This window comes from Cottoperca gobio, chromosome 8, assembly GCF_900634415.1.
Source record: "Cottoperca gobio chromosome 8, fCotGob3.1, whole genome shotgun sequence".
Taxonomy (NCBI): domain Eukaryota; kingdom Metazoa; phylum Chordata; class Actinopteri; order Perciformes; family Bovichtidae; genus Cottoperca; species Cottoperca gobio.
This window is the reverse complement of record NC_041362.1, coordinates 12,879,190-13,015,317: the sequence shown is the minus strand read 5'-3', so window position 1 is coordinate 13,015,317 and position 136,128 is coordinate 12,879,190. Positions and strand designations below refer to the sequence as shown.

The 136,128-nt window shown below is 39.1% G+C and overlaps 3 protein-coding genes, 2 pseudogenes and 15 gene segments (V, D, J or C); all 20 read left to right on the top strand.

Moving 5' to 3' along the window:
• Positions 1–5,952: 5,952 nt before the first annotated feature.
• Positions 5,953–6,557, top strand: LOC115012117 (Ig heavy chain V region 6.96-like). The segment is given in 2 exon segments: positions 5,953–6,085; positions 6,172–6,557. Coding segments are annotated over 2 exon segments (363 nt in total).
• A 1,375-nt stretch (positions 6,558–7,932) lies between these two features.
• Positions 7,933–8,907, top strand: LOC115012129 (Ig heavy chain V region 5A-like). The segment is given in 2 exon segments: positions 7,933–8,049; positions 8,143–8,907. Coding segments are annotated over 2 exon segments (345 nt in total).
• Positions 8,908–10,756: 1,849 nt separating this feature from the next.
• Positions 10,757–11,373, top strand: LOC115011799 (immunoglobulin heavy variable 3-48-like). The segment is given in 2 exon segments: positions 10,757–10,871; positions 10,958–11,373. Coding segments are annotated over 2 exon segments (465 nt in total).
• A 2,065-nt stretch (positions 11,374–13,438) lies between these two features.
• Positions 13,439–13,890, top strand: LOC115011798 (immunoglobulin heavy variable 3-74-like). The segment is given in 2 exon segments: positions 13,439–13,498; positions 13,586–13,890. Coding segments are annotated over 2 exon segments (348 nt in total).
• Positions 13,891–20,061: 6,171 nt separating this feature from the next.
• Positions 20,062–20,980, top strand: LOC115012121 (Ig heavy chain V region 6.96-like). The segment is given in 2 exon segments: positions 20,062–20,126; positions 20,216–20,980. Coding segments are annotated over 2 exon segments (363 nt in total).
• Positions 20,981–22,780: 1,800 nt separating this feature from the next.
• Positions 22,781–23,336, top strand: LOC115012123 (immunoglobulin heavy variable 3-21-like). The segment is given in 2 exon segments: positions 22,781–22,862; positions 22,949–23,336. Coding segments are annotated over 2 exon segments (363 nt in total).
• Positions 23,337–26,828: 3,492 nt separating this feature from the next.
• LOC115011797 (uncharacterized) lies at positions 26,829–28,618 on the top strand. Its single transcript, XM_029437031.1, has 3 exons — positions 26,829–26,843; positions 27,081–27,548; positions 27,621–28,618. The coding sequence occupies exons 1-3, from the start codon at positions 26,829–26,831 to the stop codon at positions 28,080–28,082; spliced, it is 945 nt and encodes a 314-aa protein (XP_029292891.1). The 3' UTR covers positions 28,083–28,618.
• Positions 28,619–34,655: 6,037 nt separating this feature from the next.
• Positions 34,656–35,118, top strand: LOC115011796 (Ig heavy chain V region 914-like). The segment is given in 2 exon segments: positions 34,656–34,721; positions 34,808–35,118. Coding segments are annotated over 2 exon segments (360 nt in total).
• A 1,447-nt stretch (positions 35,119–36,565) lies between these two features.
• LOC115012131 (Ig heavy chain V region 5A-like) lies at positions 36,566–37,540 on the top strand. The segment is given in 2 exon segments: positions 36,566–36,682; positions 36,776–37,540. Coding segments are annotated over 2 exon segments (345 nt in total).
• Positions 37,541–52,717: 15,177 nt separating this feature from the next.
• Positions 52,718–53,636, top strand: LOC115012122 (Ig heavy chain V region 6.96-like). The segment is given in 2 exon segments: positions 52,718–52,782; positions 52,872–53,636. Coding segments are annotated over 2 exon segments (363 nt in total).
• Positions 53,637–59,486: 5,850 nt separating this feature from the next.
• On the top strand, positions 59,487–60,773 carry LOC115011794 (uncharacterized). The gene is made up of 3 exons (XM_029437030.1): positions 59,487–59,501; positions 59,739–60,206; positions 60,279–60,773. Exons 1-3 carry the CDS (start codon positions 59,487–59,489, stop codon positions 60,738–60,740), a joined length of 945 nt encoding a protein of 314 aa, XP_029292890.1. The 3' UTR covers positions 60,741–60,773.
• An 8,339-nt stretch (positions 60,774–69,112) lies between these two features.
• LOC115011793 (Ig heavy chain V region 914-like) lies at positions 69,113–70,597 on the top strand (annotated as a pseudogene).
• A 5,618-nt stretch (positions 70,598–76,215) lies between these two features.
• Positions 76,216–76,708, top strand: LOC115011792 (immunoglobulin heavy variable 3-23-like; annotated as a pseudogene).
• Positions 76,709–78,195: 1,487 nt separating this feature from the next.
• LOC115012127 (Ig heavy chain V region 5A-like) lies at positions 78,196–79,240 on the top strand. The segment is given in 2 exon segments: positions 78,196–78,312; positions 78,408–79,240. Coding segments are annotated over 2 exon segments (345 nt in total).
• A 1,710-nt stretch (positions 79,241–80,950) lies between these two features.
• On the top strand, positions 80,951–81,462 carry LOC115011791 (Ig heavy chain V region 914-like). The segment is given in 2 exon segments: positions 80,951–81,065; positions 81,152–81,462. Coding segments are annotated over 2 exon segments (360 nt in total).
• Positions 81,463–84,236: 2,774 nt separating this feature from the next.
• Positions 84,237–85,212, top strand: LOC115012133 (Ig heavy chain V region XIG14-like). The segment is given in 2 exon segments: positions 84,237–84,286; positions 84,380–85,212. Coding segments are annotated over 2 exon segments (345 nt in total).
• A 96-nt stretch (positions 85,213–85,308) lies between these two features.
• On the top strand, positions 85,309–85,833 carry LOC115011790 (Ig heavy chain V region PJ14-like). The segment is given in 2 exon segments: positions 85,309–85,348; positions 85,445–85,833. Coding segments are annotated over 2 exon segments (429 nt in total).
• Positions 85,834–87,563: 1,730 nt separating this feature from the next.
• LOC115012113 (immunoglobulin heavy variable 3-21-like) lies at positions 87,564–130,867 on the top strand. The segment is given in 4 exon segments: positions 87,564–87,620; positions 87,707–88,010; positions 118,815–118,826; positions 130,834–130,867. Coding segments are annotated over 4 exon segments (369 nt in total).
• LOC115012101 (Ig mu chain C region membrane-bound form-like) lies at positions 96,907–134,734 on the top strand. The segment is given in 7 exon segments: positions 96,907–96,965; positions 118,813–118,827; positions 130,644–130,693; positions 132,153–132,449; positions 133,266–133,607; positions 133,720–134,040; positions 134,207–134,734. Coding segments are annotated over 7 exon segments (1,461 nt in total).
• LOC115012106 (Ig mu chain C region membrane-bound form) lies at positions 103,600–108,271 on the top strand. The gene is made up of 7 exons (XM_075074131.1): positions 103,600–103,678; positions 104,980–105,273; positions 105,498–105,779; positions 105,927–106,214; positions 106,325–106,669; positions 107,093–107,247; positions 108,053–108,271. The coding sequence occupies exons 1-7, from the start codon at positions 103,618–103,620 to the stop codon at positions 108,065–108,067; spliced, it is 1,440 nt and encodes a 479-aa protein (XP_074930232.1). The 5' UTR covers positions 103,600–103,617; the 3' UTR covers positions 108,068–108,271.
• Positions 134,735–136,128: the final 1,394 nt, after the last annotated feature.

The window sequence follows — 136,128 nt, the reverse complement described above, 5'->3', positions numbered from 1 at the left end:
TGCTCTTGTACTTTGTGTGGAGCATCAGAGGTCACATCTCCAGCCTCAGGATGATCAACACACTCACTCTTCTGCTGGTTGCTCTCTCTCTGCCCTGTGAGTTCTCCTGCTTCTTGTTGTTTTATCTTTCATCAGACAACATCCACTGATGGTCAGTCGGTCACAGCAGAGAACTTCCCAAATGACTGTCTCACTTTCATCTGTGGTTCCTCTCTCCTTTCATCTCATCAGGTTGTACAGGTCAGAGTATGGAGTCCATTCCTTCCAGTTCAGTAGTGAAGAAGCCTGGAGAGACTCTCAGTCTCTCCTGCCGGGGATCTGGCTTCACATTTAGCTGCTGTGTTATGAACTGGATCAGACAACCTGCAGGCAAAGCACTGGAATGGATAGGGAGCGGCTACACTTCTGCGAGTAGAAATACTTATGCCGGCAGTGTGCAAGGACGTGTAGAAATAAGTAGAGATGATAGCAACAGCTTGGTGCACCTGAGACTGTCCAACTTAAAGCCAGAGGACTCTGCTGTGTATTACTGTGCGAAACACACACTGGTTAAAGGAAGCACAGAGGCTTTACAAAAACCTCAAACTATTTATATTCACAAGAACCTTCAGGTGGCAGCAGAAGACGAGAAGTCAGATGACAGTAAAGAAAGTATGACAGTGTCTCTAAACACACACTATGAAAGCAACAGCTGTTAGTGACGTCCTGTTCTGTAGGGTTACATTTAACATGTGCTTTTCCACAACAATAATGGATGATAATGTTCCCATTATTGATTTTTAACAGCAGGTAATGAGAATATATGTGGACATTTATGAATGTTATATCCAATATATGGTTAACAATGGCTGCTTAGAGGATGAATGTTGACACCTGACTTGGGTATAAATAAACGTTACGGCTGAATAACTTAAATGACTTCATCATTTTAAAAATCATGATTATAATCGTAGTATTAAAGAATGGTATAAATCATATTGTATCAGGACTTGCTGTGTTTCTCTTTGAGGAGGAGTCTATGCAAAACTCTGACCTCTTCCATCTCTACATATGTGTTGCAGAGTGACGGACAGACACTAAATCTGTGACGTACACACTGTAGACTGGACAGAGACAACTGGCTTCTACAATGTTCACACCTGATTATTTGGTGGTTTTTCTCATCCTGTCGATTAACTCTGCAGGTAAGAACAATAAATTTTTCGACAAACCTCCTGGTACAATGACAATTTGGCTGAATTACAGTAACTGATGAGCTGTTTAAATGTCTGCAGGTACTGTTCAGCACCAGATTGATTACAAAAACCTTCTGATCACATATAAAGCCCTCAACAACCTCGCCCCCACCGATCTCTCAAACCTCCTCCAGGAATACACCCCCTCCCGCTCCCTGCGCTCATCCTCAGCCGGACTCCTGACTGTCCCCATTTCCCGCCTCAGCACCATGGGAGCCAGGGATTTTAGCTGCACCGCGCCCAGGCTCTGGAATTCTCTGCCTCCACACATCAAACAGTCTGACTCCATTACGACTTTCAAATCCCACCTCAAAACCCACCTGTTTAAACCGGCCTACTCACTGTAAAACACAATCAACTTGTTATCACAGATCCTCCTTTCACTCCGTCACTCCACACTCTTGTCTTGCCTGTTTTATCTATGCTTATATTTATTTATGTCGATTTGACTCATTTATTTTCCGTCTTTGTTTTAGCTGTTTTAACTTTTAAATGCACTGTAAGATGACCTTGTGTGTCCTGAAAGGCGCCTCTAAATAAAATGTATTATTATTATTATTATTATTAATATTATTATTTAAAAGTTACCCATTACAAGTTGAAATTATATGTTCACACATTTTCCTGTTTCAGAATTAAACCTTAATAAAAACATTTCCTGTTTTTCTGTGTTCACCATCGGCACTTGAGTGTATCCCAGCATGAATTGGGTGAAAGCCAAGGAAACAGGCAACACGCACAGGGCTTCAGTAACAAATACATCTCTATATGTTTGATTGTCACAAGTGAGGAACTTTTATTGAATGTTGAAAGTAGCTACCGTTCCTGTTTAGAACCTCTAGAGGGCAGACAAGAGCTTTAACACGTATAGGACTGCTGCTGTTAACTATCTGCTGGGCAGATGAAGAGTTTCACTGATCTGTATTCAACATGTTTCTTAATTTGATACCAATTAAATGAATGTTGAATTCCTTTTTATATTTGAACAGCTGTTGATGGTCAGAATCTGAACCAGTGATTAAAAGGTCTGGAGAATCTCACAGATTGACCTGTACAACATCTGGATTCACATTCAGCAGCGACGAGTAATTACACAAGAAGATTACACCGAACACTTTGTGAGACAACAGAAATATTTCTAAACAGAGATAAGAAAGTGGAAATCATGTTACTAAATAGGCATCTTGCTTATTCAAGAACAAAGCTTCATTAAAACGCCTCCTCAGATGAATAATAAACAGCATTTGTGTATTTAAACAGTTCTGCTATTTGTCCAACCAGAGATTCACAAGTCTTTTTACTTCTTTAGTTTGCAGCAATTCATTTTTTTTGCATATCGTCAAACAGGTTTCAGTTCCTAAGTAGTTAACTTCCTCTCAAGCCTCCAAGTTTCTCTGTGGCTACAAACTGTCACAATTTGAATACTGAAACCTTCAAAAGTATTTATTTTCATATTTATTTATATTATCTTGCTTTCACTTCACTCGTGTTTGTAGTAAAAAAATAAAGAAACTAACAAAAACATATAAATTCTTAAACAATGAATCTTAGAATTATAATCAAATCAAATTTATTTGTATAGCCCAATATCACAAATTATACATTTGTCTCAGTGTGCTTTACAGACTGTACAGGTTATGACACCCTCTGTCCTTAGACCCTCGCATCGCACAAGGAAAAACTTCCTAAAAGAAACCCCATAATTAAAAATGGGGAAAAATGGGGAAAAATGGAAGAAACCTCAGGGAGAGCAACTGAGGAGGGATCCCTCTCCCAGGACGGACAGACGTGCAATAGATGTCGTATGTACAGGATAAACAACATAGTACAAATACAACATTTGACAGAAATTATGTTTTGTTGAAAAAAAAAGAGAAAGTTTGCATGAATCCAGGAAAATGTCAAAAAGGCTTCCGGGGTCCAGCAGGACCAGGGCAGCAGGCGCAGCCACGATTCCTGATCCTGACGTAAACTTTATCAGTGGCAACCTGCCACATGAGAGACAGACACTCCGGGGATGATGCCCCGGATGATGAGTTAGTAACATACATTTACATAAATGTATACAGATAGAGAGGGAGAAGAAGAGAGGGAGGGGAGGAGAGAGGGAGGGGAGGAGAGAGGAAGAGAAGGAAGAGAGCAGGGAGGTGTCCCCCGGCAGTCTAACCCTATAGCAGCATAACTAGGGGCTGATCCAGGGCAAACCTGAGCCAGCCCTAACTATAAGCTTTATCAAAAAGGAAAATCTTTAGCCCACTCTTAAATGTGGAGAGTGTGTCTGCCTCCCGAACACAAACTGGAACCTGGTTCCACTGGAGAGGAGCTTGATAGCTGAAGGCTCTGGCTCCCATTGTACTCTTAGAGACTCTAGGAACCACAAGTAACCCTGCAGTCTGGGAGCGTAATGCTCTAGTTGGTTTATAAGGTACTATGAGATCTTTAAGATATGCTGGAGCCTGACCATTAATTGCTTTGTAAGTCAGGAGAAGGATTTTGAATTCTATTCTGTATTTTACCGGGAGCCAGTGCAGAGCCGCTAATACAGGAGTGATATGATCCCGTTTCCTTGTTCTTGTCAATACACGTGCCGCTGCATTTTGGATCAACTGAAGAGTCTTAAGCAACTTTTTGGGACAACCTGATAACAATGAGTTGCAGTAATCCAGCCTTGAAGTAACAAATGCATGGACTAGTTTTTCTCCATCATTTTGAGACAGGATGTGTCTTATTTTTGCAATGTTACGTAGATGAAAGAAGGCAGTCCTTGAGATTTGTTTTATGTGGGAGTTCAGACGTATCTTTTGACGATTTGTTTTATTTCTGAATTAAACTGTTTTAAATGTTAACACTCACAAAAAATAAATAAACAGAAATTAATCCATTATGCAACTTATTTAAATCATGTTTTCAAAGAAATAATCAGCTCCATCCTTTCGCTGAAATAGAATAATAAAAATAAAATAATTTACTCAGCAGTTCTTTGTAGTCATGCAGGTACAGATGTCATAAATCTCTATTTGCTGCTTGTTAAAATGATGTTTTATTGTGTGTTCTGCTGTGTTCATGGCCTTGAATGTGACTTTATAAGCAGAATGGGAAGTAGGAGGAGCTTACTGTAAACATAATTCCCACAGGGATCCAGTTTACTTCATATTTAAGATTCAAGCATTTGAAACATCAGCACAGTGTGAACATGGCTTACAGAAAGCTAACACCGTTGGTGGTTGCTCTGTTTGTTTCGTCGGGTGCTGAAGGTCAGACCATAACAGAGTCTGAACCTGCAGTTAGAAAACCTGGAGAATCCCACAGACTCACCTGCACAACATCTGGATTCTCATTAAGCAGCTACCCTATGAACTGGATCAGACAGGCTCCTGGAAAAACACTGGAGTGGATATCTTTAATACACACATCTAGTTCTCCTATCTATTACTCCCAGTCAGTCCAGGGTAGATTCACCATCTCCAGAGACGACTGAGAACATTAAATATAGTCTTTAGTACATTTATTGCAATGCTGATATAAAGTGTTTTCATTATCCACCATTAAAATGTCCACAAATATAACATACATCTCAAGGACATTAAGATCAAATGCTCGACTAACACTCATCAAATGGATCTAAATAAATACATAAATAAAACAATTTACAGCAAAAATAGAAATACATGATTTGAATTTACTGTCATTAATAAACTATTCAAATATACATTTCAGGTATGTTGTTTTGTTTTGAAATGAATATTTAATATGAAATCAGGACTTTGACAAAGACCCAGTGCAACACTAATCAAAGAGGACATTGAAAAAGATCCAGATGTTAATTACACAACAGATGTTTTTGCAATAATAAATCCTAATAAAATGAATAAGTTGATTCCAGACTCCGAACTGAAGCACAACAGCTGATCTTAAGACACTTAGGTGTTTGTATTCTGTAATTATATTAGTAATATGAACATGTTCCAAAATGGACCTTAAATATGACGGCAGTGAGAGCAGAATGACAATGGCACTAATGCCACTCATGCCACTAATGCCACTCATGCCACTAATGCCACTCATGCCACTAATGCCACTAATGCCACTCATGCCACTCATGCCACTAATGCCACTACTAAAACTAAAAAGACAACAGCAGATGATTTTGTGGTTTTTGACTTCCAGCTTGTGTTTGAGTCTCAGTTTTATTAAGACTGTGTAATGTTGTAATGTGTTTGTCTTTCTCTGTGTTATACGGATTGTGAAGAATAAAACATGAATTTTACAATATTGTTAGAAATAATAATAATATTATCTTACAGTATTTTGTGTTTGTGTTGTGTTTTGTAGTTAGATCAAAATGACGTAAAGTTCACCAGATGTCATTTCTCGGGCCTCTGTGTGCTCCCACTACATAGTTTACATATCTTAACATATTAATGTGGAAGACACATAACAATGTCACCATGTGACCTCGGTAATATCAGTAATAATAATATGAGGAGAAAAAAGAAACAAAATCAAAGTTATAAGAGATGCAATGAGAAGATTCTTTAAAGAAAGAAACATGCAAGAAAATATGGTCAGTAAAGAGAAAGCCATAATATATAAATAAGATTTAAGGAGAGACTGAGAAGACGACATTGTTCAATCTCTCCTCTGAATTCCACAAGTGATGGAGAAATAAAGCAAAGTTAGCAGGTGTGATCTGGGTCACTCCTTCTTGTGAGGAGGAGTCAATGCAAAACTCAGAGATCTTCCACCTCTACTTATGTGACTGCAGAGAGGAGGACAGAGAACAGTGGACACACAGTTCAACATGATGGACTACAGGACAGGACTGCTGCTTCTAACTTTCTGCTGGGCAGGTGAAGACTTTCACTGATGATGATTTGACATATTTTCATTTGTGCTACCAATGTAACGTGTGACACGCATATTTTTATTTTAACAGGTGTTGATGGTCAGACTCTGACAGAATCTGAACCAGCAGTTAAAAGGCCTGGAGAATCTCACAGATTAACATGTACAACATCTGGATTCACATTTAGTGACTACTATATGGCCTGGATCAGACAGGCTCCTGGAAAAGGACTGGAGTGGATCTCTGCTATCAGTAGTGGTGGTGGCACCACTTACTACTCTCAGTCAGTTCAGGGCCGGTTTACCATCTCCAGAGACAACAGCAGACAGCAGCTGTATCTGCAGATGAGCAGTCTGAAGACTGAAGATTCTGCTGTTTATTATTGTGCTCGAGACTCACAGTGACTGGAGCTGGTTGAGCAGCTGCACAAAATCCTGCAGTAAACATCTTTTGGGCTGGGAGAGCCCAAGCATGAATTTTCTTTGTTGTTTTATTTATATTATATTTAAAATATATATTTTATATCTTATAACTTTTTAGATGTTTACATTACAAACATATCTTAGATAATAAATTACCCTTTGTTCCTGCACTATACAAAGTCCTGAAAACTGTTCCTGAGAAATATTATTACTAAAGTTTAAAAACAAAAAACACAATAAAGATCACTTGTTCATAAAAGCGTCAAAGACAGCAGAACAATATGGCTGCTGAAATGAAACCTCCACAAATACTATACATTTCCACACAATTAAGAGACAATATTGTCCGTGGATGAAGTGCAATTTAAGAGGGTCATAATATGAGAGTGAAGAACAATGTTTCAGTTTGTTTTCTAGAATCACTAGAGGGCAGTCAGTGTCGAGTGTCTCTCTCCTCTGTTGCTACAAGTAGACACTCATCTGTGTTCTCATTGATCTTTACTGACCGACACTTGAACCCTTGAAAGAGATTCATATTGTTCTATAATTCAATCAATGGGTAAATAACACATGTTCACTCTCTCATCATGTACTGAAGTTTCATTCAAATCATTTCTGGGAGGAGCCAGCAGTGATCTACAAAGTGGAGTGATGACAGCATTTACCTTTATTGTTTACAAACAGCGTGAATGACCTTAAATCATACTGTTTATGGAGATAAATACTTTATATATAACGTTTTTGTTCATTTTTAAGATAGAAAAATAATATAATAATCAAAGAATGACTATTGTGTTTTAACTGCAGAGAAATGTTTAGAAAAGATGTGGAGAGAATAAAGTTTTCTGTATGTGAATACAAAGAAAATGTATCTACATCTCTCCATGGGCGGAAATAAAACTGTGTCTTTATTAGTTACAATATTTAATGTTTTTGTCACATGTCTATTGTCTTTGGCTATGATAAAAATAGTGTTACAGAAAAAATAATACAAATATTCTATATTTGATTAAGGCTGCTTTTTTTATGAAGATAAACTGTGTTGACTAAAACTAAAAGTAGTTTATGAAAGCATAAACTATAAGTTTTATAAATATGTCTTCAAACACTGAAACCATTAAAAGTATCTTATTATTACTTACATTTTCATCCCACATGATACTGGCTGCAGTAATTAATACAGTAACACGCAAATAAATGAATGAATAAATGCAGTAATTCATTAATATGTCACTTCAATACTTTAAGGCATTAATAGTTAAAATATTGAAAACAAAGTTTGAAGTTCTTTAATTTCTGTAAATGTAGAGACATTTTCTAAACATTACAATTAGGTGTGTAATAGAATTAAAATGTCAAATGAGCACAATCTTCCATTTGCTCCCGTTAGACCCACATTGATGCTTCATGTTTGATTCTATGCAAAGTCAGTGACCTTCCTTGTTCCTCAGCTATAAAAACATCACACCAGGCTGTCAGTGGAGTTCACAGCACATCACTTTCAACATGTTCTCTGTAGCTCTGCTGCTGCTGTTGGCAGCTGGATGTGAGTCTCTCTGCATTCGTCAAAAGCTTTTCTTTTACTGTATAACTTGATCGTTTGTGACAAAACATTTTATTTCCTTTATTTTTTAAACAGGTGTGAAGTGTGAACAGTTGACACAGCCGGCCTCTGTGACTGTGCAGCCAGGTCAACGTCTGACCATCAGCTGTCAGGTCTCTTATGCTCTGAGCAGCTACTACACAGCTTGGATCAGACAGCCTGCAGGGAAAGGACTGGAGTGGATTGGAATGAAACACACTGGAGCTTCATACTACAAAGATTCACTGAAGAACAAGTTCAGTATCGACTTGGACACTTCCAGCAAGACAGTGACTCTAAACGGACAGAATGTGCAGCCTGAAGACTCTGCTGTGTATTACTGTGCCAGAGACACACAGTGACACACACCATCAGTAGAGCTGAACAAAAACCCCTCAGTGCCTGAACACTTGTAACATGAAGCCACCAGAGGAGGAGCCCTCAGACCACTAATGACTCCAACACCAGCTCACTGTAACTTCAGAGTTTTTAATGGAAGGACTGTTTCCCTGTTTACTGTAACAATCACTGATATATAATTATATGTATGTATAACCTTTCACCCTTTGAAGGGATGGAATACACTCAGCAAACATCCTGGTTTTTAAAAGCCAGTGATATATGTAGAGTAGAAACGAACCCTCAAAAAGTTATTTTTAGGTAAGAAGAAATACATCTGAATGGTAAAGGCATTAGTAACTGAATCAGTGGTGTTCATGAGTCAAACTACAGAACAGTTTGTTTTCATTTACAATCTAAAGTGTGTTTGTCAGAGATTCAAGTTACACCTTCTCTTTGTGTGAATAAAGAACCACAGCTGAACTTTTCATCTTGATTTTAAATGATTTAAATAAACCTGTCAGCTGATTTAATAATCAATCAGTATGTAAATTGGCTTCCTTGTTGTTAATGTTGCTCATGTGAACATTAATACACACCGCACTCTGACGAGTTGATGGAAAATAATGTTTGCAGAGTTCATTGATTGTATAGAGACAATATTTGTATACTGATTACAGAGGAAGAGTTGAGTATTTTAATGTTTCTATCATTTAATTTCAATTCCACGACAGCCAACATCAATATAGAATTATATCTATATTATACATTATATATTTTATATATTTTTTTCTTTTGTTTTTTATAGTAATGTGATCTTAATGACATCTGGGATGTCTCAACACCTGTAAAAGCACATTAATGAATCCACATTAGATTTCTATGTATTTCACAGTAATACACAGTATCATGGATTAATTCCGTCCTCCAGGCCAGTGAGGAGGACTGGATCCCTTCCACTAATATTTTCTTTAACTTATTTAAACTGTTGCAAATCTAGTCTAACTCAGTCTTTTTAACGTAATCCTTAGTCAGGAAAAAATAAGATCTCTGTCAGAGAAAAGAACATCACTGGAGAAGTTTAAAGTCAGATACAACAGAGTTTAATCTCATGTACAAGTACACAAATCAACTCTGAGAACATCCCTGGAGATGCACTGACCCCTGGACTGTTTCAGCCCCCCTCTTTTACCTAATTTCACATACAAAACCAAAGTTGAGGCTAAAAGGTTGCATATTGTGTGCCGAGTCCAGAACTCTTGCTGGTAAATCAACCTGATATAGTCTGGCCTACGCCCTTTGACTCATCACCTGGAATGTGCCTGTCCTGTCCTTTAAACGTGTGTCTCTGGGTCTTTTCTCTAGTTGAAGTTAGTCCTGTCTTTTTAGCAGGCGCCTGGCCTTCTTATCTCATCCTCAATATACTAAGGGTCTCATAAATCTACTTTCTTTATGAGCTTGAATTGGGAGACTCACTCTTCATTCTCATCCTCCCTAATGCTATTATTCAGACCTTCTCCCAGATGTTTACAGAGGCTGTATTCTCACACTTATATTGATTAGAATTGAATATTACACATTTATATATATTTAAAATACAAACCACATACTTAGTAAATCCTACTACAATTATGTACTAATAAAACCTATTACAGAACACACTCTTATTACACCCCATAATAAAACACATACGAATAAAATCTGCCACAACAACAGATAGTTCCTACTAATATCAAAGCATGATTTTATCTTATATTACCCGTCATATTCAAAAGTACAAACCATAAATGACACAAAATGAGACTTGACATGACTTGAAAAGAGAAACAAGCTGAACAACATTTGATCAGACAGCAGGCTTGGCTGGATGAAATGTGCACAATCCAAATGATATCAAAACATTGGTTGATGGTATAACGTGGTGAAACGATGATAAAGCAAGTTTCAGAAATGCTAGTAGATATTGGTGATCAGAATAAAACTGTAGATTATTTATATTATAGTGAATGTTGTCATGGTCTGCACATTATGATCAAAGAGACTAATGAGAAACACTTGATCCCAAGATGAATTATGATTTAACACTTTGAATACATGTTGTATGTTAATGTGTCAAACGTCTGAACTAAGATGATCATTTGAGTATTATTAGAATAAATGTGGTTGTGGTGTTAATACTTAGAGATAATCTACACACATTTAAAAACACCAGACAAACATCAAAACAGCTGACTTTGAAGGTTGATCTTTAGACATTACTTCCCCATTTGTATGAACTATTTCCAGACCTGTTGTATCCTTCCAATGAGGAGGAGTCGATGCAAATCTCAGAGATCTTCCACCTCTACTTATGTGACTGCAGAGAGGAGGACAGAGAACAGTGGACACACAGTTCAACATGATGGACTACAGGACAGGACTGCTGCTTCTAACTTTCTGCTGGGCAGGTGAAGACTTTCACTGATGATGATTTGACATATTTTAATTTGTGCTACCAATGTAACGTGTGACACGTATATTTTTATTTTGACAGGTGTTGATGGTCAGACTCTGACAGAATCTGAACCAGCAGTTAAAAGGCCTGGAGACGCTCACAGATTAACATGTACAACATCTGGATTCACATTAAGCAGCTACCATATGAACTGGATCAGACAGGCTCCTGGAAAAGGACTGGAGTGGATTGCTTTTATACACACAGGCAGTTCTTCTATCTATTACTCCCAGTCAGTCCAGGGTAGATTCACCATCTCCAGAGACGACTCCAGCAGTAAAGTCTATCTGCAGATGAACAGTCTGAAGACCGAGGACACAGCAGTGTATTACTGTGCCAGAAGCACACAAGTGAGAGACAGTGACAGGAGACTCATACAAAAACTACTTCCTGTATTTAACACCACCACTGAGAACATTAACTTGTCTCAGTTTCTCATTTCTTTGATATACTGATTGTTCCTAAAATGTTTTTAACTGAATTTAACATCAACTCTTTTTTTATTTTTTTTATTTATGAAATACTTGGAAATAGCAATAATCCTGCTCTCGTCATTACTGTGCTGGTATAGAACAAGGAAGAATTACATTTTCATTATAAATTGTTGTAGTGTTTAATACAATGATGAAAACCAGCTCTGAGAAACATCATTATCAACAAACAACAATCATCATTTATCACATTAGTTAAAAAAGACGTCTTACTTTAACAATCACTTCCTCACAAAACAGCTAAGGACAGAAAAAACATCTGCTGAAATCTTTGCCCAGGCATTGATAAAATAAATACTACATTGTTACGGCCACGGCCTTATTTATCTGCAGGGATTACTTTGTGGATGCATGCACCTTGTTTTCCCTATTTAAGTATGCAGATTTGGATGTGTGACCACCGCCCCTTGATTGGCTGCGGCGACACCTCCTCCTCCCACCTTGATGACGACTGAGTGGTGATTGGTGTGCACCTGTTCCAGCTCTCCAATCCGGGGTCACGGGAAAGACCGGTGGACTACAAGTGCCAAGCCAGCTCGACAGTCCGGGCTGCTGGTGTTGTCAGCCAGATGCCTCGTACTTGTGTGGATACTAGTTTCCGTGTATCGTATATTGTTGTCTGAAATTCTGTGTACTGTATCCTAGTTGTCGAAACTAGGTTTATCTTTGAAGTTAACTGATTAGAAGTTTGCAGCATTTTCTGTTAGACGTTAGGGTGCCCCGGCGCTGTTTTGTTGTGGTCTTTTGTTATTAAGTTTTCACCCCGAGCTTTGTTTTAGAAATGTTTAGGTTGGGGGTTATTTTTGGGGGTTATTTTTGTTATTTATAAGAGCCCTCCTTTTGTTCTATTTGTGGTGTCGTTAAAAGCAATTGGTTGCCAAATATCCATATTCTATTAATAAATATACTTTATTTACCATCAACATCTGGTTATATGATACTCCCTTTTCCCTTGCCGAGCCGGGTCTTAACATGCATGTACACATTTAGGCTACATTAATGTTCCCATTATAAAAACACTATAAAGCAGTTAGTGTCATGTTTCTCCCTCCTCAACACATCACACAACATTTTATGAGCTGGATCAGCTGTGACTTCAGCTTCATGTGTTCATTTATGTAGTTCACCATCTAAACAGCTGGCAGACTGCAGGAGCTTCTGTTTATTGTTGTGTCTGTGAGACATTGAAATGAAAGCTGAATGAATAAATGATACTGCAAATAAGACAAACTTCCTATTAGGTCTCGGCCTGTTCGTTAGATGTTTTGTGTTGTGTTTGTACTTCGATGTCAAGAGTTCCAGCATTAGTCCCGTCTTCCTGTTTCCCAAGCGTTTGATTCCCCGGCTTCCGCGACCTTGTTTCCGTGACTCGATTCTGCCCTTGCCTGATCCTTGTCTGCTGTGCTGTTACGCTGAGTATCTGCCCGTGTACCAAACCTGTTTCTGTGACCCGACTCTGCTCCTGGATTACCCCTTGATACTTTGTATGTTCAAATGTCTATGTGTGTACCATAGCAACTGCAAAGTTTTCAGTAAAGATCATTTCCATTCAACACTTATCTGCCTCTGTGTCGTGCAATTGAGTCCCACCTCCCTTCTGTCTTGATCGTACCGTTACACTTCCACTTCTCAGAGGAAAAACTGTCTTTCTTTCTGACAAATTCTTGTCTTCGCAGTAATCCACCTCACTGAGGTGACTGAACACTTTTTAAATAAACGTGTATGAGACTCACAGAGCAGCTTGTTCTGTACACACACCATACATTCTTAATCTCGCTCCTAAATGTAAACAAGTGAAAAACTGTTCAAACACTCAAAAAAGGGAGAAACAACATGTCTCTCTCTCTCGCTCTCTCTCGCTCTCTCTCTCTCTGTCTCTTTCCAGCACTCTTCCTTTTCCGATAAATATTCTTTATGTATCAACACTGTATCTCTGAAATTTCAAAAATGCAAATTCACACACTGATGGACAATCCCCACCCATTCTGCATGCTGAATATATATCCTTCATAACAGCCTTTGTAGTTGTTCAGACAAGTTCCCACCATGACAGCTGTACAAAGTGTCGTCTTCTTGGCTCTCATTTCAGGTGAGTGAAGTCGGTGTCCAGCGGAGGAGAAAAGGAGCTTTGGAAGTCTGCTGGCTCCCCGTCATCTAAACTCTGTGTCTCTTTCAGCTGCTCAGAGCCAGTCCCTCACCTCCTCAGAGCCAGTGGTCAGCAGAGCTGGAGAACCAGTCTCTCTGTCCTGTAAGGTGGAAGGACTTTCTCTGGCTTGGCTGCACTGGATTCGTCAGAAACCAGGGAAAGGGCTGGAATGGATCGGACGCATTGATAGTGGAACAGGCACAATATTTGCCCAAAGTCTCCAAGGCCAGTTTACCATCACCAAAGACTCTTCCAAACATCTTGTGTACTTAGAGGTGAGGAGTCTGAAACAAGAAGACTCTGCAGTTTATTATTGTGCACGAGAGCCACAGTGACACACAAGACTACAAAGCTGTACAAAAACGGATCAACACTGATCTCTGTACAAGAAGCACTGAAGCATGTCAGCGCTGTGAAAACACACTTCCCATTGAATGACGGCCAACTAACAATGAAAGATATTTCATGTTTAAAAACATGTTTGTATTGAGACAGGTTATCATGACTCACAGCAATGCAATAACAGCAAAGACAGCAAATAAGCCTTCTGAGGAATGCAGGCTTATTACAACATCAATTCAACTACGGTGAACAATTTGCTTTAAAAAGCTCTGTATCGTCCAGAATATAGTTGTTCTGCATTACTATGAACTAACTTCATTAGTGAAGAAATATCTTCACATACAATCAAATCATAGCAGCATTACAAGCTTGTTAAATGAACTATCTAGATGGTGACACAAATGTGTATCACTGTGTACGTGTAAGCTCCACAGTGGTTCAAAGCACTAACAGACCTGCACAAATACTGCGACACCATGAGACTCAAAGTTAACATGAGATACTAGATTCTAAACAATAAATAAATAAATAAATAACAGAACAAAAGTGCTCCTGGGTCTGGATGTGACACATACAAAAAAGACAAAATGATAAATGAAACAATTGAAGTGAACTCTGACAGAGCCTGCATGAGCCCCTCCCTCCCCGTGATGTCCTGATGCAAATGTTCACTGTGTGTAGTGTACTTCTGTCCAGCTGTCTGCTCTTGTACTTTGTGTGGAGCATCAGAGGTCACATCTCCAGCCTCAGGATGATCAACACACTCACTCTTCTGCTGGTTGCTCTCTCTCTGCCCTGTGAGTTCTCCTGCTTCTTGTTGTTTTATCTTTCATCAGACAACATCCACTGATGGTCAGTCGGTCACAGCAGAGAACTTCCCAGATGACTGTCTCACTTTCATCTGTGGTTCCTCTCTCCTTTCATCTCATCAGGTTATACAGGTCAGAGTATGGAGTCCATTCCTTCCAGTTCAGTAGTGAAGAAGCCTGGAGAGACTCTCAGTCTCTCCTGCCGGGGATCTGGCTTCACATTTAGCTGCTGTGTTATGAACTGGATCAGACAACCTCCAGGCAAAGCACTGGATAGGGAGCGGCTACACTTCTGCGAGTAGAAATACTTATGCCGGCAGTGTGCAAGGACGTGTAGAAATAAGTAGAGATGATAGCAACAGCTTGGTGCACCTGAGACTGTCCAACTTAAAGCCAGAGGACTCTGCTGTGTATTACTGTGCGAAACACACACACACTGGTTAAAGGAAGCACAGAGGCTTTACAAAAACCTCAAACTATTTATATTCACAAGAACCTTCAGGTGGCAGCAGAAGACGAGAAGTCAGATGACAGTAAAGAAAGTATGACAGTGTCTCTAAACACACACTATGAAAGCAACAGCTGTTAGTGACGTCCTGTTCTGTAGGGTTACATTTAACATGTGCTTTTCCACAACAATAATGGATGATAATGTTCCCATTATTGATTTTTAACAGCAGGTAATGAGAATATATGTGGACATTTATGAATGTTATATACAATATATGGTTAACAATGGCTGCTTAGAGGATGAATGTTGACACCTGACTTGGGTATAAATAAACGTTACGGCTGAATAACTTAAATGACTTCATCATTTTAAAAATCATGATTATAATCGTAGTATTAAAGAATGGTATAAATCATATTGTATCAGGACTTGCTGTGTTTCTCTTTGAGGAGGAGTCTATGCAAAACTCTGACCTCTTCCATCTCTACATATGTACAATACGTACAATGACAATTTGGCTGAATTACAGTAACTGATGAGCTGTTTAAATGTCTGCAGGTACTGTTCAGCACCAGATTGATTACAAAAACCTTCTGATCACATATAAAGCCCTCAACAACCTCGCCCCCACCGATCTCTCAAACCTCCTCCAGGAATACACCCCCTCCCGCTCCCTGCGCTCATCCTCAGCCGGACTCCTGACTGTCCCCATTTCCCGCCTCAGCACCATGGGAGCCAGGGATTTTAGCTGCACCGCGCCCAGGCTCTGGAATTCTCTGCCTCCACACATCAAACAGTCTGACTCCATTACGACTTTCAAATCCCCCCTCAAAACCCACCTGTTTAAACCGGCCTACTCACTGTAAAACACAATCAACTTGTTATCACAGATCCTCCTTTCACTCCGTCACTCCACACTCTTGTCTTTCCTGTTTTATCTATGCTTATATTTATTTATGTCGATTTGACTCATTTATTTTCCGTCTTTGTTTTAGCTGTTTTAACTTTTAAATGCACTGTAAGATGACCTTGTGTGTCCTGAAAGGCGCCTCTAAATAAAATGTATTATTATTATTGTTAATATTATTATTTAAAAGTTACCCATTACAAGTTGAAATTATATGTTCACACATTTTCCTGTTTCAGAATTAAACCTTAATAAAAACATTTCCTGTTTTTCTGTGTTCACCATCGGCACTTGAGTGTATCCCAGCATGCATTTGGTGAAAGCCAAGGAAACAGGCAACACACACAGGGCTTCAGTAACAAATACATCTCTATATGTTTGATTGTCACAAGTGAGGAACTTTTATTGAATGTTGAAAGTAGCTACCAATCCTGTTTTAAACCTCCAGAGGGCAGACAAGGGCTTTAACACGTATAGTACTGCTGCTGTTAACTATCTGCTGGGCAGATGAAGAGTTTCACTGATCTGTATTCAACATGTTTATTAATTTGATACCAATTAAATGAATGTTGAATTCCTTTTTATATTTGAACAGCTGTTGATGGTCAGAATCTGAACCAGTGATTAAAAGGTCTGGAGAATCTCACAGATTGACCTGTACAACATCTGGATTCACATTCAGCAGCGACGAGTAATTACACCGAACACTTTGTGAGACAACAGAAATATTTCTAAACAGAGATAAGAAAGTGGAAATCATGTTACTAAATAGGCATCTTGCTTATTCAAGAACAAAGCTTCATTAAAACGCCTTCTCAGATGAATAATAAACAGCATTTGTGTATTTAAACGGTTCTGCTATTTGTCCAACCAGAGATTCACAAGTCTTTTTACTTCTTTAGTTTGCAGCAATTCATTTGTTTTGCATATCGTCAAACAGGTTTCAGTTCCTAAGTAGTTAACTTCCTCTCAAGCCTCCAAGTTTCTCTGTGGCTACAAACTGTCACAATTTGAATACTGAAACCTTCAAAAGTCTTTATTTTCATATTTATTTATATTATCTTGCTTTCACTTCATTCGTGTTTGTAGTAACAAAATAAAGAAACTAACAAAAACATATAAATCAATAAACAATGAATCTTAGAATTATAATCAAATCAAATTTATTTGTATAGCCCAATATCACAAATTATACATTTGTCTCAGTGTGCTTTACAGACTGTACAGGTTACGACACCCTCTGTCCTTAGACCCTCGCATCCCACAAGGAAAAACTTCCTAAATGAAACCCCATAATTAAAGGGGGAAAAATGGAAGAAACCTCAGGGAGAGCAACTGAGGAGGGGTCCCTCTCCTAGGACGGACAGACGTGCAATAGATGTCGTGTGTACAGGATAAACAACATAGTACAAATACAACATTTGACAGAAATGATGTTGTGTTGAAAAAAAAAGAGAAAGTTTGGATGAATCCAGGAAAATGTCAAAAAGGCTTCCAGGTGTCCAGCAGGACCAGGGCAGCAGGCGCAGCCACGATTCCTGATCCTGACGTAAACTTTATCAGTGGCAACCTGCCACATGAGAGACAGACACTCCGGGGATGATACCCCGGATGATGAGTTAGTATAAGCTTTATCAAAAAGGAAAGTCTTTAGCCCACTATGAGATCTTTAAGATATGCTGGAGCCTGACCATTAATTGCTTTGTAAGTCAGGGGAAGGATTTTGAATTCTATTCTGTATTTTACCGGGAGCCAGTGCAGAGCAGCTAATACAGGAGTAATATGATCCCGTTTCCTTGTTCTTGTCAATACACGTGCCGCTGCATTTTGGATCAACTGAAGAGTCTTAAGCGACTTTTTGGGACAACCTGATAACAATGAGTTGCAGTAATCCAGCCTTGAAGTAACAAATGCATGGACTAGTTTTTCTGCATCATTTTGAGACAGGATGTGTCTTATTTTTGCAATGTTACATAGATGAAAGAAGGCAGTCCTTGAGATTTGTTTTATGTGGGAGTTCAGACGTATCTTTTGACGATTTGTTTTATTTCTGAATTAAACTGTTTTAAATGTTAACACTCACTAAAAGAAAACAAACCGAAGTTAATCCATTATGCAACTTATTTAAATCATGTTTTCAAAGAAATAATCAGCTCCATCCTTTCGCTGAAATAGAATAATAAAAATAAAATAATTTACTCAGCAGTTCTTTGTAGTCATGCAGGTACAGATGTCTTAAATCTCTATTTGCTGCTTGTTTAAATGATGTTTTATTGTGTGTTCTGCTGTGTTCATGGCCTTGCATGTGACTTTATAAGCAGAATGGGAAGTAGGAGGAGCTTACTGTAAACATAATTCCCACAGGGATCCAGTTTACTTCATATTTAAGATTCAAGCATTTGAAACATCAGCACAGTGTGAACATGGCTTACAGAAAGCGAACACTGTTGGTGGTTGCTCTGTTTGTTTCATCGGGTGCTGAAGGTCAGACCATAACAGAGTCTGAACCTGCAGTTAGAAAAAACCTGGAGAATCCTACAGACTCACGTGCACAACATCTGGATTCTCATTAAGCAGCTACCCTATGAACTGGATCAGACAGGCTCCTGGAAAAACACTGGAGTGTATTGCTTTAATACACACATCTAGTTCTCCTATCTATTACTCCCAGTCAGTCCAGGGTAGATTCACCATCTCCAGAGACGACTGAGAACATTAAATATAGTCTTTAGTACATTTATTGCAATGCTGATATAAAGTGTTTTCATTAAGATCAAATGCTCCACTAACACTCATCAAATGGATCAAAATAAATACATAAATAAAACAATTTACAGCAAAAATAGAAATACATGATTTGAATTTACTGTCATTAATAAACTATTCAAATATACATTTCAGGTATGTTGTTTTATTTTGAAATTAATATTTAATATGAAATCAGGACTTTGACAAAGACCCAGTGCAACACTAATCAAAAAGGACATTGAAAAAGATCCAGATGTTAATTACACAACAGATGTTTTTGCAATAATAAATCCTAATAAAATTAATAAGTTGATTCCAGACTCCGAACTGAAGCACAACAGCTGATCTTAAGACACTTAGGTGTTTGTATTCTGTAAGTATATTAGTAATACTAACAGGTTCCAAAATGGACCTTAAATATGACGGCAGTGAGAGCAGAATGACAATGCCACTAATGCCACTAATGCCACTAATGCCACTAATGCCACTAAAGTCACTAATGCCACTAATGCCACTAATGCCACTAATGCCACTCATGCCACTCATGCCACTAATGCCACTAATGCCACTACTAAAACTAAAAAGACAACAGCAGATGATTTTGTGGTTTTTGACTTCCAGCTTGTGTTTGAGTCTCAGTTTTATTGAAACTGTTTAATGTTGTAATGTGTTTGTCTTTCTCTGTGTTATACGGATTGTGAAGAATAAAACATGAATTTTACAATATTGTTAGAAATAATAATAATAATATTATCTTACAGTATTTTGTGTCAGTAAGTTGGCTAATTACACATTTGTGTGATCAAAATGACGTAAAGTTCACCAGATGTCATTTCTCGGGCCTCTGTGTGCTCCCACTACATAGTTTACATATCTTAACATATTAATGTGGAAGACACACAGATTTACATAACAATGTGACCATGTGACCTCGGTAATATCAGTAATAAAAACATGGGGAGAAAAAAGAAAAAAAATCAAAGTTATAAGAGATGCAATGAGAAGAGTCTTTAAAAAAGAAACACGCAAGAAAATATGGTCAGTAAAGAGAAAGCCGTAATATATAAATAAGAGACTGAGAAGACGACATTGTTCAATCTGTCCTCTGAATTCCACAAGTGATGGAGAAATAAAGCAAAGTTAGCAGGTGTGATCTGGGTCACTCCTTCTTGTGAGGAGGAGTCAATGCAAAACTCAGAGATCTTCCACCTCTACTTATGTGACTGCAGAGAGGAGGACAGAGAACAGTGGAGACACAGTTCAACATGATGGACTACAGGACAGGACTGCTGCTTCTAACTTTCTGCTGGGCAGGTGAAGATATCTCTAAAAATTGGGTTGAATCTTGATTCATAAAGTTGCCAATTTACAACACGTCACTATTTTCTTGTTTGTATTGACAGGTGTTGATGGTCAGACTCTGACAGAATCTCAACCAGCAGTTAAAAGGCCTGGAGAATCTCACAGATTGACCTGTACAACATCTGGATTCACATTTAGTAGCTACTGGATGCACTGGATCAGACAGGCTCCTGGAAAAGGACTGGAGTGGATCTCTACTATTAATGAGGGTGGTGGCAGCACTTACTACTCTCAGTCAGTTCAGGGCCGGTTTACCATCTCCAGAGACAACAGCAGACAGCAGCTGTATCTGCAGATGAGCAGTCTGAAGACTGAAGACTCTGCTGTGTATTACTGTGCCAGAGACACACAGTGACACACACCATCAGTAGAGCTGAACAAAAACCCCTCAGTGCCTGAACACTTGTAACATGAAGCCACCAGAGGAGGAGCCCTCAGACCACTAATGACTCCAACACCAGCTCACTGTAACTTCAGAGTTTTTAATGGAAGGACTGTTTCCCTGTTTACTGTAACAATCACTGATATATAATTATATGTATGTATAACCTTTCACCCTTTGAAGGGATGGAATACACTCAGCAAACATCCTGGTTTTTAAAAGCCAGTGATATATGTAGAGTAGAAACGAACCCTCAAAAAGTCATTTTTAGGTAAGAAGAAATACATCTGAATCGTAAAGGCATTAGTAACTGAATCAGTGGTGTTCATGAGTCAAACTACAAAAAAGTTTGTTTATCTAAAGTGTGTTTGTCAGAGATTCAAGTTACACCTTCTCTTTGTGTGAATAAAGAACCACAACTGAACTTTTCATCTTGATTTTAAATGATTTAAATAAACCTGTCAGCTGATTTACCATCAATCAGTATGTAAATTGGCTTCCTTGTTGTTAATGTTGCTCATGTGAACATTAATACACACCGCACTCTGACGAGTTCATGGAAAATAATGTTTGTAGAGTTCATTGATTGTATAGAGGCAATATTTGTATACTGATTACAGAGGAAGAGTTGAGTATTTTAATGTTTCTATGTACATTTCATTTCAATTCTACATTATATATTATGTATTTAATATAATATATTTTTTATTTCATTTTAATGTTTTCTGTTTTGTTTTTATTATTATTTTCCATCATTCCAGAAATTAGTTGCCAACACTTTAATATTGTACAGTTTCCTCTGCTGTCGTAGAGATACTCTAGTTAAGGACATGTGTGTCACATGCTCCCTTTCTAAACCTGTGAGGCAGGTTTATGCAAACTCTTCCTCTCTTATAAACACACCATCAGCATCTTGTTGCAGAACACCAGGACAGTTTGATATATTTCTGAAACTCTCAGATCAGAAAGCACTGAACAGTGTTTCTCACACAATGGGAAAGACAATTATCTGGAGTTTATTATTTGTAGTTACTTTTCATGGTGAGAAAACCTAATTCTGATTTTCTTCTACTTTAAATGTTCGACCTGGTATTTACAAGTTTGTTGGATGATGAGCAACATTTCTTTACTTACAGGAGTTTGGAGTGAGATCAAACTGGACCAGTCTCCCTCTGAGGTGAAAAGACCTGGAGAGACAGTGAAGATGTCATGTATCATATCTGGTTTCAGCATGACAAGCTATATATTAGCTGGATACGTCAGAGGCCAGGGAAAGCTCTGGAGTGGGTTGGATGGATGAACACAGGTACAAACTCTGCTAACTATGGCAGCTCCTTTCAAAGCCGTTTCATCATGACCGAAGATGTGCCCAGCAGCACTCAGTACCTCGAGGTCAACAGCCTGACAGCAGAAGATGCTGCTGATTATTATTGTGCTCGACACTCACAGTGACTGAAGACAGTGGAGCAGCTGCACAAAAACCTCCACAACAAACAGCAATGTGATCTTAATGACATCTGCGTTTTCTCAACACCTGCAAAAGCACTTTAATGAATCCACATTAGATTTCTGTGTATTTCACAGTAAGAGACAGATAGTTCCTACTAATATCAAAGCATGATTTTATCTTATATTACCCGTCATATTCAAAAGTACAAACCATAAATGATATGAAATCAGTTTGAAAAGAGAAACAAGCTGAACAACATTTGATCAGACAGCAGGCTTGGCTGGATGAAATGTGCACAATCCAAATGATATCAAAACATTGGTTGATGGTATAACGTGGTGAAACGATGATAAAGTAAGTTTCAGAAATGCTAGTAGATATTGGTGATCAGAATAAAACTGTAGATTATTTATATTATAGTGAATGTTGTCATGGTCTGCACATTATGATCAAAGAGACTAATGAGAAACACTTGATCCCAAGATGAATTATGATTTAACACTTTGAATACATGTTGTATGTTAATGTGTCAAACGTCTGAACTAAGATGATCATTTGAGTATTATTAGAATAAATGTGGTTGTGGTGTTAATACTTATAGATATTCTACACACATTTAAAAACACCAGACAAACAGCTGACTTTGAAGGTTGATCTTTAGACATTACTTCCCCATTTGTATGAACTATTTCCAGACCTGTTGTATCCTTCCAATGAGGAGGAGTTAATGCAAATCTCAGAGATCTTCCACCTCTACTTATGTGACTGCAGAGAGGAGGACAGAGAACAGTGGACACATAGTTCAACATGATGGACTACAGGACAGGACTGCTACTTCTAACTTTCTGCTGGGCAGGTGAAGACTTTCACTGATGATGATTTGACATATTTTCATTTGTGCTACCAATGTAATGTGTGACACGTATATTTTTATTTTGACAGGTGTTGATGGTCAGACTCTGACAGAATCTGAACCAGCAGTTAAAAGGCCTGGAGAATCTCACAGATTAACATGTACAACATCTGGATTCACATTAAGCAGCTACCCTATGAACTGGGTCAGACAGGCTCCTGGAAAAGGACTGGAGTGGATTGCTTTTATACACACAGGCAGTACTTCTATCTATTACTCCCAGTCAGTCCAGGGTAGATTCACCATCTCTAGAGACGACTCCAGCAGTAAAGTCTATCTGCAGATGAACAGTCTGAAGACCGAGGACACAGCAGTGTATTACTGTGCCAGACACACACAATGAGAGACAGTGACAGGAGACTCATACAAAAACTACTTCCTGTATTTAACACCACCACTGAGAACATTAACTTGTCTCAGTTTCTCATTTCTTTGATATACTGATTGTTCCTAAAATGTTTTTAACTGAATTTAACATCAACTCTTTTTTAATTTTTTTTATTAATGAAATACTTGGAAATAGCAATAATCCTGCTCTCGTCATTACTGTGCTGGTATAGAACAAGGAAGAATTACATTTTCATTATAAATTGTTGTAGTTTTTAATACAATGATGAAAACCGGCTCTGAGAAACATTATTATCAACAAACAACAATCATCATTTATCATATTAATTAAAAAATACGTCTTACTTTAACAATCACTTCCTCACAAAACAGCTAAGGACAGAAAAAACATCTGCTGAAATCTTTGCCCAGGCATGGATAAAATAAATACTTCATGTACACATTTCGGCTACATTAATGTTCCCATTATAAAAACACTATAAAGCAGTTAGTGTCATGTTTCTCCCTCCTCAACACAACACACAACATTTTATGAGCTGGATCAGCAGTGACTTCAGCTTCATGTGTTCATTTATGTAGTTCACCATCTCAACTAGATTTCAAGATAAACAGCTGGCAGACTGCAGGAGCTTCTGTTTATTATTGTGCCTGTGAGACATTGAAATGAAAGCTGAATGAATAAATGATACTGCAATAAGACAAACTTCCTATTAGGTCTCGGCCTGTTCGTTAGATGTTTTGTGTTGTGTTTGTACTTCCTGTTTTATTTTGTTAATTACCTGTTCTCTGTTGTTTCTACTTCCTACCCCCAGGTGTTCCCAATCTGTTCGTTAGTGTCCTCATCTGTGTCTCGTTCCCTCTCACTTCTTGGTGTGTATATAGAGTCTGTTTTGTTTGTCTCTTGCTGCCAGTTCGTCTTCGTACTTCGATGTCAAGAGTTCCAGCATTAGTCCCGTCTTCCTATTTCCCAAGCGTTTGATTCCCCGGCGTCCTCGACCTTGTTTCCGTGACTCGATTCTGCCCTTGCCTGATCCTTGTCTGCTGTGCTGTTACGCTGAGTATCTGCCCTTGTACCAAACCTGTTTCCGTGACCCGACTCTGCTCCTGGATTACCCCTTGATACTTTGTATGTTCAAATGTCTATGCGTGTACCATAGCAACTGCAAAGTTTTCAGTAAAGACCATTTCCATTCATCACTTATCTGTCTCTGTGTCATGCAATTGAGTCCCACCTCCCTTCTGTCTTGATCGTACCGTTACAGTACAAACTGGCCAAAGATATGGACTCAGCCGACTCAGAAGGTTAAGACGGTGCTCAGTGCTCAAGGCATTCGTCTCCACAATCTGGATGAGCAGCTGTCATCCTTGTGCGTCGGAGTGAGGTCTCTGACAGACAATCAGACGGCATTCCAGAGCGACATAGGTGGACCAGCTGGCCAAGCAGCTCCAAAAGCTGGGGACATGCGTCCAGTCACTATGTTCTGCGATGGCCAGGCCGCTACCGGTCATGGTGCGGCGGTCACCCCTCCCGTCACCACGGCTACTCCCCTGCCAATGATTCCTCTCTCCAGACCCGAATGCTTCTCCGGAGATTTGGAGAATTGCAGAACGTTCTTAACCCAATGTTATTTACATTTTGAATTACAAGCTGCTTCTTTTCCAACTGAGCGTTCCAAGGTGGCGTATGTGATTTATTACCTGTCAGGATGGGATACGGCAGAATGGGCCAGGGAGGTACCAATTTGTCAATCCTTAGGATCCTTCACAGAGACTCTAAGGAAGATCTTCGACCACACGTCTCCGGGTCGAGAGGCAGCCCATGCACTCACCAGTATTCGACAGGGGAACCGGCGGACTTCGGACTATGCTGTGGAATTCCGGACATTGGCGGCCGACAGTGGATGGAATGAGCAGGCGTTGTTCGACGCATTCAGGAGTGGACACTCGGATCATATCAATGATGAGCTAGCACCATTGGAATTGCCCACAGGTCTGGACTCTGTTATTGCCCAGTGCATCCGAATCGACAACCGATTCCGGGAGAGAGAACGAGAACTATCGACGGTCGCAGCTCACAGATACGAGGGACGGGGTGGTTCCGGTCACACTTTCGCCCAAGGCCCGGGGTATTCTTGGATTCAGAGACCACCTTATTCGGCGACAGTAACCTCACCAGACGAGGAGATGCAGTTTGGCCGCACCAGAGTGTCTCATGTGGAGAGACAGCACCGGATGAGAGAGGGTCGCTGCATCTATTGTGCTGAGTTTGGACATTTTGTTAATAGATGTCCAGTAAAAGGCCAAGGCTCACCAGTAAAGAGGGCACTGGTGAGCCGAGCAGTTTCTGGAGGACCCTCTCAAGCGCTGACATCTGCCACGCTCATCTCGTCGTCAGAGACCATGATTCATCCTGTGCTGATCGATTCCGGAGCAGACGAGAGTTTTATGGATGGGGTAATGGCTAAGAGGTTGGGTTTGGATTTGCACTCATTACCCGAGGTGTTGGAAGCCAAGGCTCTGGACGACAGAGTACTGTGTTGAGTTTCCCATATCACTCAACCTGTGCAACAGATTATGGCTAATGGACATTCGGAACAGATTGAGTTCCATGTGTTTGAAGATCACACACACCCGATAATTCTGGGGTATCCGTGGCTAGTCCAGCACAACCCTCACATGGACTGGGCCGGAGGAGAGGTATTGGGATGGCACCAGAGGTGTTCAACCACGTGTTTTCCAGGCTGCAAGGAACGAGGTCTGGGAATGACTACTTTGGACAAAAGACCCAGTGGAAGTCTGGAGAGGGACTTTCCAGATTTGCCCAAGGTTCCAGCGTGCTATTGGGGCTTAAAGAGGTCTTCAGTAAGACCCGGGCCACGGCTCTGCCACCTCACCGAGAGTATGACTGCCCGGTTGACCTACTTCCGGGCGCTGCAACTCCAAAGGGTCATTTGTATTCCCTGTCTGCGCCAGAGAGAGACTATGAGGGAGGACATCGAGGGAGCCTTGAAAGCTGGGATTATTCGTCCTTTGTCTTCACCCGCTGGTGCGGGATTCTTTTTCGTGGAGAAGGACAAGTCCCTAGGACCCTGTATTGACTATCGAGGTTCGAACAAAATCACTGTGAAGAATCGGTATCCCCTTCCACTTATTTCTTCGGCATTTGAGCTGTTACAAGGGGCCAAGATATTCACCACACTGGACCTATGCAACGCGTATCATTTGGTGAGGATAAGGGAGGGGGATGAGTGGAAGACCGCATTCAATACTCCCAGTGGACACTACGAATACCTTGTAATGCCTTTTGGACTGACCAACGCGCCAGCGGTGTTCCAGGCCCTGGTTAATGACGTTCTCTGGGATATGCTTAATCGATTTGTGTTCATGTATCTGGATGACAGCCTCATTTTTTCACCAGATGAGGAGACCCACATACAGCACGTCGGTCAAGTGTTACGACGCCTTCTCCACAACCTGCTGTTTGTCAAGGCGGAGAAATGTGAGTTCCACGTCAAGACTCTTTAGTTTCTGGGATTTATCATCGCTGAGGATAGCATTCGAATGGATGAGGCGAAGGTCAGTGCGGTCACTCAGTGGCCTACCCCCACCAGTCGGAAGCTGGTGCAAAGGTTCCTGGGGTTATCAAACTTTTATCGAAGATTCATTAGGAATTACAGCACTGTCGTAGCGCCTCTACACGCCTTGACCTCACTTTCTGTCAAGTTCTGTTGGAATGAGGGGGCTGAGAAGGCATTTCAATGACTGAAGACAAGCTTAATTTCCGCTCCCATCCTGACCTTGCCAGATCCCCAGAGACAGTTTGTGGTGGAGGTGGACGCGTCAGATGTGGGGGTGGGAACAGTTCTGTCCCAACGATCTGTTTCGGACAATAAATTGCACCCATGTGCATTTTTGTCCAAGAAGCTGTCACCAGCAGAAAGAAATTACGATGTCGGCAACAGGGAGTTACTTGCCATTAAGGTGGCGCTCGAGGAGTGGCGACACTGGCTGGAAGCAGCAGAGCAGCCGTTCCTGGTTCTCACGGACCACAAGAACTTGCAGTACATTCAGTCGGTGAAGAGACTGAATTCCCGGCAAGCCCGATGGGCTTTGTTTTTCACCCGCTTCAAGTTCACACTAACCTATCGGCCGGGGTCTAAGAACATTAAGGCGGATGCACTATCCTGCCTTTTTGATCCCAATCCGACCCCCAGACTCCCTTCATTCGTGATGCCGCCTTCTCGTGTTGTGGGAGCGGTAACCTGGGCAATCGAGGAGAAGGTAAGAAAGGCCAATATAGACATTCAGATTCCTGAGGGGGGTCCTGATAATCGTCTATTTGTGCCAGAGCAGTTGTGCCCACAGGTGATTCATTGGGCCCATACATCCTTCGTTTCCTGTCATCCCGGGGTTAGGAAGACCTTGTTCGTCATTCGGCAGTGGTTCTGGTGGCCGTCCATGGAGAGGGCGGTCAGGGAGTATGTGGCTGCCTGTCCGGTGTGTGCACGCAACAAGTCTTCATGTCAACCGCCATCGGGTCTTCTACGACCCCTTCAAGTGCCACATCGTCCTTGGACAGAGATTTCTATGGATTTCGTCACTGGACTACCCATTTCAGAGGGACAATCCACTATCCTAACCGTGGTTGACAGGTTCAGTAAAATGGCACATTTCATTGCATTGCCCAAACTTCCGTCGGCGAAAGAGACGGCGGAGGTACTTCTCTCTCAGGTGTTCCGGATCCATGGGTTCCCGAGGGATGTGGTTTCCGATCGGGGTCCTCAATTTGTCTCGTTTTTGGAAAGATTTTTGTGAACTTTTGGGAGCCAAGGTTAGCCTTACATCTGGGTACCATCCCCAGTCGAACGGACAGTCTGAGAGGATGAACCAGGAGTTAGAGACTTGTCTACGGTGTCTCATCTCCCAGAACCCCACAACCTGGAGCAAGCACCTAATCTGGGTTGAGTATGCCCATAATACCTTACCTGTCTCTTCTTCTGGTTTGTCCCCTTTCCAGTGTGCGTATATGGGTATCAGCCACCTCTGTTTCCGGACCAGGAGTTGGAGACCAGTGTTCCGTCAGCCCAAGCTATGGTTCGTCGTCGGATATGGAGTCGGGCAAGACAAGCTCTCCTCCGCACCTCCGCCATCTATAAAAGGGCAGCTGATAAGAGGAGAATCCCTGCACCCAGTTATGCTCCAGGACAGAGGGTGTGGTTGTTCACCAAGGACCTTCCTCTACGGGTGGAGTCTCGCAAATTGGCTCCACGGTTTGTGGGCCCGTTCCCGTTTTCCAGGGTCAGCAACCCTGTAGCCGTGAGACTGCAATTACCACGGTCCATGAGAGTACACCCACCTTTCATGTGTCTATAATAAAACCTGTGAAGGAGAGTAATTTGGTTCCCACAACCAAACCCCCCCCCCCCCCCCCCCCCGGTTCTTCGAGGGGGGGAACGTCTACACCAGGGGTCGGCAACCCGCGGCTCCGGAGCCGCATGCGGCTCTTTCATCTGTCTGATGCGGCTCCCTGTGGCTTTTGAAAATAAATAAAGATGATTATTTAATTAAAATGTATTTTATTTTAGTTTGTTCGTTTTTAAAATGTAATTCTAAATTTGAAGATTATGGTGATCTTGTAACATCTAAATAAAACGTGTTAAAAAATGTTATGTCGCTGTTACGCTGTTACTATGCGTCACAACCGCCTATGTGCGACACCCGCCAGCGCGCGATTTCTTGAACTTTTCGAATCCCAGGTAGGACAACTATGGAGAATTCTAAGAAGAGAAAAGTGTCTGAAGAAAACAGAACGTTCAATGGACAGATTCATTTGCTTTCACTGCTGACGAGACTGGTTTACCAGTATGCTTAATATGTAATGAGAAGCATGAGAGCTGACTGCACGCGCCAGTAAAAGGATGACGGCACACAGAGAGAGGACGGCATTTTTGGTTTGCTGACGGTGGATAATTTAAGTTCAGCGTTTTTTTTTCATAAATACAAGAAGGACTCAAATAGACAGAGTATTTTACTTGAAAGTAACCTTCAACCCAACGTCAACGTCTTTTTTTCGGAGCTCAAAATGTTTTGTTGCATGCAGAAATGTAATTTTGTTTTCTCTGCAGTCGTTCATTGATTTCATAAATGCAACACATTATAGTTTGTTTATACATAGCATAAAGGCAAAAAAAACGTTATATGCAGTGTTATTTCATTTTAAATGTCAAAAGGGTTTTGTGGCTCCCAGTGTTTTCTTTACTGTGGGAAACGGGTCCAAATGGCTCTTTGAGTGGTAAAGGTTGCCGACCCCTGGTCTACACGGACAAGTTCGTTAGATGTTTTGTGTTGTGTTTGTACTTCCTGTTTTATTTTGTTAATTACCTGTTCTCTGTTGTTTCTACTTCTTACCCCCAGGTGTTCCCAATCTGTTCGTTAGTGTCCTCACCTGTGTCTCGTTCCCTCTCACTTCTTGGTGTGTATATAGAGTCTGTTTTGTTTGTCTCGTTGCCAGTTCGTCTTCGTACTTCGATGTCAAGAGTTCCAGCATTAGTCCAGTCTTCCTGTTTCCCAAGTGTTTGATTCCCCGGCTTCTTCGACCTTGTTTCTGTGACTCGATTCTGCCCTTGCCTGATCCTTGTCTGCTGTGCTGTTACGCTGAGTATCTGCCCGTGTACCAAACCTGTTTCCGTGACCCGACTCTGCTCCTGGATTACCCCTTGATACTTTGTATGTTCAAATGTCTATGTGTGTACCATAGCAACTGCAAAGTTCAGTAAAGACCATTTCCATTCAACACTTATCTGCCTCTGTCGTGCAATTGAGTCCCACCTCCCTTCTGTCTTGATCGTACCATTACACTTCCACTTCTCAGAGGAAAAACTGTCTTCCTTTCTGACAAATTATTGTCTTCGCAGTAATCCACCTCACTGAGGTGACTGAACAGTTTTTAAATAAACTTTTTTAAAGAACTTCCCAGATGACTGTCTCACTTTCTTCTGTGGTTCCTCTCTCCTTTCATCTCATCGGGTTGTACAGGTCAGAGTATGGAGTCCATTCCTTCCAGTTCAGTAGTGAAGAAGCCTGGAGAGACTCTCAGTCTCTCCTGCCGGGGATCTGGCTTCACATTTAGCTGCTGTGTTATGAACTGGATCAGACAACCTGCAGGAAAAGCACTGGAATGGATAGGGAGTGGCTACACTTCTGCGAGTAGAAATAGTTATGCCGGCAGTGTGCAAGGATGTGTAGAGATGATCGCAACAGCTTGGTGCATCTGAGACTGTCCAACTTAAAGCCAGAGGACTCTGCTGTGTATTACTGTGCGGGTAGGGTTACATTTAACATGTGCTTTTCCACAACAATGGATGATAATGTTCCCATTATTGATTTTTTAACAGCAGGTAATGAGAATATATGTGGACATTTATGGATGCTTGGATGATGAATGTTGACACCTGACTTGGGTATAAATAAACGTTACGGTTGAATAACTTGAATGACTTCATCATTTTAAAATGATTATAATCGTATTAAAGAATGGTATAAATCATATTGTATCAGGACTTGCTGTGTTTCTCTTTGAGGAGGAGGAGTCTATGCAAAACTCTGACCTCTTCCATCGCTACATATGTGTTGCAGAGTGACGGACAGACTGTACACTGGACAGACAACGGGCTTCTACAATGTTCACACCTGATTATTTGGTGGTTTTTCTCATCCTGTCGATTAACTCTGCAGGTAAGAACAATAAATGTTTTTTCGACAAACCTCCTGGTACAATGACAATTTGGCTGAATTACAGTAACTGATGAGCTGTTTAAATGTCTGTAGGTACTGTTCAGCACCAGATTGATTACAAAAACCTTCTGCTCACATGCAAAGCCCTCAACAACCTCGCCCACACCTATCTCTCAAACCTCCTCCAGGAATACTCCCCCTCCCGCTCCCTGCGCTCATCCTCAGCCGGACTCCTGACTGTCCCCACCTCAGCACCAGGGGAGCCAGGGCTTTTAGCTGCACCGCGCCCAGGCTCTGGAATTCTCTGCCTCCACACATCAAACAGTCTGACTCCATTACGACTTTCAAATCCAACCTCAAAACCCACCTGTTTAAACCGGCCTACTCACTGTAAAACACAATGAACTTGTTATCACAGATCCTCCTTTCACTCCGTCACTCCACACTCTTGTCTTGCCTGTTTTATCTATGTCGGTGTGACTAATTTATTTTCCGTCTTTGTTTTAGCTGTTTTAACTTTTAAATGCACTGTAAGGCGACTTTGGGTATCCTGAAAGGCGCCTCTAAATAAAAGGTATTAATATTATTATTATTTAAAAGTTACCCATTACAAGTTGAAATTATATGTTCACACATTTTCCTGTTTCAGAATTAAATCTTAACAAAAACGTTTCCTGTTTTTCTGTGTTCACCATCAACACTTGAGTGTATCCCATCATGCATTGGGTGAAAGCCAAGGAAACAGGCAACACGCACAGGGCTTCAGTAACAAATACATCTCTATATATTTGTCACAAGTGAGGAACTTTTATTGAATGTTGAAAGTAGCTACCGTTCCTGTTTTAAACCTCCAGAGGGCAGACAAGGGCTTTCACACGTATAGTACTGCTGCTGTTAACAATCTTCTGGGCAGATACAGAGTTTCACTGATCTGTATTCAACATGTTTATTAATTGTATACCAATTAAATGAATGTTGAATTCCTTTTTATATTTGAACAGCTGTTGATGGTCAGAATCTGAACCAGTGATTAAAAGGTCTGGAGAATCTCACAGATTGACCTGTACAACATCTGGATTCACATTCAGCAGCGACGAGTAATTACACAAGAAGATTACACCGAACACTTTATGAGACAAGAGAAATAATTCTAAACAGCGATAAGAAAGTAGAAATCATGTTACTAAATAGGCATCTTGCTTATTCAAGAACAAAGCTTCATTAAAACGCCTCCTCAGATGAATAATAAACAGCATTTGTGTATTTAAACGGTTCTGCTAATTTGTCCAACCAGAGATTCACAAGTCTTTTTACTTCTTTAGTTTGCAGCAATTAGTTTCTTTTGCATATCGTCAGACAGGTTTCAGTTCCTAAGTAGTTAACTTCCTCTCAAGCCTCCAAGTTTCTCTGTGGCTACAAACTGTCACAATTTGAATACTGAAACCTTGAAAAGTCTTTATTTTCATATTTATTTATTTTATCTTGCTTTCACTTCACTCGTGTTTGTAGTAACAAAATAAAGAAACTAACAAAAACATACAACAAAAACTTAGAATTATAATCAGACAAATCTTTTGACAATTTGTTTTATTTCTGAATTAAACTGTTTTAAATGTTAACAATCACTAAAAGAAAACAAACAGAAGTTAATCCATTATGCAACTTATTTAAATCATGTTTTCAAAGAAATAATCAGCTCCATCCTTTCGCTGAAATAGAATAATAAAAATAAAATAATTTACTCAGCAGTTCTTTGTAGTCATGCAGGTACAGATGTCTTAAATCTCTATTTGCTGCTTGTTTAAATTATGTTTTATTGTGTATTCTGCTGTGTTCATGGCCTTGAATGTGACTTTATAAGCAGAATGGGAAGTAGGAGGAGCTTACTGTAAACATAATTCCCACAGGGATCCAGTTTACTTCATATTTAAGATTCAAGCATTTGAAACATCAGCACAGTGTGAACATGGCTTACAGAAAGCGAACACTGTTGGTGGTTGCTCTGTTTGTTTCTTCGGTGCTGAAGGTCAGACCAAAACAGAGTCTGAACCTGCAGTTAGAAAACCTGGAGAATCCCAAAGACTCACCTGCACAACATCTGGATTCTCATTAAGCAGCTACCCTATGAACTGGATCAGACAGACTCCTGGAAAAACACTGGAGTGTATTGCTTTAATACACACATCTAGTTCTCCTATCTATTACTCCCAGTCAGTCCAGGGTAGATTCACCATCTCCAGAGACGACTGAGAACATTAAATATAGTCTTTAGTACATTTATTGCAATGCTGATATAAAGTGTTTTCATTATCCACCATTAACATGTCCACAAATATAACATACATCTCAAGGACATTAAGATCAAATGCTCCACTAACACTCATCAAATGGATCTAAATAAATACATAAATAAAACAATTGAAATCAAAAATAGAAATACATCATTTTAATTGGTTGAATTTACATTCATTAATAAACTATTCAAATATACATTTCAGGTATGTTGTTTTGTTTTGAAATGAATATTTAATATGAAATCAGGACTTTGACAAAGACCCAGTGCAACACTAATCAAAGAGGACATTGAAAAAGATCCAGATGTTAATTACACAACAGATGTTTTTGCAATAATAAATCCTAATAAAATGAATTAGTTGATTCCAGACTCCGAACTGAAGCACAACAGCTGATCTTAAGACACTTATGTGTTTGTATACTGTAAGTATATTAGTAATACTAACATGTTCAAAAATGGACCTTAAATATGACGGCAGTGAGAGCAGAATGACAATGGCACTAATGCCACTCATGCCACTAATGCCACTAATGCCAGTCATGCCACTCATGCCACTAATGCCACTCATGCCACTCATGCCACTAATGCCACTCATGCCACTAATGCCACTAATGCCACTCATGCCACTCATGCCACTCATGCCACTAATGCCACTCATGCCACATATGCCACTACAAAAACTAAAAAGACAACAGCAGATGATTTTGTGGTTTTTGACTTCCAGCTTGTGTTTGAGTCTCAGTTTTATTAAGACTGTGTAATGTTGTAATGTGTTTGTCTTTCTCTGTGTTATACGGATTGTGAAGAATAAAACATGAATTTTACAAGATTGTTAGAAATAATAATAATATTATCTTACAGTGTTTTGTGTTAGTAAGTTGGCTAATTCCACAATTGTGTGATCAAAATGACGTAAAGTTCACCAGATGTCATTTCTCGGGCCTCTGTGTGCTCCCACTACCAAGTTTACATATCTTAACATATTAATGTGGAAGACACACAGATTTACATAACAATGTCACCGTGTGACCTCGGTAATATCATTAATAAAAACATGGGGAGAAAAAAGAAAAAAAATCAAAGTTATAAGAGATGCAATGAGAAGATTCTTGAAAAAAGAAACATGCAAGAAAATATGGTCAGTAAAGAGAAAGCCATAATATATAAATAAGATTTAAGGAGAGACTGAGAAGACGACATTGTTCAATCTCTCCTCTGAATTCCACAAGTGATGGAGAAATAAAGCAAAGTTAGCAGGTGTGATCTGGGTCACTCCTTCTTGTGAGGAGGAGTCAATGCAAAACTCAGAGATCTTCCACCTCTACTTATGTGACTGCAGAGAGGAGGACAGAGAACAGTGGACACACAGTTCAACATGATGGACTACAGGACAGGACTGCTGCTTCTAACTTTCTGCTGGGCAGGTGAAGACTTTCACTGATGATGATTTGACATATTTTCATTTGTGCTACCAATGTAACGTGTGACACGCATATTTTTATTTTGACAGGTGTTGATGGTCAGACACTGACAGAATCTGAACCAGCCCTTAAAAGTCCTGGAGAATCTCACAGATTAACATGTACAACATCTGGATTCACATTCAGCAGCTATAGTATGCACTGGATCAGACAGGCTCCTGGAAAAGGACTGGAGTGGATCTCTGCTATCAGTGGTGGTGGCAGCACTTACTACTCTCAGTCAGTTCAGGGCCGGTTTACCATCTCCAGAGACAACAGCAGACAGCAGCTGTATCTGCAGATGAGCAGTCTGAAGACTGAAGATTCTGCTGTTTATTATTGTGCTCGAGACTCACAGTGACTGGAGCTGGTTGAGCAGCTGCACAAAATCCTGCAGTAAACATCTTTTGGGCTGGGAGAGCCCAAGCATGAATTTTCTTTGTTGCAGTATTTATATTATATTTAAAAAATATATTTTATATCTTATAACTTTTTAGATGTTTACATTACAAACATATCTTAGATAATAAATTACCCTTTGTTCCTGCACTATACAAAGTCCTGAAAACTGTTCCTGAGAAATATTATTACTAAACTTTAAAAACAAAAAACACAATAAAGATCACTTGTTCATAAAAGCGTCAAAGACAGCAGAACAATATGGCTGCTGAAATGAAACCTCCACAAATACTATAAATTTCTACACAATTAAGAGACAATATTGTCCGTGGATGAAGTGCAATTTAAGAGGGTCGTAATATGAGAGTGAAGAACAATGTTGCAGTTTGTTTTCTAGAATCACTAGAGGGCAGTCAGTGTCGAGTGTCTCTCTCCTCTGTTGCTACAAGTAGACACTCATCTGTGTTCTCATTGATCTTTACTGACCGACACTTGAACCCTTGAAAGAGATTCATATTGTTCTATAATTCAATCAATGGGTAAATAACACATGTTCACTCTCTCATCATGTACTGAAGTTTCATTCAAATCATTTCTGGGAGGAGCCAGCAGTGATCTACAAAGTGGAGTGATGACAGCATTTACCTTTATTGTTTACAAACAGCGTGAATGACCTTAAATCATACTGTTTATGGAGATAAATACTTTATATATAATGTTTTTGTTCATTTTTAAGATAGAAAAATAATATAATAATCAAAGAATGACTATTGTGTTTTAACTGCAGAGAAATGTTTAGAAAAGATGTGGAGAGAATAAAGTTTTCTGTATGTGAATACAAAGAAAATGTATCTACATCTCTCCATGGGCGGAAATAAAACTGTGTCTTTATTAGTTACAATATTTAATGTTTTTGTCACATGTCTATTGTCTTTGGATATGATAAAAATAGTGTTACAGAAAAAATAATACAAATATTCTATATTTGATTAAGGCTGCTTTTTTTATGAAGATAAACTGTGTTGACTAAAACTAAAAGTAGTTTATGAAAGCATAAACTATAAGTTTTATAAATATGTCTTCAAACACTGAAACCATTAAAAGTATCTTATTATTACTTACATTTTCATACCACATGATCCTGGCTGCAGTAATTAATACAGTAACACGCAAATAAATGAATGAATAAATGCAGTAATTCATTAATATGTCACTTCAATACTTTAAGGCATTAATAGTTAAAATATTGAAAACAAAGTTTGAAGTTCTTTAATTTCTGTAAATGTAGAGACATTTTCTAAACATTACAATTAGGTGTGTAATAGAATTAAAATGTCAAATGAGCACAATCTTCCATTTGCTCCCGTTAGACCCACATTGATGCTTCATGTTTGATTCTATGCAAAGTCAGTGACCTTCCTTGTTCCTCAGCTATAAAAACATCACACCAGGCTGTCAGTGGAGTTCACAGCACATCACTTTCAACATGTTCTCTGTAGCTCTGCTGCTGCTGTTGGCAGCTGGATGTGAGTCTCTCTGCATTCTTCAAAAGCTTTTCTTTTACTGTATAACTTGATCGTTTGTGACAAAACATTTTCTTTCCTTTATTTTTTAAACAGGTGTGAAGTGTGAACAGTTGACACAGCCGGCCTCTGTGACTGTGCAGCCAGGTCAACGTCTGACCATCAGCTGTCAGGTCTCTTATGCTCTGAGCAGCTACAGGACAGCTTGGATCAGACAGCCTGCAGGGAAAGGACTGGAGTGGATTGGAATGAAATACACTGGAGATTCATACTACAAAGATTCACTGAAGAACAAGTTCAGTATCGACTTGGACACTTCCAGCAAGACAGTGACTCTAAACGGACAGAATGTGCAGCCTGAAGACTCTGCTGTGTATTACTGTGCCAGAGACACACAGTGACACACACCATCAGTAGAGCTGAACAAAAACCCCTCAGTGCCTGAACACTTGTAACATGAAGCCACCAGAGGAGGAGCCCTCAGACCACTAATGACTCCAACACCAGCTCACTGTAACTTCAGAGTTTTTAATGGAAGGACTGTTTCCCTGTTTACTGTAACAATCACTGATATATAATTATATGTATGTATAACCTTTCACCCTTTGAAGGGATGGAATACACTCAGCAAACATCCTGGTTTTTAAAAGCCAGTGATATATGTAGAGTAGAAACGAACCCTCAAAAAGTCATTTTTAGGTAAGAAGAAATACATCTGAATCGTAAAGGCATTAGTAACTGAATCAGTGGTGTTCATGAGTCAAACTACAGAACAGTTTGTTTTCATTTACAATCTAAAGTGTGTTTGTCAGAGATTCAAGTTACACCTTCTCTTTGTGTGAATAAAGAACCACAACTGAACTTTTCATCTTGATTTTAAATGATTTAAAGAAACCTGTCAGCTGATTTACTATCAATCAGTATGTAAATTGGCTTCCTTGTTGTTAATGTTGCTCATGTGAACATTAATGCACACCGCACTCTGACGAGTTGAAGGAAAATAATGTTTGTAGAATTCATTGATTGTATAGAGGCAATATTTTCATACTGATTACAGAGGAAGAGTTGAGTATTTTAATGTTTCTATCATTTAATTTCAATTCCACAACATCCACCATCAATATAGAATTATATCTATATTATACATTATATATTTTATATATATTTTTCTTTTGTTTTTTATAGTAATGTGATCTTAATGACTTCTGGGATTTCTCAACACCTGCAAAAACACTTTAATGAATCCACATTAGATTTCTATGTATTTCACAGTTATACACAGTATCATGGATTAATTCCGTCCTCCGGGCCAGTGAGGAGGACTGGATCCCTTCCACTAATATTTTCTTTAACTTATTTAAACTGTTGCAAATCTAGTCTAACTCAGTCTTTTTAACGTAATCCTTAGTCAGGAAAAAAGAAGATCTCTGTCAGAGAAAAGAATATCACTGGAGAAGTTTAAAGTCAGATACAACAGAGTTTAATCTCATGTACAAGTACACAAATCAACTCTGAGAACATCCCCGGAGATGCACTGACCCCTGGACTGATTCAGCCCCCCTCTTTTACCTAATTTCACATACAAAACCAAAGTTGAGGCTAAAAGGTTGCATAGTGTGTCCCGAGTCCAGGACTCTTGCTGGTAAATCAACCTGATATAGTCTGGCCTACGCCCTTTGACTCATCACCTGGAATGTGCCTGTCCTGTGCTTTAAACGTGTGTCTCTGGGTCTTTTCTCTAGTTGAAGTTAGTCCTGTCTTTTTAGCAGGCGCCTGGCCTTCTTATCTCATCCTCAATATACTAAGGGTCTCATAAATCTACTTTCTTTATGAGCTTGAATTGGGAGACTCACTCTTCATTCTCATCCTCCCTAATGCTATTATTCAGACCTTCTCCCAGATGTTTACAGAGGCTGTATTCTCACACTTATATTGATTAGAATTGAATATTACACATTTATATATATTTAAAATACAAACCATATACTTAGTAAATCCTACTACAATTATGTACTAATAAAACCTATTACAGAACACACTCTTATTACACCCCATAATAAAACACATACGAATAAAATCTGCCACAACAACAGATAGTTCCTACTAATATCAAAGCATGATTTTATCTTATATTACCCGTCATATTCAAAAGTACAAACCATAAATGACATGAAATGAGACTTGACATGACTTGAAAAGAGAAACAAGTTGAACAACATTTGATCAGACAGCAGGCTTGGCTGGATGAAATGTGCACAATCCAAATGATATCAAAACATTGGTTGATGGTATAACGTGGTGAAACGATGATAAAGCAAGTTTCAGAAATGCTAGTAGATATTGGTGATCAGAATAAAACTGTAGATTATTTATATTATAGTGAATGTTGTCATGGTCTGCACATTATGATCAAAGAGACTAATGAGAAACACTTGATCCCAAGATGAATTATGATTTAACACTTTGAATACATGTTGTATGTTAATGTGTCAAACGTCTGAACTAAGATGATCATTTGAGTATTATTAGAATAAATGTGGTTGTGGTGTTAATACTTATAGATAATCTACACACATTTAAAAACACCAGACAAACATCAAAACAGCTGACTTTGAAGGTTGATCTTTAGACATTACTTCCCCATTTGTATGAACTATTTCCAGACCTGTTGTATCCTTCCAATGAGGAGGAGTTAATGCAAATCTCAGAGATCTTCCACCTCTACTTATGTGACTGCAGAGAGGAGGACAGAGAACAGTGGACACACAGTTCAACATGATGGACTACAGGACAGGACTGCTGCTTCTAACTTTCTGCTGGGCAGGTGAAGATATCTCTAAAAATTGGGTTGAATCTTTATTCAAAAAGTTGCCAATTTACAACACGTCACTATTTTCTTGTTTATTTTAACAGGTGTTGATGGTCAGACTCTGACAGAATCTCAACCAGCAATTAAAAGGCCTGGAGAATCTCACAGATTGACCTGTAGAGCCTCTGGATTCACATTAAGCAGCTACTATATGGCCTGGGTCAGACAGGCTCCTGGAGAAGGACTGGAGTGGGTTGCTTATATTGGCACATTTAGTTCTTCTATCTATTACTCCCAGTCAGTCCAGGGTAGATTCACCATCTCCAGAGATGACTCCAGCAGTAAAGTCTATCTGCAGATGAACAGTCTGAAAACCGAGGACACAGCAGTGTATTACTGTGCCAGAGACCCACAGTGAGAGACAGTGACAGGAGACTCATACAAAAACTACTTCCTGTATTTAACACCACCACTGAGAACATTAACTTGTCTCAGTCTCTCATTTCTTTGATATACTGATTGTTCCTAAAATGTTTTTAACTGAATTTAACATCAACTCTTTTTTTTTCAAATCTCTATAAAATACTATTCATTGTATTTATTTCCACAACTAACACTGATCTATACTTGCATATGTTGTTAAACATTAAACTATTCAAGTATTGAAAAACAAATCACTTGAATATTCTTCAGAAGTTGAATTTCTCCTCTGAATTTAGGTTGTGTAAAAATAATAATAATAATATTATGCATAACAACCAGTAGTTAAAAGGCCTGGAGTATCTCACAGATTGACATGTACAACATCTGACGTCCGGTTATGGCGGCTCGCTAGGAAGACGCAACTATCAGTGCTCCGCCAATTTCTGTCTTAAATCCTAATTTTACCCACGTTTTATGTCAACCCATCATTTCTATTCGGAAAAGACGGTTAAATGCCGGCTGCAGCAGGGAAATCAGCTAAAGGACAACCAAAACATCTCCAGTCTAAGCTAAAAAACTTCGGAGCATCCAAGCTACATGTGGAAGCAAAAGAAAGTTATGCTAGCGCTAGCATTGCGCCAGCCATGACCTCTGTTGAGACGGGCGAGGCAGGGCGGTGGGAAGCAGGCTCGGAGGAAATCCTGATTGCCATAGGCTCTCTAAAGTCGGACTTTTCCACAAGACTTGATGACATGCTAACAGCAATAGAGGGGATGAGAAAAGGAGATACGGGAATGCTCAGAACGAATGGCAGAGGCTGAAGTAAGAATCTCATCTACCGAGGACAACGTGAGCTCCCTGCAAGCTAAAGGGAACAGCTTGAAGCTAATAACACGAAGCTAGAAGATAAAGTTGAAGACTTGGAGGCAAGATCCAGGTTATCTAATTTGAGAGTGGTGAACTTGCCAGAAGATGCTGAAAGAGGGGATGCTTGTGCTTTCCTCGAAAAATGGATCCCAGACGTGTTAGATTTGGCACCGCTAAATTCAAAGTTTGTACTGGAGAGAGCTCACAGAATCGGCCAGAGGAGGGATGCAAATGCCCCAGCAAGAACTTTGATCATGAAATCCTTAAACTACAGGGACAGGATGGTTGTAATGAAGGCAGCCAGGGCAAAACAACAGATTCTATTTAAAGACCAGCAGGTGAGATTTTATCCAGACTTGGCTGCAGGAGTGCACAAGCGGCAGAAGATGTTCGATAATGTTCGTCAGAAACTACGGAACCGGGGGATTCGGTATGGCATGCTATTGCCGGCTAGGCTCCTGGTGACCTACAAGGACAAGTCGCACACTTTTGAGAACCTGTCTGCTGTGGGGAACTTCATCGAGCGCATTGCAAGAGAGGAGGGACAGGCTGAGTAACGTAACCTGTGGCTGCGACCGGCTAAAGGGCTAATATGGGCTAACATATGTGCAGGTATCAGGACTTCTTTTCTTTAAGTATTTGCGGTCGGGCATCTTGGATATGTCTGGACATATCGAACTACTTGAACTGAATGACTGACACTGACCAAATGTTCTGTTTATATGTTCTGGTGGTCACGAGTGTTTTCTCACCATATATAACATTGGGGTCTGATACCACACATGGGACGCTAATTATGTTAGCCCTGACCTAGCACTTATTTCTGGGTTGTTTTTATTTATTTATTTTTATGTATACACCATACTTCTCAGTATCTCACCAACGTTGCATTGCGTATTTAAATTACAAGCTTGAAAGCAATAGCTTTAAATGAGGTTGAGTTAATAAGTACTACTGAGGCCAGCTCTTATTGTCACTGATAACTAGCTACATTTGTGATAAGCCCTGTAATGGTTGTTTAACACAACGGGTAAGTGCCGTATGACAAGGGTATGTGGAGCCTTCAGTTTAAAAATTGAAGGATGAACGCATATTTATTTTATTTTGGTACTTCTATAATCTGGAATGTTACGGCATAACATATGTTGGCTCCTCCTGAGATCACTGCCCATTAGTTAAGTATGGTGGAACTACTTTTGGTGGGACTTCTTATGATTACATGGTGGTTAGTAATGTAAACCAAAGGTTAGGAATAGAAGTATAGTCGAGCTGAAGCACGTGCTGTATGAGTACAGTGACTGTCAGCTATAAGAGGAAGTATCAACATGAGGACATGAGGAGGGGGGGGCTGCCCATTAGGGTGGAGGCATTCGGGAAAGGGGTTAAAGGTTCACAGGGTTGGATGTGGTTTGGAACATCCGTGTTATGTTTTTTAAATGTATTTTTTTAAATGAATTTTTATTTTTATGTACATGTGGGTAACCTAATCTGTGTCAAAGGTCATGTCTCAGGGTGTGGAGGTTAAATTTACTTCCTGGAATTGCAGAGGCCTGCAAAAACTTTCAAAAATCAACCAGGTTATGAATAGAGTTAAAAGTCTGCAATCTAAAATAGTTTTTTTGCAAGAGACACATTTACTGCCAAAGAATGATATTAGAATTAGGAGGAGGTGGACGGGATGTGTGTATTCAGCAACATTTTCTACTCAGGCTAGGGGTGTTATGATGTTAATTCACAAATCGGTACCTTTTCAGGTAGCAAATTTAATCAAGGACAAGGCTGGTAGATACTTAATTGTACAGGGTACTCTACTAACAGAAAACCTGAATCTAGTTAACATATATACCCCCAATAATGATGATCCAACATTTTTCAGGGACCTGTTTTATACGCTTTCAACATTTACTGGTAATTACATCATAGCAGGGGATTTTAATTGTGTATTGGATCCAACAACAGATCGGTCAGGAGGCATAGATAAATCACACACCAAAAGCAGGGAAGTATTACTTAATATTATGAAAGATTTCAATTTGAAGGACATCTGGAGAGAATTAAAGCCTGATGCTATAGAGTATTCTTGCTATTCTGCTTCTTACCAATCTTATTCCCATATTGATTACTTTTTGATATCAACAAATTTGGCTTCTAAAATTAAAGACGGCACTTATGATGGAATCCTTATTTCGGACCATGCACCAAACTCACTGCTTTATGTCGACTCAAGGCTGACGAGAGATCCTCCTAATCCTCCTAACGACCAAGGAGAGAAGCCTGGAAAGATATTAGCGTGGCTTATTAAACAATTACAAACTGAAAGATCCATTATGTTAATACAGAATAATAAAGGGAGATGATATAAATACAGATTTGACAAGTCAAAATAACTTCTTAGACACTCTCAATATACCTAGTATCCCAACAGAACTCAGACCTAGTCTGGAAGCTGAATTATCATTACAAGAGATCTCTGATGCAATTGATAACATGACATCTGGGAAGGCTGCAGGGCCAGATGGCCTACCTATAGATATCTACCAAAGGTTTAAATATAAAGTACAAACGCCCCTCTTAAATATGTTATTAGAATCTTTTACAAATGAAATCCTTCCGCCATCACTGAGAGAAGCCTTGATGACATTGTTACCAAAACCAGGGAAACCCTGCAATAGATGTGAAAACCTAAGACCAATAAGCCTTCTCAACTCGGACGTAAAGGTGTTATGTAAAGTCCTTGCAAAAAGGTTGGAAGGCCTGCTCCCAGGAATGATTAAGGAAGATCAGAATGGGTTTATTAAGTGGTGCCGAGGGTTTCATAATGTCAGGAGGGTACTGAACATTCTACATAGCCAAAAGGAAATGCCAGATACTGCTCTCTTATCGTTAGATGCCGAGAAGGCATTCGATAGGGTCGAATGGCCATATCTTTTTGATGTCCTCGAACGCTTTGGATGTGGTAAACTTTTTTGTAAATGGGTTAAATTGTTGTACACTGACCCTGTTGCAGAAATACTTACAAATAATACAACCTCGAAACAAATTAAGATCCACAAGGGGTGCCGTCAGGGGTGTCCTCTATCACCACTTTTGTTTATAATGGCAATAGAACCGCTGGCCATAGCTGTTCGGTCTCATCCAAAGATCTCTGGTATAACTATAGGTCAAACAGACCACCGCTTTATATGCTGATGACGTCATAGTGTTTCTCAGGGAGTTGGAGAGATCAATTCCAGTGTTATTGGAAGTGATAGGAAAATTTGGTGAATTTTCCGGTTACAAAATGAATCATTCCAAATCGTCCATAATGTTATTAAATTCCAAAGAGAGAAGTAATCCGACTGCATCAGTCTCCCAGTTTAAAGTTGCAGATAATTTTACATATTTAGGTGTAAAAATAGTGCCCAATATAACAGATGTGGTGAATTCTAATTACGATCCTATTATGGAGTCAATTACCAGCACAATTGATAGATGGAAGCCGATGTCCATCTCCTTAATTGGGAGAATTAATATATTAAAAATGAACATACTCCCCAAGTTTTTGTATCTATTCCAAAACATCCCCTTGCCTCCTCCTCCAAACTTATTTTCAAAGTTAAGGAAATTATTTTTAATTTACTTTATTTAATTAAACGAGCCCGCTTGTACTTAACCCTCCTGTACATGCCCTATGATAGAGGGGGCCTTGCATGTATTGACTATCGAGGTTTGAACAAAATCACTGTGAAGAATCGGTATCCCCTTCCACTTATTTCTTCGGCATTTGAGCTGTTACAAGGGGCCAAGATATTCACCAAACTGGACCTACGCAACGCGTATCATTTGGTGAGGATAAGGGAGGGGGATGAGTGGAAGACCGCATTCAATACTCCCAGTGGACACTACGAATACCTTGTAATGCCTTTTGGACTGACCAATGCTCCAGCGGTGTTCCAGGCCCTGGTTAGTGACGTTCTCCGGGATATGCTTAATCGATTTGTGTTCGTGTATCTGGATGACATCCTCATTTTTTCACCAGATGAGGAGACCCACATACAGCACGTCGGTCAAGTGTTACGACGCCTTCTCGACAACCTGCTGTTTGTCAAGGCGGAGAAATGTGAGTTCCACGTCAAGACTGTTTTGTTTCTGGGATTTATCATCGCTGAGGATAGCATTCGAATGGATGAGGCGAAGGTCAGTGCGGTTCCTGGGGTTTTCTAACTTTTATTGAAGATTCATTAGGAATTACAGCACTGTCGCAGCGCCTCTACACGCCTTGATCTCACTTTCTGTCAAGTTCTGTTGGAATGAGGGGGCTGAGAAGGCATTTCAACGACTGAAGACAAGCTTCGTTTCCGCTCCCATCCTGACCTTGCCAGACCCCCAGAGACAGTTTGTGGTAGAGGTGGACACGTCAGATGTGGGGGTAGGAGCAGTTCTGTCCCAACGATCTGTTTCGGACAATAAATTGCCGCCTTCTCGTGTTGTGGGAGCGGTAACCTGGGCAATCGAGGAGAAGGTAAGAAAGACCAATATAGACATTCAGATTCCTGAGGGGGATCCCGATAATCGTTTGTTTGTGCCAGAGCAGTTGTGCCCACAGGTGATTCATTGGGCCCATACATCCCTCGTTTCCTGTTCGGAGGACCCTGTTCGTCATTCGGCAGCGGTTCTGGTGGCTGTCCATGGAGAGGGCGGTCAGGGAGTAAGTGGCTGCCTGTCCGGTGTGTGCACGCAGCAAGTCCTCACGTCAACCGCCATCGGGTCTTCTACGACCCCTTCAAGTGCCACATCGTCCTTGGGCAGAGATTTCGTCACTGGACTACCCATTTCAGAGGGACAATCCACTATCCTAACCGTGGTTGACAGGTTCAGTAAAATGGCACATTTCATTGCATTGCCCAAACTTCCGTCGGCGAAAGAGACGGCGGAGGTACTTCTCTCTCAGGTGTTCCGGATCCATGGTTTTCCCGAGGGATGTGGTTTCCGATCGGGGTCCTCAATTTGTCTCTCGTTTTTGGAAAGATTTTTATGAACTTTTGGGAGCCAAGGTTAGCCTTACATCTGGGTACCATCCCCAGTCGAACGGACAGTCTGTGATGATGAACCAGGAGTTAGACTTGTCTACGGTGTCTCATCTCCCAGAACCCCACAACCTGGAGCAAGCACCTAATCTGGGTTGAGTATACCCATAAGTATACCTTACCTGTCTCTTCTTCTGGTTTGTCCCCTTTCCAGTGTGCGTATGGGTATCAGCCACCTCTGTTTCCGGACCAGGAGTTGGAGGCCAGTGTTCTGTCAGCCCAAGCTATGGTTCGTCGTTGTCGTCGGATGTGGAGTCGGGCAAGGCAAGCTCTCCTCCGCAGCTCCGCCACCTATAAAAGGGCAGCTGATAAGAGGAGAATCCCTGCACCCAGTTATGCTCCAGGACAGAGGGTGTGGTTGTCCACCAAGGACTTTCCTCTACGGGTGGAGTCACGCAAATTGGCTCCACTGTATGTGGGCCCGTTCCCGATCTCCAGGGTCATCAACCCTGTAGCAGTGATGCTGCAATTACCACGGTCCATGAGAGTACACCCCACCTTTCATGTGTCTAGAATAAAACCTGTGAAGGAGAGTAATTTGGTATCCCACAACCAAATCCCCACCTCCCCCCCGGTTCTTCGAGGGGGGAACGTCTACACGGTCAAGCGTCTCCTGGCAGTGAGAAAAAGGGGCAGGGGTCGTCAATACCTGGTGAATTGGGAGGGGAGACAGTGGGTGGCTACCAAGAACATTGTGGACCATACTCTGATCAAGGATTTCCACCGCCAGCATCCTGATGCACCTGTGACGTCAGGTGCCTGTCCCTAGAGGGGGGGGGTACTATTAGGTCTCGGCCTGTTCGTTAGATGTTTTGTGTTGTGTTTGTACTTCCTGTTTTTTGTTAATTACCTGTTCTCTGTTGTTTCTACTTCTTACCCCCAGGTGTTCCCAATCTGTTTGTTAGTGTCCTCACCTGTGTCTCGTTCCCTCTCACTTCTTGGTGTGTATATAGAGTTTATTTTGTTTGTCTCGTTGCCAGTTCGTCTTCGTACTTCGATGTCAAGAGTTCCAGCATTAGTCCCGTCTTCCTGTTTCCCAAGCGTTTGAATCCCCGGCTTCCTCGACCTTGTTTCCGTGACTCGATTCTGCCCTTGCCTGATCCTTGTCTGCTGTGCTGTTATGCTGAGTATCTGCCCGTGTACCAAACCTGTTTCCGTGACCCGACTCTGCTCCTGGATTACCCCTTGATACTTTGTATGTTCAACTGTCTATGCGTGTACCATAGCAACTGCAAAGTTTTCAGTAAAGATCATTTCCATTCAACACTTATCTGCCTCTGTGTCGTGCAATTCAGTCCCACCTCCCTTCTGTCTTGATCGTACCGTTACACTTCCACTTCTCAGAGGAAAAACTGTCTTCCTTTCTGATAAATTCTTGTCTTCGCAGTAATCCACCTCACTGAGGTGACTGAACACTTTTTAAATAAACGTGTCGGTCACAGCAGAGAACTTCCCAGATGACTGTCTCACTTTCTGCTGTGGTTCCTCTCTCCTTTCATCTCATCAGGTTGTACAGGTCAGAGTATGGAGTCCATTCCTTCCAGTTCAGTAGTGAAGAAGCCTGGAGAGACTCTCAGTCTCTCCTGCCGGGGATCTGGCTTCACATTTAGCTGCTGTGTTATGAACTGGATCAGACAACCTGTAGGAAAAGCACTGGAATGGATAGGGAGCAGCTACACTTCTGCGAGTAGAAATACTTATGCTGGCAGTGTGCAAGGACGTGTAGAGATGATAGCAACAGCTTGGTGCATCTGAGACTGTCCAACTTAAAGCCAGAGGACTCTGCTGTGTATTACTGTGCAAAACACACACTGGTTAAAGGAAGCACAGAGGCTTTACAAAAACCTCAAACTATTTATATTCACAAGAACCTTCAGGTGGCAGCAGAAGACGAGAAGTCAGATGACAGTAAAGAAAGTATGACAGTGTCTCTAAACACACACTATGAAAGCAACAGCTGTTAGTGACGTCCTGTTCTGTAGGGTTACATTTAACATGTGCTTTTCCACAACAATAATGGATGATAATGTTCCCATTATTGATTTTAAACAGCAGGTAATGAGAATATATGTGGACATTTATGAATGATATATCCAATATATGGTTAACAATGGCTGCTTAGAGGATGAATGTTGACACCTGACTTGGGTATAAATAAACGTTACGGCTGAATAACATCATTTTAAAAATCATGATTATAATCGTAGTATTAAAGAATGGTATAAATCATATTGTATCAGGACTTGCTGTGTTTCTCTTTGAGGAGGAGGAGTCTATGCAAAACTCTGACCTCTTCCATCTCTACATATGTGTTGCAGAGTGACGGACAGACACTAAATCTGTGACGTACACACTGTAGACTGGACAGAGACAACTGGCTTCTACAATGTTCACACCTGATTATTTGGTGGTTTTTCTCATCCTGTCGATTAACTCTGCAGGTAAGAACAATAAATGTTTTTTCGACAAACCTCCTGGTACAATGACAATTTGGCTGAATTACAGTAACTGATGAGCTGTTTATATGTCTGTAGGTACTATTCAGCACCAGATTGATGACAAAAACCTTCTGCTCACATACAAAGCCCTCAACAACCTCGCCCCCACCTATCTCTCAAACCTCCTCCAGGAATACACCCCCTCCCGCTCCCTGCGCTCATCCTCAGCCGGACTCCTGACTGTCCCCGCCTCAGCACCATGGGAGCCAGGGATTTTAGCTGCACCGCGCCCAGGCTCTGGAATTCTCTGCCTCCACACATCAAACAGTCTGACTCCATTACGACTTTCAAATCCCCCCTCAAAACCCACCTGTTTAAACCGGCCTACTCACTGTAAAACACAATCAACTTGTTATCACAGATCCTCCTTTCACTCCGTCACTCCACACTCTTGTCTTTCCTGTTTTATCTATGCTTATATTTATTTATGTCGATTTGACTCATTTATTTTCCGTCTTTGTTTTAGCTGTTTTAACTTTTAAATGCACTGTAAGATGACCTTGTGTGTCCTGAAAGGCGCCTCTAAATAAAATGTATTATTATTATTGTTAATATTATTATTTAAAAGTTACCCATTACAAGTTGAAATTATATGTTCACACATTTTCCTGTTTCAGAATTAAACCTTAATAAAAACATTTCCTGTTTTTCTGTGTTCACCATCGGCACTTGAGTGTATCCCAGCATGCATTTGGTGAAAGCCAAGGAAACAGGCAACACACACAGGGCTTCAGTAACAAATACATCTCTATATGTTTGATTGTCACGAGTGAGGAACTTTTATTGAATGTTGAAAGTAGCTACCAATCCTGTTTTAAACCTCCAGAGGGCAGACAAGGGCTTTAACACGTATAGTACTGCTGCTGTTAACTATCTGCTGGGCAGATGAAGAGTTTCACTGATCTGTATTCAACATGTTTATTAATTTGATACCAATTAAATGAATGTTGAATTCCTTTTTATATTTGAACAGCTGTTGATGGTCAGAATCTGAACCAGTGATTAAAAGGTCTGGAGAATCTCACAGATTGACCTGTACAACATCTGGATTCACATTCAGCAGCGACGAGTAATTACACCGAACACTTTGTGAGACAACAGAAATATTTCTAAACAGAGATAAGAAAGTGGAAATCATGTTACTAAATAGGCATCTTGCTTATTCAAGAACAAAGCTTCATTAAAACGCCTTCTCAGATGAATAATAAACAGCATTTGTGTATTTAAACGGTTCTGCTATTTGTCCAACCAGAGATTCACAAGTCTTTTTACTTCTTTAGTTTGCAGCAATTAATTTGTTTTGCATATCGTCAAACAGGTTTCAGTTCCTAAGTAGTTAACTTCCTCTCAAGCCTCCAAGTTTCTCTGTGGCTACAAACTGTCACAATTTGAATACTGAAACCTTCAAAAGTCTTTATTTTCATATTTATTTATATTATCTTGCTTTCACTTCATTCGTGTTTGTAGTAACAAAATAAAGAAACTAACAAAAACATATAAATCAATAAACAATGAATCTTAGAATTATAATCAAATCAAATTTATTTGTATAGCCCAATATCACAAATTATACATTTGTCTCAGTGTGCTTTACAGACTGTACAGGTTACGACACCCTCTGTCCTTAGACCCTCGCATCCCACAAGGAAAAACTTCCTAAATGAAACCCCATAATTAAAGGGGGAAAAATGGAAGAAACCTCAGGGAGAGCAACTGAGGAGGGGTCCCTCTCCTAGGACGGACAGACGTGCAATAGATGTCGTATGTACAGGATAAACAACATAGTACAAATACAACATTTGACAGAAATGATGTTGTGTTGAAAAAAAAAGAGAAAGTTTGGATGAATCCAGGAAAATGTCAAAAAGGCTTCCAGGTGTCCAGCAGGACCAGGGCAGCAGGCGCAGCCACGATTCCTGATCCTGACGTAAACTTTATCAGTGGCAACCTGCCACATGAGAGACAGACACTCCGGGGATGATACCCCGGATGATGAGTTAGTATAAGCTTTATCAAAAAGGAAAGTCTTTAGCCCACTATGAGATCTTTAAGATATGCTGGAGCCTGACCATTAATTGCTTTGTAAGTCAGGGGAAGGATTTTGAATTCTATTCTGTATTTTACCGGGAGCCAGTGCAGAGCAGCTAATACAGGAGTAATATGATCCCGTTTCCTTGTTCTTGTCAATACACGTGCCGCTGCATTTTGGATCAACTGAAGAGTCTTAAGCGACTTTTTGGGACAACCTGATAACAATGAGTTGCAGTAATCCAGCCTTGAAGTAACAAATGCATGGACTAGTTTTTCTGCATCATTTTGAGACAGGATGTGTCTTATTTTTGCAATGTTACATAGATGAAAGAAGGCAGTCCTTGAGATTTGTTTTATGTGGGAGTTCAGACGTATCTTTTGACGATTTGTTTTATTTCTGAATTAAACTGTTTTAAATGTTAACACTCACTAAAAGAAAACAAACCGAAGTTAATCCATTATGCAACTTATTTAAATCATGTTTTCAAAGAAATAATCAGCTCCATCCTTTCGCTGAAATAGAATAATAAAAATAAAATAATTTACTCAGCAGTTCTTTGTAGTCATGCAGGTACAGATGTCTTAAATCTCTATTTGCTGCTTGTTTAAATGATGTTTTATTGTGTGTTCTGCTGTGTTCATGGCCTTGCATGTGACTTTATAAGCAGAATGGGAAGTAGGAGGAGCTTACTGTAAACATAATTCCCACAGGGATCCAGTTTACTTCATATTTAAGATTCAAGCATTTGAAACATCAGCACAGTGTGAACATGGCTTACAGAAAGCGAACACTGTTGGTGGTTGCTCTGTTTGTTTCATCGGGTGCTGAAGGTCAGACCATAACAGAGTCTGAACCTGCAGTTAGAAAAAACCTGGAGAATCCTACAGACTCACGTGCACAACATCTGGATTCTCATTAAGCAGCTACCCTATGAACTGGATCAGACAGGCTCCTGGAAAAACACTGGAGTGTATTGCTTTAATACACACATCTAGTTCTCCTATCTATTACTCCCAGTCAGTCCAGGGTAGATTCACCATCTCCAGAGACGACTGAGAACATTAAATATAGTCTTTAGTACATTTATTGCAATGCTGATATAAAGTGTTTTCATTAAGATCAAATGCTCCACTAACACTCATCAAATGGATCAAAATAAATACATAAATAAAACAATTTACAGCAAAAATAGAAATACATGATTTGAATTTACTGTCATTAATAAACTATTCAAATATACATTTCAGGTATGTTGTTTTATTTTGAAATTAATATTTAATATGAAATCAGGACTTTGACAAAGACCCAGTGCAACACTAATCAAAAAGGACATTGAAAAAGATCCAGATGTTAATTACACAACAGATGTTTTTGCAATAATAAATCCTAATAAAATTAATAAGTTGATTCCAGACTCCGAACTGAAGCACAACAGCTGATCTTAAGACACTTAGGTGTTTGTATTCTGTAAGTATATTAGTAATACTAACAGGTTCCAAAATGGACCTTAAATATGACGGCAGTGAGAGCAGAATGACAATGCCACTAATGCCACTAATGCCACTAATGCCACTAATGCCACTAAAGTCACTAATGCCACTAATGCCACTAATGCCACTAATGCCACTCATGCCACTCATGCCACTAATGCCACTAATGCCACTACTAAAACTAAAAAGACAACAGCAGATGATTTTGTGGTTTTTGACTTCCAGCTTGTGTTTGAGTCTCAGTTTTATTGAAACTGTTTAATGTTGTAATGTGTTTGTCTTTCTCTGTGTTATACGGATTGTGAAGAATAAAACATGAATTTTACAATATTGTTAGAAATAATAATAATAATATTATCTTACAGTATTTTGTGTCAGTAAGTTGGCTAATTACACATTTGTGTGATCAAAATGACGTAAAGTTCACCAGATGTCATTTCTCGGGCCTCTGTGTGCTCCCACTACATAGTTTACATATCTTAACATATTAATGTGGAAGACACACAGATTTACATAACAATGTGACCATGTGACCTCGGTAATATCAGTAATAAAAACATGGGGAGAAAAAAGAAAAAAAATCAAAGTTATAAGAGATGCAATGAGAAGAGTCTTTAAAAAAGAAACACGCAAGAAAATATGGTCAGTAAAGAGAAAGCCGTAATATATAAATAAGAGACTGAGAAGACGACATTGTTCAATCTGTCCTCTGAATTCCACAAGTGATGGAGAAATAAAGCAAAGTTAGCAGGTGTGATCTGGGTCACTCCTTCTTGTGAGGAGGAGTCAATGCAAAACTCAGAGATCTTCCACCTCTACTTATGTGACTGCAGAGAGGAGGACAGAGAACAGTGGAGACACAGTTCAACATGATGGACTACAGGACAGGACTGCTGCTTCTAACTTTCTGCTGGGCAGGTGAAGATATCTCTAAAAATTGGGTTGAATCTTGATTCATAAAGTTGCCAATTTACAACACGTCACTATTTTCTTGTTTGTATTGACAGGTGTTGATGGTCAGACTCTGACAGAATCTCAACCAGCAGTTAAAAGGCCTGGAGAATCTCACAGATTGACCTGTACAACATCTGGATTCACATTTAGTAGCTACTGGATGCACTGGATCAGACAGGCTCCTGGAAAAGGACTGGAGTGGATCTCTGCTATTAATGAGGGTGGTGGCAGCACTTACTACTCTCAGTCAGTTCAGGGCCGGTTTACCATCTCCAGAGACAACAGCAGACAGCAGCTGTATCTGCAGATGAGCAGTCTGAAGACTGAAGACTCTGCTGTGTATTACTGTGCCAGAGACACACAGTGACACACACCATCAGTAGAGCTGAACAAAAACCCCTCAGTGCCTGAACACTTGTAACATGAAGCCACCAGAGGAGGAGCCCTCAGACCACTAATGACTCCAACACCAGCTCACTGTAACTTCAGAGTTTTTAATGGAAGGACTGTTTCCCTGTTTACTGTAACAATCACTGATATATAATTATATGTATGTATAACCTTTCACCCTTTGAAGGGATGGAATACACTCAGCAAACATCCTGGTTTTTAAAAGCCAGTGATATATGTAGAGTAGAAACGAACCCTCAAAAAGTCATTTTTAGGTAAGAAGAAATACATCTGAATCGTAAAGGCATTAGTAACTGAATCAGTGGTGTTCATGAGTCAAACTACAAAAAAGTTTGTTTATCTAAAGTGTGTTTGTCAGAGATTCAAGTTACACCTTCTCTTTGTGTGAATAAAGAACCACAACTGAACTTTTCATCTTGATTTTAAATGATTTAAATAAACCTGTCAGCTGATTTACCATCAATCAGTATGTAAATTGGCTTCCTTGTTGTTAATGTTGCTCATGTGAACATTAATACACACCGCACTCTGACGAGTTCATGGAAAATAATGTTTGTAGAGTTCATTGATTGTATAGAGGCAATATTTGTATACTGATTACAGAGGAAGAGTTGAGTATTTTAATGTTTCTATGTACATTTCATTTCAATTCTACATTATATATTATGTATTTAATATAATATATTTTTTATTTCATTTTAATGTTTTCTGTTTTGTTTTTATTATTATTTTCCATCATTCCAGAAATTAGTTGCCAACACTTTAATATTGTACAGTTTCCTCTGCTGTCGTAGAGATACTCTAGTTAAGGACATGTGTGTCACATGCTCCCTTTCTAAACCTGTGAGGCAGGTTTATGCAAACTCTTCCTCTCTTATAAACACACCATCAGCATCTTGTTGCAGAACACCAGGACAGTTTGATATATTTCTGAAACTCTCAGATCAGAAAGCACTGAACAGTGTTTCTCACACAATGGGAAAGACAATTATCTGGAGTTTATTATTTGTAGTTACTTTTCATGGTGAGAAAACCTAATTCTGATTTTCTTCTACTTTAAATGTTCGACCTGGTATTTACAAGTTTGTTGGATGATGAGCAACATTTCTTTACTTACAGGAGTTTGGAGTGAGATCAAACTGGACCAGTCTCCCTCCGAGGTGAAAAGACCTGGAGAGACGGTGAAGATGTCATGTATCATATCTGGTTATAGCATGACAAGCTACAATATTCACTGGATACGTCAGAGGCCAGGGAAAGCTCTGGAGTGGGTTGGATGGATGAACACAGGTACAAACTCTGCTAACTATGGCAGCTCCTTTCAAAGCCGTTTCATCATGACCGAAGATGTGCCCAGCAGCACTCAGTACCTCGAGGTCAACAGCCTGACAGCAGAAGATGCTGCTGATTATTATTGTGCTCGACACTCACAGTGACTGAAGACAGTGGAGCAGCTGCACAAAAACCTCCACAACAAACAGCAATGTGATCTTAATGACATCTGCGTTTTCTCAACACCTGCAAAAGCACTTTAATGAATCCACATTAGATTTCTGTGTATTTCACAGTAAGAGACAGATAGTTCCTACTAATATCAAAGCATGATTTTATCTTATATTACCCGTCATATTCAAAAGTACAAACCATAAATGATATGAAATCAGTTTGAAAAGAGAAACAAGCTGAACAACATTTGATCAGACAGCAGGCTTGGCTGGATGAAATGTGCACAATCCAAATGATATCAAAACATTGGTTGATGGTATAAGCGTGGTGAAACGATGATAAAGTAAGTTTCAGAAATGCTAGTAGATATTGGTGATCAGAATAAAACTGTAGATTATTTATATTATAGTGAATGTTGTCATGGTCTGCACATTATGATCAAAGAGACTAATGAGAAACACTTGATCCCAAGATGAATTATGATTTAACACTTTGAATACATGTTGTATGTTAATGTGTCAAACGTCTGAACTAAGATGATCATTTGAGTATTATTAGAATAAATGTGGTTGTGGTGTTAATACTTATAGATATTCTACACACATTTAAAAACACCAGACAAACAGCTGACTTTGAAGGTTGATCTTTAGACATTACTTCCCCATTTGTATGAACTATTTCCAGACCTGTTGTATCCTTCCAATGAGGAGGAGTTAATGCAAATCTCAGAGATCTTCCACCTCTACTTATGTGACTGCAGAGAGGAGGACAGAGAACAGTGGACACACAGTTCAACATGATGGACTACAGGACAGGACTGCTACTTCTAACTTTCTGCTGGGCAGGTGAAGACTTTCACTGATGATGATTTGACATATTTTCATTTGTGCTACCAATGTAATGTGTGACACGTATATTTTTATTTTGACAGGTGTTGATGGTCAGACTCTGACAGAATCTGAACCAGCAGTTAAAAGGCCTGGAGAATCTCACAGATTAACATGTACAACATCTGGATTCACATTAAGCAGCTACCCTATGAACTGGGTCAGACAGGCTCCTGGAAAAGGACTGGAGTGGATTGCTTTTATACACACAGGCAGTACTTCTATCTATTACTCCCAGTCAGTCCAGGGTAGATTCACCATCTCTAGAGACGACTCCAGCAGTAAAGTCTATCTGCAGATGAACAGTCTGAAGACCGAGGACACAGCAGTGTATTACTGTGCCAGACACACACAATGAGAGACAGTGACAGGAGACTCATACAAAAACTACTTCCTGTATTTAACACCACCACTGAGAACATTAACTTGTCTCAGTTTCTCATTTCTTTGATATACTGATTGTTCCTAAAATGTTTTTAACTGAATTTAACATCAACTCTTTTTTAATTTTTTTTATTAATGAAATACTTGGAAATAGCAATAATCCTGCTCTCGTCATTACTGTGCTGGTATAGAACAAGGAAGAATTACATTTTCATTATAAATTGTTGTAGTTTTTAATACAATGATGAAAACCGGCTCTGAGAAACATTATTATCAACAAACAACAATCATCATTTATCATATTAATTAAAAAATACGTCTTACTTTAACAATCACTTCCTCACAAAACAGCTAAGGACAGAAAAAACATCTGCTGAAATCTTTGCCCAGGCATGGATAAAATAAATACTTCATGTACACATTTCGGCTACATTAATGTTCCCATTATAAAAACACTATAAAGCAGTTAGTGTCATGTTTCTCCCTCCTCAACACAACACACAACATTTTATGAGCTGGATCAGCAGTGACTTCAGCTTCATGTGTTCATTTATGTAGTTCACCATCTCAACTAGATTTCAAGATAAACAGCTGGCAGACTGCAGGAGCTTCTGTTTATTATTGTGCCTGTGAGACATTGAAATGAAAGCTGAATGAATAAATGATACTGCAATAAGACAAACTTCCTATTAGGTCTCGGCCTGTTCGTTAGATGTTTTGTGTTGTGTTTGTACTTCCTGTTTTATTTTGTTAATTACCTGTTCTCTGTTGTTTCTACTTCCTACCCCCAGGTGTTCCCAATCTGTTCGTTAGTGTCCTCATCTGTGTCTCGTTCCCTCTCACTTCTTGGTGTGTATATAGAGTCTGTTTTGTTTGTCTCTTGCTGCCAGTTCGTCTTCGTACTTCGATGTCAAGAGTTCCAGCATTAGTCCCGTCTTCCTATTTCCCAAGCGTTTGATTCCCCGGCGTCCTCGACCTTGTTTCCGTGACTCGATTCTGCCCTTGCCTGATCCTTGTCTGCTGTGCTGTTACGCTGAGTATCTGCCCTTGTACCAAACCTGTTTCCGTGACCCGACTCTGCTCCTGGATTACCCCTTGATACTTTGTATGTTCAAATGTCTATGCGTGTACCATAGCAACTGCAAAGTTTTCAGTAAAGACCATTTCCATTCATCACTTATCTGTCTCTGTGTCATGCAATTGAGTCCCACCTCCCTTCTGTCTTGATCGTACCGTTACAGTACAAACTGGCCAAAGATATGGACTCAGCCGACTCAGAAGGTTAAGACGGTGCTCAGTGCTCAAGGCATTCGTCTCCACAATCTGGATGAGCAGCTGTCATCCTTGTGCGTCGGAGTGAGGTCTCTGACAGACAATCAGACGGCATTCCAGAGCGACATAGGTGGACCAGCTGGCCAAGCAGCTCCAAAAGCTGGGGACATGCGTCCAGTCACTATGTTCTGCGATGGCCAGGCCGCTACCGGTCATGGTGCGGCGGTCACCCCTCCCGTCACCACGGCTACTCCCCTGCCAATGATTCCTCTCTCCAGACCCGAATGCTTCTCCGGAGATTTGGAGAATTGCAGAACGTTCTTAACCCAATGTTATTTACATTTTGAATTACAAGCTGCTTCTTTTCCAACTGAGCGTTCCAAGGTGGCGTATGTGATTTATTACCTGTCAGGATGGGATACGGCAGAATGGGCCAGGGAGGTACCAATTTGTCAATCCTTAGGATCCTTCACAGAGACTCTAAGGAAGATCTTCGACCACACGTCTCCGGGTCGAGAGGCAGCCCATGCACTCACCAGTATTCGACAGGGGAACCGGCGGACTTCGGACTATGCTGTGGAATTCCGGACATTGGCGGCCGACAGTGGATGGAATGAGCAGGCGTTGTTCGACGCATTCAGGAGTGGACACTCGGATCATATCAATGATGAGCTAGCACCATTGGAATTGCCCACAGGTCTGGACTCTGTTATTGCCCAGTGCATCCGAATCGACAACCGATTCCGGGAGAGAGAACGAGAACTATCGACGGTCGCAGCTCACAGATACGAGGGACGGGGTGGTTCCGGTCACACTTTCGCCCAAGGCCCGGGGTATTCTTGGATTCAGAGACCACCTTATTCGGCGACAGTAACCTCACCAGACGAGGAGATGCAGTTTGGCCGCACCAGAGTGTCTCATGTGGAGAGACAGCACCGGATGAGAGAGGGTCGCTGCATCTATTGTGCTGAGTTTGGACATTTTGTTAATAGATGTCCAGTAAAAGGCCAAGGCTCACCAGTAAAGAGGGCACTGGTGAGCCGAGCAGTTTCTGGAGGACCCTCTCAAGCGCTGACATCTGCCACGCTCATCTCGTCGTCAGAGACCATGATTCATCCTGTGCTGATCGATTCCGGAGCAGACGAGAGTTTTATGGATGGGGTAATGGCTAAGAGGTTGGGTTTGGATTTGCACTCATTACCCGAGGTGTTGGAAGCCAAGGCTCTGGACGACAGAGTACTGTGTTGAGTTTCCCATATCACTCAACCTGTGCAACAGATTATGGCTAATGGACATTCGGAACAGATTGAGTTCCATGTGTTTGAAGATCACACACACCCGATAATTCTGGGGTATCCGTGGCTAGTCCAGCACAACCCTCACATGGACTGGGCCGGAGGAGAGGTATTGGGATGGCACCAGAGGTGTTCAACCACGTGTTTTCCAGGCTGCAAGGAACGAGGTCTGGGAATGACTACTTTGGACAAAAGACCCAGTGGAAGTCTGGAGAGGGACTTTCCAGATTTGCCCAAGGTTCCAGCGTGCTATTGGGGCTTAAAGAGGTCTTCAGTAAGACCCGGGCCACGGCTCTGCCACCTCACCGAGAGTATGACTGCCCGGTTGACCTACTTCCGGGCGCTGCAACTCCAAAGGGTCATTTGTATTCCCTGTCTGCGCCAGAGAGAGACTATGAGGGAGGACATCGAGGGAGCCTTGAAAGCTGGGATTATTCGTCCTTTGTCTTCACCCGCTGGTGCGGGATTCTTTTTCGTGGAGAAGGACAAGTCCCTAGGACCCTGTATTGACTATCGAGGTTCGAACAAAATCACTGTGAAGAATCGGTATCCCCTTCCACTTATTTCTTCGGCATTTGAGCTGTTACAAGGGGCCAAGATATTCACCACACTGGACCTATGCAACGCGTATCATTTGGTGAGGATAAGGGAGGGGGATGAGTGGAAGACCGCATTCAATACTCCCAGTGGACACTACGAATACCTTGTAATGCCTTTTGGACTGACCAACGCGCCAGCGGTGTTCCAGGCCCTGGTTAATGACGTTCTCTGGGATATGCTTAATCGATTTGTGTTCATGTATCTGGATGACAGCCTCATTTTTTCACCAGATGAGGAGACCCACATACAGCACGTCGGTCAAGTGTTACGACGCCTTCTCCACAACCTGCTGTTTGTCAAGGCGGAGAAATGTGAGTTCCACGTCAAGACTCTTTAGTTTCTGGGATTTATCATCGCTGAGGATAGCATTCGAATGGATGAGGCGAAGGTCAGTGCGGTCACTCAGTGGCCTACCCCCACCAGTCGGAAGCTGGTGCAAAGGTTCCTGGGGTTATCAAACTTTTATCGAAGATTCATTAGGAATTACAGCACTGTCGTAGCGCCTCTACACGCCTTGACCTCACTTTCTGTCAAGTTCTGTTGGAATGAGGGGGCTGAGAAGGCATTTCAATGACTGAAGACAAGCTTAATTTCCGCTCCCATCCTGACCTTGCCAGATCCCCAGAGACAGTTTGTGGTGGAGGTGGACGCGTCAGATGTGGGGGTGGGAACAGTTCTGTCCCAACGATCTGTTTCGGACAATAAATTGCACCCATGTGCATTTTTGTCCAAGAAGCTGTCACCAGCAGAAAGAAATTACGATGTCGGCAACAGGGAGTTACTTGCCATTAAGGTGGCGCTCGAGGAGTGGCGACACTGGCTGGAAGCAGCAGAGCAGCCGTTCCTGGTTCTCACGGACCACAAGAACTTGCAGTACATTCAGTCGGTGAAGAGACTGAATTCCCGGCAAGCCCGATGGGCTTTGTTTTTCACCCGCTTCAAGTTCACACTAACCTATCGGCCGGGGTCTAAGAACATTAAGGCGGATGCACTATCCTGCCTTTTTGATCCCAATCCGACCCCCAGACTCCCTTCATTCGTGATGCCGCCTTCTCGTGTTGTGGGAGCGGTAACCTGGGCAATCGAGGAGAAGGTAAGAAAGGCCAATATAGACATTCAGATTCCTGAGGGGGGTCCTGATAATCGTCTATTTGTGCCAGAGCAGTTGTGCCCACAGGTGATTCATTGGGCCCATACATCCTTCGTTTCCTGTCATCCCGGGGTTAGGAAGACCTTGTTCGTCATTCGGCAGTGGTTCTGGTGGCCGTCCATGGAGAGGGCGGTCAGGGAGTATGTGGCTGCCTGTCCGGTGTGTGCACGCAACAAGTCTTCATGTCAACCGCCATCGGGTCTTCTACGACCCCTTCAAGTGCCACATCGTCCTTGGACAGAGATTTCTATGGATTTCGTCACTGGACTACCCATTTCAGAGGGACAATCCACTATCCTAACCGTGGTTGACAGGTTCAGTAAAATGGCACATTTCATTGCATTGCCCAAACTTCCGTCGGCGAAAGAGACGGCGGAGGTACTTCTCTCTCAGGTGTTCCGGATCCATGGGTTCCCGAGGGATGTGGTTTCCGATCGGGGTCCTCAATTTGTCTCGTTTTTGGAAAGATTTTTGTGAACTTTTGGGAGCCAAGGTTAGCCTTACATCTGGGTACCAACCCCAGTCGAACGGACAGTCTGAGAGGATGAACCAGGAGTTAGAGACTTGTCTACGGTGTCTCATCTCCCAGAACCCCACAACCTGGAGCAAGCACCTAATCTGGGTTGAGTATGCCCATAATACCTTACCTGTCTCTTCTTCTGGTTTGTCCCCTTTCCAGTGTGCGTATATGGGTATCAGCCACCTCTGTTTCCGGACCAGGAGTTGGAGACCAGTGTTCCGTCAGCCCAAGCTATGGTTCGTCGTCGGATATGGAGTCGGGCAAGACAAGCTCTCCTCCGCACCTCCGCCATCTATAAAAGGGCAGCTGATAAGAGGAGAATCCCTGCACCCAGTTATGCTCCAGGACAGAGGGTGTGGTTGTTCACCAAGGACCTTCCTCTACGGGTGGAGTCTCGCAAATTGGCTCCACGGTTTGTGGGCCCGTTCCCGTTTTCCAGGGTCAGCAACCCTGTAGCCGTGAGACTGCAATTACCACGGTCCATGAGAGTACACCCACCTTTCATGTGTCTATAATAAAACCTGTGAAGGAGAGTAATTTGGTTCCCACAACCAAACCCCCCCCCCCCCCCCCCCCCCCCGGTTCTTCGAGGGGGGGAACGTCTACACCAGGGGTCGGCAACCCGCGGCTCCGGAGCCGCATGCGGCTCTTTCATCTGTCTGATGCGGCTCCCTGTGGCTTTTGAAAATAAATAAAGATGATTATTTAATTAAAATGTATTTTATTTTAGTTTGTTCGTTTTTAAAATGTAATTCTAAATTTGAAGATTATGGTGATCTTGTAACATCTAAATAAAACGTGTTAAAAAATGTTATGTCGCTGTTACGCTGTTACTATGCGTCACAACCGCCTATGTGCGACACCCGCCAGCGCGCGATTTCTTGAACTTTTCGAATCCCAGGTAGGACAACTATGGAGAATTCTAAGAAGAGAAAAGTGTCTGAAGAAAACAGAACGTTCAATGGACAGATTCATTTGCTTTCACTGCTGACGAGACTGGTTTACCAGTATGCTTAATATGTAATGAGAAGCATGAGAGCTGACTGCACGCGCCAGTAAAAGGATGACGGCACACAGAGAGAGGACGGCATTTTTGGTTTGCTGACGGTGGATAATTTAAGTTCAGCGTTTTTTTTTTCATAAATACAAGAAGGACTCAAATAGACAGAGTATTTTACTTGAAAGTAACCTTCAACCCAACGTCAACGTCTTTTTTTCGGAGCTCAAAATGTTTTGTTGCATGCAGAAATGTAATTTTGTTTTCTCTGCAGTCGTTCATTGATTTCATAAATGCAACACATTATAGTTTGTTTATACATAGCATAAAGGCAAAAAAAACGTTATATGCAGTGTTATTTCATTTTAAATGTCAAAAGGGTTTTGTGGCTCCCAGTGTTTTCTTTACTGTGGGAAACGGGTCCAAATGGCTCTTTGAGTGGTAAAGGTTGCCGACCCCTGGTCTACACGGACAAGTTCGTTAGATGTTTTGTGTTGTGTTTGTACTTCCTGTTTTATTTTGTTAATTACCTGTTCTCTGTTGTTTCTACTTCTTACCCCCAGGTGTTCCCAATCTGTTCGTTAGTGTCCTCACCTGTGTCTCGTTCCCTCTCACTTCTTGGTGTGTATATAGAGTCTGTTTTGTTTGTCTCGTTGCCAGTTCGTCTTCGTACTTCGATGTCAAGAGTTCCAGCATTAGTCCAGTCTTCCTGTTTCCCAAGTGTTTGATTCCCCGGCTTCTTCGACCTTGTTTCTGTGACTCGATTCTGCCCTTGCCTGATCCTTGTCTGCTGTGCTGTTACGCTGAGTATCTGCCCGTGTACCAAACCTGTTTCCGTGACCCGACTCTGCTCCTGGATTACCCCTTGATACTTTGTATGTTCAAATGTCTATGTGTGTACCATAGCAACTGCAAAGTTCAGTAAAGACCATTTCCATTCAACACTTATCTGCCTCTGTCGTGCAATTGAGTCCCACCTCCCTTCTGTCTTGATCGTACCATTACACTTCCACTTCTCAGAGGAAAAACTGTCTTCCTTTCTGACAAATTATTGTCTTCGCAGTAATCCACCTCACTGAGGTGACTGAACAGTTTTTAAATAAACTTTTTTAAAGAACTTCCCAGATGACTGTCTCACTTTCTTCTGTGGTTCCTCTCTCCTTTCATCTCATCGGGTTGTACAGGTCAGAGTATGGAGTCCATTCCTTCCAGTTCAGTAGTGAAGAAGCCTGGAGAGACTCTCAGTCTCTCCTGCCGGGGATCTGGCTTCACATTTAGCTGCTGTGTTATGAACTGGATCAGACAACCTGCAGGAAAAGCACTGGAATGGATAGGGAGTGGCTACACTTCTGCGAGTAGAAATAGTTATGCCGGCAGTGTGCAAGGATGTGTAGAGATGATCGCAACAGCTTGGTGCATCTGAGACTGTCCAACTTAAAGCCAGAGGACTCTGCTGTGTATTACTGTGCGGGTAGGGTTACATTTAACATGTGCTTTTCCACAACAATGGATGATAATGTTCCCATTATTGATTTTTTAACAGCAGGTAATGAGAATATATGTGGACATTTATGAATAATATGGATGCTTGGATGATGAATGTTGACACCTGACTTGGGTATAAATAAACGTTACGGTTGAATAACTTGAATGACTTCATTTTAAAATGATTATAATCGTATTAAAGAATGGTATAAATCATATTGTATCAGGACTTGCTGTGTTTCTCTTTGAGGAGGAGGAGTCTATGCAAAACTCTGACCTCTTCCATCGCTACATATGTGTTGCAGAGTGACGGACAGACTGTACACTGGACAGACAACGGGCTTCTACAATGTTCACACCTGATTATTTGGTGGTTTTTCTCATCCTGTCGATTAACTCTGCAGGTAAGAACAATAAATGTTTTTTCGACAAACCTACTGGTACAATGACAATTTGGCTGAATTACAGTAACTGATGAGCTGTTTAAATGTCTGTAGGTACTGTTCAGCACCAGATTGATTACAAAAACCTTCTGCTCACATGCAAAGCCCTCAACAACCTCGCCCACACCTATCTCTCAAACCTCCTCCAGGAATACTCCCCCTCCCGCTCCCTGCGCTCATCCTCAGCCGGACTCCTGACTGTCCCCACCTCAGCACCAGGGGAGCCAGAGCCAGAGCCTGGGCACCGCGCCCAGGCTCTGGAATTCTCTGCCTCCACACATCAAACAGTCTGACTCCATTACGACTTTCAAATCCAACCTCAAAACCCACCTGTTTAAACCGGCCTACTCACTGTAAAACACAATGAACTTGTTATCACAGATCCTCCTTTCACTCCGTCACTCCACACTCTTGTCTTGCCTGTTTTATCTATGTCGGTGTGACTAATTTATTTTCCGTCTTTGTTTTAGCTGTTTTAACTTTTAAATGCACTGTAAGGCGACTTTGGGTATCCTGAAAGGCGCCTCTAAATAAAAGGTATTAATATTATTATTATTTAAAAGTTACCCATTACAAGTTGAAATTATATGTTCACACATTTTCCTGTTTCAGAATTAAATCTTAACAAAAACGTTTCCTGTTTTTCTGTGTTCACCATCAACACTTGAGTGTATCCCATCATGCATTGGGTGAAAGCCAAGGAAACAGGCAACACGCACAGGGCTTCAGTAACAAATACATCTCTATATATTTGTCACAAGTGAGGAACTTTTATTGAATGTTGAAAGTAGCTACCGTTCCTGTTTTAAACCTCCAGAGGGCAGACAAGGGCTTTCACACGTATAGTACTGCTGCTGTTAACAATCTTCTGGGCAGATACAGAGTTTCACTGATCTGTATTCAACATGTTTATTAATTGTATACCAATTAAATGAATGTTGAATTCCTTTTTATATTTGAACAGCTGTTGATGGTCAGAATCTGAACCAGTGATTAAAAGGTCTGGAGAATCTCACAGATTGACCTGTACAACATCTGGATTCACATTCAGCAGCGACGAGTAATTACACAAGAAGATTACACCGAACACTTTATGAGACAAGAGAAATAATTCTAAACAGCGATAAGAAAGTAGAAATCATGTTACTAAATAGGCATCTTGCTTATTCAAGAACAAAGCTTCATTAAAACGCCTCCTCAGATGAATAATAAACAGCATTTGTGTATTTAAACGGTTCTGCTAATTTGTCCAACCAGAGATTCACAAGTCTTTTTACTTCTTTAGTTTGCAGCAATTAGTTTCTTTTGCATATCGTCAGACAGGTTTCAGTTCCTAAGTAGTTAACTTCCTCTCAAGCCTCCAAGTTTCTCTGTGGCTACAAACTGTCACAATTTGAATACTGAAACCTTGAAAAGTCTTTATTTTCATATTTATTTATTTTATCTTGCTTTCACTTCACTCGTGTTTGTAGTAACAAAATAAAGAAACTAACAAAAACATACAACAAAAACTTAGAATTATAATCAGACAAATCTTTTGACAATTTGTTTTATTTCTGAATTAAACTGTTTTAAATGTTAACAATCACTAAAAGAAAACAAACAGAAGTTAATCCATTATGCAACTTATTTAAATCATGTTTTCAAAGAAATAATCAGCTCCATCCTTTCGCTGAAATAGAATAATAAAAATAAAATAATTTACTCAGCAGTTCTTTGTAGTCATGTAGGTACAGATGTCTTAAATCTCTATTTGCTGCTTGTTTAAATTATGTTTTATTGTGTATTCTGCTGTGTTCATGGCCTTGAATGTGACTTTATAAGCAGAATGGGAAGTAGGAGGAGCTTACTGTAAACATAATTCCCACAGGGATCCAGTTTACTTCATATTTAAGATTCAAGCATTTGAAACATCAGCACAGTGTGAACATGGCTTACAGAAAGCGAACACTGTTGGTGGTTGCTCTGTTTGTTTCTTCGGTGCTGAAGGTCAGACCAAAACAGAGTCTGAACCTGCAGTTAGAAAACCTGGAGAATCCCAAAGACTCACCTGCACAACATCTGGATTCTCATTAAGCAGCTACCCTATGAACTGGATCAGACAGACTCCTGGAAAAACACTGGAGTGTATTATTTTAATACACACATCTAGTTCTCCTATCTATTACTCCCAGTCAGTCCAGGGTAGATTCACCATCTCCAGAGACGACTGAGAACATTAAATATAGTCTTTAGTACATTTATTGCAATGCTGATATAAAGTGTTTTCATTATCCACCATTAACATGTCCACAAATATAACATACATCTCAAGGACATTAAGATCAAATGCTCCACTAACACTCATCAAATGGATCTAAATAAATACATAAATAAAACAATTGAAATCAAAAATAGAAATACATCATTTTAATTGGTTGAATTTACATTCATTAATAAACTATTCAAATATACATTTCAGGTATGTTGTTTTGTTTTGAAATGAATATTTAATATGAAATCAGGACTTTGACAAAGACCCAGTGCAACACTAATCAAAGAGGACATTGAAAAAGATCCAGATGTTAATTACACAACAGATGTTTTTGCAATAATAAATCCTAATAAAATGAATTAGTTGATTCCAGACTCCGAACTGAAGCACAACAGCTGATCTTAAGACACTTATGTGTTTGTATACTGTAAGTATATTAGTAATACTAACATGTTCAAAAATGGACCTTAAATATGACAGCAGTGAGAGCAGAATGACAATGGCACTAATGCCACTCATGCCACTAATGCCACTAATGCCAGTCATGCCACTCATGCCACTAATGCCACTCATGCCACTCATGCCACTAATGCCACTCATGCCACTAATGCCACTAATGCCACTCATGCCACTAATGCCACTCATGCCACTCATGCCACTCATGCCACTAATGCCACTCATGCCACTAATGCCACTACAAAAACTAAAAAGACAACAGCAGATGATTTTGTGGTTTTTGACTTCCAGCTTGTGTTTGAGTCTCATTTTTATTGAGACTGTTTAATGTTGTAATGTGTTTGTCTTTCTCTGTGTTATACGGATTGTGAAGAATAAAACATGAATTTTATAATATTGTTAGAAATAATAATAATATCATCTTACAGTATTTTGTGTTAGTAAGTTGGCTAATTACACATTTGTGTGATCAAAATGACGTAAAGTTCACCAGATGTAATTTCTCTGGCCTCTGTTTGCTCCCACTACATAGTTTACATATCTTAACATATTAATGTGGAAGACACGCAGATTTACATCACAATGTCACCATGTGACCTCGGTAATATCAGTAATAATAATATGAGGAGAAAAAAGAAAAAAAATCAAAGTTATAAGCGATGCAATGAGAAGATTCTTTAAAAAAGAAAATATGGTCAGTAAAGAGAAAGCCATAATATATAAATAAGATTTAAGGAGAGACTGAGAAGACGACATTGTTCAATCTCTCCTCTGAATTCCACAAGTGATGGACAAATAAAGCAAAGTTAGCAGGTGTGATCTGGGTCACTCCTTCTTGTGAGGAGGAGTCAATGCAAAACTCAGAGATCTTCCACCTCTACTTATGTGACTGCAGAGAGGAGGACAGAGAACAGTGGACACACAGTTCAACATGATGGACTACAGGACAGGACTGCTGCTTCTAACTTTCTGAGTGGTGATTGGTGTGCACCTGTTCCAGCTCTCCAATCCGGGGGCACGGGAAAGACCGGTGGACTACAAGTGCCAAGCCAGCTCGACAGTCCGGGCTGCTGGTGTTGTCAGCCAGATGCCGCGTATTTGTGTGGATACTAGTTTCCGTGTATCGTATATTGTTGTCTGAAATTCTGTGTACTGTATCCTAGTTGTCGAAACTAGGTTTATCTTTGAAGTTAACTGATTAGAAGTTTGCAGCATTTTCTGTTAGACGTTAGGGTGCCCCGGCGCTGTTTTGTTGTGGTCTTTTGTTATTAAGTTTTCACCCCGAGCTTTGTTTTAGAAATGTTTAGGTTGGGGGTTATTTTTGTTATTTATGTTAAGAGCCCTCCTTTTGTTCTATTTGTGGTGTCGTTAAAAGCAATTGGTTGCCAATTATCCATATTCTATTAATAAATATACTTTATTTACCATCAACATCTGGTTATATGATACTCCCTTTTCCCTTGCCGAGCCGGGTCTTAACATACATGTACACATTTCGGCTACATTAATGTTCCCATTATAAAAACACTATAAAGCAGTTAGTGTCATGTTTCTCCCTCCTCAACACATCACACAACATTTTAGGAGCTGGATCAGCTGTGACTTCAGCTTCATGTGTTCATTTATGTAGTTCACCATCTAGATTTCAAGATAAACAGCTGGTAGACTGCAGGAGCTTCTGTTTATTATTGTGCCTGTGAGACATTGAAATGAAAGCTGAATGAATAAATGATACTGCAAATAAGACAAACTTCCTATTAGGTCTCGGCCTGTTCGTTAGATGTTTTGTGTTGTGTTTGTACTTCCTGATTTATTTTGTTAATTACTTGTTCTCTGTTGTTTCTACTTCCTACCCCCAGGTGTTCCCAATCTGTTCGTTAGTGTCCTCACCTGTGTCTCGTTCCCTCTCACTTCTTGGTGTGTTTATAGAGTCTGTTTTGTTTGTCTCTCGTTGCCAGTTCGTCTTCGTACTTTGATGTTAAGAGTTCCAGCATTAGTCCCGTCTTCCTGTTTCCCAAGCGTTTGATTCCCCGGCTTCCTCGACCTTGTTTCCGTGAATCGATTCTGCCCTTGCCTGATCCTTGTCTGCTGTGCTGTTACACTGAGTATCTGCCCGTGTACCAAACCTGTTTCCGTGACCCGACTGGATTACCCTTTGATACTTTGTATGTTCAACGGTCTATGCGTGTACCATAGCAACTGCAAAGTTTTCAGTAAAGATCATTTCCATTCAACACTTATCTGCCTCTGTGTCGTGCAATTCAGTCCCACCTCCCTTCTGTCTTGATCGTACCGTTACACTTCCACTTCTCAGAGGAAAAACTGTCTTTCCTTTCTGACAAATTCTTGTCTTCGCAGTAATCCATCTCACTGAGGTGACTGAACACTTTTTAAATAAACGTGTATGAGACTCACAGAGCAGCTTGTTCTGTACACACACCATACATTCTTAATCTCGCTCCTAAATGTAAACAAGTGAAAAACTGTTCAAACACTCAAAAAAGGGAGAAACAACATGTCTCTCTCTCTGTCTCTCTCCAGCACTCCTCCTTTTCCGATAAATATTCTTTATGTATCAACACTGTATCTCTGAAATTTCAAAAATGCAAATTCACACACTGATGGACAATCCCCACCCATTCTGCATGCTGAATATATATCCTTCATAACAGCCTTTGTAGTTGTTCAGACAAGTTCCCACCATGACAGCTGTACAAAGTGTCGTCTTCTTGGCTCTCATTTCAGGTGAGTGAAGTCGGTGTCCAGCGGAGGAGAAAAGGAGCTTTGGAAGTCTGCTGGCTCCCCGTCATCTAAACTCTGTGTCTCTTTCAGCTGCTCAGAGCCAGTCCCTCACCTCCTCAGAGCCAGTGGTCAGCAGAGCTGGAGAACCAGTCTCTCTGCCCTGTAAGGTGGAAGGACTTTCTCTGGCTTGGCTGCACTGGATTCGTCAGAAACCAGGGAAAGGGCTGGAATGGATCGGACGCATTGATAGTGGAACAGGCACAATATTTGCCCAAAGTCTCCAAGGCCAGTTTACCATCACCAAAGACTCTTCCAAACATCTTGTGTACTTAGAGGTGAGGAGTCTGAAACAAGAAGACTCTGCAGTTTATTATTGTGCACGAGAGCCACAGTGACACACAAGACTACAAAGCCGTACAAAAACGGATCAACACTGATCTCTGTACAAGAAGCACTGAAGCATGTCAGCGCTGTGAAAACACACTTCCCATTGAATGACGGCCAACTAACAATGAAAGATATTTCATGTTTAAAAACATGTTTGTATTGAGACAGGTTATCATGACTCACAGCAATGCAATAACAGCAAAGACAGCAAATAAGCCTTCTGAGGAATGCAGGCTTATTACAACATCAATTCAACTACGGTGAACAATTTGCTTTAAAAAGCTCTGTATCGTCCAGAATATAGTTGTTCTGCATTACTATGAACTAACTTCATTAGTGAAGAAATATCTTCACATACAATCAAATCATAGCAGCATTACAAGCTTGTTAAATGAACTATCTAGATGGTGACACAAATGTGTATCACTGTGTACGTGTAAGCTCCACAGTGGTTCAAAGCACTAACAGACCTGCACAAATACTGCGACACCATGAGACTCAAAGTTAACATGAGATACTAGATTCTAAACAATAAATAAATAAATAAATAACAGAACAAAAGTGCTCCTGGGTCTGGATGTGACACATACAAAAAAGACAAAATGATAAATGAAACAATTGAAGTGAACTCTGACAGAGCCTGCATGAGCCCCTCCCTCCCCGTGATGTCCTGATGCAAATGTTCACTGTGTGTAGTGTACTTCTGTCCAGCTGTCTGCTCTTGTACTTTGTGTGGAGCATCAGAGGTCACATCTCCAGCCTCAGGATGATCAACACACTCACTCTTCTGCTGGTTGCTCTCTCTCTGCCCTGTGAGTTCTCCTGCTTCTTGTTGTTTTATCTTTCATCAGACAACATCCACTGATGGTCAGTCGGTCACAGCAGAGAACTTCCCAAATGACTGTCTCACTTTCATCTGTGGTTCCTCTCTCCTTTCATCTCATCAGGTTGTACAGGTCAGAGTATGGAGTCCATTCCTTCCAGTTCAGTAGTGAAGAAGCCTGGAGAGACTCTCAGTCTCTCCTGCCGGGGATCTGGCTTCACATTTAGCTGCTGTGTTATGAACTGGATCAGACAACCTGCAGGCAAAGCACTGGAATGGATAGGGAGCGGCTACACTTCTGCGAGTAGAAATACTTATGCCGGCAGTGTGCAAGGACGTGTAGAAATAAGTAGAGATGATAGCAACAGCTTGGTGCACCTGAGACTGTCCAACTTAAAGCCAGAGGACTCTGCTGTGTATTACTGTGCGAAACACACACTGGTTAAAGGAAGCACAGAGGCTTTACAAAAACCTCAAACTATTTATATTCACAAGAACCTTCAGGTGGCAGCAGAAGACGAGAAGTCAGATGACAGTAAAGAAAGTATGACAGTGTCTCTAAACACACACTATGAAAGCAACAGCTGTTAGTGACGTCCTGTTCTGTAGGGTTACATTTAACATGTGCTTTTCCACAACAATAATGGATGATAATGTTCCCATTATTGATTTTTAACAGCAGGTAATGAGAATATATGTGGACATTTATGAATGTTATATCCAATATATGGTTAACAATGGCTGCTTAGAGGATGAATGTTGACACCTGACTTGGGTATAAATAAACGTTACGGCTGAATAACTTAAATGACTTCATCATTTTAAAAATCATGATTATAATCGTAGTATTAAAGAATGGTATAAATCATATTGTATCAGGACTTGCTGTGTTTCTCTTTGAGGAGGAGTCTATGCAAAACTCTGACCTCTTCCATCTCTACATATGTGTTGCAGAGTGACGGACAGACACTAAATCTGTGACGTACACACTGTAGACTGGACAGAGACAACTGGCTTCTACAATGTTCACACCTGATTATTTGGTGGTTTTTCTCATCCTGTCGATTAACTCTGCAGGTAAGAACAATAAATTTTTCGACAAACCTCCTGGTACAATGACAATTTGGCTGAATTACAGTAACTGATGAGCTGTTTAAATGTCTGCAGGTACTGTTCAGCACCAGATTGATTACAAAAACCTTCTGATCACATATAAAGCCCTCAACAACCTCGCCCCCACCGATCTCTCAAACCTCCTCCAGGAATACACCCCCTCCCGCTCCCTGCGCTCATCCTCAGCCGGACTCCTGACTGTCCCCATTTCCCGCCTCAGCACCATGGGAGCCAGGGATTTTAGCTGCACCGCGCCCAGGCTCTGGAATTCTCTGCCTCCACACATCAAACAGTCTGACTCCATTACGACTTTCAAATCCCACCTCAAAACCCACCTGTTTAAACCGGCCTACTCACTGTAAAACACAATCAACTTGTTATCACAGATCCTCCTTTCACTCCGTCACTCCACACTCTTGTCTTGCCTGTTTTATCTATGCTTATATTTATTTATGTCGATTTGACTCATTTATTTTCCGTCTTTGTTTTAGCTGTTTTAACTTTTAAATGCACTGTAAGATGACCTTGTGTGTCCTGAAAGGCGCCTCTAAATAAAATGTATTATTATTATTATTATTATTAATATTATTATTTAAAAGTTACCCATTACAAGTTGAAATTATATGTTCACACATTTTCCTGTTTCAGAATTAAACCTTAATAAAAACATTTCCTGTTTTTCTGTGTTCACCATCGGCACTTGAGTGTATCCCAGCATGAATTGGGTGAAAGCCAAGGAAACAGGCAACACGCACAGGGCTTCAGTAACAAATACATCTCTATATGTTTGATTGTCACAAGTGAGGAACTTTTATTGAATGTTGAAAGTAGCTACCGTTCCTGTTTAGAACCTCTAGAGGGCAGACAAGAGCTTTAACACGTATAGGACTGCTGCTGTTAACAATCTTCTGGGCAGATACAGAGTTTCACTGATCTGTATTCAACATGTTTCTTAATTTGATACCAATTAAATGAATGTTGAATTCCTTTTTATATTTGAACAGCTGTTGATGGTCAGAATCTGAACCAGTGATTAAAAGGTCTGGAGAATCTCACAGATTGACCTGTACAACATCTGGATTCACATTCAGCAGCGACGAGTAATTACACAAGAAGATTACACCGAACACTTTGTGAGACAACAGAAATATTTCTAAACAGAGATAAGAAAGTGGAAATCATGTTACTAAATAGGCATCTTGCTTATTCAAGAACAAAGCTTCATTAAAACGCCTCCTCAGATGAATAATAAACAGCATTTGTGTATTTAAACAGTTCTGCTATTTGTCCAACCAGAGATTCACAAGTCTTTTTACTTCTTTAGTTTGCAGCAATTCATTTTTTTTGCATATCGTCAAACAGGTTTCAGTTCCTAAGTAGTTAACTTCCTCTCAAGCCTCCAAGTTTCTCTGTGGCTACAAACTGTCACAATTTGAATACTGAAACCTTCAAAAGTATTTATTTTCATATTTATTTATATTATCTTGCTTTCACTTCACTCGTGTTTGTAGTAAAAAAATAAAGAAACTAACAAAAACATATAAATTCTTAAACAATGAATCTTAGAATTATAATCAAATCAAATTTATTTGTATAGCCCAATATCACAAATTATACATTTGTCTCAGTGTGCTTTACAGACTGTACAGGTTATGACACCCTCTGTCCTTAGACCCTCGCATCGCACAAGGAAAAACTTCCTAAAAGAAACCCCATAATTAAAAATGGGGAAAAATGGGGAAAAATGGAAGAAACCTCAGGGAGAGCAACTGAGGAGGGATCCCTCTCCCAGGACGGACAGACGTGCAATAGATGTCGTATGTACAGGATAAACAACATAGTACAAATACAACATTTGACAGAAATTATGTTTTGTTGAAAAAAAAAGAGAAAGTTTGCATGAATCCAGGAAAATGTCAAAAAGGCTTCCGGGGTCCAGCAGGACCAGGGCAGCAGGCGCAGCCACGATTCCTGATCCTGACGTAAACTTTATCAGTGGCAACCTGCCACATGAGAGACAGACACTCCGGGGATGATGCCCCGGATGATGAGTTAGTAACATACATTTACATAAATGTATACAGATAGAGAGGGAGAAGAAGAGAGGGAGGGGAGGAGAGAGGGAGGGGAGGAGAGAGGAAGAGAAGGAAGAGAGCAGGGAGGTGTCCCCCGGCAGTCTAACCCTATAGCAGCATAACTAGGGGCTGATCCAGGGCAAACCTGAGCCAGCCCTAACTATAAGCTTTATCAAAAAGGAAAATCTTTAGCCCACTCTTAAATGTGGAGAGTGTGTCTGCCTCCCGAACACAAACTGGAACCTGGTTCCACTGGAGAGGAGCTTGATAGCTGAAGGCTCTGGCTCCCATTGTACTCTTAGAGACTCTAGGAACCACAAGTAACCCTGCAGTCTGGGAGCGTAATGCTCTAGTTGGTTTATAAGGTACTATGAGATCTTTAAGATATGCTGGAGCCTGACCATTAATTGCTTTGTAAGTCAGGAGAAGGATTTTGAATTCTATTCTGTATTTTACCGGGAGCCAGTGCAGAGCCGCTAATACAGGAGTGATATGATCCCGTTTCCTTGTTCTTGTCAATACACGTGCCGCTGCATTTTGGATCAACTGAAGAGTCTTAAGCAACTTTTTGGGACAACCTGATAACAATGAGTTGCAGTAATCCAGCCTTGAAGTAACAAATGCATGGACTAGTTTTTCTCCATCATTTTGAGACAGGATGTGTCTTATTTTTGCAATGTTACGTAGATGAAAGAAGGCAGTCCTTGAGATTTGTTTTATGTGGGAGTTCAGACGTATCTTTTGACGATTTGTTTTATTTCTGAATTAAACTGTTTTAAATGTTAACACTCACAAAAAATAAATAAACAGAAATTAATCCATTATGCAACTTATTTAAATCATGTTTTCAAAGAAATAATCAGCTCCATCCTTTCGCTGAAATAGAATAATAAAAATAAAATAATTTACTCAGCAGTTCTTTGTAGTCATGCAGGTACAGATGTCATAAATCTCTATTTGCTGCTTGTTAAAATGATGTTTTATTGTGTGTTCTGCTGTGTTCATGGCCTTGAATGTGACTTTATAAGCAGAATGGGAAGTAGGAGGAGCTTACTGTAAACATAATTCCCACAGGGATCCAGTTTACTTCATATTTAAGATTCAAGCATTTGAAACATCAGCACAGTGTGAACATGGCTTACAGAAAGCTAACACCGTTGGTGGTTGCTCTGTTTGTTTCGTCGGGTGCTGAAGGTCAGACCATAACAGAGTCTGAACCTGCAGTTAGAAAACCTGGAGAATCCCACAGACTCACCTGCACAACATCTGGATTCTCATTAAGCAGCTACCCTATGAACTGGATCAGACAGGCTCCTGGAAAAACACTGGAGTGGATATCTTTAATACACACATCTAGTTCTCCTATCTATTACTCCCAGTCAGTCCAGGGTAGATTCACCATCTCCAGAGACGACTGAGAACATTAAATATAGTCTTTAGTACATTTATTGCAATGCTGATATAAAGTGTTTTCATTATCCACCATTAAAATGTCCACAAATATAACATACATCTCAAGGACATTAAGATCAAATGCTCGACTAACACTCATCAAATGGATCTAAATAAATACATAAATAAAACAATTTACAGCAAAAATAGAAATACATGATTTGAATTTACTGTCATTAATAAACTATTCAAATATACATTTCAGGTATGTTGTTTTGTTTTGAAATGAATATTTAATATGAAATCAGGACTTTGACAAAGACCCAGTGCAACACTAATCAAAAAGGACATTGAAAAAGATCCAGATGTTAATTACACAACAGATGTTTTTGCAATAATAAATCCTAATAAAATGAATAAGTTGATTCCAGACTCCGAACTGAAGCACAACAGCTGATCTTAAGACACTTAGGTGTTTGTATTCTGTAATTATATTAGTAATATGAACATGTTCCAAAATGGACCTTAAATATGACGGCAGTGAGAGCAGAATGACAATGGCACTAATGCCACTCATGCCACTAATGCCACTCATGCCACTAATGCCACTCATGCCACTAATGCCACTAATGCCACTCATGCCACTCATGCCACTAATGCCACTACTAAAACTAAAAAGACAACAGCAGATGATTTTGTGGTTTTTGACTTCCAGCTTGTGTTTGAGTCTCAGTTTTATTAAGACTGTGTAATGTTGTAATGTGTTTGTCTTTCTCTGTGTTATACGGATTGTGAAGAATAAAACATGAATTTTACAATATTGTTAGAAATAATAATAATATTATCTTACAGTATTTTGTGTTTGTGTTGTGTTTTGTAGTTAGATCAAAATGACGTAAAGTTCACCAGATGTCATTTCTCGGGCCTCTGTGTGCTCCCACTACATAGTTTACATATCTTAACATATTAATGTGGAAGACACATAACAATGTCACCATGTGACCTCGGTAATATCAGTAATAATAATATGAGGAGAAAAAAGAAACAAAATCAAAGTTATAAGAGATGCAATGAGAAGATTCTTTAAAGAAAGAAACATGCAAGAAAATATGGTCAGTAAAGAGAAAGCCATAATATATAAATAAGATTTAAGGAGAGACTGAGAAGACGACATTGTTCAATCTCTCCTCTGAATTCCACAAGTGATGGAGAAATAAAGCAAAGTTAGCAGGTGTGATCTGGGTCACTCCTTCTTGTGAGGAGGAGTCAATGCAAAACTCAGAGATCTTCCACCTCTACTTATGTGACTGCAGAGAGGAGGACAGAGAACAGTGGACACACAGTTCAACATGATGGACTACAGGACAGGACTGCTGCTTCTAACTTTCTGCTGGGCAGGTGAAGACTTTCACTGATGATGATTTGACATATTTTCATTTGTGCTACCAATGTAACGTGTGACACGCATATTTTTATTTTAACAGGTGTTGATGGTCAGACTCTGACAGAATCTGAACCAGCAGTTAAAAGGCCTGGAGAATCTCACAGATTAACATGTACAACATCTGGATTCACATTTAGTGACTACTATATGGCCTGGATCAGACAGGCTCCTGGAAAAGGACTGGAGTGGGTCTCTTATATTGATGAAGGTGGTGGCAGCACTTACTACTCTCAGTCAGTTCAGGGCCGGTTTACCATCTCCAGAGACAACAGCAGACAGCAGCTGTATCTGCAGATGAGCAGTCTGAAGACTGAAGATTCTGCTGTTTATTATTGTGCTCGAGACTCACAGTGACTGGAGCTGGTTGAGCAGCTGCACAAAATCCTGCAGTAAACATCTTTTGGGCTGGGAGAGCCCAAGCATGAATTTTCTTTGTTGTTTTATTTATATTATATTTAAAATATATATTTTATATCTTATAACTTTTTAGATGTTTACATTACAAACATATCTTAGATAATAAATTACCCTTTGTTCCTGCACTATACAAAGTCCTGAAAACTGTTCCTGAGAAATATTATTACTAAAGTTTAAAAACAAAAAACACAATAAAGATCACTTGTTCATAAAAGCGTCAAAGACAGCAGAACAATATGGCTGCTGAAATGAAACCTCCACAAATACTATACATTTCTACACAATTAAGAGACAATATTGTCCGTGGATGAAGTGCAATTTAAGAGGGTCGTAATATGAGAGTGAAGAACAATGTTGCAGTTTGTTTTCTAGAATCACTAGAGGGCAGTCAGTGTCGAGTGTCTCTCTCCTCTGTTGCTACAAGTAGACACTCATCTGTGTTCTCATTGATCTTTACTGACCGACACTTGAACCCTTGAAAGAGATTCATATTGTTCTATAATTCAATCAATGGGTAAATAACACATGTTCACTCTCTCATCATGTACTGAAGTTTCATTCAAATCATTTCTGGGAGGAGCCAGCAGTGATCTACAAAGTGGAGTGATGACAGCATTTACCTTTATTGTTTACAAACAGCGTGAATGACCTTAAATCATACTGTTTATGGAGATAAATACTTTATATATAATGTTTTTGTTAATTTTTAAGATAGAAAAATAATATAATAATCAAAGAATGACTATTGTGTTTTAACTGCAGAGAAATGTTTAGAAAAGATGTGGAGAGAATAAAGTTTTCTGTATGTGAATACAAAGAAAATGTATCTACATCTCTCCATGGGCGGAAATAAAACTGTGCCTTTATTAGTTACAATATTTAATGTTTTTGTCACATGTCTATTGTCTTTGGCTATGATTAAAATAGTGTTACTGAAAAAAGAATACAAATATTCTATATTTGATTAAGTCTGCTTTTTTTATGAAGATAAACTGTGTTGACTAAAACTAAAAGTAGTTTATGAAAGCATGAACTATAAGTTTTATAAATATGTCTTCAAACACTGAAACCATTAAAAGTATCTTATTATTACTTACATTTTCATCCCACATGATCCTGGCTGCAGTAATTAATACAGTAACACGCAAATAAATGAATGAATAAATGCAGTAATTCATTAATATGTCACTTCAATACATGAAGGCATTAATAGTTAAAATATTGAAAACAAAGTTTGAAGTTCTTTAATTTCTGTAAATGTAGAGACATTTTCTAAACATTACAATTAGGTGTGTAATAGAATTAAAATGTCAAATGAGCACAATTTTCCATTTGCTCCCGTTAGACCCACATTGATGCTTCATGTTTGATTCTATGCAAAGTCAGTGACCTTCCTTGTTCCTCAGCTATAAAAACATCACACCAGGCTGTCAGTGGAGTTCACAGCACATCACTTTCAACATGTTCTCTGTAGCTCTGCTGCTGCTGTTGGCAGCTGGATGTGAGTCTCTCTGCATTCGTCAAAAGCTTTTCTTTTACTGTATAACTTGACCGTTTGTGTCAAAACATTTTCTTTCCTTTTTATTTTTTAAACAGGTGTGAAGTGTGAACAGTTGACACAGCCGGCCTCTGTGACTGTGCAGCCAGGTCAACGTCTGACCATCAGCTGTCAGGTCTCTTATGCTCTGAGCAGCTACTACACAGCTTGGATCAGACAGCCTGCAGGGAAAGGACTGGAGTGGATTGGATTGAAATACACTGGAGCTTCATTCTACAAAGATTCACTGAAGAACAAGTTCAGTATCGACTTGGATACTTCCAGCAAGACAGTGACTCTAAACGGACAGAATGTGCAGCCTGAAGACTCTGCTGTGTATTACTGTGCCAGAGACACACAGTGACACACACCATCAGTAGAGCTGAACAAAAACCCCTCAGTGCCTGAACACTTGTAACATGAAGCCACCAGAGGAGGAGCCCTCAGACCACTAATGACTCCAACACCAGCTCACTGTAACTTCAGAGTTTTTAATGGAAGGACTGTTTCCCTGTTTACTGTAACAATCACTGATATATAATTATATGTATGTATAACCTTTCACCCTTTGAAGGGATGGAATACACTCAGCAAACATCCTGGTTTTTAGAAGCCAGTGATATATGTAGAGTAGAAACGAACCCTCAAAAAGTTATTTTTAGGTAAGAAGAAATACATCTGAATGGTAAAGGCATTAGTAACTGAATCAGTGGTGTTCATGAGTCAAACTACAGAACAGTTTGTTTTCATTTACAATCTAAAGTGTGTTTGTCAGAGATTCAAGTTACACCTTCTCTTTGTGTGAATAAAGAACCACAACTGAACTTTTCATCTTGATTTTAAATGATTTAAATAAACCTGTCAGCTGATTTACCATCAATCAGTATGTAAATTGGCTTCCTTGTTGTTAATGTTGCTCATGTGAACATTAATACACACCGCACTCTGACGAGTTGATGGAAAATAATGTTTGCAGAGTTCATTGATTGTATAGAGACAATATTTGTATACTGATTACAGAGAGTAGAGAGAGAGTATTTTAATGTTTCTATGTAGATTTCATTTCAATTCTACATTATACATTATGTATTTAATATAATATATTTTTTATTTCATTTTAATGTTTTGTTTTTTGTTTTTATTATTATTTTCCATCATTCCAGAAATTAGTTGCCAGCACTTTAATATTGTACAGTTTCCTCTGCTGTTGTAGAGATACTCTACTTATGGACATGTGTGTCACATGCTCCCTTTCTAAACCTGTGAGGCAGGTTTATGCAAACTCTTCCTCTCTTATAAACACACCATCAGCATCTTGTTGCAGAACACCAGGACAGTTTGATATATTTCTGAAACTCTCAGATCAGAAAGCACTGAACAGTGTTTCTCACACAATGGGAAAGACAATTATCTGGAGTTTATTATTTGTAGTTACTTTTCATGGTGAGAAAACCTAATTCTGATTTTCTTCTACTTTAAATGTTCGACCTGGTATTTACAAGTTTGTTGGATGATGAGCAACATTTCTTTACTTACAGGAGTTTGGAGTGAGATCAAACTGGACCAGTCTCCCTCCGAGGTGAAAAGACCTGGAGAGACAGTGAAGATGTCATGTATCATATCTGGTTTCAGCATGACAAGCGCTTTTATTAGCTGGATACGTCAGAGGCCAGGGAAAGCTCTGGAGTGGGTTGGAAGGATGAACACAGGTACAAACTCTGCTATCTATGGCAGCTCCTTTCAAAGCCGTTTCATCATGACCGAAGATGTGCCCAGCAGCACTCAGTACCTCGAGGTCAACAGCCTGACAGCAGAAGATGCTGCTGATTATTATTGTGCTCGAGACTCACAGTGACTGAAGACAGTGGAGCAGCTGCACAAAAACCTCCACAACAAACAGCAATGTGATCTTAATGACATCTGCGTTTTCTCAACATCTGCAAAAGCACTTTAATGAATCCACATTAGATTTCTGTGTATTTCACAGTAAGAGACAGATAGTTCCTACTAATATCAAAGCATGATTTTACCTTATATTACCCGTCATATTCAAAAGTACAAACCATAAATGATATGAAATCAGTTTGAAAAGAGAAACAAGCTGAACAACATTTGATCAGACAGCAGGCTTGGCTGGATGAAATGCGCTCAATCCAAATGATATCAAAACATTGGTTGATGGTATAACGTGGTGAAACGATGATAAAGCAAGTTTCAGAAATGCTAGTAGATATTGGTGATCAGAATAAAACTGTAGATTATTTATATTATAGTGAATGTTGTCATGGTCTGCACATTATGATCAAAGAGACTAATGAGAAACACTTGATCCCAAGATGAATTATGATTTAACACTTTGAATACATGTTGTATGTTAATGTGTCAAACGTCTGAACTAAGATGATCATTTGAGTATTATTAGAATAAATGTGGTTGTGGTGTTAATACTTAGAGATAATCTACACACATTTAAAAACACCAGACAAACATCAAAACAGCTGACTTTGAAGGTTGATCTTTAGACATTACTTCCCCATTTGTATGAACTATTTCCAGACCTGTTGTATCCTTCCAATGAGGAGGAGTTAATGCAAATCTCAGAGATCTTCCACCTCTACTTATGTGACTGCAGAGAGGAGGACAGAGAACAGTGGACACACAGTTCAACATGATGGACTACAGGACAGGACTGCTGCTTCTAACTTTCTGCTGGGCAGGTGAAGACTTTCACTGATGATGATTTGACATATTTTCATTTGTGCTACCAATGTAACGTGTGACTTGCATATTTTTATTTTGATAGGTGTTGATGGTCAGACTCTGACAGAATCTGAACCAGCAGTTAAAAGGCCTGGAGACGCTCACAGATTAACATGTACAACATCTGGATTCACATTTAGTAGCTATGGTATGCACTGGATCAGACAGGCTCCTGGAAAAGGACTGGAGTGGATCTCTGCTGCTGACACTGGGAGCGGAAAATACTATTCTCAGTCAGTTCAGGGCCGGTTTACCATCTCCAGAGACAACAGCAGACAGCAGCTGTATCTGCAGATGAGCAGTCTGAAGACTGAAGACTCTGCTGTTTATTATTGTGCTCGAGACTCACAGTGACTGAAGACAGTGGAGCAGCTGCACAAAAACCTCCACAACAAACAGCAATGTGATCTTAATGACATCTGCGTTTTCTCAACACCTGCAAAAGCACTTTAATGAATCCACATTAGATTTCTGTGTATTTCACAGTAAGAGACAGATAGTTCCTACTAATATCAAAGCATGATTTTATCTTATATTACCCGTCATATTCAAAAGTACAAACCATAAATGACATGAAATCAGTTAGAAAAGAGAAACAAGCTGAACAACATTTGATCAGACAGCAGGCTTGGCTGGATGAAATGTGCACAATCCAAACGATATCAAAACATTGGTTGATGGTATAACGTGGTGAAACGATGATAAAGCAAGTTTCAGAAATGCTAGTAGATATTGGTGATCAGAATAAAACTGTAGATTATTTATATTATAGTGAATGTTGTCATGGTCTGCACATTATGATCAAAGAGACTAATGAGAAACACTTGATCCCAAGATGAATTATGATTTAACACTTTGAATACATGTTGTATGTTAATGTGTCAAACGTCTGAACTAAGATGATCATTTGAGTATTATTAGAATAAATGTGGTTGTGGTGTTAATACTTATAGATAATCTACACACATTTAAAAACACAAAAAATCAAAACAGCTGACTTTGAAGGTTGATCTTTAGACATTACTTCCCCATTTGTATGAACTATTTCCAGACCTGTTGTATCCTTCCAATGAGGAGGAGTTAATGCAAATCTCAGAGATCTTCCACCTCTACTTATGTGACTGCAGAGAGGAGGACAGAGAACAGTGGACACACAGTTCAACATGATGGACTACAGGACAGGACTGCTGCTTCTAACTTTCTGCTGGGCAGGTGAAGATATCTCTAAAAATTGCGTTGAATCTTTATTCAATAAGTTGCCAATTTACAACACGTCACTATTTTATTGTTTGTATTAACAGGTGTTGATGGTCAGACTTTGACAGAATCTCAACCAGCAGTTAAAAGGCCTGGAGAATCTCACAGATTGACCTGTACAGCCTCTGGATTCACATTAAGCAGCTACCATATGAACTGGATCAGACAGGCTCCTGGAGAAGGACTGGAGTGGGTCTCTGCTATTAATGAACGTGGTGGCAGCACTTACTACTCTCAGTCAGTTCAGGGCCGGTTTACCATCTCCAGAGACAACAGCAGACAGCAGCTGTATCTGCAGATGAGCAGTCTGAAGACTGAAGATTCTGCTGTTTATTATTGTGCTCGAGACTCACAGTGACTGGAGCTGGTTGAGCAGCTGTATAAAATCCTGCAGTAAACATCTTTTGGGCTGGGAGAGCCCAAGCATGAATTTTCTTTGTTGTAGTATTTATATTATATTAAAAAAATATATTTTATATTTTATAACTTTTTAGATGTTTACATTACAAACATATCTTAGTAATAAATTACCCTTTGTTCCTGCACTATACAAAGTCCTGAAAACTGTTCCTGAGAAATATTATTACTAAAGTTTAAAAACAAAAAACACAATAAAGATCACTTGTTCATAAAAGCGTCAAAGACAGCAGAACAATATGGCTGCTGAAATGAAACCTCCACAAATACTATACATTTCTACACAATTAAGAGACAATATTGTCCGTGGATGAAGTGCAATTTAAGAGGGTCGTAATATGAGAGTGAAGAACAATGTTTCAGTTTGTTTTCTAGAATCACTAGAGGGCAGTCAGTGTCGAGTGTCTCTCTCCTCTGTTGCTACAAGTAGACACTCATCTGTGTTCTCATTGATCTTTACTGACCGACACTTGAACCCTTGAAAGAGATTCATATTGTTCTATAATTCAATCAATGGGTAAATAACACATGTTCACTCTCTCATCATGTACTGAAGTTTCATTCAAATCATTTCTGGGAGGAGCCAGCAGTGATCTACAAAGTGGAGTGATGACAGCATCTATCTTTATTGTTTACAAACAGCGTGAATGACCTTAAATCATACTGTTTATGGAGATAAATACTTTATATATAATGTTTTTGTTAATTTTTAAGATAGAAAAATAATATAATAATCAAAGAATGACTATTGTGTTTTAACTGCAGAGAAATGTTTAGAAAAGATGTGGAGAGAATAAAGTTTTCTGTATGTGAATACAAAGAAAATGTATCTACATCTCTCCATGGGCGGAAATAAAACTGTGTCTTTATTAGTTACAATATTTAATGTTTTTGTCACATGTCTATTGTCTTTGGATATGATAAAAATAGTGTTACAGAAAAAATAATACAAATATTCTATATTTGATTAAGGCTGCTTTTTTTATGAAGATAAACTGTGTTGACTAAAACTAAAAGTAGTTTATGAAAGCATGAAATATAAGTTTTATAAATATGTCTTCAAACACTGAAACCATTAAAAGTATCTTATTATTACTTACATTTTCATCCCACATGATACTGGCTGCAGTAATTAATACAGTAACACGCCAATAAATGAATGAATAAATGCAGTAATTCATTAATATGTCACTTCAATACTTTAAGGCATTAATAGTTAAAATATTGAAAACAAAGTTTGAAGTTCTTTAATTTCTGTAAATGTAGAGACATTTTCTAAACATTACAATTAGGTGTGTAATAGAATTAAAATAGTCAAATGAGCACAATCTTCCATTTGCTCCCGTTAGACCCACATTGATGCTTCATGTTTGATTCTATGCAAAGTCAGTGACCTTCCTTGTTCCTCAGCTATAAAACATCACACCAGGCTGTCAGTGGAGTTCACAGCACATCACTTTCAACATGTTCTCTGTAGCTCTGCTGCTGCTGTTGGCAGCTGGATGTGAGTCTCTCTGCATTCTTCAAAAGCTTTTCTTTTACTGTATAACTTGACCGTTTGTGACAAAACATTTTCTTTCCTTTATTTTTTAAACAGGTGTGAAGTGTGAACAGTTGACACAGCCGGCCTCTGTGACTGTGCAGCCAGGTCAATGTCTGACCATCAGCTGTCAGGTCTCTTATGATCTGACCAGCTACCACACAGCTTGGATCAGACAGCCTGCAGGGAAAGGACTGGAGTGGATTGGAATGAAATCCACTGGATATTCATACTACAAAGATTCACTGAAGAACAAGTTCAGTATCGACTTGGACACTTCCAGCAAGACAGTGACTCTAAACGGACAGAATGTGCAGCCTGAAGACTCTGCTGTGTATTACTGTGCCAGAGACACACAGTGACACACACCATCAGTAGAGCTGAACAAAAACCCCTCAGTGCCTGAACACTTGTAACATGAAGCCACCAGAGGAGGAGCCCTCAGACCACTAATGACTCCAACACCAGCTCACTGTAACTTCAGAGTTTTTAATGGAAGGACTGTTTCCCTGTTTACTGTAACAATCACTGATATATAATTATATGTATGTATAACCTTTCACCCTTTGAAGGGATGGAATACACTCAGCAAACATCCTGGTTTTTAAAAGCCAGTGATATATGTAGAGTAGAAACGAACCCTCAAAAAGTCATTTTTAGGTAAGAAGAAATACATCTGAATCGTAAAGGCATTAGTAACTGAATCAGTGGTGTTCATGAGTCAAACTACAGAACAGTTTGTTTTCATTTACAATCTAAAGTGTGTTTGTCAGAGATTCAAGTTACACCTTCTCTTTGTGTGAATAAAGAACCACAACTGAACTTTTCATCTTGATTTTAAATGATTTAAATAAACCTGTCAGCTGATTTACCATCAATCAGTATGTAAATTGGCTTCCTTGTGTGTTGCCTCATAAAGCAGTGAAGAGTGTGTGTGTCAGTGAGAGGACAGAAGAGCTCACATCAGTTCAGATTCAACATCCACCATGTTCTCTGTAGCTCTGCTGCTGCTGGCTGCTGGATCCTGTGAGGAGCTTTCAGTGGATTCACACTAATATACCCTTTAGAAACACTGAGCCGTCAGATGAATGATGGAGATAATGTTGATTTGTGTTTCCACAGGTGTGAACAGTCTTGATCTCATCCAGACAGACTCAATGGTTGTGCAGCCTGGACAGTCTTTGTCCATCACCTGTCGGATCTCTGGTTATTCTTTGACTGATGACAGCTATGCAACAGGTTGGATCAGACAGTGTGAAAGAAAACCAATGGACTGGATTTCCCATCAGTGGGGAACAAGCGGCCTTCGTCAAAATAATGCTCTGAAGAACAAGTTCAGCTTCAGCAGAGACACCTCTGCTCAAACAGTGACTCTAAAAGGACAGAATCTGCAGCCTGAGGACACAGCTGTGTATTACTGTGTACGTCAGCACCACAGTGATACACACCACCATCAGACCTGCACAAATACTCAGCCCCCATGTGACTCAACCACACACACATGTTGTTAATGTTGCTCATGTGAACATTAATGCACACCGCACTCTGACGAGTTGATGAAAAATAATGTTTGCGGAGTTCATTGATTGTATAGAGGCAATATTTTCATACTGATTACAGAGGAAGAGTTGAGTATTTTAATGTTTCTATCATTTCATTTCAATTCCACGACAGCCACCATCAATATAGAATTATATCTATATTATACATTAGATATTTTATATATATTTTTCTTTTGTTTTTTATAGTAATGTGATCTTAATGACATCTGGGTTTTCTCAACACCTGCAAAAGCACTTTAATGAATCCACATTAGATTTCTATGTATTTCACAGTTATACACAGTATCATGGATTAATTCCGTCCTCCGGGCCAGTGAGGAGGACTGGATCCCTTCCACTAATATTTTCTTTAACTTATTTAAACTGTTGCAAATCTAGTCTAACTCAGTCTTTTTAACGTAATCCTTAGTCAGGAAAAAAGAAGATCTCTGTCAGAGAAAAGAACATCACTGGAGAAGTTTAAAGTCAGATACAACAGAGTTTAATCTCATGTACAAGTACACAAATCAACTCTGAGAACATCCCCGGAGATGCACTGACCCCTGGACTGATTCAGCCCCCCTCTTATACCTAATTTCACATACAAAACCAAGGTTGAGGCTAAAAGGTTGCATATTGTGTGCCGAGTCCAGAACTCTTGCTGGTAAATCAACCTGATATATTCTGGCCTACGCCCTTTGACTCATCACCTGGAATTTGCCTGTCCTGTCCTTTAAACGTGTGTCTCTGGGTCTTTTCTCTAGTTGAAGTTAGTCCTGTCTTTTTAGCAGGCGCCTGGCCTTCTTATCTCCTCCCTAATGCTATTATTCAGACCTTCTCCCAGATGTTTACAGAGGCTGTATTCTCACACTTATATTGATTATAATTGAATATTACACATTTATATATATTTAAAATACAAACCATATACTTAGTAAATCCTACTACAATTATGTACTAATAAAACCTATTACAGAACACACTCTTATTACACACCATAATAAAACACATACTAATAAAATCTGCCACAACAACAGATAGTTCCTACTAATATCAAAGCATGATTTTATCTTATATTACCCGTCATATTCAATAGTACAAACCATAAATGACATGAAATCAGTTTGAAAAGAGAAACAAGCTGAACAACATTTGATCAGACAGCAGGCTTGGCTGGATGAAATGTGCACAATCCAAATGATATCAAAACATTGGTTGATGGTATAACGTGGTGAAACGATGATAAAGCAAGTTTCAGAAATGCTAGTAGATATTGGTGATCAGAATAAAACTGTAGATTATTTATATTATAGTGAATGTTGTCATGGTCTGCACATTATGATCAAAGAGACTAATGAGAAACACTTGATCCCAAGATGAATTATGATTTAACACTTTGAATACATGTTGTATGTTAATGTGTCAAACGTCTGAACTAAGATGATCATTTGAGTATTATTAGAATAAATGTGGTTGTGGTGTTAATACTTATAGATAATCTACACACATTTAAAAACACCAGAGAAACATCAAAACAGCTGACTTTGAAGGTTGATCTTTAGACATTACTTCCCCATTTGTATGAACTATTTCCAGACCTGTTGTATCCTTCCAATGAGGAGGAGTTAATGCAAATCTCAGAGATCTTCCACCTCTACTTATGTGACTGCAGAGAGGAGGACAGAGAACAGTGGAGACACAGTTCAACATGATGGACTACAGGACAGGACTGCTGCTTCTAACTTTCTGCTGGGCAGGTGAAGACTTTCACTGATGATGATTTGACATCTTTTCATTTGTGCTACTAATGTAACGTGTGACACGCATATTTTTATTTTGACAGGTGTTGATGGTCAGACTCTGACAGAATCTGAACCAGTAGTTAAAAGGCCTGGAGAATCTCACAGATTGACCTGTACAGCCTCTGGATTCACATTAAGCAGCTACCCTATGAACTGGGTCAGACAGGCTCCTGGAAAAGGACTGGAGTGTATTGCTTTTATACACACAGGCAGTTCTTCTATCTATTACTCCCAGTCAGTCCAGGGTAGATTCACCATCTCCAGAGACGACTCCAGCAGTAAAGTCTATCTGCAGATGAACAGTCTGAAGACCGAGGACACAGCAGTGTATTACTGTGCCAGAAGCACACAGTGAGAGACAGTGACAGGAGACTCATACAAAAACTATCAAGGATGAGCTAGCACCATTGGAATTGCCCACAGGTCTGGACTCTCTTATTGCCCAGTGCACCCGAATCGACAACCTGATTCCGGGAGAGAGAACGAGGACTATCGACGGTCGCAGTTCACACATACGAGGGACAGGGTGGTTCCGGTCACACTTTCGCCCAAGGCCCGGGGTATTCTTGGATTCAGAGACCACCTTATTCGGCGACAGTAACCTCACCAGACGAGGAGATGCAGTTCGGCTGCACCAGACTGTCTCATGCGGAGAGACAGCACCGGATGAGAGAGGGTCGCTGCATCTATTGTGCTGAGTTTGGACATTTTGTTAATAGTGTGAAGTAAATAAACTCCTGATTGTATTGTGTCACATTTAATGATTATCACATGTACTCGTACACCTCAATCAAAATGTATTATGTATTGTGTCACATTTAATGATTATCACATGTACTCGTCCACCTCAATCAAAATGTATTATTGCACAACATGTATTTCTGCACAAATGTATAATGAGCACTATTTAGTTATGAATGTGAAGCACTGTAGGTTCTCTTCAAAGAGTTTCAGGTCCACCTCCATCTCGCCACAACAAGACGGCCCACCAAGGGGCATAACCGCGCCAACATGGACCAATGAGGGACGACGACACCCTTCTGTAGAGAATATAGCAAAATGTTTATGATGTTTTTGTACCACTTTCACTTGTACCAACAGACAGCTAACTGGCTCTTTATTGATTCGGACTCTGGACTTGTTGTGTGAAAGTGTCCTCGGCTGAGGGTATTTTTTGACATTGCTGTCATCATCACTTTAAATAAATAAGTATCTTGATCAACTAGAAGTTTACTGGATTCAATTGAAAGACTATCTCAGCGCCCTTTGGGCTTCAAAACCCCACAATAGATGTCCAGTAAAAGGCCAAGGCTCACCAGTAAAGAGGGCACAGGTGAGCCGAGCAGTTTCTGGAGGACCATCTCGAGCGCTGACATCTGCCACGCTCATCTCGTCATCAGAGACCATGATTCATGTGCGTATGGGTATCAGCCACCTCTGTTTCCTGGACCAGGAGTTGGAGGCCAGTGTTCCGTCAGCCCAAGCTATGGTTCGTCGTTGGATATGGAGTCGGGCAAGACAAGCTCTCCTCCGCACCTCCGCCACCTATAAAAGGGCAGCTGATAAGAGGAGAATCCCTGCACCCAGTTATCCTCCAGGACAGAGGGTGTGGTTGTTCACCAAGGACCTTCCTCTACGGGTGGAGTCACGCAAATTGGCTCCACGGTTTGTGGGCCCGTTCCAGATCTCCAGGGTCAGCAACCCTGTAGCCATGAGACTGCAATTACCACGGTCCATGAGAGTACACCCACCTTTCATGTGTCTAGAATAAAACCTGTGAAGGAGAGTAATTTGGTTCCCACAACCAAACCCCCACCTCCCCCCCGGTTCTTCGAGGGGGGAACGTCTACACGGTTAATGTCGTTCCCAATCTGTTCGTTAGTGTCCTCACCTGTGTCTCGTTCCCTCTCACTTCTTGGTGTGTATATAGAGTCTGTTTTGTTTGTCTCGTTGCCAGTTCGTCTTCGTACTTCGATGTCAAGAGTTCCAGCATTAGTCCAGTCTTCCTGTTTCCTGTTTCCCAAGCGTTTGATTCCCTGGCTTCCTCGACCTTGTTTCCGTGACTCGATTCTGCCCTTGCCTGATCCTTGTCTGCTGTGCTGTTACGCTGAGTATCTGCCCGTGTACCAAACCTGTTTCCGTGACCCGACTCTGCTCCTGGATTACCCCTTGATACTTTGTATGTTCAAATGTCTATGTGTGTACCATAGCAACTGCAAAGTTCAGTAAAGACCATTTCCATTCAACACTTATCTGCCTCTGTCGTGCAATTGAGTCCCACCTCCCTTCTGTCTTGATCGTACCATTACACTTCCACTTCTCAGAGGAAAAACTGTCTTCCTTTCTGACAAATTATTGTCTTCGCAGTAATCCACCTCACTGAGGTGACCTGAACAGTTTTTAAATAAACGTGTCGGTCACAGCAGAGAACTTCCCAGATGACTGTCTCACTTTCTTCTGTGGTTCCTCTCTCCTTTCATCTCATCAGGTTGTACAGGTCAGAGTATGGAGTCCATTCCTTCCAGTTCAGTAGTGAAGAAGCCTGGAGAGACTCTCAGTCTCTCCTGCCGGGGATCTGGCTTCACATTTAGCTGCTGTGTTATGAACTGGATCAGACAACCTGCAGGAAAAGCACTGGAATGGATAGGGAGTGGCTACACTTCTGCGAGTAGAAATAGTTATGCCGGCAGTGTGCAAGGATGTGTAGAGATGATCGCAACAGCTTGGTGCATCTGAGACTGTCCAACTTAAAGCCAGAGGACTCTGCTGTGTATTACTGTGCGGGTAGGGTTACATTTAACATGTGCTTTTCCACAACAATGGATGATAATGTTCCCATTATTGATTTTTTAACAGCAGGTAATGAGAATATATGTGGACATTTATGAATAATATGGATGCTTGGATGATGAATGTTGACACCTGACTTGGGTATAAATAAACGTTACGGTTGAATAACTTGAATGACTTCATCATTTTAAAATGATTATAATCGTATTAAAGAATGGTATACATCATATTGTATCAGGACTTGCTGTGTTTCTCTTTGAGGAGGAGGAGTCTATGCAAAACTCTGACCTCTTCCATCGCTACATATGTGTTGCAGAGTGACGGACAGACTGTACACTGGACGGACAACGGGCTTCTACAATGTTCACACCTGATTATTTGGTGGTTTTTCTCATCCTGTCGATTAACTCTGCAGGTAAGAACAATAAATGTTTTTTCGACAAACCTACTGGTACAATGACAATTTGGCTGAATTACAGTAACTGATGAGCTGTTTAAATGTCTGTAGGTACTGTTCAGCACCAGATTGATTACAAAAACCTTCTGCTCACATGCAAAGCCCTCAACAACCTCGCCCACACCTATCTCTCAAACCTCCTCCAGGAATACTCCCCCTCCCGCTCCCTGCGCTCATCCTCAGCCGGACTCCTGACTGTCCCCACCTCAGCACCAGGGGAGCCAGAGCCAGAGCCTGGGCACCGCGCCCAGGCTCTGGAATTCTCTGCCTCCACACATCAAACAGTCTGACTCCATTACGACTTTCAAAACCCACCTCAAAACCCACCTGTTTAAACCGGCCTACTCACTGTAAAACACAATGAACTTGTTATCACAGATCCTCCTTTCACTCCGTCACTCCACACTCTTGTCTTGCCTGTTTTATCTATGTCGGTGTGACTAATTTATTTTCCGTCTTTGTTTTAGCTGTTTTAACTTTTAAATGCACTGTAAGGCGACTTTGGGTATCCTGAAAGGCGCCTCTAAATAAAAGGTATTAATATTATTATTATTTAAAAGTTACCCATTACAAGTTGAAATTATATGTTCACACATTTTCCTGTTTCAGAATTAAATCTTAACAAAAACGTTTCCTGTTTTTCTGTGTTCACCATCAACACTTGAGTGTATCCCATCATGCATTGGGTGAAAGCCAAGGAAACAGGCAACACGCACAGGGCTTCAGTAACAAATACATCTCTATATATTTGTCACAAGTGAGGAACTTTTATTGAATGTTGAAAGTAGCTACCGTTCCTGTTTTAAACCTCCAGAGGGCAGACAAGGGCTTTCACACGTATAGTACTGCTGCTGTTAACAATCTTCTGGGCAGAGTTTCACTGATCTGTATTCAACATGTTTATTAATTGTATACCAATTAAATGAATGTTGAATTCCTTTTTATATTTGAACAGCTGTTGATGGTCAGAATCTGAACCAGTGATTAAAAGGTCTGGAGAATCTCACAGATTGACCTGTACAACATCTGGATTCACATTCAGCAGCGACGAGTAATTACACAAGAAGATTACACCGAACACTTTATGAGACAAGAGAAATAATTCTAAACAGCGATAAGAAAGTAGAAATCATGTTACTAAATAGGCATCTTGCTTATTCAAGAACAAAGCTTCATTAAAACGCCTCCTCAGATGAATAATAAACAGCATTTGTGTATTTAAACGGTTCTGCTAATTTGTCCAACCAGAGATTCACAAGTCTTTTTACTTCTTTAGTTTGCAGCAATTAGTTTCTTTTGCATATCGTCAGACAGGTTTCAGTTCCTAAGTAGTTAACTTCCTCTCAAGCCTCCAAGTTTCTCTGTGTCTACAAACTGTCACAATTTGAATACTGAAACCTTGAAAAGTCTTTATTTTCATATTTATTTATTTTATCTTGCTTTCACTTCACTCGTGTTTGTAGTAACAAAATAAAGAAACTAACAAAAACATACAACAAAAACTTAGAATTATAATCAGACAAATCTTTTGACAATTTGTTTTATTTCTGAATTAAACTGTTTTAAATGTTAACAATCACTAAAAGAAAACAAACAGAAGTTAATCCATTATGCAACTTATTTAAATCATGTTTTCAAAGAAATAATCAGCTCCATCCTTTCGCTGAAATAGAATAATAAAAATAAAATAATTTACTCAGCAGTTCTTTGTAGTCATGCAGGTACAGATGTCTTAAATCTCTATTTGCTGCTTGTTTAAATTATGTTTTATTGTGTATTCTGCTGTGTTCATGGCCTTGAATGTGACTTTATAAGCAGAATGGGAAGTAGGAGGAGCTTACTGTAAACATAATTCCCACAGGGATCCAGTTTACTTCATATTTAAGATTCAAGCATTTGAAACATCAGCACAGTGTGAACATGGCTTACAGAAAGCGAACACTGTTGGTGGTTGCTCTGTTTGTTTCTTCGGTGCTGAAGGTCAGACCAAAACAGAGTCTGAACCTGCAGTTAGAAAACCTGGAGAATCCCAAAGACTCACCTGCACAACATCTGGATTCTCATTAAGCAGCTACCCTATGAACTGGATCAGACAGACTCCTGGAAAAACACTGGAGTGTATTGCTTTAATACACACATCTAGTTCTCCTATCTATTACTCCCAGTCAGTCCAGGGTAGATTCACCATCTCCAGAGACGACTGAGAACATTAAATATAGTCTTTAGTACATTTATTGCAATGCTGATATAAAGTGTTTTCATTATCCACCATTAACATGTCCACAAATATAACATACATCTCAAGGACATTAAGATCAAATGCTCCACTAACACTCATCAAATGGATCTAAATAAATACATAAATAAAACAATTGAAATCAAAAATAGAAATACATCATTTTAATTGGTTGAATTTACATTCATTAATAAACTATTCAAATATACATTTCAGGTATGTTGTTTTGTTTTGAAATGAATATTTAATATGAAATCAGGACTTTGACAAAGACCCAGTGCAACACTAATCAAAGAGGACATTGAAAAAGATCCAGATGTTAATTACACAACAGATGTTTTTGCAATAATAAATCCTAATAAAATGAATTAGTTGATTCCAGACTCCGAACTGAAGCACAACAGCTGATCTTAAGACACTTATGTGTTTGTATACTGTAAGTATATTAGTAATACTAACATGTTCAAAAATGGACCTTAAATATGACGGCAGTGAGAGCAGAATGACAATGGCACTAATGCCACTCATGCCACTAATGCCACTAATGCCAGTCATGCCACTCATGCCACTAATGCCACTCATGCCACTCATGCCACTAATGCCACTCATGCCACTAATGCCACTAATGCCACTCATGCCACTAATGCCACTCATGCCACTCATGCCACTCATGCCACTAATGCCACTCATGCCACTCATGCCACTAATGCCACTACAAAAACTAAAAAGACAACAGCAGATGATTTTGTGGTTTTTGACTTCCAGCTTGTGTTTGAGTCTCAGTTTTATTGAAACTGTTTAATGTTGTAATGTGTTTGTCTTTCTCTGTGTTATACGGATTGTGAAGAATAAAACATGAATTTTACAATATTGTTAGAAATAATAATAATATTATCTTACAGTATTTTGTGTCAGTAAGTTGGCTAATTACACATTTGTGTGATCAAAATGACGTAAAGTTCACCAGATGTCATTTCTCGGGCCTCTGTTTGCTCCCACTACATAGTTTACATATCTTAACATATTAATGTGGAAGACATACAGATTTACATAACAATGTCACCGTGTGACCTCGGTAATATCATTAATAAAAACATGGGGAGAAAAAAGAAAAAAAATCAAAGTTATAAGAGATGCAATGAGAAGATTCTTGAAAAAAGAAACATGCAAGAAAATATGGTCAGTAAAGAGAAAGCCATAATATATAAATAAGATTTAAGGAGAGACTGAGAAGACGACATTGTTCAATCTCTCCTCTGAATTCCACAAGTGATGGAGAAATAAAGCAAAGTTAGCAGGTGTGATCTGGGTCACTCCTTCTTGTGGGGAGGAGTCAATGCAAAACTCAGAGATCTTCCACCTCTACTTATGTGACTGCAGAGAGGAGGACAGAGAACAGTGGACACACAGTTCAACATGATGGACTACAGGACAGGACTGCTGCTTCTAACTTTCTGCTGGGCAGGTGAAGACTTTCACTGATGATGATTTGACATATTTTCATTTGTGCTACCAATGTAACGTGTGACACGCATATTTTTATTTTGACAGGTGTTGATGGTCAGACACTGACAGAATCTGAACCAGCCCTTAAAAGTCCTGGAGAATCTCACAGATTAACATGTACAACATCTGGATTCACATTTAGTAGCTATGAGATGAACTGGGTCAGACAGGCTCCTGGAAAAGGACTGGAGTGGATCTCTTATATCAGTGGTGGTGGCAGCACTTACTACTCTCAGTCAGTTCAGGGCCGGTTTACCATCTCCAGAGACAACAGCAGACAGCAGCTGTATCTGCAGATGAGCAGTCTGAAGACTGAAGATTCTGCTGTTTATTATTGTGCTCGAGACTCACAGTGACTGGAGCTGGTTGAGCAGCTGCACAAAATCCTGCAGTAAACATCTTTTGGGCTGGGAGAGCCCAAGCATGAATTTTCTTTGTTGCAGTATTTATATTATATTTAAAAAATATATTTTATATCTTATAACTTTTTAGATGTTTACATTACAAACATATCTTAGTAATAAATTACCCTTTGTTCCTGCACTATACAAAGTCCTGAAAACTGTTCCTGAGAAATATTATTACTAAACTTTAAAAACAAAAAACACAATAAAGATCACTTGTTCATAAAAGCGTCAAAGACAGCAGAACAATATGGCTGCTGAAATGAAACCTCCACAAATACTATACATTTCTACACAATTAAGAGACAATATTGTCCGTGGATGAAGTGCAATTTAAGAGGGTCGTAATATGAGAGTGAAGAACAATGTTGCAGTTTGTTTTCTAGAATCACTAGAGGGCAGTCAGTGTCGAGTGTCTCTCTCCTCTGTTGCTACAAGTAGACACTCATCTGTGTTCTCATTGATCTTTACTGACCGACACTTGAACCCTTGAAAGAGATTCATATTGTTCTATAATTCAATCAATGGGTAAATAACACATGTTCACTCTCTCATCATGTACTGAAGTTTCATTCAAATCATTTCTGGGAGGAGCCAGCAGTGATCTACAAAGTGGAGTGATGACAGCATCTATCTTTATTGTTTACAAACAGCGTGAATGACCTTAAATCATACTGTTTATGGAGATAAATACTTTATATATAATGTTTTTGTTAATTTTTAAGATAGAAAAATAATATAATAATCAAAGAATGACTATTGTGTTTTAACTGCAGAGAAATGTTTAGAAAAGATGTGGAGAGAATAAAGTTTTCTGTATGTGAATACAAAGAAAATGTATCTACATCTCTCCATGGGCGGAAATAAAACTGTGCCTTTATTAGTTACAATATTTAATGTTTTTGTCACATGTCTATTGTCTTTGGATATGATAAAAATAGTGTTACAGAAAAAATAATACAAATATTCTATATTTGATTAAGGCTGCTTTTTTTATGAAGATAAACTGTGTTGACTAAAACTAAAAGTAGTTTATGAAAGCATGAAATATAAGTTTTATAAATATGTCTTCAAACACTGAAACCATTAAAAGTATCTTATTATTACTTACATTTTCATCCCACATGATACTGGCTGCAGTAATTAATACAGTAACACGCCAATAAATGAATGAATAAATGCAGTAATTCATTAATATGTCACTTCAATACTTTAAGGCATTAATAGTTAAAATATTGAAAACAAAGTTTGAAGTTCTTTAATTTCTGTAAATGTAGAGACATTTTCTAAACATTACAATTAGGTGTGTAATAGAATTAAAATGTCAAATGAGCACAATCTTCCATTTGCTCCCGTTAGACCCACATTGATGCTTCATGTTTGATTCTATGCAAAGTCAGTGACCTTCCTTGTTCCTCAGCTATAAAAACATCACACCAGGCTGTCAGTGGAGTTCACAGCACATCACTTTCAACATGTTCTCTGTAGCTCTGCTGCTGCTGTTGGCAGCTGGATGTGAGTCTCTCTGCATTCTTCAAAAGCTTTTCTTTTACTGTATAACTTGACCGTTTGTGACAAAACATTTTCTTTCCTTTATTTTTTAAACAGGTGTGAAGTGTGAACAGTTGACACAGCCGGCCTCTGTGACTGTGCAGCCAGGTCAACGTCTGACCATCAGCTGTCAGGTCTCTTATGCTCTGAGCAGCCACCACACAGCTTGGATCAGACAGCCTGCAGGGAAAGGACTGGAGTGGATTGGAAGCAACCGTGTTGGATACACTGCATACTACAAAGATTCACTGAAGAACAAGTTCAGTATCGACTTGGACTCTTCCAGCAAGACAGTGACTCTAAACGGACAGAATGTGCAGCCTGAAGACTCTGCTGTGTATTACTGTGCCAGAGACACACAGTGACACACACCATCAGTAGAGCTGAACAAAAACCCCTCAGTGCCTGAACACTTGTAACATGAAGCCACCAGAGGAGGAGCCCTCAGACCACTAATGACTCCAACATCAGCTCACTGTAACTTCAGAGTTTTTAATGGAAGGACTGTTTCCCTGTTTACTGTAACAATCACTGATATATAATTATATGTATGTATAACCTTTCACCCTTTGAAGGGATGGAATACACTCAGCAAACATCCTGGTTTTTAAAAGCCAGTGATATATGTAGAGTAGAAACGAACCCTCAAAAAGTCATTTTTAGGTAAGAAGAAATACATCTGAATCGTAAAGGCATTAGTAACTGAATCAGTGGTGTTCATGAGTCAAACTACAGAACAGTTTGTTTTCATTTACAATATAAAGTGTGTTTGTCAGAGATTCAAGTTACACCTTCTCTTTGTGTGAATAAAGAACCACAACTGAACTTTTCATCTTGATTTTAAATGATTTAAATAAACCTGTCAGCTGATTTACCATCAATCAGTATGTAAATTGGCTTCCTTGTGTGTTGCCTCATAAAGCAGTGAAGAGTGTGTGTGTCAGTGAGAGGACAGAAGAGCTCACATCAGTTCAGATTCAACATCCAACATGTTCTCTGTAGCTCTGCTGCTGCTGGCTGCTGGATCCTGTGAGGAGCTTTCAGTGGATTCACACTAATATACCCTTTAGAAACACTGAGTAGTCAGATGAATGATGGAGATAATGTTGATTTGTGTTTCCACAGGTGTGAACAGTCTTGATCTCATCCAGACAGACTCAATGGTTGTGCAGCCTGGACAGTCTTTGTCCATCACCTGTCGGATCTCTGGTTATTCTTTGACTGATGACAGCTATGCAACAGGTTGGATCAGACAGTGTGAAAGAAAACCAATGGACTGGATTTCCCATCAGTGGGGAACAAGCGGCCTTCGTCAAAATAATGCTCTGAAGAACAAGTTCAGCTTCAGCAGAGACACCTCTGCTCGAACAGTGACTCTAAAAGCACTTTAATGAATCTACATTAGATTTCTATGTATTTCACAGTAATACACAGTATCATGGATTATTTCTGTCCTCCGGGCCATTGAGGAGGACTGGATCCCTTCCACTAATATTTTCTTTAACTTATTTAAACTGTTGCAAATCTAGTCTAACTCAGTCTTTTTAACGTAATACTTAGTCAGGAAAAAAGAAGGTCTCTGTCAGAGAAAAGAACATCACTGGAGAAGTTTAAAGTCAGATACAACAGAGTTTAATTTCATGTACAAGTACACAAATCAACTCTGAGAACATCCCTGGAGATGCACTGACCCCTGGACTGATTCAGCCCCCCTCTTATACCTAATTTCACATACAAAACCAAAGTTGAGGCTAAAAGGTTGCATAGTGTGTCCCGAGTCCAGGACTCTTGCTGGTAAATCAACCTGATATATTCTGGCCTACGCCCTTTGACTCATCACCTGGAATGTGCCTGTCCTGTCCTTTAAACAGTGTGTCTCTGGGTCTTTTCTCTAGTTGAAGTTAGTCCTGTCTTTTTAGCAGGCGCCTGGGCTTCTTATCTCATCCTCAATATACTAAGGGTCTCATAAATCTACTTTCTTTATGAGCTTGAATTGGGAGACTCACTCTTCATTCTCATCCTCCCTAATGCTATTATTCAGACCTTCTCCCAGATGTTTACAGAGGCTGTATTCTCACACTTATATTGATTATAATTGAATATTACACATTTATATATATTTAAAATACAAACCATATACTTAGTAAATCCTACTACAATTATGTACTAATAAAACCTATTACAGAACACACTCTTATTACACCCCATAATAAAACACATACTAATAAAATCTGCCACAACAACAGATAGTTCCTACTAATATCAAAGCATGATTGTATCTTATATTACCCGTCATATTCAAAAGTACAAACCATAAATGACATGAAATCAGTTTGAAAAGAGAAACAAGCTGAACAACATTTGATCTGACAGCAGGCTTGGCTGGATGAAATGTGCACAATCCAAATGATATCAAAACATTGGTTGATGGTATAACGTGGTGAAACGATGATAAAGTAAGTTTCAGAAATGCTAGTAGATATTGGTGATCAGAATAAAACTGTAGATTATTTATATTATAGTGAATGTTGTCATGGTCTGCACATTATGATCAAAGAGACTAATGAGAAACACTTGATCCCAAGATGAATTATGATTTAACACTTTGAATACATGTTGTATGTTAATGTGTCAAACGTCTGAACTAAGATGATCATTTGAGTATTATTAGAATAAATGTGGTTGTGGTGTTAATACTTATAGATATTCTAAACACCAGACAAACATTAACTAGCAGAGGTGGTTCACCAACATCTTCAACCTCTCCCTGAGTCAGTCCGTGGTACCCATCCCCTTCAAGTCATCCACCATTGTTCCCAAGAAATCAGCAGCCTCCTGCCTAAATGACTATCGCCCTGTCGCACTGACATCAGTCATCATGAAGTGCTTCAAGCGACTAGTCAAAACCCACATCTGCTCCTCTCTTCCTGACAACTTGGACCCCTTCAGTTTGCGTACAGATGAAACAGGGCCACAGATGATGCCATCTCCTTGTCGACACACACTGCACTCTCCCACCTGGACAGAGGGAATACATATGTGAGAATGCTTTTCATCGACTACAGCTCCGATTTTAACACTATCATTCCCTCTAAACTCGTCACTAAACTCTCTGATCTTGGATTAGAGGCCTCCACCTGCAGCTGGATATTCAAATTCCTGATGGGCAGGCCCCAGGTGGGGAGAATCGGCAGTCACACCTCGCTGACACTGAACACGGGTGCACCACAAGGCTGTGTGCTCAGCCCCCTCCTGTTCTCCCTGTTCACCTACGACTGCACTGCCAAGCACATTTCAAACATCATCTTTAAGTTTGCTGACGATACTGCTTGCACTCTGTATGATTATTGAACTTTCTCTGCAAAGAATAAAAATACTCCAAAGACAAGTTTATTTCTCAAGAATCTTCATTTCAGTATTATAGACTTCACGGGTATTTTGTATAAGGATTTAATTCCAACTTTCAACCACAGTATGCTAGAATGTTTCTTGGTTCAATAAACTTACTGTCTACTGTGTTTTTCAATGCAAATAATTGCCACGTATTTGTTATATTTACATTTCCCGCTGCTCTTTTAGACTAGAATTATCGCTTTGCGGTTGTTTGCCTCTGCCAACCAATCAAGTTGCACTTTACATCCATGTCTGTCCAAAATTTCATCAATTCATCCTTTTAAGAAATTGTCATAATTAGCGCACAACTTCTTTGTTATGGCCGCAGGTCACAGTGACTTTGAACTTTGACTACTAAATTCTAATCAGTTCATCTTTTAATCCAAGTGGACGTTTGCACCAAATATGAAGAAATTCCCTCAAGGCATTCCTGAGATCGCGTTCATGAGAATGGGACGAGCGGACAACACGAAAACATGATTCCTCCGGCCACGGCACGAAAGCATCTTTTCCATGTTCTCTTTTTAAACCTGTAGAGGTAGATCCATGCAAACTCTTCTTTCCTTATAATCACGCAATTAACAGCTCTCATGTAATTTGTGACAGAACTAAGAAAAATCTTTTAAACATTCAGATCAGAAGTCATTAGAGTAGTGTTTTTCTACAGAATGGAAAGTATGATTTCTGAAGTATAATCCTTTTGTTGACTGTATATACTTCTCTTTTGATGTTAGATACATTTGTATTAGGTCTCGTCCTGTTCATTAGATGTTTTGTGTTATTTGTGTTACTTGTCTGTTCTCTCTCTCGTTTCAGTTGCTTCTACTTCCTGTCCCCAGGTGTTCCCAATCTGTTCGTTAGTGTCTCCACCTGTGTCTCGTTGTTCCCTCCCACTTCCTGGTGTATATAGTCTGTGTTTTGTTTGTCTCTCGTTGCCACTTCGTCTTTGTACATTTATGTCAGAAGTTCCAGCATTAGTCCCGTCTTCCTGTTCCCCATGTGTTTGATTCCCCGGCTTCCGTGACCTGATTCCGTCTCTGCATGATCCTTGTCTGCTGTGCTGCTACGCTGAAGATCTACCTGTGTGCCGAGCCTGTTTCTGTGACCCGATTCTGCCCCTGGATTCTCCCTGCATGTTTTGTATGTTTGACTGCATGCACGTGTACCTACTCTACTGCCACGTTTCAGTAACATTGTTCTGTCTCTGAGTCGTGCTATTGAGTCCCACCCTCCTTGTGTCTTGACCGTACCATTACAATTTGGACAAACACATCAGTTAGCCAATTTCAAAATGACTGTGTGCTTGTGTTACACAGAAAAGCTTCTGAAGATTGTGTTGCCATTTGAGTCACAACACAGACCACCAAACATCTAAATACAATAACACAACGTACCGTTAACTTCTGTTAGCAGTTAAGCGACATTCTTTCAGATTTCATGGTGTTTCTTAATATATCATCTTTAAAAAGCCACTTCCCCCCCTCTCTCTGCACCTCTGGGACCACGCCTGACACTTGTAGAAACTACAAACAAACTTTCTTTGAAGGAAGAAAAAACATCGCGGGTCGCGGGGGCAGCAGCTCCAGTAAGGAACCCCAATCTTCCCTTCTCCGGGCCACATCCTCCAGCTCCGACTGGGGGATCCCGAGGCGTTTCCAGGCCAGTGAGGAGATATAATCTCTCCGAGTCCTGGGTCTTCCCCGGGATCTCCTCTCAGCTGGACGTGCCTGGAACACCTCCCTAGGGAGGCGCCCAGGTTGCATCCTTACTAGATGCCCGAACCACCTCAACTGGCTGCTTTCAACGTAAAGGAGCAGCGGCTCTACTCCGAGTCTCTCACGGATGGCTGAGCTTCTCACCCTATCTCTAAGGGAGACGCCAGCCACCCGTCTGAGAAAACCCATTTCGGCCGCTTGTAATTTCACCATTCTTTATTTTGTGACACTGTAAAGAGAAGCCAATACACATCTTATTCTTTTCCATCTTTATTTATCTCACTGCAAACTGAGAGACCAAACTACTGACCAGACATAAAACACATTTTCACTATGACTTTAGCTCCATGTATAATGTTTCTGATGCTCATTGATCTCTGGTGAATACATACTCCTGTACACTTCTTTTTCTTTGACAAGGTTTATGTTAGTCAAATTCTGACCGAGTCTGAACCAGTGGTAAAGCTCCCTGGAGAATCCCACAAACTGACCTGTACATATGCAAGAACATCAGATAGTGACGCTTATATCAGCGGGATCAGACAAGCTGAAGGAAAACGACTGGAGTGAGTTGTCTACTTATCTGCTCCGAGTGGAGGCACTAAAGTTTATTCCACGTCCATTATCCGTTATTTCCAGACACAACAATGTGGACCAGGTGTATCTGCAGATGAGTGAAGACTCTACTGTTTATTATTGTACTCGAAAGCCACAATGATACAGGAAGCCACGTGGCTGTACACCGACCACCGCAGGTGTCACTGTGACAGTCACTGATAGAAAGTGCAAGTTATTATTATAATATTTATTTTTTCCAGACTATTTTGTGCATTTTCCCACACTGTGCTTCTGTGACAAGTTGTCCTTAGGGAAGCAAAAAGTGGAGTTTACACACCATAAGGTTGACCATTTGTTGTTATGAGGCTGAGCTGCACTTTATCTGTAAGAACAATAACATCAAAAAACGTTATACCTTTATATCTACTGATGGCTTGCCAAAAAAACTATTTTAAACAAAATTTTAATCAAAATGTAAACATTCACCACTGCTTTGACGTTTACATTTTTCTTCAATTTTACAACAACATTTCAAAGAAATTGTCATTAATTATATTATCTAATGTTTATTTTCATTTGAATGTGTTTAGTCCAAGCTGTGAGTTTAAAAGCTTCTTATACTTCTTAAATATCTTACAAAACGTAGTAAAGTAATTTTTTTTAATTATCGTAGCTTTAAATATGTAGATTTAAATATATTCTGTACATAAATCATGTCATGGTATATTAATGACAATTAAATTAAAAAACAAAATTGAATTAAAAACAATAATACACTGATTAAAACATACATATAATGTAAAATGCATATTAGGCAATTTACAACCTGTAATATAGTTTTGTCTATTAGAATATGAGTTTTGTTTTATTCTTACCCACTGCTGACAGGGTCCCCTTTCCTCCAGGGCAGGAAACAGTGTTTGGTTTTTGTATTAGGGTTTATCACAGTGATGGCTCGGTGGGCACTGAGATATAGATCCATACAAAAACCTAAGAGCAATAATCTTACACTCTCTTCTTAGGATGACAAACAAAAAGGACAGGACAGAATATTTCTGTTGGAATATGAGGTAACTACTGTGTTTATCATTTAACTAAGAGGATTAGTAGTTAAAAATAAGTTAATTAGTAGTTTAAAGTCACAGCTTGTGCACGGATGTAAATGCTATCTTCCAGTAAATCTGAACTTTAAGAAATGTTTAAGAATCCCCACAAAACACATGGTCACAGGATGACATCAGAGTATAATACTCTCCAGGACTTATATAGTATTTAATTCACTTTTAACGGTTTTAACGTACTTCTCTGGTACGTCAGGTTTTTGTTTAAGCAGTGAGTGGAGATGAAGCACTGTGACTATTTTGACTACTGGGGTCATGGAACTAAAGTCACGGTAACTACAAGTAAGTCACATTTAAACATTATATTTTAAGTAGGTTTATTTAGATTATTTTATTGTAATTATTTGTGGTAGAGAAGGTTCACTCATGCTCCTATTTTAGGTTTATCGATATAAATGTTGGACAAACTAAAAAACAGAGCAGGCAGATTTTTTTAACGCAGCCATAAAAAGCATTTTAAAAGTTCTTCTTTCGCATTAACACTTAATGCAGGTGGTGGTTTGAGCCGATTTAAAATGTATTCAGCTGGATTGTAATTGCGTCTGATGAACACGTGTATCTTTTTATTCACATTATTTAATGCACATTGGATATTAAGTATACACCATACTGAACCTGAATTTGTTTAATAAGAAGTTACTGCACACAATCTGAACAAAGGATTGTATATTATATTTGTGTGTTTAAATACACTGAGACAGTATGAACAACTGAACAACTGAACACTGAACACATAACACTTTTACGTACATATTGTATGTAGTAGATAATATATAGTTCATTTTGAAATACCACAGGGACGACTGACTTTTAAAGAGACCGCATGCATTTGCACTGTAGGTTTAATTGTCTGTTTTAGAGAAGTCATTTATTTTGTCATTCTTCTCGACAACTTTTTCAGTTATTTAGATTAACTGTTAAACAAAATTAGCACATAATTCCACAAAACAGTGCAGTGGTTTCTATTTTAAATGTTGGAAGTATTATTAAAAGCTCAGCTCGATTACTTATCAAATAAATTGCCTTCATCTTTATTGTGCAAACTGGCAACAGTCATAGTTGCTAGTGTGCTAAAAGTATTGATGATATCCATTATGTTAACAATATTATTTAATCTATACTTTTATTTAATATAAACATATTTGTTTAAAGCTTCTTAAGATAAACCGGGCTGTGTTTTAATATGTACAATGATGCTATTTTTGTAGTTAGTCTTTACATGGTTATGAAGCATTTTTTATTTGATAAGCAAAGTGTTCAGTATTAAATTAATAATCAGGACATTGTAAAAATAAGTTGCAATAATTAATATTATTTTATAACAATGAGCTGAGTTTTAAACTTAAATTAATTAACCATTCCGTGATTATATCATATTGTTATTAGTATGATTATTTATTTCATATTGTCTTATTTATTTATTTAACATAAAACACTTACTCTCCATATACTAATTCTGAGGTTGAAAGATTCAACCAATTCAACCCGTGATCATTTATTTGAGTTTGTATTTATATGATTTTAAACTGATCATCTGCGTTCTTCGTTTAATCTGTGTTGGTATTTACACGTTTCTTTCACAGACACAGTTGCATCACCGACTCTGTTCCCTTTGCTTCAGTGCAAACCTGGGTCTGCAAGTACAGTCACTGTTGGTTGTCTTGCAAACGACTTCTACCCAAAGAGTCTTACTTTCCAGTGGACTGATGCCAGTGGTTCCACCCTGACTTCTGTACAATATCCTCCAACTGAGAAAAACAACAAATATTCAGGAGTCAGTTTGCTCCAAGTATCAAAATCTGACTGGGATTCAAGGAGGTCTTTTAATTGTTCTGTGACTCACTCTGGAGGCCAAACAAGCGTGAAATTGGAAAAAGGTACGTGATTTTTAACTTACAATCATGGCTCTCTTATGTCTATGAGTCCACGTGCATCATGTTGTTAATCTCATTTGTAATGTTAAAATGTTTGGTACCATTTTCTGTTTCTCATGTTTATCGTCGTCTCTCTGGAATTTTACATTCAAAATTCTAAGATGAATAATTACAGACTGGTAAAAAACGTGTATCTCTATTTCTGCTTTTCTTCTCCACGTGCTTAGAGGTCTTACTTCCTCCAAAGCTGACTTTGCTAGCAGTGCCAGGAGGAGACGCTCAGGCCCTGGTGTGTACCATTCAGGATTTTCTTCCAAATCAATTGTCGGTCAAATGGAAAAAGAATGCAAACTATGTGAATGGCATTAATTGGGCCCCCAAACTGATTGGAGACGTCTATTCAGCTGTCAGTGTGCTGAAGGTAGAGAACAAAGACTGGGACAGTGAAGCTGTTTACACATGTGAGGTGGTGCACCAAGAAACATCATATACAAAGAAGGCCTCTAAAGGTAAAGTGCTACTACAGTCATTACATAACACTGTTGTTCTGTAACTCAGAGTAAGCTGTTACTGACATAATAGTATACAGTATGCTCAAACATAAGAGTTTTTACTGTTGTACTTATTGGTTTTCTCTGTTGCTCTCGTTTATATAGCTCCTATCACAATGATACTGAACCAACCAAGTCCCAAAGAAATGTTCAACAACAACCAGGCAAAGTTGAAGTGTATCGTTAGAGGACAGGGCACTGTGAGTGATTTTCATATCACTTGGGAAATCGATGGACAAATTGTGAACGACAACATTACTGAAACTGATCAGTCCGGCATCAGCACGATGGCAGTGAGTCTCCATAAGTGGCAGACAGTCAACAAAGTGCGCTGTTCTGCCACTAGAGACAATAATACATCAGTTATTCAAGATCTGATTGTCCAAAAAGGAGGTTTGTTACTGAGTGATGGGGACTTACACACACAAACATGTCGTGATGTACATACAGCAAAAGTAAAGCTTAAATATGAACCTCCTGGGTAAACCTAGTGTCTCTTTCAGATGGGAGCGAGCCAAAAGTAACAGTCCACATCCTCCCAGAGGAGGACATCGGCAAAGCTAACTCAGCTGAGGTCACTCTGGTGTGTCTGGTCTCCAGTCGTCTGCTGCAGGATTACTACATCGCCTGGTTAGAACAAAAAGGACAAAAAGGCAGCACCTACACTGATGGCATTAACTTCCCGCCGCAGAAGACCCAACATGGCTACTCAGTTACAAGTATTTACACCACCACCAAGGAAAAGTGGAACCAGTACAAAATGTTCTCCTGCCACGCCTGGCCTGCTGGTAACAGAAAGCCTATGAAAACCAGAGAAGTGTCTAAGGCCAAGAGTAACTCGACTGAATGTGAGAAATAGTCGATTCAACTTTAGATGTGGCATCTTGTGCTAATGTGTTGTTCTGTCTCTGTCTCTATGTACTCTCTGTCATGGGAACCTGTCTTTGTGATTGTAACAATAACTTTTGTTTGTCGTCATATTTTGTTTCAATCTGTCTTTGTCACATTGTCCAACAGCTTGTGAAGTGTGCTGACTGTTTCAAATAAATGTTGCATGGAGACACTTTTGTTCCATGAATTAATTTTTAAAACTAACTTTGTACGCGTAGTTTTCAGTGATACGTTATAATATACTGCACCGCTCCACTGTTCAACTGGATTAACAACGAAGCATTGCACATATTATTATGATTCCAGTTTATACGAGATAAGAGACAAAAAGGAGTCTATGTTATCTTTAATAAAAAACACCTATACCTTCCTCTTCTTAGATTTTACTCCAGAGTCAAAAGTGAGTTTTGCTCTAAACTGCACAGATGATGCCATTGAGGAGGATGAGTACAGCAGCCTTTGGTCCACAACCTCCTCCTTCATATTCCTCTTCATATCCTCTCTCCTCTTTAACATGATATTCAGCCTGGTCAAGGTAAACATGCAGGTTTTCTCTGCATTTCAGTTGTAATAAGGAATAAAGACGGTATATGATATAATGCAGGATTATGAAAATACAGTTTGAACAAGTGCATTACGAGCTATAAAATATAATAAATAATAAAAATGTTGCACATTAAGGGAACTACTCCGTGGGTGCTACTTCCCATCATCACAGACAAGAATGTGCAAGAGAAGAAAAGACTGAACTGCCAAGAGACATTTCTCAAAAGGGAGACACTTGTAAATGATCAATTTAGCCTAACAACATTAGACAAAAGAGACAAAAGATGAAGAAAAATCAAATACATAATTGATTATCAGCAATATCTGATCAGCTAATTGGCACTGAATCATTATTTCTGGCTGGTGAATTGCTCTTCCTGTCAATCAAACCTCATGTTAAAGGTTTGTTTTTAAAGTGATATTACAGGTTTGACTGATCAATATTTAGCAGCAGCATAACGTGTGTGTTTGAAAATGGCCCATATACTAATATATTAACAATTTATGGAATTAAACTCATTACAGATGCCACCAGCAAGTAACACATCTTAGGTAGTTATCATGTCCGCGTCAGTGTATGAGGAAGACCCTTTTTATGCAAGTTGTTAAAAAATATTATTAGAATTAACCAATAATGCACTACAATTGTATATAATAGTTATAGCAACAATTATAAAACCTGCAGCAAATCTGCTGGCCACAACTGTCTACTGTATTGAAGACGCAGAGATATTTTACTCTTTATTATATTTTAGCTGGGTGAACATTCTTTAAACTGTTTTTTTTTGTTCCAGATGAAGAGAGCATAAAGGGTGAGATGGAAGCACATCAACGATGACAGGTCTTCATTTGTTTTTATCGTCTTTTTTTTATCTTGTTTTAAAAACATGTACATAATCTGAAATACACTGTATATTTGCTCAATTAAATGGTCATCATTTATAATGATTAACCAATGGATTGCTCTGTAACCTGTGGAAAAATAAAAATAAAATTGCAATTCTTAAATCATTTCTATGAGTACATTTTCCTGCATTGGTTAATGTTTAACTTTTCATTAACACGTAAATAACACATTGCACTATAGTAGAAATAGATATATTCTGTATGTGGTTCTGCATTTGGTAGTTTGACTATACATTTTTACATTTTCATGTTTGGTCATTTAGTTAATCATATTTGCTTTAATCTTTAATTCAATAGATATGGATTTAAGATTTGGACAGCTACATAATTAAATTAAAGACAGTATAAGTGATAGTGTGTGAGTCACAACACAGGGTTCATCTAGGCTCATCTAAAATAACACCACATCAAGTCAGCATACCGGAAATCTCTGTTATCAGTTAAGCTCTGAAGGTTTTTCAATTTCCAGGAGTTTCTAAACATATCATCTTTAGAGAGTCACTTCCTCCCTCGTTCTGCACCTCTGGGAGCACACCTGTAGTTGTGAAACTTTGTGGAAACCGTCAGAGCTACAAATAACCTTCCTCGAAACAAGAGAGCCATCTGTCATTGCATATATTTGCATATCAGAATAAACCAAGCGTGAAGTGTCTTAACATGCGCACAGCAGACACACATCTGCAAATGAACAGATATCAAATACACAGAATGTTATAAGCTCCTGAAACAATATAATAGTAAATACAGGACATGCCAAGTTCAGAAAGATTCAGATGCAGTACAAGTATATTTCTGTATTATGTTGGTTGTTCTGCTGTATGGAGCAGAGTTGTGAGTTCATGGTTGATTTAGAGATTGGAAAGTTTCATATTAGTGTTGTTCTTGGTGTTTTGAACATCACGGCAGCACACAGCAAAAAGAGCTGGAAGCCTTTGAGCTCTTTTAGAATGAGGAGTAACTAGTTCCTTTTAGTTTCGTCTGAGGAGTGTGTCTCTCAGTCTCTCAGTGCAACGGCTCGACTACCAAGAACATGTAGATGGCAGTTAAAAAACAATTCCTGATGTTAAATCTCCTCAACATCCTTACCAGACGAATTTATAGCATCCTCAGCAGATTAGGGAGGAGTGCCGATAACCAAAGTATGGAGATCTGTTGATGCTGCTGTTAGTATTTGAACATTTTTCACTTTATATTTTTTCCCCTACGTTTTTTTTGTTGCTGTCAGGCGGTTAGTAAATACAGGACTAAACTTTCAAAATTGTGGGTGCACTTTACCAAACTGAATGAAGAAATGCTCTGTATGGCTGTAACATGAAACATGTAGAGGAACTACACGTTGCAAAAACGCCCAGTTTAAGCACATTTATTGTATTATCTTTATTATAATTATTAGTTCACTAAAGATATTCATTATATATTTGACCCTTTTTTGCTGCTCAAATCAGCCATTTTAACCAGAGATTTTGAAAGTTGATCTGATATATTATCATTTGTGCCTTTGTAAAGATTCATACATAATAAAAATATAACATTATGCAAGGGTCATTTTAATGTACATGTTAAAGGAGCTTTGCACAGCTTGAACTACTAGGGTCTGAAAGATGACCTTCTTCTAAACTAGTTATTCATTCTTTGTTATTTATTAGTTTATATGTCAGCTTTTTATAAAATAATATCATCTGGTTGACTAATTCAGAAAAAATATTCATTAAACTTTGTCCTTCAGAATCACTACAAAAACATGCCCTTCTTGAGAGTACTATCAAGCTACCAGCTGAACAATTTCACTTGACATGAAATGTTTTATGATGTCAGCTTGGTACGCTAGAGCAGGGGTCGGGAACCTTTTTGGCTGGGAGAGCCATAAAAGCCAAATATTTTTTTATGTATTTCCTTGAGAGCCATATATTTAATAGATTTGAATGCAACTTTATGCGTGCATTTTTTAAGAATAACACTTCTCCGAGTACTAATAGCAGTATCAGTGTTTCATTGAACACGTGCTCTTTTATTAAATAAACTAAACGCTTACGTTATTTATCTCATTTATGTGCACGTTTCACTGTTTACTGCACGAGTGTCAAACTCAAGGCAATTATAACCGGCCCGCGAGAAAATATCATATGTCTGTCATAACTGGCCCGCCGGTTTTGGTAAATCAATGCATGGCACAACCACGGGAAAATACATTCGAGGAAGTAACTAAATATGTGAATGGAATGAAAGTTTTTGGAAAGCAAAGGGAAACACACCACAGATCTCTGGGACGATGTGAGCTGGCCTGTTTGTGCGACATAACGAAGCATCTCACTGTTAAACCTGCAGCTTCAGGGCCGTGTGATCACGGACATGTTTGATGCAGTGAGAGCTTTATAAGCCAAGCTGCCTGTGGGAGACTCTGATGCAGAAGGAAACTTTGGTCACTGCGTGTTTCCAAACACTGACAAATATCTCCACCGCTGTGTTCCCGACAGCATTCTGCTGATCAACTGAGACCATTTGCCGACTTTGCAGCTCAGATATTTCAATTGAACTGCTCAACAATCGTTTGCAGTTGACTTAAATATGTTCCGTATCTTTTTGCACTTTATCCAATATGTGTATCCTGTTCAATAAATGTGGACCGTGTTTGGCCCTCGACGTAGTCCCAGTTTTTAATGTTGGCCCTCTGTGATTGAGTTTGACACCCCCAGTCTACTGCTTGCTTTGTGCAGTTTCTCCTCTGCTCGGTTTCGCGACGGGCGGGGCTCCGCCCCCTACGCACACACGTGTGAACACACCTTAACCTACAGCCAGAGACGGAGCGGAGGAAAGGAGAGGGGAGAACTAAAAACAAATCCGCTGCTAAATGTTTTACTTTAAAATGACACAATATAATTATTTATTACCTGTTAATCATGTTAAATGTCAGCTCAAAATTGTCTGCGAGACATATTGCGTTATCAAAAGAGCCATATATGGCTCGCGAGCCATAGGTTCCCGACCCCTGCGCTAGAGGGACATGTTGGTGTACATGCCAACTGGTAATAGAAGTCAGAAAAGTGAACAATGGCTGCCATCTAGTGGCAAAGGCTTTGTAAGGATTAAGTGATCCATCACTTGGTCTGGATGCAGTCATGGAAAGGACATGTGATATCTTTATCTATGTGCTGATAATATACAAACATGAATACACATACTGTATTTTTTTATGGAATGCTTCTGCTCCTTTACTAGCAGCCAAACGTCAAACAGTATCTGAGAGATCCAGTGAAAACTTCATGTGTGACAACAAGGCCTTATGACCACTGTGGTAGCGTTTTATTTTAGAAATGGGGAGTGGAAACAAAGATTGTTCTTTCTCATAGTCATTAGTAAAACAAGGTGACATCATGCAAATTGAGAAGGGTCCAGATGCAGTCTCGCAGACTAACCACTTCACTACACGACACTCCCCGTTTCCGAAAAGCAAAGTCTGCTCTAATTGGCTTGCAAGAAAAACATGGTGCACCAAGGTAGTTCTCAAGCCGTGTGTTGAGATACTCAGATGGGAGCCAATTCTGAATAGCTTGTTGAATGCTATGTTTTCTGATCGAGGCAGCCCCCCAAAAACTGATCATATTTCACAGTTAGTGGTTCGATAGGCAGTCCAGATACCCAAATGTGTGTGCACAAGCACTCAAAAAGTGAGTTTTTGATGAACTATACAAATGCAAAAATAGTGCTTTGCTGCCATCTGCAGGCTTCTACTTGCCCCGCTCTGTAAAGTGGAGCACATTGTTGTTTGACCCCACATCACAAGTGCAAAAGCCTTGAACCTTTCAGCCCGTAGGGGTCATTGGAACAATGCATTTCTTCCATGCAAGATTAAGGGTGGAGTTTATCTTTTATTCAGGATGAGAAGATGAATCAAAATGATACTGTTGCTGAAATGCAAACACGCGTATACATTCCAAAACATTTATGGACATTTCCATAATAAAGTTATCGAAAGACTTTCATTATTGGCACATGTTGCGTATTAAAAAGAGAATAAAATACTGCCCATCCACCATATAAGGCAAATGTTTTTGTAGGAGTATGAGGCACTGTGCAAAGCCACATACTACTTTGATGGGTTACTCAGAAGTAGAATAATACCACAGTGATACATGGCAATACAAACCCCTTTCTTGAACTGAACTGAGGCAAAAAGTCACCGTGCCTCAAGAAAAGGAGAAGATATTCACATCACAAGGCCATGTCCCACAATTATTAGACACAGAAGAAGGATAAATTACATTTATGCTGAATTGTATTTTGTTCAGTTTTACCCTGAAAAAATGTGACAATCAAACAAAGAGATAGATGTTTGTCCATTAACACGTAATTATGTTTTCAATGTGTACTAAAGGTCACAAATTAAGGATGCAATATGTATTTAATTATCACATTAACTTCTATCTCCTAACTTTACATGTTCTATACTAACACACAGTTTTAAACTCAAATACCGTTTGACTTTGTTAGAGATACTATCAAAAGAGGAACATGTGTGTACGGTTTATGACTTATGGTTATCTACATCCTTACTGGTTAGCCTAATACTTATGTAACACAGAGGAAACAATCTTTACCACAACAGGTGCTTCCACATCCACTTAAAAAACTGAAACTTTAGACTGAAAGCGCGTACTGGTAGATGTTGATCGTTTTCACTGACTGGTGAAACGTTGACCTGCTGGTGGCAGGTATGGTGACCCTGGGAGGAAATACACAACTTGATACAGTTAGATATTAAGCGGAAATATAGCTTCTTTTTTTTTTATATTGCCATTTGTTTGATTTCAATGTATTACCTTTCCTTTTAGTTTAGCCGATTGATGAACCTGTATAGACAATTTATAATCATGCATCTATGTAATACATCATTACATCCTATGTTGTATTTTGGAGTACATTTTGCAACTTGTACTTAATACTCAGAAGATTTTGGCACACGTGTTCTAAATGTAGTCAGTATTTAAGTTTAAATTAAGTAAATACAAAATTGCCTTATAACATTGAGTCAAGTTACTTTATTCCTCTCGAAGATTTACTGAGTACATACCTCTCTGTGAATACAACTCGTGGAACCTGCTAATTCGTCCTATGTGCAATCTTAGCGATCACATTACATGGCACATCTCTCAGTTTAGCTATAACTGTTAAGTAAAGGTGTGTATTCTTTACATTTTTAAATCTCTTTTAAATTGTTCATACATTTTTAACCTTTCAGGCTACCAGACATAAGTACACTGGAAAAATAAGTGTGCAGACTTGACACACGTATGTTAACTTCCATAACTGTGTGTTGTACATTAAGACTTGACAAGAATGTGACTTCAACAAAAAAGAAAAAGCAACACAATATTCACTCAGATGGATTACCTGTTAAGCAAGTTGTAGGTTTAAGTGTAAAGAACCACTGAAGGTAGGAAATCAATTCTAAAACATGTGAAATGTTTAGCACTAAAATGTACACCAGGCTTGTACGCAGTATGGCTGATTGGAGTGGCTATGATAGATCAAGTGAATACGTACAAATAATTCATTTTTAAAAAGGAAATAGTGGAAATGTGGGCAACATATGATTAACTTATATCAAGCTTAATAGTAATTTGGCTGAATCAAGGGAGGAGGTTAATAAATAGTATCTCTCCTGTTAATCCTGAAGTAAGCAAATCAGAATGAGAATATCAGAGTTCTGCCTAAGGATATATTGGGATCATTAAATGTGTTCCTTTCAAGTATGGAAATAGCACAGTAATAAATGTGTTATAAGAAAAGTCACTGAATTAATATGCTGAGAATTCTGTTCTTAACCAAACTGAGTCGGTGTATAAAACGTCACAGTCATACAAATCTAATTAAATTCAATACAACTGCAATACTATGTTGAAATGTTGATCCTGTGTCACTGCTGATTTAGCTCATTGGTCATTTATGAAGCAGTAATTGTGGTGCTGCATTTCATTATATTGAGAAGTGTTTCAATATGCTGTCCCCTGCATGTACTGTATGTATGTGCGATTGATATACCGAAATTTACTTTAATAAATTATTTCCCCATCTTTTCAAACTGTTCATTTTAGTTTATTGAAAACACTTTTAACAGTCTTTACACATAAAAGTCTCTGGTCAAATTAAATAATACAAAACGTTTCATCTATGATTATGTAAAAGCCCTAAAAACTCAATTAATATTTCCTTTGTCATTTTAGTTGTCAGTGAAAGGCTAGTTAATGTAATGTAAAAATCAATATACAGTAAAAAGTTGGCTGCCATTCCATACAAAATGATAGTAGCTTATGTTTTAGCACATACGCAAACCTTATAAATACAGTATTATGTATTTGCTCACACTGCAAAGAGGCCCACAAATATTCACCATGATAATAAAGTTATTGAAAGACTTTCATCATTGGCATATGCTGCATATTTAGAATCCAACTAATTAGTCATGCCATTGAACGATGTAAATTCATAAAAACAGAAAACAAGTACAATTCCACAAAAACTGTTATGAATGAGCTGTTGTATCGTGTACTGCAGAGAAGGGTATGACAGCTACTCTGTGGCACAGGTTTTTGCATCGCGGTGTTTCACTGTGCAGATATGGGGGTGGCCACAGTGATTTACACAGTGACAAAATCCTCTGAAGAGAGGCAAAGGTCTGTATACCTTCAATGAAAGGTGCACTCGTAATACAGTGAGTCCAAGTAAACTAACATTCCAGATATGCAGTACCTTGAAGACTTGATAAATGACTGGGTAGTGTTTTTATATCAATGATGCAGTACTACAACTTGTACCACCAAATCTATGAATGATATGCCTGAAAAAGAGTATGAAAACATATCATATCTGTTTTCCTTTCATGCCACGGTAGGTTCTAGTTTTGTTTCTTATTCATATGGTGTCATTTGTCTATTTTTGCAGATTTACTATAACATGTATATAATTAACAGTATTTATATGCATTTGTTTTATTCTTACTCTTTTTAGGAATGTATACAAAATGACTTTATAAAACAAACCATGAAAAACATCAACACTTGTACAGTTGATTCCTTCGCATGATTTGACCTTAATATTACTAAAATAAAATAAAAACTTCTCTTAAGGTAAAAGGCTTTGTGTGCTGGGTGGAGTTTTTGTATGGGGTTACACCACAGTGCAGTATGGCAACCACAGTGATACATCGTGTGACTAAATCTGTTGCTGACACGGAAAACAAGTAGGTGAGATATGTGTCAACAAAACTTTCTCATGAAAAGCAGAGATACAATAAATAAATATTAAATATTGGGGTAATATATAAAAAATATAAGGGGTTAGGATAAGGTTAGGAAACATGGGCTTAACAGTGGTCCTTAAAAAAAACCTATATAATATAACGATGCACTATATTAGGCAACCGTTTTTGTATGAGCATGTGGTACTGTGTATGTGGGAACCACGGATATAACATAATACAAAAACCTGCTCCTGAACTGGAGCACAAAGTCACGGCCTCAAGAAAAAGAGAAGAATTTCCCCAAATCACTAGAATCTGAACAAAGGTATAATCAATGCATTAGTGGGAGTGTAAATTAAAAGCATGTAGAATTCTATTTTGTTTTAGGTTTGACCCGGAGAAAACAAGAAACACCTCAGAAAAGCTCGACTTAACCCATAATTTGAAATGCAGACACAATACTAAGACACATACAGTGTTAGACTACAGACGACAGCCCCTTTGTGCTAGTTTCACCTAACTGGGTATGAAATACGTATCATCCTGTCAGAGCTGACTGCTCTTGTTTTATAATACGGTAGTTTTGTTCCTCATTCAAATGAGCTGAATGCCATTCGTCCATGATTTTACTGCACCGTGGAAATCAACAACAATATTTATGCTTATCATTATTATAATTGTGAAGCCCTTTTTTAAGAGTGTGTACAACATGACCAAATAAATTAATATTTTTTAAAAAGATCATTACTTAACATAACTGAAGTGAAAAACACTTCAGTTAAAGTAACAGCATTAGTGTGTGCTGGGTGGAGTTTTTGTGTGGCGTTATATCGCAGTGCTGAACAACAACCACAGTGAAACGTCATGTGACAAAAACGTCTTTCCACTGAGAAAGAAATGCTGTTCATGTTACTGATACAGAAAATAAGTCAGAGGGTGACTAGGGCTGCCCCCTTTAAGTCGATTAGTCGACAAAATCGTATGAGTGTTAGTCGACTAAGGATTTAAGGGTAAAATTAAAAATAAAATGGAGCAAAAGTGGAACGTTCTTTCATGATTTTATAGTTGTACTGTATAGATTTGTGACTACTTACAGTTAAATGGATGTAATGTTATGTGATTTAAAGTATGTATTAAATGTGAGCTAATGGTCACAAATTAAGGACTACTATTGCTACCTATATTTTTAAATGTACTTCTATACAGGGACACATGCAGTGTCAAACTGAAGATGACCAACCTTTCACTTTTGGATATGTCTGAAAAATAAACTGGGTATGAAGTATGTACTCAACCTGTCGGAGCCTATTGATCTTATTTTATGCTACAATAGTTTTGTATCTCAATCAAATTAGGTGGATATCATTTGTCCAGGATCATGAGCTTAAAAGTGTGACAATGTTCCCTAGCACACAAGGGATCATGTAAATATTCACAAAGTAAATATATGATTCTAAAAAAGAAATGTTTTCAACTGGTAAAATGTTTCATGATTTTTTCATGACAGTTTTTAATGTAAAAAAGGTGCTAAAATATAGTTAACACTCCTGATGAGTACAAAGAGTACAACATACTAACTCTGCACTATAATAGGCAAGGGAATTTGTATAAGGATGTTCCACTGTGTGTACGGGGGGGTCACAGTGATATATGGTAATACAAAAACCTCAAGAAAATAGAAGATATTCACAAAACCAGGCAATTTCCCACATTTATGAAGAAAGGTGATAGGCAATAGAATAGTGGATGGCTAAATTGCATTTAGGTCTCTGTGGAATTATATATGTTTTTCAGTTTTACCTTGGGGGGGGGGGAATGATAACCCTTCATAAAAGCTTGACTTAATGTGTAATGCTTTGTATTACAATAATGATCGTGTACTCTACATACTGAGAAACTAACATAAAAAGAGTGATTTGTGATTACAGTGAATTTGATGTTGAGGTTTTTATATAGTATTGTGGCAGTAGGGTGTGGTTAGGGCGCCGGCTGCTGGGGAGAGACAGGAGTGTCCCAGCTGGAGGCCAGACAGCTGAACGGAATCAGGTAATCAGTCACATAATAAATGCATGGTGATGGCCTGGTTCTGTTCTCTTGCAGTAGGCTGGGTCCCAGCAGCGAGGTCGTTTGAAGCCATAGCCCAGCGGTGACACAGGACCACAGTGCACGAGAGCCGGAGAGCGACGGAGCAGCCGAAGCACCTATCTGTGACCATCGCTAAAACGTGTCAATTAAAAGTCTGTTTGGTACACTATTTCGTCTCCGGTCATCATTCCCTCTACGGTGGACAGGTGTAGTCCACAAGTATGTTTTACATAAGGATCAAATTAATATTTATAAATCAAAAATAAATAGCTATTGCTACCGATTTTTTAACCCGTCATTTTAAATCAACTTCTATACCGAGACACATACAGCGTTAAACTAAAGATGACAGCCACTTTGTGTTAGGTCACCAAAACGTTGCATGATATGCCTGAAAGAATATACTGGGTATGAAATATGAATCTGTCCGAGTCAATTCATCTTGTTTTATGCTACAATATAACTTTTGAACTGTCGATTCCTTTCACATGATTAGATCTTAACATCACTTAAACTATTATGAAAAACACCAGTTAAAGTAACTGCATTTGTGCTTCGTGACAGCCCGTGTGCAGGGTGGAGTTTTTGTATGGAGTCATATTACAGTGCATTATATAGCAGCTACCACAGTGATACTTCATGTGACAAAAACCTCCTTCCACTGAGAAGGACATTCTATGTATCATGCTGATAAGGAAAGATGTTTAAGATAAGACAAGATGAAGATAACATAAAATTGAAATTGCTGTGCAGCAGTTGCAATACGAAGTAGGAAAGAGAGAAAATATACAAAGAGTGCCAATAAGGTGCAAATACAAAATATATATCAATGCAAAAACAGGTTAACAGTAAGGATTAGTCTAGATGGGCTGCATATACTGTACATATGTAAACACAATATCAAATGTGAGGTTCAGGTAAGTTAACAGAGAATGTTCATGAGTATTTCCATGATATTGCACTTATTGCACATTAAGTCCCGTCCTGATGTCCCATAAGTCAGCTGTAAGTTTAATGATCAATCATTTAAATACTGACAACAATGTGTTCTTACACAAAAGGGTTGCGTCAGGAATCATGAGTTTAAAAGTGACACAGTTCCTTTAACACATAGAGAATCATGTAAATATTCACAAAGTAAATATATGATTCTAAAAAAGAAATAGGTTTCAACTGGTAAAATGTTTCATGATAGTTTCATGATAGTTTTTAATGTAAAAAAGGTGCTAAAATATAGTTAACACTTCTGATGAGTACAAAGAGTACAACATATTGACTCTGCACTATAATAGGCAAGGGAATTTGTATAAGGATGTTCCACTGTGTGTCTGGGGTGGGGTCACAGTGATATATGGTAATACAAAAACCTCAAGAAAATAGAAGATACTCACAAAACCAGGCAATTTCCCACATTTATTAGACACTGAAGAAAGGTGATAGGCAATAGAATAGTGGATGGCTAAATTGCTTTTAGGTCTCTGTGGAATTATATATGTTTTTCAGTTTTACCTTGGGGGGGGGGGGGGGGGGGGGGGGGAATGATAACCCTTCATAAAAGCTTGACTTAATGTGTAATGCTTTGTATTACAATAATGATCGTGTACTCTACATACTGAGAAACTAACATAAAAAGAGTGATTTGTGATTACAGTGAATTTGATGTTGAGGTTTTTATATAGTATAACTTTTAAATCAACTTCTATACCGAGACACATACAGCGTTAAACTAAAGATGACAGCCACTTTGTGTTAGGTCACCAAAACGTTGCATGATATGCCTGAAAGAATATACTGGGTATGAAATATGAATCTGTCCGAGTCAATTGATCTTGTTTTATGCTACAATATAACTTTTGAACTGTCGATTCCTTTCACATGATTAGATCTTAACATCACTTAAACTATTATGAAAAACACCAGTTAAAGTAACTGCATTTGTGCTTCGTGACAGCCCGTGTGCAGGGTGGAGTTTTTGTATGGAGTCATATTACAGTGCATTATATAGCAACTACCACAGTGATACTTCATGTGACAAAAACCTCCTTCCACTGAGAAGGACATTCTATGTATCATGCTGATAAGGAAAGATGTTTAAGATAAGACAAGATGAAGATAACATAAAATTGAAATTGCTGTGCAGCAGTTGCAATACGAAGTAGGAAAGAGAGAAAATATACAAAGAGTGCCAATAAGGTGCAAATACAAAATATATATCAATGCAAAAACAGGTTAACAGTAAGGATTAGTCTAGGTGGGCTGCATATACTGTACATATGTAAACACAATATCAAATGTGAGGTTCAGGTAAGTTAACAGAGAATGCTCATGAGTATTTCCATGATATTGCACTTATTGCACATTAAGTCCCGTCCTGATGTCCCATAAGTCAGCTGTAAGTTTAATGATCAATCATTTAAATACTGACAACAATGTGTTCTTACACAAAAGGGTTGCGTCAGGAATCATGAGTTTAAAAGTGACACAGTTCCTTTAACACATAGAGAATCATGTAAATATTCACAAAGTAAATCTATGATTCTAAAAAAGAAATAGGTTTCAACTGGTAAAATGTTTCATGATAGTTTCATGATAGTTTTTAATGTAAAAAAGGTGCTAAAATATAGTTAACACTTCCTGATGAGTACAAAGAGTACAACATATTGACTCTGCACTATAATAGGCAAGGGAATTTGTATAAGGATGTTCCACTGTGTGTCTGGGGGGGTGGGGTCACAGTGATATATGGTAATACAAAAACCTCAAGAAAATAGAAGATACTCACAAAACCAGGCAATTTCCCACATTTATTAGACACTGAAGAAAGGTGATAGGCAATAGAATAGTGGATGGCTAAATTGCATTTAGGTCTCTGTGGAATTATATATGTTTTTCAGTTTTACCTTGGGGGGGGGGGGGGATGATAACCCTTCATAAAAGCTTGACTTAATGTGTAATGCTTTGTATTACAATAATGATCGTGTACTCTACATACTGAGAAACTAACATAAAAAGAGTGATTTGTGATTACAGTGAATTTGATGTTGAGGTTTTTATATAGTATAAATTTTAAATCAACTTCTATACCGAGACACATACAGCGTTAAACTAAAGATGACAGCCACTTTGTGTTAGATCACCAAAACGTTGCATGATATGCCTGAAAGAATATACTGGGTATGAAATATGAATCTGTCCGAGTCAATTGATCTTGTTTTATGCTACAATATAACTTTTGAACTGTCGATTCCTTTCACATGATTAGATCTTAACATCACTTAAACTATTATGAAAAACACCAGTTAAAGTAACTGCATTTGTGCTTCGTGACAGCCCGTGTGCAGGGTGGAGTTTTTGTATGGAGTCATATTACAGTGCATTATATAGCAACTACCACAGTGATACTTCATGTGACAAAAACCTCCTTCCACTGAGAAGGACATTCTATGTATCATGCTGATAAGGAAAGATGTTTAAGATAAGACAAGATGAAGATAACATAAAATTGAAATTGCTGTGCAGCAGTTGCAATACGAAGTAGGAAAGAGAGAAAATATACAAAGAGTGCCAATAAGGTGCAAATACAAAATATATATCAATGCAAAAACAGGTTAACAGTAAGGATTAGTCTAGGTGGGCTGCATATACTGTACATATGTAAACACAATATCAAATGTGAGGTTCAGGTAAGTTAACAGAGAATGCTCATGAGTATTTCCATGATATTGCACTTATTGCACATTAAGTCCCGTCCTGATGTCCCATAAGTCAGCTGTAAGTTTAATGATCAATCATTTAAATACTGACAACAATGTGTTCTTACACAAAAGGGTTGCGTCAGGAATCATGAGTTTAAAAGTGACACAGTTCCTTTAACACATAGAGAATCATGTAAATATTCACAAAGTAAATCTATGATTCTAAAAAAGAAATAGGTTTCAACTGGTAAAATGTTTCATGATAGTTTTTAATGTAAAAAAGGTGCTAAAATATAGTTAACACTCCTGATGAGTACAAAGAGTACAACATATTGACTCTGCACTATAATAGGCAAGGGAATTTGTATAAGGATGTTCCACTGTGTGTCTGGGGGGGTGGGGTCACAGTGATATATGGTAATACAAAAACCTCAAGAAAATAGAAGATACTCACAAAACCAGGCAATTTCCCACATTTATTAGACACTGAAGAAAGGTGATAGGCAATAGAATAGTGGATGGCTAAATTGCATTTAGGTCTCTGTGGAATTATATATGTTTTTCAGTTTTACCTTGGGGGGGGGGGGGGGGGGAATGATAACCCTTCATAAAAGCTTGACTTAATGTGTAATGCTTTGTATTACAATAACGATCGTGTACTCTACATACTGAGAAACTAACATAAAAAGAGTGATTTGTGATTACAGTGAATTTGATGTTGAGGTTTTTATATAGTATAACTTTTAAATCAACTTCTATACCGAGACACATACAGCGTTAAACTAAAGATGACAGCCACTTTGTGTTAGGTCACCAAAACGTTGCATGATATGCCTGAAAGAATATACTGGGTATGAAATATGAATCTGTCCGAGTCAATTGATCTTGTTTTATGCTACAATATAACTTTTGAACTGTCGATTCCTTTCACATGATTAGATCTTAACATCACTTAAACTATTATGAAAAACACCAGTTAAAGTAACTGCATTTGTGCTTCGTGACAGCCCGTGTGCAGGGTGGAGTTTTTGTATGGAGTCATATTACAGTGCATTATATAGCAACTACCACAGTGATACTTCATGTGACAAAAACCTCCTTCCACTGAGAAGGACATTCTATGTATCATGCTGATAAGGAAAGATGTTTAAGATAAGACAAGATGAAGATAACATAAAATTGAAATTGCTGTGCAGCAGTTGCAATACGAAGTAGGAAAGAGAGAAAATATACAAAGAGTGCCAATAAGGTGCAAATACAAAATATATATCAATGCAAAAACAGGTTAACAGTAAGGATTAGTCTAGGTGGGCTGCATATACTGTACATATGTAAACACAATATCAAATGTGAGGTTCAGGTAAGTTAACAGAGAATGCTCATGAGTATTTCCATGATATTGCACTTATTGCACATTAAGTCCCGTCCTGATGTCCCATAAGTCAGCTGTAAGTTTAATGATCAATCATTTAAATACTGACAACAATGTGTTCTTACACAAAAGGGTTGCGTCAGGAATCATGAGTTTAAAAGTGACACAGTTCCTTTAACTATTTAAATATTCACAAAGTAAAAGAAAAAGGTTTTAGGTTTTAAAGGGTAAATTACAAATGAAATAGAGCAAACGTGGAATTTTCTTTCATGATTTCATAGTTTTACTGAAGAAAACAAAAAGGTACTTTAATATAGTTAGTGCTCCTGCTGAGAACAACATACTGACCACACACACTATCAGGCAAAGGTTTTTGTATCAGTATGTGCCACTGTGTGTCGGGTAGCCACAGTGATATATTGTAATACAAAAACCCAAAGTCACTGTGCCTGTGTCTTCCTTAATTCATTAAACACTGAAGAAAGGTCATATTCAACAGAATAGTGGAAGGTTAAATGTTTTGGGGTAAGTTTTATCCTGAAAACGTCAGAAAAGCTTTTTTTGTTGCGTTATCATGCTTTGTATCAGTCAAGATAATATATTTCAAATGCTGAAAAAAAACATTCATCATTCAGAGTAGGTGAATGTCATTTGTTCACAATCCCGACGCAGATCAATAACAACATTTTTGTAATTTAAGTGTGTGTTTGATTGTAGACATAATACTGTCTATGCACCATAACAGGAAATGTTTAGGGATCATCAGAGTCGTCATAATTCATCATCTGCGGTCCATGAATGTCTGTACAAAATGTCACCCTGAGCCATCAAACAGACCGACACACCAACTTTACCATCCCAAAAGACATGCTGCTAGCATCACTAAAAGTTGGACAAATGTGATTTTTAAAAACGGAATGATTATGGTTCAATGGATAAACTGTCAAATACAATGGGAAAAGGATTTGAATGATCTTTCATATTGCCACTGCCGAGTACAAAAAGCTAACAACGCACCATGTCAGGCAAAGGTTTTTGCACAAGTATGTGGCACTGCGTCCACAGTAATACATGGAAATGGAAAATCTAAAAGTTACACTGCCTTTAGAAAAAGAGAAGATCCGGTAGTTTCCCAAAATCACTGGACAATGAAGAAAGGTGATATTCAATGGACTACTGCTACTTACATATATCTGTGGAATTGTATTAATGTGGAAAAACTGCAGTGTAAAGTCATTACACCTCATGAAAGCAACTTCCCTCTGCAAAGATACAATATTTCACATACAGACAAAAACATTTGTTTTTATATCGGTTTAAAGTATGTTTTAAATATGAGTAAATGGTTACAAATTAAGGATCCAATATGTATTTAATTAACACATTTCAATCTGCTATCTGTAACTTTAAATGTTCTATACTAGCACACAGAGTGTTAAACTCAACAACAGTTAGAGATACTATGAAAAGAGAAATGAAAATGTGTGCACATTTTGGACTTGTGGTTATCAACATCCTTACTGGGTAATATTTATGTAACACAGAGGAAACAATCTTTACCACAACAGGTGCTTCCGCATCTAGTTAACAAACCGAAATGTTAGACTGAAAGCCAAAGGCTCAGACACCAGCACTGATAATACATAACACAAAAGCAGGCCAGAAAATGTTTTCAACATGAAAATATATATATTTTTTAAACAATTAAATTCTAACAGACTCCATTTGTTTACACCACAGCACAATCTGAACCTGTACCACTGAGTGAATTAATTAAATTACTACGTAGACATAGTGGCTATGTCAATGACATCACAAAACATTAATTTAAAAATGCATTCTGTATACTGGAGCCGTAAGATGGAAAGTTGGTTAAGCAGCATTTGTTAAGGCTACGTATCCCGAACTTTGAGTCCATTAAAAAAAATATCAAAAAGGAAAAATTATTTTGGGATTTCAATATTACATGTAATTTAATCTAATTATAGCGAGATGAATTAGTATGGACCAGAGCAACACACGTCCTCAAAAGCCAATCGCCAAGGTCACGCCCCCTTTTAGGTGAAATGATCTCACTAGAGGTCAACAAGGAGAGCAACAGGAAAATTGCGAAAAGCTGTTGCGTAGCGGGTTAGCTAAGGCTTTCACACAGAGATTTGAGTCACATAAGATACAGGAATATTCACTGTCAGTGTGGAAAATGGCTAAATGATGCTGGGGACACGGATGGATAGTTTAATTGAGTGGGAGGTTGCTGCAGTTCAGTCCTACAGTACACACACATCAGACTGATGTCTCCAACTAAATCTCAGCCTAGCGTCGATCCAACAGTTGGCTAATAACAAGTTGGTTATTTACAGATAACACTTAGCCTAAGGATACCTGGTGATTCAATCAACTATGTAAAGATGTCCGGATAACCAAAATATATGGCAACTTATTTATTTCATTTATCATTTATCCACGACTGAAGGGGCATGACGGCAGACCGATCACCCGTAATTTATTGAGGTATTGCCAAAGCTCAGTTTCAGGCAATCCAAACACACTTCAAATTACATGGACATCTATAGAATCTCCAAAAAGGGGCGCAGCCTTGACGTTTTGCGAAGAACCCGGTCTGTGCCAGTCTGGTCTATGTCGTTATAACTAGAAACCTTTGTTAACTTTCGTGATGCAGGGATTCCACTCTCACACCCTCAACACCATTTCCAGCTGATCCATTCGAACTTTAAATGTCAACTACATGCAGACTCTATTTGGCACATTTTCCCTCAAGCTTAATATGCCTAATATTATATTTCATAAAACTCTTAAGGCTCTGTCACACATATCCGTATGGCAGAAACGTATGCTGGCGTATATGAACATTTGTCAGAGTCCAAATACGTCCAACTTTTCAGCGGATCGTAAAAGTGAACACATACAGATACGCATGTCTAACCTATTGATAGAGTATCACTTATGTTAGGTTAGACATACGTGAATACGGAATACGTACGTGAATACTTACCTACGTAAATACCTACGTGAATACCTTCGTGACTACGTTAGAGGTACGTTAGATATAGGCTACGTCGGCTGACGGTGAACCCTACAGCCAATTTATTGATAACGAGTGGATAACCTATTCCTACCCTATGTTAAAATTATGCCTGACGACGGAGTAACTTATTAATCGTGTTTCTACAGTACAGCTAGCGTTCAGCATTTTGCCGTTCTCCAGCATCAGCATGACGTGAACCAAATGGTATTTTTCCAGCTCCGTTGGCCAGACGCTCTGATACGTTTTAAATAAGTAAGTGATACGCTATCAATGTTGGACATACGTATAATAATTTGTTATGTATACGTCAGCTACAACACCGCTGTGGAAAAGTTGGACGTATTTGGACTCTGACACATTTTGAGCTACTTTTCATATACGCCGGCATGTTTCTGCCATACAGAACTGTGATACAGGGCCGTATGTCTGGCGTGTTCGGCGTATTGTCAAACGATCACAACTTACCCTTAATTTATATCAACCTATTGCCGATATTTCGTATGCGCCGGCATACGTTTCTGTCATACGGATATGTGTCACAGGGCCTTTTTTTTCAAGTATTCATATTATAAAAAGATTTTCTAAATGTATCAGGTATCATCTTTGAGGTAGCATTAACTTGCATTGATCAGCTTGAAAGACATATTACTCAATGAAGACACAACATATAGACCTGGACTACACTGATCATGAGTGTTCAACCTAAAGCCCAATACAGTAGGTTTATCTAAACAATAAAATTGACATTGACATGACATTTAACATAATGACTGTAGCCGAGTCCACCAGAACTACTCTTGGTGTGACAAAGCTGATTCAGTTATATTTCAAACTGTATATGGCGGACCTCGACTAGTGTGAAATGTTAATATTGTATGCATGTGTATATGTACATTTATATATTTTATATTAAAACATACTTAGTTTAATTACTTAGCCAAACATTTTTTTTATTCTTGTCACCAACAAGGCCCTTAAAATACAGGTGCAATTATCTCTATTCTCTTACAAGGTAAAACATGGTCTAGAATTACACAAAAAACATAAAAAATAAAAAGAGAAACTGTGATGTTAACTTGTCAAACCATCCTTGGTTAAATATGTTGACAATGTCAGATAGGAGCTCAGCTACAGAGGCTGGTTATCATAGTTATAAACCTCCTTTTTAAATACAAATAAGAATATGAGCCCACAGCCGCTGTGCATACAAAAATACTCTCATCTTAATGAGCACTTAACAGCTGAGGCTAACAGAAATGTAATTAAGTCAAGAAAAAATTGAAGAAAATAGGAACTATGACCTGCTAGATGAAAAGTCAGGGGATCACACCAAAGTCAATTAACCAGAAATTGAAAATAATATATGTATGGAAATCTATATTGGTGAGACATTTCACTCGACTAGTGGTAGAGTCAGGGATCACCAAATTCAGTAGGAAATAATGAATGATTCATTCTTTAGTGCAGGGGTGGCCAACCCGAGGCCCAGTTTCATGCGGCTCTTCAGTTCATATCGAATTTTATTTGTGAGTGCGTGTATGTGTGCTGTCAGTATGAGAGCATGACAGTGCGTCTAATTTTGATGTGGCCCAAGAGCCAATCACAAAAATGCCTGCGATGCAGTGAACCAATCACCGTTGAGGCGGGAAAAACCTATCGTTGAGTAAACACTATCTGACCATCTGAGTCCGATCCTAAAATTGCAGGGAAAAAATGCACAGCTAAGTGAAAATATGAAGACCAACATAAAACGTTTTATTAGATTGGGAGAGTTCGTATTCATATAAAAATGCTGCCTGACCTAGTGCAAAGTGTATTTGCGTGTGTTAACAAACTGAAACTGTTTAAGACACATCTTCAAAAGGGAGAATTAGCGCATTTTCCCTCTCTGCTAAAAGCAAGCGGACAAGCCTAAATGCAACATTGGTTGAAACCCTTCACGAAAACTTTGCAACCCGGTTCCATGATCTACAGCTGAAAAGGTCACAGATTACGTTCCTCGTCGACCCTTTTAATGCTGAGACGGACTGTTTGAAAGCCCCGCTAGTCCATACCTGTCAACATTGGATAAGGGATTTTAACCTTAACACCTCTCAGCCACCAATGTAAACGTAAACACATAAGGGATGGGTACATACATTCAGGAAATACATGTTTATTTAAAGTATGTATTACTTGTACAGACATGTTTATAAGATTTATGTATTTTATTTATTAGTTATGATCATCAATGTATTTGATGATTGATGAGTTGTGTGGCTTTTGTTTCCCCCCACGAGGACTTCCTTGCGATGGCAGAGTCTGGAAACATATCCGCAACACTGCGACTGAAATCATGGCAGAAGCTGAATGCTACATTATTTTTAGCGCAAAGCATCGACATCTTTCCCTCAGCTCTGGTCACTTGGTTTGCCTCTGAAACAGTTCTTATCACACACGAAGTCATTGACAGTGTATGTTTTTGTGCCTCTTGACGTGCTTGTGCTTGGACGATTGTTCATGCTGGCGAACATCGCTTATTCCGTCGTGTGCGATGCTAACATCTGGATGGCACACTTTACAAAAAGCACGAGTTTGCCCGACTCTGCTTTTAATAAATAAGGGAAGGTCTCCTCTCATTTGGTACTTACATAAAGTTTTAACTTGTTTGGCAGGTACAACTGCGTCTCCATCTATCTCCCGTTCACTGTGACTCTCATCCATATGTTTTTGTCTTCTTCTTCTGTGTTATTGTTCCTGTTTTCTTCTTCTGTGTGTTTACTCGCGGATAACGTTTTTCAGCTAAAGTTAAACATAATACTGCCACCTGCTCTACCGGAGGCCACTGTACACTTTTTTTTATTAGGCCTATTTTTTTTTCTGAAAGGTTAAAAATACGGGAAAATATTTAAACAGGAGAAAATCGGGATAGAAGTAAAAATACGGGATAATCCTGGGAAAAACGGGAGGGTTGACAGGTATGCACTAGTCACGGACGAGGCGGTGGCCCAGTTGGAGATGATTGAACTTTCTGAGGAAGACCGACTGAAACCTGTTCTGAGGGAAGGGACCCTTGAGTTCTGGAAAACTGCCAATGGAAAAAATATCCCAATGTCAAACGGGCTGCACTCAAGCTACTATCAATGTTTGGGTCAACATACGTCTGTGAGTCGGTGTTATCTACCCTGAAACACGTGCAATCAAAGTATCGATCTGTTCTGACTGACACGCATGTGAAAGAATTGCTTCGAGTGACCACAACGGAATACAAGCCAGATTTGAGGAGGATTGTTCGAGGCAAGGAATGTCAGAAGTCACACTAATTTAAAGAAGCAACATGCATAGGAAGATAAAACACTTTTCCACATTTTTATACTGAGAGTTTGTGTGTGAGACACAATGTTCATTGTTGATAATAACTGGCCTCTGAATACTGGTCGGAGAGGTTTAATTAAATTTCTCTCAATATTATGGTGTGTGACATTTACAATAAATCTGTCTGAGCAGAGCTATGTGTGTCTGTCTGTGTGAGGGTATGTGTGTCTTTGGGAGGGAGGGTCTTTGAGTGTGTGTGTGTGTGTGTGTGTGTGTGTGTGTGTGTGTGTGTGTGTGTGTGTGTGTGTGTGTCTGTCTCTGTGTGTAAAGTTTTAGATTTTAATTTTGTCTGTGTGAGAGAGAGAGAGGGGAGGAAGAGAGTGAGGGAGCACAGAGAAAGGCTGAAAACAAAAGAGAGAAGGAGATGGGGGGGGGGGGGGTGCGCATCTGTGACTGTGTGTATGATGTGGTTCTTTGCAGTAACATAGTAACATTTTTGGCTCTTAACCTCTGACTGGTTGGCCACCCCAGCTTTAGTGCTTTAGGGTTTACACATTGCTAACTCTTATTGAGCCTTCTGTTGTTCTTTGGGAAGCCGAAACATGACCCGTGAACTAAGATCTGGAGGCATTTAAATGTCCTGGTAGTTATCTGCTTTTATCTTTGTTCAAGAAATGCAGTGACGAAAGTATGATGACCACTAGAACAAATACACTAAATAACAGTTACTTAGCTGCACTTTAGAAAAATACTGACTTTTCTTTTCTTTTTTTAAAGAATTTGTATTTATTTGAATCCAATTTATTCTTTAAATGTCTTACCTTCCAGGAAGCCAGGAATAGCTTAATGCCAGTACACTATAAAAACTAGATGCATGTAAACTTGCAGTTGCGTACTGAACATTATAACTTGACGATAACGTGACTTTAACAAAAGAATGAAACCAACAAAATGTTCACACATATGGATTACCCGTCTAACTCAAGTTGTAAATTTCAGTGTAAAGAACCAGGAAATCAATCCTAAAACATGTGAAATGTTCGGCACTAAAATGTACTCAAGGCTTGTAGGCTAGTGAACGGATCACCTCCAGGATGGACAGTGCGGCTGATTGAAGTGTCTATGATAAATCAAGTAAACAAAGAATTCATTTTTAAATCTAAATGGTGAAAAGCTCCATAATCATTCATTTATATCCATCTTAACAGTACTGTGGCTAAATCAAGTCAACACTGCAGGAACTGGAGCTGACAGGAGGGAATGATAAAGAGGAAGTGTTCACTAACCGTTGGAAAACACACTAAATGTTATATAACCCAGACCACAGGAAATGAATATCTCAAGGGAAGTGTGTGATAAATAATGCATTGGGAATTGCTTGGTCAGTGAAACATGTATGCTTTTCTTGGTTTAACAACATTGTAAGTATTTGTAGTAGAAGCAGATAGTAATATGTCACTGTGATGGCTACTTTGACTACTGGGGGAAAGGGACACAAGTCACAGTGACTTCTGGTGAGTAATAATCAAATATATTTTAAGTGAAGACAATTCTATATTTTTTGGTTTATTGTTACATTTTTGTTGATTTCAATTGCTGTCAAACAACCATGTAATCTGTAGCAAAAAACAAAACATCGGGGTAAACATTAGGTGTACAGTAGTTTACTAAGTAAGTACAATCGTTAATTAGAAGTAAGAAGCTGTAAAATATTTTTGTACTAGAGAGCAATTGAAATGTGTCACTGTGACTATTACTTTGACTACTGGGGAAAAGGAACAATGGTGACCGTCACATCAGGTAAAATAAGCTTTATTTGTCTTCATTTTAAAAATGGAATATGTGCAGTTTAATATAGCATATTTAGACTTTAGTGGCATCAACGGCATCTTTAAGGTGCTTGTTTTTGTATGTTAGATGTGTTGACATATCACACTGTGATAATGCTTTTGATTACTGGGGGAAAGGCACGATGGTTACAGTCACATCAGGTAAGCCACTATTATTTCTCTTTCTCTAATGTAGACATTTTGACTAATAAAGGGTATTGGTATTTTTTAAGAAATGAATTTGTGACACCGTGCAGTTTCTTGGATACTGTATGTTAAAGGTGTTATAATCAGTAGACTCAATTTAAACTTTGGTAGTCACCGGGTAGATTGTCGTAAAATAAACATCCCATGGAAAGTGCAGATATCAGGGAACAGGTTTTCGTATGCAGCAGTTAATCATTTGTGGAACTGTGACTACGGTTTTGACTACTGGGGAAAAGGCACAATGGTCACAGTCACTTCAGGTATGTCATTTTAATATTTCTGATTAGAGAATGTAATTCTTATTCGCATTTTATCATGTAGTCACAACTGTTATTTTTTAGCCTGACAAAGAATTTTTGAAACGTTTAAAACTGTTTAGTTCAGTTGTAACACAAGTCTATCAACATGCGTATGTTGTAGTTGGATTTGAACTCTCGTCGAATCCAAATTGTGTGACAAAAGGTAATCGGATCAGTTTTTGTGAGAAGAGTGAATTGACTTTCTTAACTGTGACTACTGGGCTTTTGACTACTGGGGAAAAGGCACGATGGTAACGGTGTCATCAGGTAAGATTTGTTCCATTTAAAGTCTACAGCAGGTTATGTTTTAGACTGCAAAATGTCGTGTTTAAGTTTTTCAGTATGTCAAGGCTTACTTAAAAAATAAAGCGTTTTAATACACAAAAACAGCGATATTCTCAGTAGAGTGTTGTGTAGTGAATATTTGTGGCTAGTGTACTTGGGGTGATTTAAGTGGATTTTTGAACATAGTGCGATTAATTAAATATCAAGGAAAACCTTTTGCGCTCGCCATTAGATATAGCCTTTTTATACAAACAGCTAAGTAGATTCATCACTGTGCTACTATGGTGTTTTTGACTACTGGGGAAAGGGTACAACGGTAACTGTTTCATCAGGTAAGAATACCTAAAACCAACTTTACAGCTTCATCTCTTCAATTTAAAAAAATAGGAATGATTATTGTCAAAGTTGTGAATTTAAAGTAGTTGACCTGTTATGTATTTATTAACAAAAACTATCATAAATTATATTATTGAGGAAGGTTAACCTTAGTGCAACAAACATGGAGATGACATAAGGAAACATTAAGCTCCGTATATGGAGGGCACTTGAAATCTTCTCTCTGTTTTAACTAATACTTGATGAAAATGTCTGTTGTATAGAATTTTATTTTAATTACACGTATGTTATTCCTTCTTTTAGCCATTTCAACTGGACCGTCTGTGTTTCCTCTGATTCAATGTGGTTTGGGGACTGGAGACACGGTCACTCTTGGCTGCTTTGCCACCGGCTTCACACCCTCCGCACTGACCTACGCATGGAAGAACAATGGGGCTGCCTTGACAGAGTTCATTCAGTACCCTCCAGTACAGAAAGGCAACGTCTATACGGGTATCAGTCAAATCCGAGTGAAAAGACAGGACTGGGAAGCGAAGCAGCCTTTCGAATGTGAAGTGAAACATGCATCGGGAACTGAACGTTGCAATTTCATAAAGCAAGGTAAAACCTATGCTAAATCATATAAATGCCGTTTTAGTAGTCGATTTAAAATCTACATAGTGGAGCTGTAAAAATGTTTTATAATCGAGCAACAATGTTATGTTGTTGTTTTTTAATTTCATTAAATTTAAACGTCAATTCAAAATTGGTTTAACTGTTTTAGAGACACATATACAAATGAAAATGACCAAATGAAATTGTGTGACATATCATTGAATATATTAGTTTTATATTCAGTAAGCCTAGCCAAATAGTGAGGTGGAACGAGAAGGCTGAAGCTCAGTTGCTGACTCAGTCTATTTTATTCTTTACTAATATATTGTACGTCCTCTGCACCTGTCTAAGAACAGATTATTGCAATGTGTTCTGCTTCTTTCCGTCTATCTGCATAATCCTAGTTCATCCAAATGTCTGTCTGCCTTCCCTTTCACTGTATGTTAAACGTGTGTGATCGCTTTCCTGAGCATTCAATGTATATGCAGAAGCGAGCATTAAAGCTCAGCTGTTCTATAATGTAATATTTTTTCCTATAGAATTTATTATTTTATTTTTGACTTTTTCCTGCACACTTTAGTAACAAGTTACAGTACTTGTATGTATTAATTTGAAGAGCATAATCACAGTTGCAAAACATACAGTGATACATAAAATTGAACTCAATTATATATTATGTTTATTGTAAATCTAGATAACATGAGCCTTGTAGCACATTGTTCAACTATGCTTCTGCATATATATATATATATATATATATATATGATTCCCTGCTTCTGCAAATATATATGCAGAATATATATGTATGCATTTGTTTTTCAGAGGAGTTTTATAGGGTGCCAACTCTTAAAGTGTTGGCCTCCTCTGATAAGGAAAGTGAGGCTTCCTTCTCCTGCTTTGCCAACGATTTTTCACCAAAGGATCATGAGATCAAATGGCTGAAAAACAACGTGGCAGTCACTAACAAAGTATACGAGATCAAAACACCTCCTACGGAAAGAACGGACAAGAATGGAACTAAGCTGTACAGTGCAGCAAGTTTTCTCACGGTGCAGTCCAGTGAGTGGACTGACAATAATGAGTTTACATGTCAGTTTGAGGGGAAAGGCAAAGACGTTCAAACAAACGAGACTGTGATTCACACCAATCTCAAATGTCCCATATGTGAGTAAATTGCAACTTTTTCTTTAAAAAAGGTACATTCATGTAATTTAAATTCTCATGGTTTTGCAGCCATTTCTGTTCAATAATTCTTCATTAATTCCTCACTCAACAGATGAAGGATGTCCTTGCGCAGATGTGGAGGTCAAGATCATAGCACCTTCAATGGAGGACATGTTTTTACACAAAAAAGGAACAGTAACTTGTCAAGTCAAGGTAAATAAACCATCTGTCGAGAAGATTTCGTGGGAGACTGAGAATGGAGGGTCAATAATTGGTGCCAGCCCAATTTTACCCGCTAGAGGACAAAAAGGCGTCTTTAGCGCTCTACTTCCCATCACCTATGACGAATGGAGCGGGGGCACAAAGTTCCTCTGCATTGTGGAAAATGAAGATTGGATATTACCACTGAAGAAAAACTACGAGAGGATTATCGGTAAGAAAACTACGTAGCAATTGTGTACTAAAAGCCTGTGTTTAATTCCTATTGTCGTGCCATCAAACATAACTAATTCTAAGTGTATTTTGTAGCATGGATTTCATACTGTATTACTGTACTTTTAACGGTGGCAGGAGTCCTAATTGTTCTCTCGTGCTTGCAGGAGGACAAACTCAGCGTCCTTCAGTGTTTATGTTACCTCCACTAGAAGATACTAGAAAAGAAACAATGACCCTGTCTTGCTATGTGAAAGACTTCTACCCTCAGGAGGTTTTTGTGGCTTGGCTTGTTGATGACGTGGAAGCAGACTCAAATTACGAGTTCCACACCACAAACCCTGTAGAAAACCACGGATCCTATTCTGCTTATGGCCAGTTATCTCTCAGCCTTAAGGAGTGGAATAACGATAACACTGTGTACAACTGTGTAGTTTACCACGAGTCGGTGGTTAACTCAACCAAAGCTATTGTCAGGTCCATCGGGCAAAAAACATGTGGAAGAACCAACATGGTCAACCTCAACATGAACATGCCTGAAAAGTGCAAGGCCCAGTAGATGTTCTTCTGTGTCACTGTGTCTTTGGCTGTTTGTTGTTTAATGTTTGTTGCTTGTGATATGACATTGTGTTTGTCTTTTTAATGCAGATTCAAAAAAAAATAAAATAAAAAAAAAAGCCCTTTGCAACTCTGTTGATGTTTGTTGCATGCTTGTTTATTTAACAAATATTTTGAGCTCCATGTTTATCATAAGTGTAGTGTGACAGTGCTATCCTAATGCAACACAAATTAGGTTTATCTATCAGTATGTTTGAGTAAAAAAAAACAACAGTACAGTCACTAGAACAATATATCAAATTTCAATATCATATTGTGTTAACTAGAATAACACAAACAACCAGCAGAGTATCTTTAGGCCACAATTTAAGGAATAAAATCCCATTTGTTCATTATTTATTATTTATTTATTTTATATTTTATTCGATATTTGTAGACAGTGCATTAAGATTGTTTGTGTGATATGTCTTTGTGTATGTGTGTTTCCACTACTGGATCTTGCACCCCCCCAAAAAAGAAAAAAAGATTGTTTAAGGTCCAATTCTAGCTCTAATGTCTCTCAGTCAAATTATGAATATACTGATTCACAAGCCAAGTCATGCATGCCACACCAATAAAGGGGTCTTTAAAAAAGCAATTCAGGATCATTGTAGGAAAACTTTAAAATCAACATAATCAATTTTAAAAGGACATTCAAAACTATTAGCCTCGGCCTTATGGTACACTAATAACACCGTAACAAGTATCATTACATATGCCAAGACTGTTCTTTTAATTTCTATTTTATACTTGGATTGATTGACCAATTAGATCGACTCTGATCTGTGAGGTTATAAAATATGTTACTGTACTACAGGGAATGAATATGTTGTCTCATCAGCTACTGTTTAAAGCTGGGTTTGTCTCAAGTGTTAACTGAATATTAACTGTACAGCACATACAGACTACTACCAATGGAACAGTTCCACAGAGGCAGAAGAAGATGACATGAGAATCACAGCCATCACCTTCATCCTTCTCTTCCTAATCACTCTGCTGTTCACCATTGGAACCATTGCTTTCAAGGTAATAATGAGTTCATATGTTAAGAGTTGTGCGCAGATGTGGATTTAACTCAACCAGAAATAGACAACTGAGTAAATAGTTTTATGTATTCACACAACACAGATGCGTTAGCAGAAAGAAATAGGTTAATACGGGGCATAGCCGTCATAGAAGAAATGTCAGCAATACATGATAATAATCATGGTATTGTAATCACATCTTAACTACATCAGTGAATATTAGGTCTGTGTACTGGCAAGAATCTGGCATTACGATACGTAGCATGATACAGGAATGTACGAAATATTGTTATACCGTAAGCAAGGTGATATTTTGCTATTATTGAATTGAATTTTAGAAACTGTCATAGTATAAAGAACACTTACTATATGCATAAAATCTGATTAAAAATAAGTTATTTATGCAATTAGAACAGGAGGATCTGCTTTTTCATTAATCACAGTCCCTGTAACATCCAACATCATAG

Bases quoted from the DNA above. Each gene is read 5' to 3' on its own strand.
- LOC115011797 (XM_029437031.1), top strand. The intron at 27,549-27,620 runs GTAAGAAAGGCC...GTGCCAGAGCAG, and splicing joins CCTGGGCAATCGAGGAGAAG to TTGTGCCCACAGGTGATTCA.
- LOC115011794 (XM_029437030.1), top strand. The intron at 60,207-60,278 runs GTAAGAAAGGCC...GTGCCAGAGCAG, and splicing joins CCTGGGCAATCGAGGAGAAG to TTGTGCCCACAGGTGATTCA.
- LOC115012106 (XM_075074131.1), top strand. From the start codon at position 103,618: ATGAAGCACTGTGACTATTTTGACTACTGGGGTCATGGAACTAAAGTC. The intron at 105,274-105,497 runs GTACGTGATTTT...CCACGTGCTTAG, and splicing joins AAGCGTGAAATTGGAAAAAG to AGGTCTTACTTCCTCCAAAG. The intron at 105,780-105,926 runs GTAAAGTGCTAC...TCGTTTATATAG, and splicing joins TACAAAGAAGGCCTCTAAAG to CTCCTATCACAATGATACTG.